Source organism: Leptinotarsa decemlineata, unplaced genomic scaffold (genome assembly GCF_025532065.1).
Source record: "Leptinotarsa decemlineata unplaced genomic scaffold, Ldec_3_MD MMD2_tig00026358_RagTag_RagTag, whole genome shotgun sequence".
NCBI classification, from domain to species: Eukaryota; Metazoa; Arthropoda; class Insecta; order Coleoptera; family Chrysomelidae; genus Leptinotarsa; species Leptinotarsa decemlineata.
The window spans coordinates 2,474,151-2,618,329 of NW_027412703.1; the positions used below are offsets into that span (position 1 = coordinate 2,474,151).

General features: G+C 35.1%; 2 protein-coding genes and 1 long non-coding RNA gene across 3 annotated transcripts; 2 read left to right on the forward strand and 1 right to left on the reverse strand.

Moving 5' to 3' along the window:
• Positions 1–13,087: 13,087 nt before the first annotated feature.
• LOC111514772 (uncharacterized) lies at positions 13,088–85,031 on the reverse strand. The gene is made up of 2 exons (XM_074184775.1): positions 84,746–85,031; positions 13,088–13,969 (listed from the first exon to the last, which is right to left on the reverse strand). The coding sequence occupies exon 2, from the start codon at positions 13,967–13,969 to the stop codon at positions 13,340–13,342; it is 630 nt and encodes a 209-aa protein (XP_074040876.1). The 5' UTR covers positions 84,746–85,031; the 3' UTR covers positions 13,088–13,339.
• LOC141486540 (uncharacterized) lies at positions 16,383–16,791 on the forward strand. The gene is made up of 2 exons (XR_012467906.1): positions 16,383–16,470; positions 16,526–16,791. It is a non-coding gene; the product is annotated as an uncharacterized lncRNA (long non-coding RNA).
• A 41,672-nt stretch (positions 85,032–126,703) lies between the features above and the next one.
• LOC141486527 (uncharacterized) lies at positions 126,704–135,559 on the forward strand. Its single transcript, XM_074184653.1, has 3 exons — positions 126,704–126,848; positions 134,621–134,907; positions 135,038–135,559. Exons 1-3 carry the CDS (start codon positions 126,704–126,706, stop codon positions 135,557–135,559), a joined length of 954 nt encoding a protein of 317 aa, XP_074040754.1.
• Positions 135,560–144,179: the final 8,620 nt, after the last annotated feature.

The window sequence follows — 144,179 nt, forward strand, 5'->3', positions numbered from 1 at the left end:
CGGAGCAGTGATATGCTTAAGAACAAATATCAAAATTCATCTTTGTTGGAATTTTATAAGAGTCTTCCACTGGAACAATTTGATAATTTGCATGAATTTGCTCGTCGGTTGTTTTCTGTGAAGTACACAAACACTGTTTACAGATCTCAATTAACCGATGAGCATCTTAAATCTCTTTTGATAATTGGTACAAGTAAAATTTATCCACAACTACAAAGTATCGTCGGTGGAAAATCACAATTACATAAAACTCATTAGTGTTTTTGCTTTACTGTGATTCATTTCAATTATTTGTTAGCTATTAATATGCTTAAACTTAGATACTTAGGTTAAGTTTTCTTTGTCATCATTTCTGCCGTTAAGTTTTACCTCGCAAGTAAATAAAACCGAGTAGTTATCATTCTGTGTTTTCTTCTTCAACTTATCACAGCAATAGTGATTCTGTCATTTCCGTATCCAGCGGGGCTACGTGGAAGCAGGCATCCGATGGCCGGTTTGCTCAACCCCCACATCCCAAGCCAATGCAGTCGTCAAAAACAGCATGCACAGTGGTTCAGGCAGTGAAAGATAAACAAGAACAGGCAACCCGCCATCGAACAGTGAAACTAGTATGCTGAAGTGAAGAAAATAAAATACATTGATTGATAATGGAACAGCCGTACGTAGTTTATTCATGAAAAGCATGTTTTTAAAGGCATCGGCTTTTTTGTCCGTGTCGCACTTGAAATAACTCAGTCATCCTTCAGGCATTACAAAATTCATCAACTAATGATAACCCTTCTTAATGTAAGCAAGGAAATTATATACACGCGTACGCTCAGACTATCCGCGTAGGTAATTAAAACAATAGTAGGTCATTAGAGACTGAATATTCCTCCTTGTTTTCCTTTCAGTGTTCTCATTCAATACCGACAGTAGGAGAAACCTTGAACACAATTATTTAATTGAAAGTGTTATATTGTCAGAAGAGATTAATTTTTGGGAAAGAGAGATTTTGGCTTTTTACTTCTCCATCTTTCTACAAAAATGTAGAAAAGATTCATAGAAAGGAAAAAGCCATTATCTCAACTAGAATCTCTACAAAGATGTTTAGATCATGCAAAGATACTAAGTTTCAGACACAAACTGGAAGAGAAATCCGTCTCGAAAAAATTACTTTCATATAAACGTTAAATTACTCGAAAGAATAAATACTTAAGAAACAAATATACTATAATTCCAAAAAAATAGACACTAAATTCTCGGAAATTACTGACGTTTTTGCCTTAATCCGAAAAAAGGAGGGAACTCCGCAGACTTTATCCAGACTCTGTCGAGAAGGTTTTCCTGATTACACTAGCCAACAAATAAAAAAAAAATGCGACTAATTATAATGGCTATACATGAGAGTTTGAAGCATCCTGACTGCGACATAAAATAATTTCCATCACGTAAAGATTTTGAGCTATAGTTATTTTTATTTCATACAAACATTTTCACATATTATAGGGAGATATAAGATCAAAACAAGAAAAAAACAATATATTTTGAAGATAACAGACTTTATTTACAATACAAATGGAAAACCATTCAAATGAAGTCTTTTGTGCATAACCTTTTTGCAAATGTTGACTTTCGTTTATATGTTTCATCGTTTTCCCTCATAAGGAACCAACAATAATCTCCCATCATTGCTGCATCCCATCTGCCTTGATAACGTTGCTCCATTGTCAGTATGTCTTGGTGGAACCTTTCCCCTTCTTCGTCACTGACAGCACCCAAATTTTCTGTGAAAACATTCAATAGGAGTGCAATAAATGGATTTTGAGAGACATCCGACATTCCATTCTGCAGTATTTTTCAAGTAGTTTTTCTACAAGTGTTTCGTAATTTTCTACTTTCTTGCAGCGGGGGCTCGTCAGAGGAGGCAAGGGGGCTTAGTCTCCCCATAACATTTAAGGCTATTCATCGCAATAAATTAAAAGATATTGACAAATAATTATGATTATTTTTTTCTAAAAATGCTTGGGTATCATTACTTGACCATTAATTTTCAATATAAATACAAAATATGCCCGAAAAAACACTATCACTCACTACGTAGTACGTACCACACTGTATCCTGCATCAACAAACTTCAAACGCACCGCCCATGAGCGAATAACGAATAAACCATCAACCCGAAATAATAAATGCCATACGTTGCAGGGAGCCAAGCCTCCGACCGCCATAAAAAACAAGCTCCGCGAGACCGACCCAACCAGCGACATACGTTCCGATTTGTAATTTTACTTGCAGAAATTATAGAGTTAGAGGAGGCTAGTCTCCAGTTGTTCTCCGTTAGTTTACGACTGCGTTTGTTTTTTATTTAATTATTCGTACGGGATGCCGTGACGGACCGGGACTGAAAAGTATTTCGGTAAATCGTTTTAGTGTTTCTTGATAATAATATTTATTATTTGTGTACAAAACAGGCAGTATTGTTTTCAGGTTTTCACTTTTCGGTAAGTTTTTTTCCATTTATTATTGATAAGTTGGACGAAATTAAAGAATCTGACGATATAGTCGATTGGTTGCTGACAAATAATTTTAAGTCTTTATCTTATGATAATAAATTTTACATTATTAAAACTCTGGGAAGGCCTCAATAAAATTTGATTTCAATTAAAGCGTCAGATAATCGACAAAATCAAGGATTTGATATTGGTATATGCGATTGGTTAACCGGCTCCATTAAACGAGAAAAACTTTTTTGTTGGCCCTGTGTTTTATTTTCTGTACAATCCGAATACCCAACGTGGTCTAAAATAGGATACTTCGATTTAAAAAATTTACCTCGTTCTACAGAAGAACATTTTAAATCTGAGGAGCATATATTTTCGTCTTGTAAATTAAAATTGTTTAGCAAACAAAATATAGAAACAGCTTTAGATACAGCTCAAAAAGGCCATAATTTCTTTTGATAATTAGGTTAGAGAAAATCGGTCGAATTCAAAAAGACTTATCGATATTACGATTTATTTGGGTTCCCAAGAATTAGCTTTTCGCGGACACGTTGAAACCGAAGATTCGATTAATCGCGGCAATTACAAGGAACTTTTAATGTTATGGAGCAAATATGATTCACAATTTGGTACTTTTTTAACGGTAGCGTTTTCTTGGGCACCTCAAAAGCAATGCAAAATGAGCTTATAGACAGTATAGTATATATTATTAAGGAAAATATAAGTTTCTTGTTCCTAAAAACTCCAAAACAATTCTTTTGAAAGAACTCCACGCAGCTAATTCAACATTACTTAATTTTTGATCACTGTTGATCATTTAGTAGTTTTCCAATTTGTGGTCCAACAAATATACCTTCCTTGAGCTTGGTATCACAAAATTTTTGAAAAGATATTTAAACGCATCACCTTCTTTGTCTAATGCTTATACAACATTTTTCATTAACTCCAGTTTAATGTGTAACGGAGGTAACAAAACGTTTTTGGGATTAACAAGAGGTATATTCTTCCCCTTAGCTCGACCTGGCCATTCCTTTACTTGATGATGGCTCCGTGTTGCCCTACTGTTCCAAAGGCAAAGAAAACAGAAAAACTTCGTGAATCCGCCCTGAAGACCTAGTAATAGTCCTATGACTTTTAGGTCACCACATATTTGCCACTTATACGTATTATAACTTATTGCATTTAGAATAAGTGACATACTTTCATGTGTTTCTTTCATGGCAACTGCATGTGCAAGAGGAATAGAGGGTCTTTTGTTAACATTATGGAGCAGAACGGCTTTTAAACTTGTTTCAGACGAATCTATAAATAAACGTCATTCGTCCGGGTTATGTGCAAATCCTAAATTTTCCATCACACCATTTGGATTTACACAAATACACATTTTATCCTGCGTAGTAAAAAATGAGGATAGCTCATGGTTACGGTTCCTACATATTATAACTTTGGTTTTAGGGGCTAGTAAATTCCATTTTTGTAATCTAGACCCTAATAGTTCAGCATTCTCTTTGGCAAGTGGAGGTCTGGAACTAGGTCATTTAATTCAGGTTGTTCGATTAAATGGGGTGTTCTTCCTTCACTTTCGGGAAAATAAGGACCGTCATTTTCTTGCACATTATGGAAACCTACCTGGTCATCATACATTTCCAAATCTTCCTCCCAATTTGCCGAAGGTGTTGGTAAACTGGTAAACCTTCTCCATGAAGAACCGGCCTTCTTGTAGAAGGAATATCCGGATATTCAATTTTGTGTTTGCCCTTTCTTGAAAAACCAGACACGTTTGTCATGCAAAAGTAACAGTCGTTGTAATGATTTGTTGGTTCTCTCCAAATCATTGGATTGCAAAAGGCATAGAGGAGCGTTTGCCATTTAACTAGTTACTTAGATTTGCTGCACAGGTTAGGCAACATACGTGAGGAACCCAATCCCGATCTTGATCACCAACAACTTCAAAATATATGGTACCTAAGCTACTCTGGTCATTTGATTAATTGGCCGTTTCTGTGATTTAGCAGTAAACTGACAACATATACAGCGAAAACTATCTGCGGGATTAACGCAGTCACGTTTCTATACTTTGGACATTTTTGTACTGTTGCGCATGTCGAGTTCAAATATGTGATATTGCGTTTACAGGAGTTAACTTATTTTATTCACAAAGATAACACTAATGCTAATACTCTGATTATTCGCGTGTTTGCTCACATCGCTTCTCTAATACTAACTCACCACTACTCGCGTTAAATCAATATTGATGATCCGATTGTCAACTTGCTACTTTTATAGCGGTTCCGTATTTCTGGTATTTTCTGAAGCGGCATTACAAGTCTCATATACAGCGGAAGCAGATTCGAATACTGAGCAGAGCCGATGTGTTGCCAGATTTCCAATTTCCTCAATTCAGGGAAAAAGCAAATTTGGAATGTCGTGTTCATTAAATTTTTGTGAAAAAAATTATAACTAAAAAATCTTACGTGTTAGGAAATTTTTACTATCATTTTCGCATTTAGGGATCAAAAATTAACAAAGAACTGCCTTTGGCATTACAGTCGTAAATTGTCTGTAAACTAGTGAGTGTAATTAATTTGGCATTTCTTTAATCTGAATGCTGTTTCAATGGAGAATGTTCCTCTATTTGGGTTATTACAGCAAATGCAAGTTTGAACAAAATAAGGTTGAGTTTAATTTATGAGTTTTTCAAATTCACTTCGAAAAGTATTCAAATTGATGTTTCCAATGTTGGGTTTTGATTTTTAAAGCGATTTGTTTCTAATTCACATATTGGCAACAGCGCCTATATCAACTTGAAATAATGTATACGTACCTAGATATTCTACTTTAAAGAAGGAAAATTATCTTCATAAATCAACAATTAACGCAAAATATAAATTATAGTTCAATACCACCTCCACAAGCCACATAAACAACAGTTGTTTTGTTTTTTATTTATATTGAAGATGATAGGTTAGGTCATATGTCACAGAATGTCTCGGAACTCGGAACATAAGTAAACAGAACAGCACGCCTCTGAAATATGTCATCTTTGTTTGCCTCATACAGGTAACAGATTCATTGTCCTTTATTAGCTATAACCGATGTTGCCAAATGGTGAAATAGAAACGAATCCCCTTTAAAAGTTGAATGCATTATTTCATTCCTTTTTTTTAAGTATTTAAATAATTTTTTAAAGAAAAACATTTTTTGTTTTATATCTTATTTATCTATCATTATAGGCGAACAAAATGATGTAAAGTAAATAGAAACCCGATCGAATATGCTCCTATTACTCACGTCATAATTTAGAAATTTGCGGTAGCCGCAGAGAAACAAAATCAAGAAGTAGAAATGTTTCAGTTGTCCCCGGTTCAAGTAAACGATATAGTGCAACCTGCTTTCCAACAGTTCCCCTTTAATAATATAGTCAGGGAGCTAACTAATTTTGTTATTCAATAATCATTTTTGATTATTTGGAAAATTATTTTTACGCCTGATCCTTTGTTTCATTTCCCTAAATCAACTCGATGAGATTGAAAACACAAAAATAGGGGAGAAGTTTCAGTATGTGTGTCCATACTTTTCAGGAATACTCTCAAGGGCATATACTTATTCAAATGTTTTTGTTTGTTAAACTTCAAGTAGTTGCTTTTTGGTATAGCTCACATCAGCTCACGTTATGGCCGGAAGTATTCAATTTTTCCTTTATGATTTCAGTTGTTGGAACCTCATTGCTTTTGTAACAGTCGTATATTGTTTTTTCAATGATTTTATTAGTTTATTAGATTTACATCTGAAGGTTTTGGTAATCCTGTGTCACATTGCGTCTTGCGCTCATAACGTTTGTTTTTGACTATTTTATGTACAGTTGAGAAAGGAATTTCGGCCAAATCGGATGTTGATTGTTATAGTTTGTTTCCCTCGAAACCAAACTTCAAAAAAATCTGTTTTTACGTTAATCAGCTATCGCCCCCATAAGAACGACAACTCTCAGAAGTTGAGAAACGTGTGCGAGCTAAGGACTAACGAGGTATTACCTTTTAACGTGTGATTCCTAACACGGTTGCAGAGTCATCCCTTGAGATGTAGATTCTTATACATTGAAACATACTCTCTGTGATTCTATATTCAAATGTATCCGAATCTTATTCACTGGTATCTCTTTTTCGCATTGTTCACCATCGCTATTGGAATCACTAACTTTAAACGTTCAAGCCAGTCTCGGATATACCTACACAGTAGGTTGAATGGACTGACGCCTATCAGAAAACAACTACTCTGGTCTGCAAGGGTGCCCGTTCCAAAATTGAGGATCGACTCTTTCAGTTGTATTGCCAATTGCATATGCAGGAAACTTTCTGTGAAGATTCCTGCACTGACGCCTGTTGGATATAATCCAACGTCCTTCGTGGTATTAGCCAGGGGAGTAGTTGTATTCTGTTCAACCTACTGTGTAGGTATGTTCGAGACTGGCTTATACGTTTGAAGTTAATTTCATGAAGACTGCCAGTCTTCAAGCACTAATAAGTAAGTTTTTATTCGAAGTAAATATAGAAATTTTTCTGAACTGTTAATACTTCAGGACAGCTATTCTTTATATCACCCGGTGAAAAGTATTCATGGTAGTTTTAAACCCTCGAACTTATTGAGAATGCTATTCATGCAACATTTATTGGGATAGGCGGTTCCACTCTAAAATAAAAGACAACTTTATATGGACTGAATGATTTTTAATAAATACAAAAATAAATATAACAATATTACTTTTCACTAATACATATATTTACAGGCGATAATTATTTCAGTCGATTATAAAATGTTTAAAGTGAGCAATTGTCTTGATGTCCATATACTGCAACTGGTATTTTGTTATAGTACAGTCATCTGGGAGTTTTACCTCGAAAGTTTTTCAGGAGTTTTGAAAATGAGTGATTTATTAGATTTTGAAGTGTTTTTTTCGAATTTCTACTCTGCCACCTCGTATCTTTGCCACTTGCGACGCCACAATGGAAAAGCAGTTTCTTGACGATATCTCCTTTCCGAGTCATTTTTCGAACAAAATATTCATATAAAAAATAAACTAGAGGAAATTTTCTACAATTTATGTTTTCGTAATTTTTTTCGTTAAGATCTTCTTGATGGGTCAGATGTTGCTGGTACATCGTCTTCAGTAACAATTGAGACGTCACTGGCCGAAATTTCTTGGGTATCATCTGCAATGGCATCATTATATTCTTTTTGAGTTTCTTCACTTCCAATTTCATCATTAGTTTGCTCGAAACCTGGTCCCCGTTTCTTCCTCTTCGTCGCTATCATGTGATGGGACAATTGGTGCATATAATGGGGCATTTTAACCCAGCTTTTCTGCATCCACAAGCTTTTTGACACCCTTTTTTACATTTACAAGAAATAAGTAAGCTTCAGTGTAGCATTCTTGTTTCTGTTCCATCCCCATTGCTCTGCATTTTTCATTCCCACACCATTGTTGAATCTGGTGATAGGTGCGAAACGAATGTTGTCTTGGCGCTGTTCTGTTGCAGTTAGCGACGCAATAATGAATTTACTTTTATATGCTGAACTTATGAAACGTTCATATATATAGCCGTTTAAAGACACGCTTTTCTTCTCCAGCTTAACGATGATCTCTGGATCAGCATTTGGATCTTTGAATGCCTCGATAAAGTTTCTTAAATTTGGATTTTTTCGTAGCACATTAATAAATTTGATTTTTTCTTGATCGAAAAGAGCACATGTTGATCACAACCAATAAAGGCAAGCATGAATAAAATATGATTTGCGGCTGTTCTGTATATGATAATATCAGATGAATATATTTGTTGTGAAATTTTTTCTTTTCCTGGTTTAAGCGTATACAGTCCATTGATTTAATGTCCCCTCTTTTATTTTTTGAACGGGTCAACTCAAAAAATTGAAATTTGGGATAATGACATTAATGCATGAATACTTTATTTTGAACTGAAATTGACAGATCATTTGGAAGCTCCTGAGGAATACTTCACAACCCTACAATATGAAGTAAATATCTTCATCTGCTACAAAATGGCGGAACATTTGATAATTTCCTGAAGACAAACACAATAATATCCATATTTATAGATATATTCCTTTTTATCTGCCATATGGCAATTCCAATAAACCTATAAGGTTTGTTAAGTTATTTTTTGTTTATCAAAACGTCAAAAAATGTCAGTACGGCAATGAATATCATTGGTCAGTTAGAATATTCTCATTTAGTTTTCGGTTTTACTAATAGAAAGGTACCACGTCCACAGTCTCTAAAATGGTCTATCTGTAGAAGATATTTGAGGGAACTTGTATCCAAATTAACAACTACCGGTACTGTACATAACAAAAAGCCCCCAGGTCATCCGTCCATTCCGGAAGAACAGCAAGTGCAAATAATTGGTGAGATGGTAGTAAATCCTGAACAGTCTACTTATTCCGTTGCGAATGTTTGTGAGATGTCTCCTTCTACTGTGTGGAGACTTTTGAAGAGGAATAGGTATCATCCATACAAAATTGAAATGGTACATCAATTAACTGAAGATGACCCTGATCGAAGAACAGAATTCTGCGAAATCATGACGGAAACCATTGCAAGGCATCCCACCACCTATCTCAACAATATTTGTTTTAGTGACAAATGTACATTTTTTTAAACGGCAATATTCACAGACAAAATTGCCGTTATTGGAGTGAGTTTTCCAGAAAAAATTAAAGTTTGGGCAGGAATATTGGGAAACCATATTGTAGGACCTCTATTTATTGGTCAAAATTCAACAGAGGAAGGGTATTTGAATATGCTGGAAACTACTGTTGACCCTCTCATCACTAAAATTGTCGAAGCGAATCCTAATGAATTCGATATGGATATTGTATTCCAACAAGATGGAGCACCACCACATCACCCCAGACAAGAAGAAACTATTTGGATACTACTTTTCCCGGTTGTTGGATTGGCCGTCGAGGCCCTACAGAATGGCCAGCCTTCTTGCCGGATTTGACACCTTTGGACTTTTTTATGGGGCTATTCTAAGCGAAAGGTGTACGAAACTGAACGATATTGGATATACGGCAGAGAATAATAAATATTTGTAGATATATTGACGTTACTGTGTTCGAAAATGTTCGGCGTGAATAATCGGATAGGCTGTTCATATGTCAAGGAGTTCAAGGCAATTATTTCGAGCATCTTCTGAACTGACCTCAAGCTTATTACTTCATATTATGTAGTCAAATATCAATGTATGCAGCCAATTATTAAAAGTTCGGTTGAAGATATTGACATTATATTCTGGGGTTGTGAAGTATTCGTCAGGAGCATCAAAAAGGTGTGTAACAAGACCCCCCTTTCCATTTAATTTTTTTGCCCAAATGGCGTCCATCTTGAACGTTTCATCTGTCAATTTCACTTCAAAATAAAGTATTCATGCATCAATTCCATTATCCCAAATTTCAATTTTATGAGTTGACTCGTTCAAAAAATAAAAGGGGAGGGACATTAAAGAAATGCACTGTATATGTGTTAGCGTAGATGAATAATGGTGTGCTACGTTCACTATACCTCAAAATAGCTTGTGAACCACGTTCAACCACGTATTGAATAATATTTTGCGGCGCTCTTACGCCGAAACCATTGAGTTGGTGAAAAAAATGGTTGGGGCATAGAACATTTTTTCCAGTTCAATTATGTATATGAATATTTTCCTCATAAAATGACTCGGAAATGAGATATCATCAAACAACTGCTTTTCGACGCCATTTGTTCAATATAATAATAATAACAATTTATTTTCCCAAGAAACATACAATGTTAATAGCAGGGAAAAAACAATAATTCAAAAAACTAACTGAAACATAACTAAGTACGAACAGAGCACACAAAAAAAGATAAATCAGAACTGAAACTTGAAAAAATATAAATATACATACATATACACACATATATACATACATATATGTTTGAAACAATGTTCAACATTGTTTATTAATTTTTTTAAAGGCATTCAGTAGCTCATTGTGAAATTTTAGATTTTTATAATTAATCGAATTTTGCCCAATATTTCTTTTCATTTTCATTAATTTCAGATTGCCAGCATATCTTTGAAGGTCAAATTTCAATGTTTGAGCTCATTTTTGGCCAAACGAATGAAGGTAAATAATTTGAATTTCTGTAAGGATGACAAATCTAATTTTTTTTTTGGTTTACACAAGTTGACTGTAGGCTCATTGTAGTTCAACTTGTATATTCGCATTATAATTTTGTTCTGAAGTTTTTCAATTGGTTTCAATAGGGAATTTATCGCTAAAGGTACGCAAATGGCAAAAATACGTGGTAGCAAAGTGGAAATTCAAAAAGAGCACTTCAAAATCTATGAAATCACCTATTTTCAAAAGTCTCGGAAAACTTTCCAGGTAACCTTTATTTTTCAATCTAATGACTGTACTATTAGATATTTGAAAAGACTGATATCTTTTTATCTCCCATTCTATCCTTCAGTCTGACAGTGATTCTTATATTCGTCTACTAAAATAAATAGTTGTCGTAACAACTTTATTCATCGCCATTAGTAATGTACATTAGGTTTCATGAAGTCCAGTGAAATTGAAATATTTTGTGCAGGACCAGAAAACGGTACGTTATTGAATTTTAGAGCTGCTAATATCCATTATGAAATGCGGTGGTGATTCAAATCTAGAATAAGAATTAATCGCATTTAAACGTCCTCTAATCTTTAAACTTAATATTCCTTCATTTTTTAATGTTTTAATTACGATTTAAGATTTTGTATACATAAATTATTGTTTCATTTTTATTTCATTACTCACATCTATTAGACGCTAAACATGGAATGAAACTAATAATATAAAAGATGTATAAGTAAGTTGAATCCGAAATGAAGGAAAATAAGAAGTCATTACAATTAATGAACTAATACTTCACATAGTGATATAATCCTAAGTTAATTCCTATTTTTCCTGAATAATACTCTGGTCAATACGTGCTTTCCAGACCAAATTTTTTCTTCGTCTCGGAAGAATATGAAGAGCTGTCATTCGATTCGGAATAGCTTTTAGATGACTTTTGAAATAATATAAGTGTCTCTTGCGGAAATTGCAAAAGTTATAAACAATTAACTGAAACGAATGGGGTCCGTTTTATGCAAATATTTCAAAAACTATTTTACACTTTTCAAATTTGAAAACAGATTTCGACAGAATATGAAATAGCCGAGGAAATTCTTAAAAATGGTTCCACCTCCCAGAACTAACTATAAGACCATTATTTATAATTTTCAAGTACTCTGGCCTATGCAAGACACGCCAAATTTGGACCTGTATTGGAAACGATTTCAACTTATTGAATATCAAAATTAAAAATTGAAAAAAATTCAGGCACCTACTGGATAAATGAATGAACAATAATCCGTGGTCAAAAAATTTTTATCGTGATTTTCCAGTTAATTATGGATTAGTTAATTTTTTTCTTCTTAAACTTATTTTTAATCATAAATTCACAAAATAATGGATTCAAATTGAAATTGATGAGCTGAAATTATCGATAAATATACGTCAGATGAAAAGTTATATGGGTGATATAGTCATATTTATTATGGTTTATAAGATATTCAAACATAAATATAGAAACAAAATTCATGAATAAATATTTATAAACAAATGCGCTGAATGAAATAAATAATTGGGTAAGAGTTTGAATTTTGTGCTGAATTTGTTCTTTAATCGATAGAGATATATAAGTCCCAAGTTTTTTCATCGTATCTCAATTAGTTTATAAGTTATAATTAGTTTAAAAATTAAAAACAGGTAAAAGGGAACAAGATTTCAATATAATTTTTTTCTCAAACATGGTTGTCTTTGTTAGATTGTTTTGAAAGAGAAAATAATATGTGGAAAAAATGTATTTGTTTACAACAGATTGTTTATCACACAAACAATAGAAATTTAGACAAAAACAATTTTTTTAATAACAAATAGCGAAATAAATTATGATTTCAAAAAAATGATCCCTCAATATTAATTACAAGTGGTAGAAAATAACTGTTTTTTTACTTTATAATTTGCATTGAAGATTATGTTTCCAAAAACTTTTTTGAATTTCCTTAAAAACAACGCATTTGTTTATAACAATTTCCTAAACAATAGCAGATAAAATAAAAAAACATTCATGTAGCTTCTGATCATAAAAAACTGATCGATAATAATATTGAAAAAACAGTATTACCAATGAATTATGAAGCTTTAGAATTTTTAACCTGAGTAAACTGTTGATAAAAAATTGAAAAATAAAAGTTTCTTTATTTTTCAAAAAGGAATCCAAGAATAGGTTCAAGAATAGGACAAAAATCTCAGATTTGTTATTTAACAATTATCGCACTTGCAAATTACAAATATTGGCCCTATACAGTTCCGAGAAATAGACATTTTTTTGGAAATTATCTCGTCTTTTTGAATCTGTTTTCAAATTCGAAAATTGTCAAATAGTTTTTGAAATATTTGCAACAAACCAAACCCAATTTTTTGAGTTAATTGTTTATAACTTTGTAACAATGTTTGTAAACATTGGCTATTCCAAATCGAATGACGCCTCGTTCATATTTTTCGGAGGCGTAGGAAAAAGTTTGACTTAAAAAGGCTCAAATTATCATCGTACATGCTGAAATGTCAAACGTGTTCGAGTAATTCAAACTTTTTAATTTGGAAGATGAATGCATAGAGCCCCGTAATTGGATTATGATAGGTCCACATAGCCTACCTTAATTATTTTCTTTCAATTACTGCATAACGTTTGTTCAATTTTAGTTACCGCAAACCTAACATATTCAAGGGTATACATTCTGGAGAACATCACTGTATAATGAATTATACGAGTCTCTCAAGACGAAAATATCTTGGGGCTTTCCATTGAAAGCGAACGGTTGTGGTAACCTGTGTATGGTGGAGTCTGGAAGTGGTTTCTTCGCAGGTTTCTGTGGTTTCGACACGGCACTTGGAACACCGGTAAATTTGCTTGGAGGTGGTGCCTGCGTAGGAAAACCTTGGAACGCGCCCGACCACTGATATATCGTGCTGGGTTTGCCGTTAGCAACGAAAGACATCGGCAAATTAACGAACTGAGAAACAGGCGAAGGCGCCGGTTGCGATACGTATCCTAATCCTGGGACAAACATGTAGGGTTGTGGTGGCAACCGAATGTAATATATCGGAGAGTTTATCGGTTGCTGCCGTACGAACGGTTTTCTCGGCTGAATAGTGCGGCTAATATCATTTTCTTCTGAAGACAGAGACGCCAAATCGTTGTCAATTTTGAAGTTGTTGTAGTCAACTTCGGGTTGGAAGTAATCGAAGAAGTCCAGGTTTTTTCCCTCTCGCTGATTCTTTGTTTCTACTGGGGCACCTTCGATCAGTTCTAGGACCACGAAAGCGGCGAAGGATTGGAAAATTATCTTCATCTGAAAAATAAAAAAGAAGCTGTTACGAAATTGTCTTCGAGATATGTGATATAGTTGGTGAGAGGCATAAAAGTTAGAAGTGGTTTGCGTTTGTGACGATTTTCTGCTTTCTAAAAAAATAGATCAAAGGTTTTGCATCAAATTTTGTGTAAAAAATGGAGATAAGTCTGTATGCATCTTCATCTTCCTAAAAAAACGTTCCTTGCAAGTGGCCGTCGATGGATATCTCTGGAATAATTTCACCATCATCGCTGGTGTTCCCCAGAGATCCATATTGCCTCCAACCCTGTTCTCATATATATATATTTATACATATTTTTATATTTATGGCTAGAATTGTTCTGAGAAGAATTCTGCATCTTGGATTTTTTTTAGGTTAGAGGATTCATTTCTTTTTATTTTCGTAATTTCAAGTCATCCTCTAAATACAGTGAGATCACTGTATTTAGAGGATGACTAGATCTAGATCACATCAGATTACCGTGGTGATATTTTTTCCTAAAAATTGAATTTGCTCTAAAGAAAACCACAGTTAGTGAAGTATCTGCTTTGCACATCTCCTTCATCTTTGAATTGTTGAAGGAAATCAGTATCTACGCTTTATAAAATTTCAGATACCGGATACTTGGCATTTTATTCCTGGTAAATACAATTCTCGAGCTACCTGTTGCTGCAGTGACGTTATCATTATTACTAGGACATTTGGAAGTAGACAGGAGAGTTGAAGTTGATTGCTTGGTGACATTCAGGCAGTACCTTTCCAGGACAATTTACATGACATACTTCTGGTCAGGGCTCTGTTCTAGGACCTCTACTGTTTCTTCTCTGTGTTAATGATCTTCCTCAACATATAAAGGGAGGCTACGTCTCAATGTTTGCTGATGATACAACGATAACCATAGCAGGCAATAATGCTGAGCAACTCATCAGCAAATCTGAACATATTATTGATCAGTTCAGTACCTGGTGCCAAAGAAATAAGCTCATTCTAAATACTTCTAAATCGATCAGTGTTAACTTTCACTTCAGAAGAAATATTCCAATTGGTCGACACTCTACTTATGACATTAAAACTTCTGAAGACGTTCCTAGACGCCAATCTAAATTGGGAAAGGCAGGTGGACTATATATGTGCTAAGTTAAATAGAGCATATTATGCCATGGCCTACCCTCATATAAGTCTTAGTATTATGGCTTGAGGCAGAGCAAGGGATTTTTCCAGAGTCTTCATAGCACAAAAACGCATCATAAGGCTAATCTTCAATATGGATTTCCGGGATAGCTGCCGGCCAGTCTTTATAGACAAAAAAATATTGACACAAAAAAATATTGACAGCTCCTTCCATCTTCATTTTTGAATGTATTTCATTTGTTAGGCAAAACAATAAATTATATAATAAGACTGCTTCAGATCACAGTCATAATACAAGAAACGGTGATCTTCTAAAAATCCCTCAGCATCTATAAAAAATCCCCTCAGTATAATGCCATTACGTGCTTCAATAAGCTGCCAAATGAAGTTAAAAAAATCACAAGTGACAAGGTATTCCATGATTATGTTAAAACTATGCTTTCAGAAAGAGGCTATTACAGTTACCAAGATTTTTTAATTGACAATCTTACAAACAATCAAATTCACAGTGGACGAAATTTTATTTGATTGAATTATGTGAATGATGTAAATGTTTAGTTAATTTGAGGGCATCTATGCTTACTTGTATATGTGTGTATATATGTATGTGATATATGTGTATATGTGTATATTTAGAGGTGATTCTGTGTTCAATCTCCAACTCTTTTTATCTTTACTAGCCTGTAGTACAACTGACTTACCATATATACCCAAGTGTATCAAAAATGGTGAATAAATATTATTATTATTATATCCTTATCTTCAGATTTATCTTATAAAGAATACTCAAGCAGTCCATTCTATCTGAATTAACTTTATCTTATAAGGTCAACCAGATATCCTCCCTTCCGTATATATGCACTTTGCTTGTTATTTCCCTGGCTTTTTTTGTTAGAAGGATTTGCCACCCTTCATTGATTCAAAATCAATACCTTTTCTCATTACTTCAAAGTATATTGACAAGCTATCAGAGCAGCATATTTCTATTTGCCTTAAATTTATTACCTTATCTTTAATATTTCCTTGGATTAGTTGTCAATTTGTTTGATGATTTTCAGTCTAGTATTAAAATAGATGATTAATGTCAAACTATTATTTCCTTTCTTTTTCTAGTTTTAAGATACATTACCGTTTGATGTAACTGAATTCCATTGGAATTAATTTTTTTTGAATTCAGAATATAGTATTCACATTCTAAGGATATCTGTGTTTCCCATCGTAGTATAATTGAATCTGATTAGTTTCATTGTTTCGCATGATATCGAGAAACTGTATACTGAGCTCCATCGTGAGTTCTAAATCCATCTACAGCCAGATCAGGTGGTTACAAGTCTCTGCAGCCCTCTTCAAGACTCCTCAGCCACCCCAGGTTAGTCAAGTAAACTCATGGTTTATTTGATTAATAGTAAATTAATCTGTTATAGCTATTAATCAGACCTGTGTTGAACTTACTCACACCCTCCCGTATCAAACTGAGCAGCCTATCAGCAAAAGGTATTGGCATCCCAAATATTGAAATATGAAATTTGCATTTTCGAAATTTGGGGGGTTACAGTCAAAAACAAGAGAAGTCAGGTATCTGGATCCTGGAGCTTAAAATAATTACCCTCTTTTATAACTTTCATATAATTTTCAACAACCATATATTATATACCATATAATTGAATAAATAAAATGTTATAATAATTCAGTGAATTTTTTAATTTGAATCTGGCCCGCCTACACATTCTAAATTTAATATATGGATGAACAAATGATGAACAAACAGTGCGTGGAAAACTAAGTTGTGCTGTTTTGAGCTAATTCGTGTCCGAAGTTGTACCTACTGACACTCGTATGTCCAACAATTATTTGAAAGAATGTATTCCATATACCTACATTGTTCTGTAATCCTGAGGGAGATGAAATTCATGAAATATTAACTTGTCCGTGATTACTTAGTTACAAATTTGTAGATACCAACCTGAAAATACAATTTATTACATTTGAATCAGTCGTTTGAGAAACCCCTCTTTTCCACAAACTAAAAGTTGGGAGCAATGCCAAGTTTTACGGTAGAACTTGAACAATATTTTCCCATTCTGATATAATTGCATCCTTGTTACGCTAAACTATAAGCACTGACAAGGCTTTTGATTGAAAACATGCTCGATCAATCTCGCAGAGGTAGCGTGCGTGAAGTTTTTTTTATTATTAATGGGATAGAGTAAAAATTGATGAATAGTACGTAACCGTTATCAAGTACATCACTTCCATATGGCCAGTGGCGGATCCAGAAAATCATTTGGGATTTGGGGGGGGGAGCAGTTTACAACTCAGAGTATGGGGTGTATAACCCCTCCATACAGCACTGAGTCTTTGGAGGTTTTCTACTGATGTTCGGTAGTATGCATTCAGGAAAAAAAATTTAAAACATTGAAATGAAAAACATTGCTCGGTTTCAAATATTGTATTGCAACTAACAATAAGAAAAATAAGTATATTAGAAGTACCTAACCCTTAACATCATCACCATCAAGTGAAAAGCTGTACAGGTACAAGCATAATGACTTAAAAAGGAAATTATAATGACTTTTTATTCATCAAATTTATTGATGGTCGAACATAATATTTTTATAATATGAACATATTTTAATATTAACATTTGTTCTCGAAAAGAATTTGAAGCTTTAATAACTTCTAATTATTATATGCGAGCGCTTTCGATAGCTGGCTGAGCTATCATCTTCATGGCTCTACTCAAACTGAACGTTTTATCTTCTTGTTTGTTCTTTTATACGGTTAGAACGCCTAAGTGTAGGCATTTGGCCTCTCCTTTAATTCATATGTCTTTTTAAATTTGGTTTCGTGTTTTGATTTGTATTTGTTCCTCAATAACTGAATTATGACTTCTGATTTTATGGATGTTTAGGTCTTCCCAGATGTCCATATGGTTTCCTTTATTGACTTCTCTTATGAGTTTGATGTTTTCTGGTGGGGAAAAGTTATGTTTGTTTTGTATGGCGTGTGTTGCGAGGTTTGATTTATATGTTATTGGGTTTATGTATGTTTTTTGTGCTTGTCGTACCTTTGGATCATTTTTTTTTGGTTTGGCCGATATAAAATTTGTTGCAGTCCGAACATTGTATGCTGTACACTCCGTTTAGATTTTTGTCTTCTTCTTTTTCACAGCTGTTTATTTTTTGTGTTATTTTCGTGTTCGGCTTGTAAGTGATGTTGATGTTCAAGGGTTTGAAGATATTTGTTAATTTTTTTGGTTGGTGACCTATGTATGTGAATGCAGTCCATCTGTTGGACACAAAGGATATTACCAAGTACAGGCAATGAGAGTAGTGGATAAATATTTGCACTAAGGTGGTTCAGTTTGAGTGGAGCCTCAGTTTGAGTAGAGCCATGAAGATGATACCACAGGCTGCTATCGAAAGCGCTGGCATATAATAATTAGAAGTTATTTAAGCTTCAAGCTTGTGGAGAGGTGTTAATACTAAAATACTAAAAATAAAGGAAAACTAGTTGTATCAAACAATATGAACATAATATTATTGATATGTAAATTTTGTATAACACCTTCCGAGATAATTTTCTTTTGTGCTTTCTAATGTATACGTTCAAGACTTCTTCAGCCTTCATTGAATTGGCAATATTCTGGTGTACCAACCATTTAGCTCTTCAGTCATTGTATTGTGTAGATATGTTTTTAAAAGCAAAGCTGAAAAAGCTCTCTCTGTTGTACTGGTAGTCATAGGAAGAGTGCACAACAGCTGCAGTAATATCCTGATGCTTGGGGGAGAATCGGCAAACTTGTGAGCTTGCGTCATGTGTTTAGGCAACTCATTTTCGGGATTTGATTTCCACATTTGTTTCCAAATTTGCAACTCACCTCTCAACGCCGAAAAGCATGGCAAATTTTCTTTCTATTTGATCGTCCCTTGAAGAATGTCACTAATGTAGGCATCATTTATATCGGGTGTTAACAGGTGTTGCAGCTTGCCTACATATTCCATCTCCTTTTTAGGGAACTTTGCCGTCAGTTCATTTATAATAAAAGCAAAAAACGGGATGTACACTGACATGCGACAGTAGACCTTAGGTGAGTCTGTCTGTATATTTTTTTGTCGAGCTGTTGTCCTAGGCATTTTAATTATTATGCCCATTTCTTTCGCCAAATCAGCCGCCTGGTTATGAAGCTCCTTAAAAGTGTCAGAGCTGTTGTCTCGTTTTTCCTGTAAGCTCCGCATTGTAGCTTCTAGGAGCTACGTAGTTTGCAGCACATCCATGCTTGAAGTTTGCGAGCTAAGGGTAAAGTTCCTCCGAGTACCTCAGCTAATACTACTACACTGATTGAAAACTCTGACGACAGAATAGAGTGCAGGAAAGCTTTCTCAGTGGGGAATGCAGGAAGGTGTTCCATGAACGTAAATACGGCTTGGTGCCTTTCTATCCATCTTGTTTCACACAGTTTTTCAAACCATGTTTTCCTAGTTTGAGATCATGATCTTCCTGCATTTTTTCTTCCAAAGTTTTCCTTCCTGAACGAAATAGGTTCCAGGTAGAAGGTTGCTTTAATTTAATAACAGGAAGGAACGGCCATGGGAAACCCCTTGTCCCCCTATCTGGCAGACCTGTTCATGAGCAGATTCGAAATGGAAACCAAAGAAAAGTCGAAGTATTTTCCTAGGATTTGGCTAAGGTATGTGGATGATATTTTTGCGATATTCGATACCAAAAAATCGAATATTGACGACTTTGTTTCCATTTTGAATAATAGATGTCCATCAATAAAACTCACGTGTGAGTTAGAAAATAAGGGACAACTACCATTTCTTGACGGTTTGGTAATGAGGAGTCAATATGGAGGGTTAGAATACGATATATTTAGAAAAGAAACAAGCACGTACAGGTATATTCCTGACAGTTCACATCACTGTGGACAGCACAAACGTGCTGGGTTGAATTTTTTAGTACATCGTCTTCTGACTTTCCCTCTAACACATAAGGAAGAAGAAGTTTTGGTTAAGAATGAACGAAATCCCGACTTTCAGAAAGGACAAAAACCAAGATAAATACATCTCAGTTCCATACCATCAATATACGAGGAACTTTGGAAAGATTTTCAAGGAACTAGGTTTGAAGGTGGTTTTTAAAACAAGTCATACACTACAGAGCCTTTTGGGAAGTCCAAAAAACAAAGTCGAGAATTCGGAAAAGTCTGGAATTTACGAAATTGAATGTAAGGACTGCGATGCAAAATATTATGGACAGACAAAAAGATCTATTAAAGTAAGATATAAGGAACACATAAAATATGGAAGACCTGAAAAATCAGCAGTCGCCCATCATATTTTGCAACAAAACCATTCCATAGACTTCAGTTCATTAAGATTAGTTAGACAAGTTAACAACAACAGGCAACTAGATGTCTATGAGAGTGTAGAAATAAGTAAACACAATAATATTATGAATAACGATGACGGACCTATACCAAAGAGCATACTATATATCTTGTTAAAATAAAATAATATTGTTGGGTTTACTGATTACTATACAAGGACACATTGCAAACATAAATTTGGATAGGCAATATTGTGATATTAATTTTTATATAGCTGAAAATTGTTTTACATAAACATATATTGTAAAATAATAGATTAGGCAAAATTGTAAAATTATTTAGGTTGGTATACCTGTATGGGATACCTATATAGCATAAATAGGGTTAGCTTCGCATTAATTTCTAGTTTTAATCTTCCTCTTTGAAGATGATCACTTGGTGATCGAAACACGTGTCGAGGTGTTGAAAATAACGATTTGGTGTTGGGGAAAAAACTCCAGTAATATTCATTACTACACCAAAGGTTCCAAAAAGTGCATCATAAGTTGTATTTCTTGCTGTTAAATATCTTATACAAATTGTAAGTTGTTCTTCAACAAAAAAATCTCTAGTTTCATCTGCCATTATTGTAAAATCTTAGACTTTTTTTTTGTTTACAATCTTGTCAGTGATAACTTCGTCACAGCAATCTCTAATTTCATTCTGCGTGGCTGAAGAAACTGGCATTCCTTCCTCAATTTTTTACACGAGGCTAGGACCTCTGTCCTTCGCCGAAATAGCTCCCAGTTGTCTCAATAATACCATCGTCTCTGTGACCACTCAAGCGTATGTTTTGGGCACCACATGAAATGACCGTTTAAATAATTGGAATAAACTTCCTACGGTTCTCTTTAATTGTCTTTTATTCTGCTGCATTTATGCTAGCTACTACACTGTTTGCTTTACCTTCGTGAGTCATACGAACATTGTGATAAAACAGAGTAAGTCAAATTATGGATTTAATTAATATTCTGTAAGGCATGAACAGTTAAGCTTCATTTATATATTAGGTTTTATCATCTATATCGGCCTGACTTTTGTTTCCCAATCGGGAGTGGCGGATATAATGGGGGCCACTGTGCCCCCCATTAGATCCGCCACTGCATATGGCAATATCAACTTAACCTATAGCAAATTGTGGTTACGATTACAAAGATGAAGGAGATTGATGTACGAGTAATAATGAGAAAAATAAGCACAGAGTCAATTACTATAATATAATGATTAACACAGCGACAAGGAAACTGAGAGTGAATTACCAAAGTAATATGTCATATGAAATTGACTTCAATTTATTTACTGTTACGTGAGATAATGAGACGGTTGTGTGAATTCACTGAATGAGTTTTTCATTTGATTATACCATTGACATTCAATAGAGATATTTAAAAGCACATATCCAGAATTTTTGAGATAACAAATCAAAATAAAAAATGTACTTCATATTGTTGAAGAACACAAACTCTTATTGACAAAGCATATATAAAATAAATCAGTCAATTCACAGTAAATTAATTGAAGAGAATTTCATTAGTTTGGACTTCGTATACCGAAAACCCACTCATACGGGACAGTATCAGAACCACGAATCCAACCATCATCAATCGACTGAAAGAGGAATCATCAAGACTCTATTAGACCGTGCTTTTGGGCTCTGTAATAAAAAGGAAGGTCTCGAGAAGGAAGTAGACATCATCAAAAATGATCTTCAACGGAATGGCTATTCCAAAGCGATTGTTGAAAAGACTTTTGCTAAAAGACAGCAGGAAACTCGCAAGGAAGAGAAGCCGTCACAATCAGTGCTTGCACTTCCCTACAACAGAGGATTATCGGAGAGGATAAGAAGAATTGGTTCCAAGTACAACATCAGAACCTGTTTCAGATCCGGTAACACTATCCGTAGCAGCCTATATTGGTGAAACTAAGAGGCCATTGAATGTTCGCATTGCCGAGCACAAGAAACACACACAACGAGGGGAAACCAGCAAATCAGGAATAGCAGACCATGTTTGGACCCATCAACACAACATCGAGTGGTCCCAAGCTGAGATCTTGCACAGAAAGGAACATTGGTTTAGGAGAAAATTTAAGGAAGCCGCATACATATTGTCCAACAACGTATTCAGCCAGGTCAGCGTAGAAATACGCAACATATGGAAACCCATCATCAAGCGAAAAATGGTCAACTCCCGCCAAAACGTTCATCTCCCACGGAACCAGTGAAGCGGAAAATGGAAAGCAGGGATAAGTCAAACTATTTGAAGGACCTATAAATAGTCATCTCTCGGAGGAATCAGTCCACATCACCCGAAGACGATTGTAGATACTAACAGTCGAAACGTCGTGAACTAACGTGACTTGGAATCTCTACACTTTTTATTTTTATTTTCTTTTTTCATTCCTTTATTTTTATTTTGTTTTTATTTACTCAATTGTTCTATTTTTACTTGTTTATTTCACTATTATTTCATTTCAGGTTTATTTTGCTTAATATAATTGTTATTTTCAGCTATTCATTTTAAATTATTTTTTTTAAATTGTTTCAGGGATTTCAAATCATTTTATATAGTAGACAATAGAAGTCCGAACTAATGAAATTCATCACGAAACATTGTCAATCACCTTCAAACGAACATTAAGGCTCTAAGGCTCACCTGTAGACAGGACATAAAATTCTACAAAAAAGTTAAGAATTGATTTACATATACTTATAAATAAAATGAATCAGTCAATTTAACCTCAAAGGTTCAGATATTCAAAATCCGCTGAGCTCCATAGGTTAGGTTAGGTTAGGTCAAAAGTGAGTGAGTCAATCAGTCAAAATATACTTTATCGTTGAAAAAACTCTTGTTTTGTTGACAAAGTAGAATATACACGTACAGAAATAAAATTTTGAGAAAATATACACAATTATGTAAATGGTTCTTATGGAGATTCTGTGAAACATGTTCTTCCTTACGAATCAGTAGATAGTTGTCCTGAAAATCTAGAGAAGAAAATTGGATTGGATGATTTAGGAAACACTTGCTACATGAATAGCATTTTACAAGTGTTGTTCATGACGAAGAATTTCAAGAACGAAGTTTTAATGATGAACGAGAACGGGAATGTTTCCTACTTATTCATCAAACTCAAACAACTGTTCATGCAGCTGCAGTTTCGTAAGAAGGTATCATCTTTCCCTCCAACCGATTTCCTGGAGTCTTTGAAGTCCACTAGATACTCGTTAGGACAACAAGAGGATTGTTCTGAATTCTTGGGGTTCTTGTTGAATACTCTTCGTGAGCAAAACAATAGCAAAATCAATACTCCTGACCGTTCTGGACTGAATGATTCCGTACAACCTATCTCGTCTTGTGTTTGTAAATCTTTTGCTGGAAAAATCCTCACTGGTTTACTTTGTGGTAAATGTTCAAGAAGTACCGAAAACTTATGTGAATTTCTGGAACTTCATCTAGCTTTTCCTAATACGACTAATAACCAGTCCGTGCAAAGATTATGGTTAAATCATCTGAAAATGGAATTTTCAACAGGTGATGATCGACTGTATTGTCAAACATGCGCCAAACTAACTGACTGTTATAAGGAAACAACTATAGCTGAGGCCCCAGTCAATCTAATAATAACACTGATGATTTTCAAACAAGACGCAACCTCTAACGGAAGCAAGAAACTTTTTGGAAGGTTCGTAATAGATGAACATTTCAACCTAGCAGACCACTATTATAATATTCATGCAGTCATTGTTCACTGTGGTTCTGGCGTTGAATTTGGTCATTATTACGCCTTGGTCAAAGAAGAAACGGACTGGTTTAAGTTTGACGATAGTCATGTCACGAAGTGTTCTGGTTATGCATTGAATTTATTGGAGCCTCTGGAGACACCCTACATTTTGTTTTATAAGAGAGAGGACATTGTTGGATCAAAATCTTCAGATGATGTGGTACTGCAGGTTTTTTCGGATTTTCCTGCAGCTGAAAAAGCAAATGCGCCACTAGATTCAATGAAGTCGCCCCGGAGCGCCAATTAATTTTTATTGTTGTTTTTATTTTATTTTTATCGTTGTTTTAATAAAATTTTAATGTAGACATTTCAAAAATTATGTGAAATATAAATAAAATAAAATAAAAATAATATTGTTATATAAACAAGCAGTATATACACATATACATTTATCAATTATACATTTTATTCAATAGAGTAAGTGTCAATGAATAAATAAAATATCAATCATAAAATGTTATTTGAACATTTTGTCAATTTTACGACTACAGTTCACAATTTCACTGGAAGTTGTCATTGTAAAATTTTTGCAAACTATAATATGGTCTGCTCGCGAGAAGTTTTTTTGTGTATATTCTAAAGCTGTCAATACTATCGTGGCTATTTCTAAAATGAGAAATAAGTGTGATTATAAGTGATTATACCGTTATAGAAAATGGAGTCCTTTACTAGGGATGAAGAAGGCAATGGTAATTTAAAATTATTTTTAGATTTTAGGCGAGTGCTATGACACGAAGAAATATATAGAGTGTTTATACACAGAAAATCATTGATATATACAAGAAAAAGAGTGAGTCCCAAAACCTATCCTTGTGGCACTCCATAATCTATTTTAATATATTTTGTTATATCACTTTTTACGACTTGACTGCGCCCAGTTAGGTGGGATTCGAACTAATCCTAAGTAACTCCCTCACAGCCGTAGCAATGTAGTTTCCGCAAAAGTATTTTGCGGTCTACACAGTCAAAAGCCTTTTTTAGGTCACAAAATACTGCTGCAGCTACATCTCCGGCATTTATATCTCAATATACCTCATACAGGAAGGAAAAAATTGCATTTTGCAACACATCGATTTGATGAGTCATCCACCGTATAGTCCTGACTTGGCATCGAATGATTTTTTTTTATTCCCGCATAGTGAAAAGCATACAATAAACTGTATTAATTGGTTTTAATATAGATTTTCATCAAGTATCGGTCAGTTCTAATCAATTCCATTATTTTGCCATTAATTTCTTGTCTTATTCAGCTTGATTTTTGGTATTATATTTGCAATAATCTCAGCATCAGAAAAACTTTCAAATACTAGCTGTTTCTCTGTCAAAGTTATATACGAAGCAATAAGCCGTGAGATCAGAATGAACACGCGCTTATGTTGAAAGAAGTATTCATTGAAACAAGCAGGTATAAAACGCCGTATTCACATTCAGGTTCACTATCAATTCAACATCCTTTTCTCAAAATGTAAATCCAGTTTTGTGCTACATTATTCATGGAGATATCTACGTTTAACATAAACTAGATGAAGGTAAGCACGACACTACGATAATATCTAGGAGAGTTATTTGTTTAACAAGTTATAACAACATTTATAGATGAATTTGAATGTTTAATGGCACGAAAGCTGCTTATTATGGCTCAAATGCAAAGTAGGGCATGACGAAACAATTTATTGTCATTATGCATCTATTTTGCGTAAACAACATTACTGAGGTGTACATTTTTGTCTTCAATTTCTTAAACATGACATTTTTATTGGGTTTGCGGAATAAACAACATGTTTCTATTTTGTAATGAATTGAAGAACTGTCTTCGTGCTCAGCGGCAGAGTATCAGTACAAACTCTGACGGAAATGTCGAGAAATACAAATTTTCTGCTACAATATGCTTGCCGATCCGATCTCAATCTTGTTTTTGAAGTAATGGAGTAGACTCGACGTGAAGTCTAGAAAAATAATGCATCTCCTTCGGAGTTTGCATACCAAATCGTCTGTTTCATAATTACGATTCCTTCAACAATAACAGAATGGTACTGGATGGAACCTGTGAAGTCATTAGGAGTTCAGATCCCCTTCTTTGCAGGGTTTGTAAACTTGAGAGAGCAGAAATCGAAGATTCGTAGGTAACACGTTTCCTGCACCAGAAAAAAGCACTGGCGTGGAAAAAGTGTTTTCGAAGGATAGGGGCTAAGACATTTCTGGAAGGCTAACAGTGACCTTCGTTTAGTTTTAGAAACCGTACCAGGTAGACACAGCTTCAGCACTGAGTTGGAACCCGGTCCACACACACAGCAAAAGGTAAATGTTTGAAAAAAATTCCAATTTTCATAGCTATCCCACAAGACAAGGAAACTCTATCAGGCTTCCCAAACATCACACAGCTCTATATGAGAACAGTCCATTTTATATGAGCATAAAACATTTTAATTCTCTTCCCACATACGTAAAAGAGGTAAACAGTCAAATTACTTTCAAGTCTACTCTCAAAAAATACCTCTTGGAGAACGCCTTTTATAGTACTACAGAGTTTCTTCAACACGGGCAAAACTGAAATCATTTGTTTTAATAATGTTTGTAATGTGTTTTACTTATATACACTCTAAATGAAATGTTCAATCATCTGTTTTAGTGACTGTTTTAGTGATGTTAGTAATGTGTTTCATATGTATATACATTTTTTATATTTACTCCTTAGAATACTCTATATTTGAATGAGATATTCTTGTGACTGTGACGTTTCCAATATCATGTAAATGATCCAGATGGAATAAAAGAATTTTTTTTTTTTTTTTTTTTTTTTTTCACCGTAGTGTGCGCTGGTCAGGCCCTATCCCCCGAAGCCCCGATACATTCGGGAGGGCGCGCCAGCATAATCAACCAATGACCACTCCCCACACCGTGGGGTAAGTGATCATTGGGTCCGAGAATCATGTGCCCTGAGCAAACGCAGTGAGCCAAGAATGACAGCCTTCTGCATCTGTGCGGCTAAGATTTCTGCCTTAGTGCGGCAAGCCGGTATGATTTTGAGATTCGAGAGTAGAGAAGACATCATTCCACCAAGGACTCCAATAATCAGAACGACCATCTTGACAGAGTGATCTGGATAGAGTCTGCGGAGTTCGAAGAGAAAATCTCGATATTTTATCCGTTTTTCCTCCTCTTTTCTGACGATATTCGTCTCGCCAGGAGCTGAAAACTCCACGACAAATATCGTTTTGGTCTGGTGGTCGAGAAGGACTACATCAGGCTTATTAGCTTGTATGAGCCTGAGGGTGGGGAACGAATAGTTCCAATAAATTCGGCACTTCTCGTTCCCCACAACGGATTCAATATCCCCCGGAGCGTAGGGCAACATCGGTGTCTCGTCAATACCGTAAGAGTGCCGTAGATGGTAATATAGCACTCTTAGGGCCGCGTTATGTCGATGGATATAGGCCGAGACCGCATATGCTGGACATGCTGATAGCAAGTGCATTAGGGTCTCGGGCGCCTCGCGGCAGGCCCTGCATCTTGTGTCAGGAATCTCTATACCCATCACGCGACTGCGGTAGACTAAGGTGTTGAAGACACCATCCTGGCAAGCCATGATGAACCCCTCAGTTTCCGACTTCAGCCCACTCGACCTGAGAAAAGCGAACGTCAGGCGCTTTGATAAGCCAAGGTCTTCAATGTTATTGAAGAAGACCCCATGCATCGGCTTATCCCTGTGTCTCCGCAGAAGTAAGGTGATCTCTGCGGCTTTTATCTGAGCTTTTTGCTGAACGGGTTCCAACTCGGTGACAGAGTTGTAGTCACCTCGTTCAGAGTCGAAAACTATACCGAGTTCATCAGCTGCTCGAGCAGCTGCCCTAAGGAGAAATGCTCCAATTCCTGCTCTCTCATGGTCACGGACCATGCAGAGAAGGGGATCCGAACTCCTGACGACTTTACAGGCTGTATCCAGTACCATTCTGTCATGTAGACACTCCAAACTCAAAAGTCCACGACCTCCCTGTTGTCGGGGGAAGTACAACCGTGGAACGGACGATTTGGGATGCAAACTCCTATAGAGATGCATCATTTTTCGGGTCCTTACGTCGAGTTGATACAGCTCCTCCCGAGTCCACTTCACTACTCCAAAGGAGTAGAGTAAGATTGGAACGGCAAGCATATTTGTTGCAGCTACTTTGTTCTTCCCCGACAGTTCCGATGACCAGATCTGTCGAAGTTTGTGCTGATACTTGCCGCGGAGAGAGTTTTTCACTGCAGTTACCTCTTGTGAGTGGCGTTGTTCCACCCCGAGGTAAGTATACGTCTCTCCGTCATCCAGATGGTGTAGGATGCTTCCATCTACGAGCTGCACATCCTCTCCGTAGTCCCCGCATCGTCCTCTTTTGAGATGAACCATTGCACATTTGTCTATCCCGAATTTCATACCGATAGCATGCGTGTACTCTTCCACCACCCTCAAGGACTGATAGAGATCCTTCTCTCCAGAGGCATAAAGTTTAAGATCATCCATATAAAACAGATGGGTGACCTTGTGCCTCCGGTTTCCGGGGGTGCCACAGTTATACCCTCGAGTCTTTCTGAGCGCAACGGATAATGGCAATAGTGAGATGCAGAATAGAAGGGGGCTGAGGGAATCACCCTGAAATACACCCCTTCTGAAAGTGACCCACCCTGTTTGAACTCTTGCTTGACCAGATGTTATGGTGAAGCGAGTTCGCCAAAGTGGTGTCAGTTGTTCAATGCATCTCACTATGTTGTCGGGTACCGCAAGGCATCTGAGCAAATGCAAGATGAGCTCATGCGAAATTGTATCAAATGCCTTACGGTAATCGATCCAGGCCATAGAGAGGTTACGCTTATATTGTATCGAGTCCTGCGTTACACATCTATCGATGAGCAGGTTCTCTTTACATCCAGCGACTCCTCTCTTCGACCCTCTCTGCTCATATATCCGTTCGAACACTCGGTCAACTGCGGTGAGTATTCGTGTGTATAAGATGCTTGTAAACAACTTATAACACGAATTCAAGCATGTTATCGGTCTGTAATTCTTAGGAATCGACAAATCTCCGCTTTTGGGGATAAGAACGGTCCGCCCCTCGACAAACCAATCCGGAATCGGCTGCTCTCCATCGAGCCATGAGTTGAAAACTCTGGCCAGATGGTGGTGGGTACTTGGTAGTTTTTTCCACCAATAAGTGTTTAGCCCATCTGGGCCTGGAGCAGCAAAGTTCTTGGAACCAACGAGGGCCCTTCGAACGTCATCCGGGGTTATCGGGTTGCGCAGTTCATTGGGCTCAGGCTGTCGAAGCTCTCTGTTGAAAGCTTCGAACTGCGCTAGGGCTGGAGTGTCTAAGTTGAGTGGCTGCGGGTGTTCATAGATATCCTTCCAGAAGGATTCCACCTGATCAGCGGTCGGCGGATTATCCACAACACGTGGAGGCTCTTGGAATAAGCGAGAAGGTTTCTCGCGGAACCTAAGGTTTTCCGCGATACTTCTCGCTCGCCTCACTAGGGACTTCTTAGCAGCCACTAGCATTCGTATCCTATCAAGGCAGTGCTGTTTGGTGGTCAGCAGCACGCCTTGGCTCAAAGTGTGATGGATACGTCGTAGATTGGCGGCTATTCGCCGCACTGCGGGCGTGAAAGGCCTGTTGGCTGCCCTGTAATCCATCACACATTGGATACGAGACGCGTGTTGTCTCGCCGACGTGATTTTAGCCTCCATCTTGTGTACACGCCGTTCAATCTTCCGAACCGCAAGGCCGGGATTTCGTCCTTCCGATTCGGAAAGCGATTGGACGACGTTATACGTCGTCCAATCGTATATTATTATTATTATTATTATTATATACAAGAATGAGCTGCTGTAGGGGTCTTCTTCAACAAAATTGAGGACCTCGGCTTTTCTTTTCTGTCGACCAGACTGAAGTCGAAAATCCATTGATTTATCATGACCTGTTTAACACATTGAGCCCTTCAGTATATTTCCAATGGTGACATTCTTTATAAACTAAGATTTGGAGACGATAGGACCATTGTGCCGCAGAGGCGAAATGAAAATGCCACAATGAACAATTGGAATGAACTACAATGTTTATATTCACGCAGAAGAAAGTTAAAAAAAAATTGAAAACCTACAACAGTTAAAAACAAGTATTCTTAAAGATTTTCATGATTTTTATGATAATATTCCGTTTGAAAATTGAATTAGGTATACAGTGCATTTCTTTAATGTCCCCCCTTTTATTTTTTTAAAAACTGAAATGAACTACAATGTTTACATTCATGAAGAAGAAAAAACAAAAAAAATTACAGACCTACAACAGTTAAAAACGAGTACTCCTAAAGATTTTCATGATTTCTATGATAATATTCCGTTTAAAAATTAAATAAGGTATACAGTGCATTTCTTTAATGTCCCCCCTTTTATTTTTTGAACGAGTCAACTCAAAAAATTGAAATTTGGCTTAATGAAATCAATGCATGAATACTTTATTTTGAAGTGAAATTGGCAGATGAAACTTCCAAAATGGAGACTGGGCGCTATCTGGGAAAAAATCTGAATGAAAAGGGGGGTCTTGTGACACATCATTTTGAAGCTCCAGACGAATACTTCACAATCCCTTGATTATGAAGTCAATCTACTACAAAATGGAGGAACATTTAATAATTTCCTGAAGACAAACACATTAATATCTATATTTCTAGAAATGTTCCTTTTTATCTGCCATATGGCAATTCCAACAACCCGATAAGGTTTGTAAAGGTATTTTTTGTTTATAAAAACGACAAAAATGTCAGTACGATAATGAACATCATTGTTCAGTTAGAATATTCTATTTAGTTTTCGATTTTACTAATAGAAAGATACCACATCAACAATCTCTGAAATGGTCAATTCTCGTCTATTGGAAAAAAAATTGAAGCGATTTTTCTTCACGGTGCGACGCGTAACTTTCACGAGACCGAAAGGATTTTCAATGAAAGTTTTCCGAATCGTCCTATCTGTAGAAAATATTTGAGGGAACTTGTATCCAAATTCACAACTACCGGTAGTGTACATAACAAAAAGACCCCAGGTCATCCGTCCATTCTGGAAGAAGTGCAAATAATTGGTGAGATGGTAGAAAATCCTGAACAGTCTACTTATTCCGTCGCGAATGTTTGTGTTTGGAGACTGTTTGGAGACTTTTGAAGAGGAATAGGTATCATCCATACAAAATTAAAATGGTACACCAATTAACTGAAGATTAACTGAATATCCTAAAAAAATTAACGTTTGGGCAGGAATATTGGGAAACCATATTGTAGGACCTCTATTTATTGATCAAAATTTAACAGGGGAACTGTATTTGAATATGCTGGAAACTACTGTTGGCACCCAGTCGCCATCTTGAAAGTTTCATCTGTCAATTTCACTTCAAAATAAAGTATTCCTGCAATAATCAGTAAAAGATAAATAATGAAAATATCCAACTCCAAAAAATATTTTATTTGTGTATAAACGTCTAACTCCAATTTATAGCTGTAAAACAATAATTGGGTGGTAAATGAAGTAATTTTATTGATGAAACAGTGTTTTATTTTCTTCTGTACAGAAAAAGTACCAACAAAATTCTGAAATCTGAATTTGAACAATTCGGGATATTTTTCTGGAATCAGCAGGTTCACAAATTGAGCCATCTATATTTTTATTTCAGTTCCTATTTGTTCTTGTTATTCAATTCATTCCGGCACTAAACGTAAATCAACCACAATTGGGCCAATAAAAAATGATCAGGGAGTACTCCTAACAAACAACAGAGACATAGCCAATGAATTCAACGATAATTTCGTAGATATTGGAAAGAAATTGGCAAATAAAATAGTCAAGAATAATAACCTCGTTTTTCATCCAAACATTTTACCAAACTCTTTTATCTTAAGCCTAACTGATAAAAAAGAAGTAAACGCTTTAATCTGCGACCTCAAAAACAAAAAGGCGGTAGGAAAAGACGAAATTGAAGCAGAACAGCTAAAATCAATATCATATTATATACTAAATCCTTTAGTTTTTATTATTAATAAATGTATATTACTTGGTGTGTGGCCCGACTCATTCAAAACTGCAGTAGTGACTCCTATCCATAAAAAAGGAGATAAAACTGAAATCACAAATTATAGACCAATCTCGCTTGGAAACTCATTTATAACCAAATACGAATTGATTTCAGAAAGACAATTTGGCTTCAAAGAAAAAACCTCAACCGAAGACGCGATTCTTGAACTGACAGAATTGATACATAAATCCTTGGAGAAAGGAAAACCTTCTTTATGTCAATTTATAGACCTAACGAAGGCTTTCGATACTGTCGATCATCAACTACTCCTACAAACTTTAGGAAATAATGGTATCAGAGGGAACTGCCAAACGCTTTTTGAAAGCTGTCTTCGAAATAGAATGCAAGTTGTGCGAATTGCAGATACAATTAGCAATCAAAAACGAATAGAATGTGGAGTCCCACAAGGTACGGTACTGGGTCCGCTGCTTTTCAATTTATATCTAAATGAATTATTCAATTTGGACAGCGTTGGGAAAATAATTGGATACGCAGACGATATGCGATATTCTATGAGGCAGACACTTGGCTTGATTTGAAAAAGAACGTAGAAACAGACTTCCACTTGCTCCAAAAACGGTTTGACCAAAGGCTCCTGACCGTGAATCTGGAAAAAACTAATTTCCTTCCTTTTAGCTGCAATCTATCCAATGATTGTCCATTTGAAACTCTTGATGTCAGCGAACAAGGAAAAACAATAAAAATAGATTCCCTGAGAGAAATCAAATACTTGGGCGTCTACATAGATAGAAACTTAAGGTGGGACTCTCATATCAAATATACAATGAAAAAACTGCAAACAATGCTTCACAACTTCCGTTCCTTGAAAAATTACTTACCTCACAAAGAACTCAATCAATTATATAGTTTCCTAGTAGAGAGCCATTTGAGATATGGTATAACAGCATGTGGATCAGATCTGCGTGAACACCTCAATCTGTTTGAGGTATTACAAAGGAGATTCATGAAGTTGATCATGTCTAGAAATTCACGTTTTTCGTCAGATATCCTGTATAAAGAGGGTGAAGTTATGGATATGAGACAATTATATTACTATTGTACAAACGGGAAGTATCATTTTGGCAAAAATAAAGCATCATCACGAAACCACGACTATAACACACGACATCGCGACCAACTAACATATCCTACTGTTAAAAAGTCAATTTCACAAAGAGCATATTCTTTCATGGCAACTAAATTATATAACACCGTACCTCACAAAATAAAAAATTCTTATTCCAAACCAATATTCAAAAAACAAATGAGAAAATACATTCTCGAAAAAGATAGACACTTTAAAAAAAATCTGTTAGAGTGAAATAAGTTAGTCTTGAGTTGTATCATACTGTATTGTAAGTAGCATAATTTTATCCATTATGCCTAAGATTTTATCTATTTGTACATTAAAATTTTATTCTAAAAGAACGTGAAATATCTGTCTAACGTTTTATCTATTTTTCTTACTTTTTGTTTGTCTAGTATTCAATCGGCCTATTTTACCTCAAGCCGAAATATAATTTGCTTAACTATAACACAAAATTCACAAAATTTAATAAAATGTTCTGTAGTTTCTACTCCATGAAGGCCATACATATTTTTATACAAATATTTATGTACTTACATATTCTTTATAACTTCTTGCGAAACAAGAGCTCTGCTCTTATTGCCAAACCACTTTGTTCACATATTTTGTTTTAATTGCACTCTAATCTGTATACGTTGTGAATACATTTATTATTATTATTATAACTTATATGAATTAGTTAAAAAAATAATATTAGGTTCGTTTGAAAATTAATTTTTTGAGAATGATCTGTGCCTACATCGTCAACTGTTGAATCTCTTTACTTCATGTACACATCAAGAACTGGGTTCTTTTAGGACTAGGATTGAGCAATAGACATGTAATTACCCAACAAAGCTACAAGTACTTCGTACTCAGATAGTTTAACCGCGACCTATACAATTATAATATGTTACTGATTCAATATTGCATATTTGTGAATAAACTATTTATTATTATCATTATATTATATGTCGAGATCAAGTATTTTCATCAATTCAGAACTTTAATTTCGTCGAAAATTCTTCATTTCTCGACATTATTTCATAAAGTTATTATCAGCTATAATATCCCAAGGACATTGATAATTAACGAAATAATTTTATCACAGTTTTCGAAAGCACGTTATTTGGTAACATCCCGACGCCGAAGGCGGAGGGATGTTACCTAAAATAACGTGCTTGAGGAAGTTGTGATAAAATTATGAGTTATTTATCAATGTTCGAGGGATATTCGGTGAGAAAATTTTTTGCAATTCGAACAAAATTATTTATTGAACACACAGTTATTAAAAGAACAATTCGTATAATGATATTCCGTTGATCTTGCTGTATTTGCCTCGGTTACTGCATAGGTGTTTCCACGCATACTATTGATTATTTGGTTATGATGTTCCTGATCAATATTCAAATAAGGTTTTATGGAATTTCCATTATTGTGCCCAGTAATTTTCAACAATTGCTGTTCTTGAACTCCACTCTTAGCTAGTTGACTGACTGCAGTTGCTCTATTAGAGTGATTGGTTATTTTCCTCTGTTTCGTATCCAAGCCAATTGCTTCAGCAGAAGATTTCGTCCATCCGTTGATTATATTTCTACCCAGAGGCATATTGTCATACCAGTTATCGCTTCCTGTCTTCCAGTGACGATTTGGCCTTAAAAATAGTCTATTTGTCTTGATATTTGTGCCTCGTTTTGATAATAATTTAATGAATAATCTGACAGGACAAGCATTGTTATCACTATTTTAAACTAACCATTTGCTAGAGGCGCAGTTCTTTGAACCCCCTTGGCAGGTTTTACTGAAAATTGGATTATATTCTATCCTATTAGTTGGAGATCCATTGTTGTCCTTTTCGATATGAAAATAATCAACTAAGCAAGCAGCACCTTCACCACCTCTCCAAGCCAATTCCACCGCTGATATGTGATAAAATTTGCGTAGGAGTCCTATAGGGGTATTTTCATCCCAGAAGTTTATAATTTTACTCATTTCATTTGAAGTTAATGGTACTGAGCTTGTTTTGCGTTTAGTGGGATCTGTTTGTAAATTTCTTCGTGCTGCGTCGCGTGCATTCCGCGCTTGTTTGAATGCAACACTTTTAAAGGGGTCTAGCATGATATTATACTCCTTGTAATACTTTTCTTGTAATAATTTGCTTGTTATATTCCATACGGTTTTAACAGTAGCCTCCTTAAACTCTGTGCTATCCTTTTTTCTCATATTAATCGCCCAATCCTTGAGTATTAATGCAAGCTCTTCGAGAGTACGATTTCCATCCAATTCATATTTTCTGGCGTCACAAAACTCCATAAATATTTTCCAAGTGTATTTTTTACTATTGACAGTATTTTTTGGTGTATTTTCTTCAATGATTTTGTCAATTGCCGCATCATTTTGAACACCAAAGCGAGGAAGTGACATTTTCGAAATAAATTGAATTACTGAAATGTCAAACAACTTTATTGTGTTGGTTGCTTAGCAATGTCATGACATAAGTGATAACTACCCGTGAAAACTATCCATGGGTAGTTATCAGTGTAATGATGGTTTCATTGGTTATTTCGACACACATGACTAGAAATAGACAAATTTGATAGGATAATTTTTTTGGCAAAAAATTTTCAATAGATTACCTCTCTACCTCTATAATAAAATAACTCATCGTTCTGATGTTCATAATGTGAACATCAGGCGCAAAATAATTCATGTAGTTAGATACTCCATCGAACTATTCAAAAGGGTTATTTACATATACAATAGCTGAATACTATAACAACCTACCAACTTCCTTTCGGTCGAAATCTGTTTCCAGTTTCAGGTACTGCCTGAAAGAACACCTTCTGAAAAAACAATAATACCCGAATATCTTCTACGATACATTGGCTCTTGTAGGCTATAGGTAAAATAATTTTAGTATTCTTATGTTTGTATCGATATCCGCCTCATCTCCCCTCTTTGTTCGAATAAAATGTTGTACTCGCTATCACAATTACAATTTGGGCCCTTTGTTTTTCATCTTTTCCATCTTTTTTTGTAATGTGCAAGAGGAGGAATGAACTATTTTCAATCTTGTATCCTATTTACAAATTTGTATTTTTTTTCTCCATATTGTATCATGTTATTTCTGCTGTCAATAAATTCATTTATTATTATTATTTTATTATAAAATAAAAACAACAATAAAAATTAATTGGCGCTCCGGGGCGACTTCATTGATTCCAGTGGCGCATTTGCTTTTGTAGCTGCAGGAAAACCCGGAAAAACCAGCAGCACCACATCATCTGAAGATCTTGATCTAACAATGTCCTCTCTCTTATAAAACAAAGTGTAGAGTGTCTCCAGAGGCTCCAATAAATTCAATGCATCGCCAAAACACTTCGTGACACGACTATCGTCAAACGACTATGGTTTCGTCTTTGACCAAGGCGTAATAATGACCAAATTCAACGCCAGAACTGCAGTGAACAATGACTGCATGAATATTATAATAGTGGTCTGCTAGGTTGAAATGTTCATCTATTTCGAACTTTATAAAGAGTTTCTTGCTTCCGTTAGAGGTTGAGTCTTGTTTGAAAATCATCAGTGTTATTATTAGATTGACCGGTGCCTCATCTATACTTGTTTCCTTATAACAGTCAGTTAGTTTGGCGCATGTTTGACAATACAGTCGATCATCACCTGTTAAAAATTCCATTTTCAGATGATTTATTATTATTAATTATAAACAAAAATAACTCTACTCTGGTATGTCAGTCACGTCCATGTATTAAAATCATAAGAATGGGAGATCATAATATTTATTTAGTGGTAATTGATTCTTCAATATGAATGAAATCGATATCGAACATTGATAGGTAGTATAATTATAGAGTTTCCTTAGACATATTATCATAATTCAAGAGTTAACTATAGACAGTCCATGTTCGATATTTTCGCTTGGAGCATAAATAAGCATGCCCGTGAATTGGTGCGATAATTATTTAATGAACCTTATCCATAGCTCGAGTTGAAATACATGACTCTAGTCAATAGCGGTCAACGGTACTATCTGTGACATTGTCTTTACCGAGAACGTGATCATACTGTGGAAAAAAACTAAATAGGTAGTTCAGTCGTTTTGTCTGAATTCAAATGGATGTTGCATTTGATATTGGAGGGAATATTGTAGGTGTTCGAGAGCAGAGTTGATAGTCCAGTCATCTTAGTAAGTTCACCTCGGAATTTGAGTAATCCAGCTATGAACTTATATAAACTTGTATTTAGACGTCCTAAAAGTGGTCTCAAAACATATACAGTGTGTAAAAGCCAACTAGAATAAATTCATTTTTTCGGTTACTGTATATATTTAAGAAATCTCGAAACACGTCAAATATAAATTATAATTTGACATTTTTCAACGTAAAAATGCCACCCCTATCTTCAACCCCTTTCGAATGACAGGTACAACCCTCATTTTTAAAAATCTGAAGTATAGGTTTGTGATATATCGTTTGAAAGGTCTCTTTATTCTCTATTCAAAAATGTTATTGTTTTCAAGTTTATTGCAACAATTAAATTAAAAAAAAAAACAAAATCACGAGGTTACCGAAATTCGATAAAATACACTCAAAAACTAAAATGTAATGCAAAACGTGATGAAATGTAGAATACGAAAAAAAGATGGATGTTGACAAAATTTGTGTCTCAAACTGCGGATTTAGTGCAATACTTTGTGGATACCACTGACTGAAGTTCACACGCTGTGGAAAATCTCTGGGGAGTAATGCCTGCACACTTGAAATATGGTATGGGTATAACAAAAAATCAACCAAAATACGCTAAACAATTTGATGACAAATATTCAGAGTTCTAGCGATCTTCCTCGTACTCGTCTCAGGATGTTCCTCAATTTCTTGCAGCACCGCTTCCTCAATTTCAAGAGTTCTTACTACACGAGGTCTACCTTCCGGAGTCCCTTTCTTGAAACTACTAGTTTTCCCAAGTCGACGATGAATATTTGAAAAGGTTCGGCTATCTGGTAAGGCACGATTAGGTTATCTTTCCTGATGAATGCGCCTGGCTTCTGTTACATTACCATCGGCAAGGCCATGTACGTAATGCATTTGCGTCATTTCCGCATTAGTATAATTCACCATATTTACTGATATTCAGAAAAACAGCGAACTACCAAAATAACTTCAATAACACTTCAAAATCAATCAAAACGCGCTGTGACAGTTTTTAACACCAACACCTTACTTTAAACCAACATCAATATTAGCTACTGACGTTTGTACATACAGAGAATTCGTTTTTTATTACTATGGTGGGTACGCTGTTTTTTCTGCTTTTAATCTTTAAAAGAAATCACATATCGACAAACTCCATATTTCCAAGAGGTGCAGTAAATAAATTCTGCTACAGGTCATTTATTCCAGGATAACTGAATTTATGTTTTCAAAAATTATTAAGCGGTGCTGCGTTATGACGTAATTTTAATTGAGAACAGTGCATCTGACAACAAACAAATACCTTTTAGATCCTCAATTATTTTGCAACAAATCTGATCTCTTAGTTTGATTTCAATCGATGCACGATACCGCATCAGATTTTTAAGGAATTTATCCTTAAGTAAAGCGATTTTTAATTTTTTGATTTTTTCAGCGAAAACCATGCGTCGGACAAAGAAAACCCAGCAAATCAAATGTGCTCAAAAATGTATGGAGATTTTAAAAATAATTTTTAATTCAAGATAAAGCAGTGACGTAGTATTTTTTTCGCCAAAAATATACATTTCAAAACTCGTACGTACGCCACTGGCAGAGAAAATTAAGAAAATTGTACATCAGAAAATGCGTCTTGAGGCATGGAACATATGTACCAATTATGCCAAAGATGTCTACAAAATTATCTTAGTTATTATTAAAAAACTGATTATTTTTGAAAACTTTGCCACCATGTATCTCAAAAGTTAAGGCGTTTAGGACATACGTCCATAAGACGTTTTTTACTTAAAATGAGTCTAAGAATTACCTCCTTAAATATTAGCATGTGTTTAAGGAACACCCTGTATATTTGTGTGTCGTCAGCATAGTGTTGGATTGTATGTATAAGTTTCTATACTTTGGTGAAAATCTGCTTCAAGAAGTGAGAACAGTAGGAGTCCGAGAAATGAACCTTGTGGAACTCCATAAGTTACTGGCCTAGCATCAGATATAGAAGTCCCAATAATAACTGAATGGGTATGTAATCAGTTTATGGGTCACATGTGGCCTAAGTGATGTGAGACTAGACTTACCCTCCCTACTCTACAGATACAGATACAGTTTGGCAGCACTATAATAGTAATAAGTTTTCAACACGTTTATCATGAATATTCATCTAGCTTCGAGGAATTTCATGACAACAAAAAAAATCAGTTGTATCAAATTTTCTTTCCACAAGAAATCATCTCAACACCTAACTATTCATCAAAGGTGCTAAATATTCCACTTTCATACCTCGAATAATGAACTTTTTTGTCCTAACATAATTGCTCAAATAAGTTTGCCGCCTATATCAGGTCCTGAGCAATTCTATATTTGGGCATCTCGAAACCACAGCTCATTAAAACCGAACAGGAGATATTCTTTCGAAAACTATTTTCATTAACACGTTCTCCACTCCAACTTACTGAAATGTGAATCGCTACTTTCTCAACGACCTTGCTGGCGGTTACAGTTGATTCGAAGAAAATTGGAAGGCATTTCAGAATTCACCACGGATGTTTTTTGTGGTGCAATGATCTCTCTACTTATTGCAGACGGGCCCTAATATGGCTAGGCCGTGGATAATCCGACGTGATGTTTCGGAAATTAGTGTTATTGATATTCGATTACTTCAGAACTAAACGAACGATAACAGTTTAAATTCTTCCTCGTATCGTGTAATTACTGTACACTTTTTGTACTCCATGAAATTAATCTGCGACAAAATAACTGGTGTGTCGTTAGGAAATAGGGGTTATAGTATTGCTAGGTACAATAATCAAAATTCCCTTTTTAGATAATGAATCTGAAGATTAAAGTACCTATTGACAGTATAGCTAAAACCAGTAGTGTCACTATTGTGGGAACCTTTGTTTGTGTTTCACAGTTTTTTCAGGATTACTGTGCATCCATAATTGCCCATCACGAGTGGATTTGTCAGCGTTTGCAATTTCATTGCTCAGCAAGTGAATAATATTTGTTTGAAGGTGATTGACAATGTTTCATGAAGAATTTCATTAGTTCGGCCTTCCATTGTCTGATATTATATAGAATGATTTGAAATCCCTGAAAGAACTGAAAAAAAATAATTAAAAATGAAAAGCTTAAAATAACAATTATATTAAACAAAAAAACCTGAAATGAAATAATAGTAGAATAAAATACAAGTAAAAATAGAACAATTGAGCAAAAAATAAAGAGATTCCAAGCCAAGTTACTTCACAGCGTTTCGATTGTTAGTATCCACAATCGTCTTCGAATGATGACTGGACTAATTTCTTCGAGAGATGACTATTTATGGGTCATCTCCGCTTCAATTTTTTCGCATTTCCGGTTTTGTGGGAGATGACCGTTTGGCGGGAGTTGGCAATTTTTCGCTTGATCATGAGTTTCCATATGTTGCGTATCTCTACGCTAGCTTGGCTGAATAAATTGTTGAACAACATGTATGTGGGTTCTTTGAATTCCCTCTTAAACCAATGTTCCTATCTGTGTATGATCTTAGCTTGGGACCACTCGATGTTGTGTTGATGGGTCCAAAGATGGTCTGCTATTCCTGATTTGCTGGTTTCCCCTCGCTGTGTGTGTTTCTTGTGCTCGGCAATGCAAACAATCAATGGCCTCTTAGTTTCACCAATATAGGATTTTGGAATCGCAATCCTCGTTTGGTGGCCTGGTTTTCGTGAGGCTGCTACGGATAGTGTTACCGGATCTGAAGCAGGTTCTGATGTTGTACTTGGATCCAATTCTTCTTATCCTTTCCGATAATCCTCTGTTGTAGGGAAGTGCAAGCACTGTTTGTAAAGGCTTCTCTTCCTTGCGAGACTCCTGCTGTCTTTTAGCCAAAGTCTGTTCTACCATCGCTCTTTGATGATTTCTAGTTCGTTCTTGATACCTTCCTTCATATGACAGAGCCCGAAAGCATTGTCTAATAGTTTTGATGATTCCTCTTTCAGTCGATTGATGGTGGTTGGATTACTGGTTCAGATACTGTCCCGTGTGAGTGGCTTTTCGGGATACAGATGTTTCTCACTTAGTGTCGGCCGTCTTCACCAATACATCTAAGAATGGCAATTCGTTGTGGACTTCCTTCTTCACTGTGAAAGTGATGAAAGAACTCACGTTGTTGATCTGCTTCAGGAAGGTGTCTAGTTCTGCATTCCCATGGTTCCATATATTATGAAGGTATCGTACATGTATCTCAACCAAACTCTTGGGGCTTCTTGTGTTTCAAACCACTCCATATACAGTGTCACCATTAAAGTGCGCACCATATGGGAAACTTTTTTTTCGAAAAGTTTCAATGAAGTTTAACTTCGGCACTTGTTTGTGCTTTGAATTTAACTTAAAATGATGTGAAAGTTATATATGTGAAGTTATATATATGAAGCTCAATAAGAAATCATGTGCATTAGCGCAACATTCTATAGAAACAGGGCATAAACCAAATTACTCTAATATCAAAGTTTTACATACAGAAAAAAATATTTCCAAACGCTTTTTTATTGAAATGGTTGAAGTTAATGATTCTTCTAATTGTATGAATAAGAGAACTGACATTGATAATCTCAGCAGTATATATAGTAACTTACTGGAACTACACCAAAAATCATATTGATGATAATGAAAATTGTATCAATCAACTTTCCCTTTAGAATCAAAGATTATCAAATCATCATGCCCATTGAAAAATGATATTTATATGAAGGTATGACATTGTCTAACCAAAATACTCCATTAATGTTTGTTATTTTTTACTCATTTTTACTGTAAGTATGATTTGTAATTTTATTCAAATATTATATATATATATATATATATATATATATATATATATATATATATATATATATATAATACATATATATTATATATATATATATATATATAATACATATATATTATATATATATATATATATATATATATATATATATATATATATATATATATATATATATATATATATATATATATATATATATATATATATATATATATATATATATATATATGCTCAGGGTTGCCCCTTTCCTCTCATGCAGACCTACGACTTTGTAGGTACGTGTGGCAGATACCCAACGGAAAAACAAACAACCCATCCAGTTAATGCCGCGCAGAGAGTTGATGTAATAATATAATATTGATATTATATATATGATATATGATAATAATTTACATAATAATATCAATATAAATATTACCAACAATAACAATTCCCGCAAATGGGATTCCATTTCTCGTTACCTCATCTAGGTAGCCTTTCATATAATCTCAAGAAAATTTTTAGTCAATTTGAACATGTGAAATTAGCTTTCAAATATCTGAAGACTATTAAGACATTTTTTTCTAACTTCAAAGACAAAGAGGATATCATCAAGTTATCCAATGTGGTTTATTCCATCCCATGTTCCAGTTGTTAAAAGATTTACATTGGACAAACGAGTAGAAAATTAAAAGACAGAATCACTTCACACAAAAGTGACATAAGATGTAAGAAACTGTCATGTACCCTTTCTAACCACACCATAAATTTGGATCATGCTTTTTCTTTTGAAAATGTTGAAATTTTAGACTCACAAAACAATACTCAAAAAAGAACTTTCTTAGAAATGTGTCATATATTCAAAAATTCAAATACTATTAATTCCAGGACAGACATTGAAAGTCTCAGCCTGATTTATACCTATCTTCTTTGTTTAAATAAAGAGAATAAATTTCAGAACAGAAACTCCTTACCTTCACTCTCTGTGATTCATTTTACAGTTCTGTGAAATCTCATTGGCAGCAATGCATTGGTCAGAACAAGAAATTCTGTCAAACTTAATGTTTGTGTCAATCATGTTGACTATCTGTTGAGTTCAATTTTCAAACCCATTGTTTCATATTATTCGTACAATCATCTCATATTATTGCAAAATTCTGACTAAATAGTACATGTTTTTAACCAATTTTAATCTTGACATACAAATATGAGGATCCTCTTTGTTACTTATGTGTTAACTTCATTTTAACCTCACTTTCTAAGTATGAACACGTTGTCCATACCCGTTTGTTTATTCAATTAATTATTGTAGAGTTCCCGATGAATAGACAATAAACGCCTCGAAAGCTTGAACAGAAAAAAGAGTTTTACAATCTTTCTGCCTCTGACTGCTATACCCGATTCATTCCCTACGTTATTCCTATATATATATATATATATATATATATATATATATATATATATATATATATATATATATATATAGGATATAACCGGTGAAAGTGGTTTAATTTTTTACATATTTTTCTTCAGGTATTTCAAATCAATTTATACCATATTAAACAAAGTCCACACTAATGAAATCAACCCAAATATTACTAACTCAGTTAGAAAAAAGCAGCACCAATCTTCACAATAATGCAGTAGTTTCAATTTATATGACTTTTTTGCAGTATTAAAATAAATTATTCGAAATTTATTCCTGTGTTTTTTATCAAGAAGTTCTCTAAAATTGTGCTTGGTTTTCTAGGGGTCCGTGGACTGAAAAATGAGAAGAAACGATGGGGATGCATTGAATTAAAAGGAAATGTCAATAATCTTAAAAAATAATGTGAAGGCCCCACAACCTGAGCTTAAAGTTTATCAACTGATAACTCTGAAGTGAAAAAAACGTCGTGTCAAATCTGATAATAGCTGTAGGCGGATATAATTAAGTGATATAAAAGTTGATCGATACCATTATTGATTAACGGTTTAATATTGAATTTTCAAATCATAATCAGTTCAGCAATTTTAATTATATACTGTGCCAAAACAGGAAATTAGCATTTGTTCTATACTCGTAGACCAAACTAATCAAGTGGAATGTGTTCAGTTGGTTTCGCATACGAAACCACTAATAACCTGAAGAAATTTTGAATAATTTTACTGACCAATTAAATTGTTTTTTTCACGGGAAATCATTTGAGCATAAAAATAGGACAAAGATCTAATCTCCAATGAGAGTTCAATCGAAATCTACTGGAAAATACCGAAATTTCAGCTCTGATACACATAAAGTTCAATGTGAAGACTCACTAGGTGCATAATGGGATAATAACACGTTTATCAGAAACGGAGAAAACTATAGAAAGTGAAGATATTTCATTTCTGTTGTGTGAAATTGTACCTGATCCCAATGGTTCGGTGGATTATTGAGATTGGTCCACTTAACATATTCTGTATCTTTTGATATCATTTGAATGGTATTAATTTACTCTACTTTTTTAATCCACCACCGACAAATATTTCACTATTTACTGGTCCTGTTCAAATTACTTATGATAATGAATAACAAACAAAATGTTAGTGATGTCTTAGATAATTGAAGTCGAGTTGATATAATTTATATTGATTTTGTTAAAGCATTTGATCGACTTGATAACATGATGATCCTTCTACAAAAACTCCTCCAATTTGGTTTCTATAATTCAGCAGTACTTTTCATTAAATCCTAATTAGTTCAACGCGAACAGTTTGTATCTTATAACGGCCATGATTCTCTTTATTACAATCCTTCATCTGGAGTACCTCAGGGGTCGAATCTCGGACCACTTCTATTTTTATTATTTGTCAATGACCTCAGTAATTATTTTGATTCTAATAAGTTATTTTTCACAGATGATTTGAAAATATATTTATCTGTCGAAACTATCGACTGTAATACATTGCAACGACAGTTAGAAAATATACATTCACTTGGTGTGAAGTTAACAAACTATATCTCAATGCATCCAAATGTGGAGTAGAAGAAAAATGTCAGGCATCGAGTACAATTGTCGAGTAGATATAGTTGAAGTAACCGATATAGTAATTCTTAAAGCTTCGGCGAACTCAAAGGCCAAAAAAACCAATACAAAGAAATAATGCCGCTACGAATTAGTCCACGTGGACTGAAGAATTGGCGGCTCGTATTGGATAATTTTTACTAACCGAGTTTTATGATTGCCTAAAGAGTCATAAAATCCAATTTGAAGTCATGTTACGGTGACCAATAAAATATGAGGATGGTTAGAAGAGTCGTGTTGTCAATGTTCAGTTCAGGAACTGATTGCGATTTCAGTGTTGAAATTCGATATTGGTGAAGTTATAATAACTTGAAATATTTGTTATTTGTTTAAAATGTGCCGTCCTTAGACAAGTACTAATAGTAATAACGAGTGTGATAACAACGCAGACTTTTTCCTGTGTAGTGATTCCAATAGCGCTGGTGAACAATGCGAAAAAGAGGTACCAGTGAATAAGATAATAATAATAATAATAATATTCTTTATTGTCATAAAATCAAAACTCAACTGAGGACATAGCACGTAAGGGGTTATAAAACAATGCATTAAAATGTATGTACAGTGACAAAGGTTACAATACAATTTATTGGCTAAATAAAGTAAATACAAGTACGCATAAATACATCTACTAAAAATTATTGTAGTCTGAAAGTTTATGAGACAACTATATTAAGACACATCATCAGCTGTTGAAGTCAACAGCTGAGACAACTATGAGACAACTACATTAAGACATATCACCAGCTGTTGAAGTCTAAATTTTCTCAGGTACTGAGTAATTGTTACTTCAGTTGGGAGTGATTGATATGCCTTAATGGCTTTATAGCGGGGTCCCTTCTCATAAAATGATGTTGTGTGTTTTGGTATACTGAGGTCGGTTGTTCCTCTAGTATTTATTGCCATTCGATTGATCTTCTAAAGATGCGGTTGTGTTTTTTTTGCAAAAGTTACTAATTGAAGAAAGTACAAGGAAGGAGCGGTTAATATAGAAAGTTCTTTGAAGTATGGTCTACATGTTGACCCATAAGGTAATTTTAACATAGAGCGAATTATATACTTTTGAGTTCTGAATATTTTGTTCGCCATAGTAGATGTGCCCTAAAATATAATACCGTATTGAATAATAGATTGAACATGTGCATAATAATATACCTTTATGCTGTTCAACGAGACTTGGTCCCTTGTTGCTCGAATTACTCTTGCTACAGAACAGAGCATTGAGTTCAGTTTATTCACGTATGTGTCCCATCTGATACTGCTATCAACTGTGACCCCCAAATAATCCAAATCGTTTATTTCTGGAATAGATTTATGGTCCAATTTGACACAGATCAATTCCTGTCTATTTTGGAAAGTTCTGGAGTGGATTAGTCCTGTTTTGTTTGTATTCAATTTTAATCCGTTCTCCGAACACCACCTGCACATTTTTTCCGCTACCTCAGATAACCCTCTGGAGACAGCTCGTGAATCAGAACCAGAAACTGTTACCGACGTATCATCTGCGAATTGACAGACTAGACCTGTACCAAGTGATTGTGGAAGGTCATTCACGTATATCAAGAACAATATTGGTCCTAGGATAGACCCCTGTGGAACTCCTTGAGTAATTAGATTTCTATCAGAATAAGTTTGTTGGTCATTTTCAATGTCTACGACTTGGTGTCTCCCAGAAAAGTATGATTTTATAAGGTCGTGTGCATTGCCTCTAATTCCATAATCTTCTAGTTTATCTAGTAAAATAGTATGACTGACCATGTCAAAGGCCTCTGATAGATCAAAGTACAAGCTTCCTACCCTATTATCTTCTTCTGTTATCGCATTATGAATTGCAAGTTCAGTTGACATCCCTTGTCTAAATCCGTATTGTTGTGGATCAAGTATCTCATTTAGATTCAAGAATGTTTGCAGTCGCTTGTAGATTACTCTCTCAAAGATCATTGAAGGCGAAGGTAGAATGGATATCGGACTACAGTTATTTAAATTCGCTTTCGATACTTTTTTGTGGATCGGTATTACTCTTGCTATTTTCAACTTATCTGGGAAGATACCAGATACCAGACTTTTATTTATTGCATACCAAAGGATCACAAATGTATCTCCAAGCTTTTTTTAGAATTAAAGGGGGAATGGAGTCAAGTCCACTAGCAAATTTCGGTTGTAGGCCATTCATAATATTGTATATTTCTGTATGATTAGTCGGTTCTAAAAATATTGTGTCTGTGTTCTTCGCTAACCCTGTACTACCTGAGTTCTTACTGCATGTTTGGGTTGTAAAGTGGTTGTTAAACATCGTAGCAACTTCCTTTGGGTTTAATATCATCGTGTTGTTTTCTGTTTTGATTGTGATGCAGCTATTATTTTTTACTTTAGCATAATTTGTATTTTTCAGAATGTTCCACATTGTTTTCGATTTATTCTTGGAATTTGTTATACGATTATCATTTATTGATGTTTTGTAATATGAAAGAAAGATTCGGATGCATTTGAATATTGAACCACAGAGAGTATGTTTCAATGTATATAAGAATCCGTATGTTTGGTTTCGAGGAAAAAAAACTATTACAAGTAACATCAGATTTGACCGAAATTCTTTTCTCAACTGTACGTAAAATAGTCAAAAACAAACCTTATAAACGCAAGACGCGATTTGATGCGGGATTACCAAAACCTTTAGATGTTCATCTGATAAAATCATTAAAAAAAATATACCACTGTTACAAAAGCACTGAGATTCCTACAACTGAAATCATAAGGAAGAAATTGAATATTTCCGGCCATAACGTGAGCTGCTGTGACAAAACTCTTCAGAATTGGATAAAGAAACTAGGATTTATATTCAAAATAATAAACCAACGTCAAGCAGTTATGGAAAGCATAAGAATAATGGAATTGCGTAACAAATACTCAGACAAATAACTAGATATAGACAAGAACAACGGAAAATTTTCTATTTGAAGGAAACTTGGTATGACACTCACGACACAGTTACGAAAGGGTGGACTGATGGTTCGAGAATGTATACGCCTAACATGCCTGCAAATAAAGGATCGCGACTAATCATTGTGCTTTGCGGAGGAAGTAAAGGATGGGTTCCGAATTCTTTGAAACTACGTGGAAAAAACTTAAGGACTGCAATGTTGACTATCATAAGAACATGGAAGCTAATATTTTTGAGGAATGGTTTGAAAACACATTGATCCCAAATTTGGATGCGAATAGTGTAATAGTTTTTGACAACGCTTCCTATCATTCGCGACAGCTCATCAAAGTACCGAATGAAAATTCGAGGAAAGATGAAATACAAAGTTTTTTAATGCATAATAATTTGTATTTTGAAGATTACTATACCAAAAACCAACTACTTGAAGTTTTTCAGTCGAAAATATTTGAAAAAGTGTTTGTCCTTGAGAGTATTGCTGAAAAGTATGGACACACCATACTGAGACTTCCCCTCAATTTTCGTGTTTTCTATTCTATAGAGTTAATTTGGGAAAAATTGAAACAAAGCATCAGGCTTGAAAATAATTTTTTCAAAAATTGATAAGAGGGTAATAGAGCTAATTGAAGAAGAAGTATCTAATATTACCGAAGAAGACTCGCAGAAAAGGATTGAAAATGTAATTTTTGTTGAAAAAGACTATAATGAGATTGGACACTTCCATAATAATGGTGGAAATAAATTCATTATTGATTTAAATGACGACAGTGATAGTGAAACAGAGAATAGGAAGAGCAATTATCAGAAGCTTTCGATGAAAATCAGTGTTTTTGAAACATGGAAACACCCCGTATCTTCCATAATATTCGAGGTAGAACGATGAAATTCTCTGAACTGATGGAAATGCTCAAAATTCACCTACCACCTGAATGGGGTTGGCCAAAGTGATATACACTGTCCGCCACTCGCGATGGAACACCCCATTTTTATGGTAAAACATAATAGGGGGCAGAATAGGCTCAAAATTCCTTCAGATTCGTGATCAGGACTACCAACTTACTACGAATACACTTTATTCCTGAAAAAATTTCAGTCCTGAAAAATCCGAATTTGTCTCACTTCTTATGGAAACACCTCCATATCTTCCGTAATATTCGAGGTGGAAGGATCACGTTCCTGGTATGGATGGTAGTCCTGATCACGAATCTGAAGGAATTTTCTACCTCGAATATTACGGAAGATACGGGGGTGTTTCCATGAGAAGTGAGACACACTGTATATATACAAAACTTAATGAAATGATTCAGCTCCCTAACTATATAATTAAAGGGGAGCTGTTGGAAAGTAGGCTGCACTATGGCGTTACACTTGAACTATACAAATAAAAAAGGAACAAAAACCGCAAAACCAACGTACAATTTAGTCTCGATGCATGGGTGTTTGATTCAGTTCATTATTTGCATATATTCGATTATAATTTCGGTTTCCTTGTTCAGTTGGCGAAACAATTTCAGTATCATTGTTCCGATCTTTCACATTAGTTCAATTTTATATCATTCATTAGCCAGTTTAATACTTCAACATTTTTTGCTCATGGTTTTAGTATTTTGGTGAAGGTTCTCGGTGTTTGAAACAATTTGGAAATACTAGAGGCGAGCAATAATGTCAGTTCCTTATCACAAAATTAAACATGATGCAACAAAACATAATTAAATATCAGAAGAATATGCAAAAGTTATGCATTGACCGTATGAGTGAATTAACAGTAATACTATTTCTCTTCAATATTTTGAACTGAATTCGATGAAGAGATTTCACGGAATGCATGTTCAGAAATATTTTCACTGTTTTCATCGATTTTATAAAAAGTTCAGAAAATACTTGGAATCTCTGGGATGTCTTCATTTTGTTGGCCACATAAATGTGCAATTTTATCCCAATTTTACTTTTTTTGTCTTCTATACTTTCCGAGATTCAAGAGGTGATAATTGAATTTGAAATATACACTTTCTGAACTTACAGAACCGGTGATGCACAATCAGTAAACTAAATTTTGATTTCAGTAAAATGACATTGTTGAAAAAATTCCAAAATTTTCTCAGCTTGACTTTAATTTGTAATCATTCCATGTGAATGATGAAAATTCTCTTCATCATATTTATTGATGGTATGAAGTTGAAGAGCTTTCATCAAAGTAACTCGTTGGAGTGGATGCATTCTTTTAGAAAGTTGAAATATAGTTTTTGGTATGGTGTTCATTGCAGTTTTTAGAATCATTCTTACGGAAGTTGGCTGTATCAAAAGTTTTGTCTGTTTTGTTGTCATGTGTTTTTTTGCACACATCGGAAAAGTCTAGGGATATTTTTAAAAATGGCAATAATTGTTTTTTAGATCGCTTAAGGGAAAAAAGTTGACGGGTGATTATTAAACGAATGTAACTTACAACAAAATTTATTAAATGTTCAAAAATACTGAGTGCACATATAAGCGAAACTAAAAAAAAAAATATGGCTCTTCTTTGGCACCCCGAAAAAAATCATAATACAAAAAAAATTGGAATCAGTACAAAGTATGGCCACCACGCCGGTTTATTACGGCCCTACATCTATCGTGCATCGACAAAATGAGATTGTCAATGTCTTGTTGAGGTACATTTGCCCATTCAGCGATTAAAAGCTCTCTCAATTGAAACGTTGTGTGAATGTTCCCTATATGCGGAGTAATTCTTCGTTGAAGCATGTCCCATACATGCTCGATGGGATTCAGGTCCGGTGATTGTGCTGGCCATGGCAATACATCAACTCCTTCGTTGGTGAGACAGTCAGTCACTAGACGCGCGACATGTGGACGAGCATTATCGTGCATTAGGTGAAAGTTTTCACCAACAGCACCAGCAAACGGACGGACGATAGGTAGAAGAATGGTGTCGTGGTACTGTCAAGCTGTGAGGGAGCGATTTGGAAAAACGAGATCGGTTCTGCCGCCGATCATGATTCCGCCCCATAGCATTACTGTTCTACCTCTGTATGTGTGGACTTCCTGGACGTGTCTCAAACGTTCATTATTTCCAGGTCGTCTCCACAGTCTTACTCGACGAGAATCTGGATGAAATCCAAATCTGGATCCGTCTGTAAACAAAACTGTGGCCCAATCATTTGCATCCCAGTTTTGATGTTCTTGACACCACTCTAATCTTCTACCGCGATTGCCTCTCGACAAAGGTGGACATCTAAGTGGCCTTCTGTTGTGGAGATCTGCTTCATGCAGTCGATTTCTGACAGTATAACGACCAATGGTTACCTGGTGCGTCTGCTGCAACACGTTAACCAACTCAGGTGCTGTGATTGTCGGTTGTCTTCTTGCGGTTAAGAACAAAAATCGGTATTGAACTGCAGTTGTAGCGCGTCCTCGCCCTGGATGTTGTTCGGCTGGACTGCCAGTTTCACGGAAACGCCGCCACAATCGACTGATAACACTTTGGGAGACCCCCAAACGAAGAGCTACATCATTTTGTCGCCTGCCACCTTGAAGAAGCCCTACAACTCTATTCATCTCAGCCAATGGTAAGTGATGGCGTTCCATGTTAAAGCACAATAGTTCCAGTTTAATTGCTGAGCAAGAACTGCATAGAATGTACAAACTCGACACTTTCAGATTATTCATTTTAGCCGAAAACCTACAGTTTGTAGAAAACTTGATAAAAGATTAGTTACCGTTTTTGCAGGCTTTGTTCAACCCATAGAAATCTACAGGGTGGTCGAGTGTACCAGTTCAATCGAATTTAAACGACCTCATGCATTTATTTTTATGATATTTAGTATGTTATAAAAATATCCCTGGACTTTTCCGATGTGTGTATTTATCCTACTGTGTCGTGATATACCAGCCGTTTCTTTTATCATGTGGTAACATTTCTGTATTCTAAACCGTAACAGATACGAAGACAATTGAGTGGGAAAAAAGGTGTAACTGTCATCGAGAACAATTTACGTGGACTCTCGCCCTTCTCGAGTTATACAGGGAAAACCTAAAATATTATTTTTCGTTTTTTTTCCATTGGAATTGTTATTTCAGAGAATATCGAAAAATGGAAAAAGAAAATGTTATTGAATTTGAAATGTACTATGACAATGGAATAATATATATTCGATAAAACGTTTTGTGTCAACACGGCCACTATCAACTTTTTTGTTAAATACGGACCTGTTTTTTTATTACAGATATCGATAAAGCAATAAATTCACAATCCAAGGGTACCTATATCACATTTGATATTTTTATAGCGTTTCATTTGAAATAACTACCAACATCAGTGACGTTACTTCTTTTGTAAATTGTTTCGATTTCTTCAAATTATAATTAATACAACCTAATAAATTTGACAGGTAGGTACCTCAACACATTGAAAATTTTTACTTTTTCGTTTTGTAAATTTTTGTATTGCCGTAATACTTTTTTCAAAGCTTATTTCTCCCTAATCAATTATAATTCGCAATATTTTTATAATTCTCAATCCTAGAAGTAACGAAAATATCAGTTTTTGGTCAAAATTCGATTGTTGTATAATTTGTTATGATCAAATAGCATATCAATTCATTCACCATTTTGAACGTATAAGCTTTGCTTGGTTTCTATGGCAGTGAAAATGAATGCGTTGTTGATATCTGTTGAGAACTGTCAACGTTTATGAACATACCAAAGATGTTTTCAAATTATGAAAGGACTGATATGCTATTTAGTTACGCAAAATCAAATAGAAATCCTTTTTTGGCAAGGAATATGTACGTTGAGCTATACCCAAATCGTCGTATTCCGTACATCCAAATATTTAGACGATTAGAAAGAAATTTGAGGGAGTATGGCACATTTGATAGAAAGAAAACAAGAAAATGTGTGGTTACTGGAAGTGTGAGAAATCAAATAAATGTTATGGGTGAGCAAATATTACCACATAAAAATGTACACAGTGAAAACATCTGTTTTTTCAATTTAGGATTGGCCAGTTACAAAAATTTTGCTAATCAAAATTGTTCTTCAGGAGAAATTGTCCAGGAAATGGAATTTTCTTCAAAATCCACCAGAACTATTTTGAAAACGAACAAATATAAATATTACAGAATACGTAAAGTTCATCACCTCAATGAAAGGAATTACGGAAGGAGAGTACGATTTACGAAGTGGTTAAGATGTAGAAATAAGAAAGTTGGAAATATTTATAGAAAAATAATATGGATGGAGGAATCGAAATTCACCAGCAATAGTTAGTTTAACAGAAATATCCATTATAGGTGGAATAATACAAATGAACATTTACATAGGGAAACCAATTTCCAAGAAAGGTTCGGAATTAATGTTTGGTTGGGAATTGTGGGAACAAACATCCTCGGTCCTTTCTTTTACGATGATCATTTGAATATTGAAATGCATCTCCATTTTTTATTCAATGAATTCGAAGGCTACTTAGATGAATTACCATGAAATACAATATTTTCAACAGGACGGCGCTCCTCCCCATAATGCAGCAATAGTAAGGGAACATTTAGATGCAATATTCTCAAGAAAATGGATTGGAAACAATGAATTAATTAACTGGCTAGCTCGATCCCCAGATTTTACTCCTTTAGATTTTTTTGTCTGGGGATAGAATATAGCAATGTTACCACATGATAAAAGAAACGCCCTGTATACTGATCGATATAGAATTTTGTAGTTTGTATAGTATGCTGTTATAGTCAAGGATATCACAAATCAACATATATTTTCATCTCGTTGGAATTGGGTGTTTGACCGGTGGGACGGTTGCCGGTTGGGTTGGCGTGAGACGTTTGTTCCACTCAATCAATCGACCTTCAGGTGAAACGGTGGTTTGAGCCACGAGGCTGGACGATCGATTATCACTGCCTATCGTCCAAACCGTGCTGGGAATCGCACATTAAACGGTAAGTCCTCGTTCATCCTCAGCTCGCACAAGTTTCGACTGGTTAACGGAAGAACAGATTTTGTAGTTTCGATTACCGCAGAACTCGACATTAACTTTATCAAGCTTTATGAATTGAATATAAGAAATCAACTGCTTTCATTTTCAACTATGAATAAGTTGCTATCGTCAAGTCAGCTGCTTTATATAATTTTTAAGAAAATGTAATAATAGCCTTGGATGGAAAAGTCCAGATTTGTGGGCTATTCATTAACTTTTCTCGGGCCTTTGATTGTGTTAATCATGACCTCTTATTAATTAAGCTTGAGCGATATGGTATAAGGGGTGTAGCATTGAATTTAATGAAATCATTCTCAACTGATCGATCCCAGAGTGTAATCATCAACACAACTCATAGTTAATCTCTAATTGTTAAACAGGGAGTTCCCCAAGGCTCAATACTTGGACCTTTGTTATTTTTAATTTATGCTAATGATCTCATTAATTTCCTTCTTGACATCTCTGAAGTTCAAGTAATATCATATGCTGGTGATACAAATCTACTCAACTGGCGAAGATACTACTGAACTGATAACATCAGAAATTGTATACAATAAAGTAATGGAGTGGTCCGAAATTAATCTTATAACGGTAAATGTATCTAAAACCTCTTTGATGAAATTTACTTTGAGGGGAACTATGGAAGAGTTTTTAAGGACAATGACATGAATGTATACAGGGTGTTCCTTAAACACATGCTAATATTTAAGGAGGTATCTCTTAGACCCATTTTAAGAAAAAAAAACTTCTTATGGACGTATGTCCTAAACGCCTTAACTTTTGAGATACAGGGCGGCAAAATTTTCAAAAATAATCAGTTTTTTAATAATAACTGAGATAATTTTGTAGACATCTTTGGCATATTTGGTACATATGTTCCATGCCTCAAGGCGCATTTTCTGATGTACACAAATTTGTATTTTTTCAAACAGTGGCATCCCTACGGGTTTCGCATTGAATATTTTTGGGGAAAAAGTACTACGCCAATGCTTTCTTTTCAAAATAAAATCATTTTTAAAATCCCCATTTAATTTTGAGAAAATTTGATCTCCTGGTATTTGTCCGACGCATGATTTTCACTCAAAAAAATAAAAATCGACAGAAAGCAAATTAAGAAATTAGATCAGTTCTAAAATGAATGAGAATCTGAAAATTGCTTCATAACGCATTACCAATTCCCTAATAATATTTGAAAACATAATCTGCAAAAAAATTAATTTTTCACAAAAACGAGTTTTATTTTATTTTGTGACAGTAAGTCTAAAACGAATAGCACAAATTTGTTAATTAGTAATAATTTTAAAACTGATTATAAAAATTGTTGGAAGTGGCCACCTGCACTTAGTATGCATGCTTCCGCCCTTCTGCGCATGGAATTACGCACCCGTTCAAATATTCCCGGCGTATTTCGTAGTTTCACACGAGGCAACTATTCGCTCTCTTAAATCTTCTAAAGTATTAACGGGAGTTTTATACACAAGAGTTTTAAGGTGACCCCATAAAAAATCTAAACTGTTGAGATCGGGGGATCTTGCTGGCCATTGCTGAGGTCCTCCGCGACCTATCCAACGATTAGGATAAACTGTATTTAAATGGTTTCGGACAATTACACTGAAATGAGCAGGGGCGCCATCGTGCATGTACCATATTCGATTCCTTAACGCAAGTGGCACATCTTCCAATACCCCAGGTAAGTCTTCTTCGAGAAAGTGTAAATATGAACGACCATACAGGCGTCCTGGTAGAAAAAATGGGCCTATAAGATGATCACCTATAATTCCTGCCCATACATTAACCGAAAATTGGTGTTGGAAATGGGTTTCGGTTATTGCATGGGGATTTTCTTCAGCCCACACATGATTGTTATGGAAATTTTGAATGGCATTCCGAGAAAAATTTGCTTCGTCTGTGAACAAAATTTGTGTCTCAAACTGTGGATTTAGTGCAATACTTTGTAGATACCACTGACTGAAGTTCACACGCTGTGGAAAATCTCTGGGGAGTAATGCCTGCACTCTTGAAATATGGTATGGGTATAACAAAAAATCAACCAAAATTCGCCAAACAATTTGATGACAAATATCCAGAGTTCTAGCGATCTTCCTCGTACTCATCTCAGGATGTTCCTCAATTTCTTGCAGCACCGCTTCCTCAATTTCAGGAGTTCTTACTACACGAGGTCTACCTTCCGGAGTCCCTTTCTTGAAACTACCAGTTTCCCCAAGTCGACGATGAATATTTGAAAAGGTTCGGCTATTTGGTAAGGCACGATTAGGATATCTTTCCTGATAAATGCGCCTGGCTTCTGTTGCATTACCATCGGCAAGGCATCATACGTAATGCATTTGCGCCATTTCCGCATTCGTATAATTTACCATATCTACTGATATTCAGAAAAACAGCGGACTACCAAAATAACTTCAATAACACTTCAAAATCAATCAAAACGCGCTGTGACAGTTTTTAACACCAACACCTTACTTTAAACCAACATCAATATTAGCTACTGACGTTTGTACATAGAGAGAATTAGTTTTTTATTGCTATGGTGGGTACGCTGTTTTTTCTGCTTTTAATCTTTGAAAGAAATCACATATCGACAAACTCCATATTTCCAAGAGGTGCAGTAAATAAATTCTGCTACACGCCATTTATTCCAGGATAACTAAATTTATGGTTTCAAAAATTATCAAGCGGTGCTGCGTTATGACGTAATTTTAATTGAGAAAAGTGCATCTGACAACAAACAAATACCTTTTAGATCCTCAATTATTTTGCAACAAATCTGATATCTCAGTTTGCTTTCAGTCGATGCTTGATACCGCATCAGATTTTTAAGGAATCTATCCTTAAGTAAAGCGATTTTTAATTTTTTGAGCGAAAACCATGCGTCGGACAAAGAAAACTCAGCAAATCAAATGTGCTCAAAAATGTATGGAGATTTTAAAAATGATTTTTAATTCAAGATAAAGCAGTGGCGTAGTATTTTTTTCGACAAAAATATACATTTCAAAACTCGTACGTACGCCACTGGCAGAGAAAATTAAGAAAATTGTACATCAGAAAATGCGCCTTGAGGCATGGAACATATGTACCAAATATGCCAAAGATGTCTGCAAAATTATCTCAGTTATTATTAAAAAACTGATTATTTTTAAAAACTTTGCCACCCTGCGTTTAGGACATACGTCCATAGGACGTTTTTTCCTTAAAATGGGTCTAAGAATTACCTCCTTAAATATAAGCATGTGTTTAAGAAACACCCTGTATACTAGTGAAACGACTAAGTTGCTTGGACTAACAATCAACTATAAAATGTGCTGGGAACCGCACGTTGATATACTTTGTAAAAAGTTAGGAAACAATTCTTATCAAATCATTGTCACGAAAACATACTATTAATCGTTTATTATGCAAACATCAACTGTCATATGCGATATGGTATTCTTGACTGCAAAAATTTGTTGTGAGAATTGTTGCAGGGCCAAATTGGAGGCAGTCATGTAGAGAGGCTTTTGAGCGACTAAAGATCTTAACTTTGACAGGCTTGTATCTGTATGAACTGTGTATATATGTATACAAACATAAAGATAAATTCTTCAATAGAACAGATCATCAACATGACACTAGTTCCAGAAATATTCTTGTGCCTGCTGTGCACAAAACTAACCTATACCAAAAAAGTCACTTATATTGGGATACAAAGTGTTTAATCACCTCCATGTCTCTATCTAAACATCTCCAAATATTAATATTTTCAAATCCAGGCTTGAAGTATTTATTATTGAGAAAAACTGTTACAATATTAGTGAATTTATGACATAATACTATATTTTATGAAGGACAATTCAAATGTTATGACAGTCATAGTACGAATGACAGTTGTCATTCGTACTATGACAGTTGTCGTTCGTACTATGACACTTTTAACCTTTTTTTAATATGTTCTTGTTGTGTCGGTAGGTTCTATGAATTTTTTAATATTTTTATATAATTATGTATATATTAATAACTTATGACTGTGTTCATATCATTTAAATTCTTTTCTATATTAATTATGACGTTTTTGTCAGTTACTGCTGAAATGTATTCATACATTTATGCTTTTTAACTGAAAATAAAGATTTATTATGTTATTACCAAATGTGTAGAAAGATGCCATCTTATATTGGATTCGAACAAAATTGTCTTCCGCTATAATAATGAAAATGAACATCAACAAAGTCCTGGTGGATAAATATTGTTAGATCAGTTATGAGTATTAGGAAATACTTGGTGTAATAAAACTGTAATATTACTGTTAAACGTGAGTACTCGTAAAAGACATCTGCTCACAGACAATTAACGAAGAATCTTCACAGCAACTGAATAACTAATAATTAAATCCATTGTAAACTCTTTCGCATAGTTTTCTGTCAAACAAGATGAGAAAGTAAGAATAAGAATATATGCATTCAATGAGAGTACTTACATTCAACGTTAGTTCGAGAATTACGCAAATAATGAAATTAGTATTCCCGTTACACTCACTCTCGAACAGTTCGTCTATCATTTTCGAAAAGTTGGTTATAGGAATCTAGTTTGAAGTGTGTTCGTTCTGTAAACTGATTATAAGTGAATGAAAGTAATTTGGAAATCATAAATTAGATTACCACACAATTTTGTGTGATATAGTTTATTCAATAATTACTTTCGATATCTTGGCAGACCACCGTTAGTTTTGTAGATTCTGAACTAATTATCAAAGTTGATATATCAGTTTTAAGGGAAAAAAAATTTAAAAATTATTCGCATAGGAAAGGCCGTTTCTGCCCGTTCCTGATTAGCGAAGGTTCTACCGATGAAAAAGTTGTTGAAGTGCTTGAAAAAATGGTAAATAGTCGATTGGCAAGAGGTCTGGGGAGTATGGTGGGTGAGGCAGAACTTCCACCTTCAATTCGTTTGATTTTCGGACGGTGATTTATGAAACGTGCGGATGGGCATTGTCTTGGAGCAAGATCGGACCTCTTCTGTTGACCAGTGTCAGCTGCTGCTGAAATTTTGTTGATTCTCTCACAAAGAAACTCTGCTGTGATGATTTGGCCCGGTTGCAGAAAGTTATAGTGAATCAAACCAGTCGCTGACTACCGAACATTAACCATGGTTAATGTTGTTGGACGAATGTGGGTGGTCCATCATTATCCAACCACTGCCCTAAACGCCTTCTGTTGTCATAGATCAAGGGTCTTCAAACTTTGAAGCCGTCGGGTCATAATGATTTTTTCAGTTTGTTCCAAGGGCCAATTTCTGCCCTTAACTATATTTCTAGACTAGGATAGTCGCAAAGTGCGTGACCTAAGCAAACTTACGCTTTTTTTGCATTTCAATTATTATTGTGTATTTTGACACTTAACGACATCTAGTGGCGAGTAGTGGTACTATGTACTATATTTTTCAGCTACCCGCTAGGTGGCATTATGCTTAATTAAATATTTGGAATTACCGCGTTGGTTCGAGAAAGTTCTGGTTCTAGCTAGTGTATTCCGATCACCTCGAGATGGCAGTAATAATTGCATATAAAAAGGCTAGCGGTGCAACTGCGAGTTAGTCTGCGTAGGAAAGGCGAAGTAAGCGAAACTGTCTATTGTGAAATAAACTAACACCCGTCAATAAAAGTATTTTGATTTGACTTATTATTTTAATGTGTGATTTGTTAGTATGGAAAAGAAGCGAAAAATCGACAGTGAATGCAGAACGTTCCAAGAAAAATGGAACTTTTAGTATTTTGTGATTGAGTCCAGTAATAAAGCGTTTTGTTGAATTTGTAATGAAACCATAGCTGTTCTCAAAGACTATAACATTAAACGACACTATGAATCGAAACATCTTCAAAGTTACTCCAAGTATACAGGAAGTTTACGGAAGGAAAAATTTGAAGCTTTGAAACGCGGACTCAAATCGCAGCAATCTTTGTTTACCAAAGCGAATACTGAACAAGAGTCTGCAACTCGCGCCAGCTTTCGTGTGACTCTTGAAATCGGAAAACGTGGCAAACCATTCACCGATGGAGAAATGGTAAAAGAATGCTTGATTGCAGTAGCCGATGAAATATGCCCCGAAAAGGTAAATTTATTTAAAAGTGTCAGTTTGTCAGCAAACACCGTGGCTCGGAGGGTGCAAGACATCGCAGAAAATATATCATCTCAACTGTCTGACAAAAATGGACGTCATGAGTGGTTTTCTCTAGTATTGGATGAGTCAACGGATGTGTCAGATACTGCTCAGGTGTTGATTTCTATTCGAGGAGTAGATAAAAGCAATGAAGTGTATGAAGAACTTCTTGATATTGATAGCATAGTATTCACGGCACGACAACTGGGGCAGATATTTTTAAGGGAGTTGAAAATGCCATTAATAAAAAGAACCTTCGATGGAGAAATTTGAAATCTATAACAACTGATGGAGGCAAAAATATGTCTGGTAAAAATAAAGGAGTGGTTGCACTTCAAAGTGGTCAAAGTGGTCAAAGACTGTAGAAAATGATGGTGGTTCAAAACCATTAGTCTTACATTGTATCATTCATCAACAGTCCTTGTGCGGAAAATGTTTGGATATGTCTGAAGTTCTAAAACCAGTCATATCAGTTGTTAACTTCATCAGATCCACTGGGCTGAATCACCGACAATTCCGCGAGTTTATTCAACAGATTGGAGACAATTATTTACCATATCATACTGCCGTAAGCTGGCTTAGTTGCGGAAAAGTCATTAAGCGCTTTTTTGAACTTCGAGAAGAGATCGAAATTTTTTTAAATGAGAAGCAGCGCCTTTTTGCCGATTTAGAAAATAGTGAATGAATGTGGAAGTTAGCCTTCTATGTCGATTTGACAAATCATATGAATGAACTGAATTTGAGATTGCAAGGAGAAAATCAGCTTCTCCCTGATTTATACACCAATATTAAATCCTTCAGGCAGAAAATAATACTATTTCAATCGCAATTATGTAAAAAATGTTTCACACATTTTGAAACATGTGAAATATTCAGCCACACTATAGAGACTGAATTTCCCGTCAATTTTGCAATCGAAACTTTGAGTGCTTTGGATATAAATTTTGATACTCGTTTTTCAGATTTTGATGTCATTGCGAATGAAATTAAGCTTTTTCAAAATCCTTTTGATTCTGACATTGAAACTATTATTGAAATTATTAATTTACGGTGCAGTGATATGCTTAAGAACAAATATCAAAATTCATCTTAGTTGGAATTTTATAAGAGTCTTCCACTGGAACAATTTGATAATTTGCATAAATTTGCTCGTGGGTTGTTTTCTGTTTTTGGTACTACTTACTTGTGTGAGAAAACGTTTTCCAAGATGAATGTTTACAGATCTCAATTAACCGATGAGCATCTGAAATCTCTTTTGATAATTGGTACAAGTAAAATTGATCCACAACTACAAAGTATTGTCGGTGGAAAATCACAATAACATAAATCTCATTAGTGTTTTTGTTTTACTGTGATTCATTTCAATTATTTGTTAGTTATTAATATGCTTAAACTTAAATACTCAAGTTAAGTTTTCTTTGTCATCATTTCTGTCATTAAGTTTTACCTTGCAAGTAATAAAAACCGAGTAATTATCATTCTATGTTTTCTTCTTCAACTTATCACAGCAATAGTAACAACAATTAGATAATAATTGGCTGTCGCGGGCCAGATTGATGACAGTAAATCATTGGCTGTCGCGGGCCGGATTGATGACACTGGCGGGCCGGATTTTGCCCGCGGGCCGTAGTTTGGAAACCCCTGTCGTAGATCATCCAATCCAAATAGCGAAACACGTGTCGCAGTTTTTGTGAAACCCGTATAGTGAAAATCATACGATAAACTGTATTGATTAGTTTTTTTTTCATTTTATATATTAGACAATGGAAGTCCGAAGTAGTGAAATATGCAATTGAGCATTTGATAGCAAAATATGAACTCGACTTCAATAAATTTAGCAGGGAATTATGTGGGATTTCACTGTTGAATTCATCAGGAATCATTGACATCCAAATGTTTATAAATGGACAAAAAGTTTTCTGATGTCCTTTATTGAAATTCGTCAGTTTTGAAGTTGGAAACCTGAAGTTTTGGGTTGATGAAAAAATATTGTAACATTTGTTATTGTAACCCACTCACACAGGACAGTATCTGAACCACGAATCCAACCACCATCAATCGACAAAAAGAGGAATCATCAAGATTCTATTCTATTAGACCGTGCTTTCGGGCTCTGTAATACGAAAGAAGGCCTCGAGAAGGAACTAGACATCATCAAAAATGATCTTCAACAGAATGGCTACAGCTGAAGTAATATAAAAACATTTTAAAAAATATTGAAGGTGAGATATAAGTCTTTGAAGTTACCTAATATTAATTGTAACTGAGAGCCAATTCAAACGAAAAAGGTCTATTTGTCATTTTCTACTAAATGTGTCTTTGAAATTGAATTTGATTGAGATGATTTTGAGTTACCTCAGTATTAGTCATCGTATTATATTTAGGATGCTGATTTAATTAGTTTTTAATATTGTAAACGATTATTGGAGCTGCTTGTTCTGTAGATTATTTAATGAATGAAATGAATAGGTAAATAACAATAACGATGACTGGTTTCTTTAGGGTTATTTAAACTAAATCATTCGTTTGAGATACAATGAGAAACTTGATGCTATAACTTGAATGATAATTGGATGCACCGTTTTGGTTTTCCCCCAATTATTGTTGATGCACGCCTTCTTGTGTGATTTCATGGAAACATATATACAGTTCAGTTTTATAACATATCGAAAATTGGAAGATTATCAGATGTTGGAATGAATGTTTGAGTGCAGTTTCTCATTTAAAATGAGACCAAACATTTTTAATTAAACAATTAGAATAACCAAGATGCAGATAATGTCCGAATATATTTCGAGATATAATCTGCGCCTTCCAAAACACGCCTACAACCAGGTTGAAAACAATCTCCTCAACATATTGGTTCTGTCAAGACAGAAGTCTTAAATTTGCTTGCTGATATTTCATCTAATAACCTGGTTTGAAATGACTTCTATATTTTAATTGCTGCAGAAGTTGTATTTTTATTTTGAAATGAAAAGTAAAATCTGGTTCTATTCAAGACAGACAGAATCCAATGTAGCGCTCATAAGAAAGAATAAAGTTGATGCTGGTGGCCGGAAGACGAAACGTCGGATAGCAAATATGAAAACACCATTATATAGCAGGTAAAAAGTGGTAATGTGGAAGTGCAATTCATTTTCGAATCCTTTGAAAAATAAAGCCAGAAAAAATGAAAACCCTTTTCAGTTTTTTCCGGATATCTCCAGATCTATTCGGAATTTCAGAACTTTCTCAACGGCATATTGTTGGTCAGATAAATGCGAAACTTTGTCCCAATTCAACCATCTTCGTATTTATATCATAGTTTCCGAGATCCCAATGAAGGCCAAGCGTACATGTTGAAAAATAATGATTTTTCAGAAAAATTCCTTACAGGGTAAACTCAACGGGAATGGGTTGGGAAGGTAGTCAGTAATATTGGGGCAAAAATTCAACAGCTGAATGTTTGCAGGGGCGGAGGTCAAAAGGGGTGTAAAACGTTTTTTCGCGGTTTGCGGACAAAATAATTATTTTAGAGAAAAAAGTTGAATGAGAAAGTTGTAGATAATGAAAAAATATATAACTATTGAATTGATACTTTTTCCACATAACCTCAAAATTTTCGAGTAAAACGCAAAAAAACACTTTTTTCGTTTTTTATTTTTCATTTGACGAAAAAAAGGCGTATCAATATGAAAATGCAAGCAGTTGTACTATTTTTTATCACAAATAGGTAGCAATTTTTTTTTTTGCGATAAGTTAATTAATTTCTGAGAAATTCGCGTTTTTCGAAAAAAACCCATTTTTTTCAAGTTAGTCAAAAATGTTTTTTTTTTGGCCTAGACAACTTTCACACCGCTCATTTTTTTCATAATTACATCAGCTTTCGGATGGAAAAATGAAAATATACACGATTAAACTGTCGTTGGTATTAATTCGCTCTTCTTTACCTACAAATGTTAATTTGTATATATATATATATATATATATATATATATATATATATATATATATATATATATATATATAAAATCTAGAAAGGTTGATGCAGTCAAGCTGCTGGAAAATAATTCCATGAAAATTAAAAAATAAATAGATAAGTACTTTTTGATCATTCCCATATTGATTTCAATTTAAGTGCCACCGGTAGACAGCTGTTTCAGCCTATTGGGCATCGTCAGTACCGGGCAGGCGGTCCTCGATTGAAGACAAAATTAGAAAAACCAAGAAAGTACTTGATAAAAGTAGCTGCTTAAACGCAAGCGAAACATAAGTGGAACCACCTATTGGTGTGACACCCAAAAAAAAACTTGGCAAGTTGGCCGCAAAGTAAAAGAACGAAAATTAATTAAATTAAGACAATTTTTTATCTCATTATCCTATGTATAATGTATGGTTACCTGCATCTTTGTTAAATAACCATTTCATTTGAAGCTTTATTTGTTCAATTTGCCACTATGAAACCTTGATAATCAATTCAAAGCATCCTAAATATTGTATAATAAAAATTTTTCAACTGTATTTTAGTTTAAAAACCGATTAATTACATAATATGGAACAAATCACGAAAAAAAGCACAATTTTTAAGTTTTTTGCATTTTAAACGATTTTTTTTGCTTGAAGTAGTATATTTTTATTTCATCTGAAAGCTGATGTAATTACGAAAAAAATGAGCGGTTTAAAAGTTGCCTAGGCCAAAAAAAACCTTTCTGACTAACTTGAAAAAAATGCTTTTTTTTTCGAAAAACGAAAATTTCTCAGAAACTAATTAACTTATCGCAAAAAAAAAGGTACTCATTTGTGATTAAAAATAGTACAATTGCTCAAATTTTCATAGTGATACGCTTTTTTTTCGTGAAATGAAAAATAAAAAACGAAAGAAGTGGTTTTTCGCGTTTTACTCGAAACTTTTGAGGTTATATGAAAAAAGTATGGATACAAAAGTTATAGATTTTTTATTATTCACAACTTTCTTATTTAACTTTTTTCTCTTAAACAATTATTTTGGCCGCAAACCACGAAAAACCGTTTTTCACCCCTTTTCACCCCCACCCCTCCGCCCCTGCAAACATTCAGCTGTTGAATTTTTGCCCCAATATTACTGACTACCTTTCCAATCCATTCCCGTTGAGTTTGTCCTGTAAGGAATTTTTTCCTCAAAAAATTATAGTACGTCTGGCCTAATGGTGAGGATCGAATTTGAAACACCATCTAGATGAATTGTGTATAATGACGTCCGTGATGATGTGGAAAATTGTATAATCATGTTCATTATCGACTCTAGTGATGATGTAGGCTAGAAAATTTTAGAGTTATTCACTTCCATCTCAGTCGTGAATTAAATAGAAGAGTGGATGGAATTATCAAATTCAGTTGCTGGCATATACCAGTGCTACTTGGGTTACTACTGCTATACATCTCAGATAGCTGAGCTAAAGAAAGTAGTTATCCGAGTCATATCATTGGCTTCTTTCTTCCTTTCTCCTATTAATTTCTTATAACAGTTACTAATAACAAACTAGAAGGTTTCAATTTGAAACAGAAATTGTATGATGAGAATGAAATTACTTTCCATGTACAAGTTTTTCGTTGAGGTCGTTCATATCCATGATATATTAATTCAACTCTCATAGCATTGAATATTTAATCAAAATGATCAGTGAGATTGCAAAAGTCGAAACTTGTGCGAGTTAAGGACGAACTAGGTCTTACGTCTCAACGTGTGATTCCTGACACGGAGCAAGATATTTCTACCGACAATTATTGAAAATAATTGAGATTTTTTTTTGGAATATCATTATTTGGGGAAATATAAAATGTTTTATACTTTTTTTGGGTTTATAACCTTTCACTATCTGAAAAATGAAAGATAAATCAATAGAGAATCTGCTGAACTATAGTGAAGGGCAAATTGAAAAATTCACCCAAAAGTTACTGGAAAGTCCAATTAGTCAGTAACTTTCGTATTCATAAATTTTGCCTACAAATTGAAAAAAATCAATTTAAAAAATTGAATATTATACTTAGCTTTCTTCAGTGGTTAACGTTTCGGTAAACAATCCTTTCTTGTTTTCAAAACCTATAGTTACAGGCCGTTTCTTTCATCATGTGGTAACATTGCTATTTTCTAAACCGTAACAGAAACGAAGACGATTAAATGGGAAAAAAGGTCGAAGAAAATTCACGGGGACTTCTCGAGTTATACGGAGAAAACCAACAATTCGTTTTTTTTCGAATGGAATTGTTATTTTGGAAAATATCAAAAATGGAAAAGAAAAATGTTATTATATTCGAAGTGTACTATGACGATGTAATAATAAATATTCGATAAAACGTTTCGTGTCAACATGGCCACCATCAACTTTTTTTACGGACCTGTCTTTTTTATTACAGATATTGATGAAACAATAATACATTTGATATTTTTATAGCGTTTCATTTTAAATAACTAATTTTTTTTGTCTGATTGATTCGACCGTTATTTGATGAAGATCCATAGTAGTTTCAAAAACTACACCTCACGATTTGATGTCCACAAACAATTTTGAGTTACGGTCCTGTCGTTACTTCTTTTGTGAATTGTTTCGATTTATTCAAAATATAATTCAAACAACCCAATAAATTCGACAGGTAGGTACGATAACACAATGAAAATTCCTACTTTTTCGTTCTGGCAATTTTTGTATTGCCGTAATCCTTCTTTCAAGGTTTATTTCTCCCTAATCAATCATAATTCGTAATATTTTTATAATTCTCAATCCTGAAAGTAACGAAAATATCAGTTTTTGGTCAAAATTCGATTGTTGTATCATTTGGTATGATCAAATAGCATCTCAATTCATTTACCATCTATTATTTTTTCAGATTGTGAAAGGTTATAAACCCAAAAAACAGTATTAAATCATGAGTCTCCACAAAAAATGTCGTTTAAAGAATAATTATATAAAATGATTTTCAAAGTTAATGAATGCTACCAACCCAGAAAATTAAATACATGTATTTCAGAATCCAGATAAACACAGTGGTATGTGATCATTTGTATTTGCCAAATAATTCGAAATAACTTTTTCTGAGTAACCTAAAAATGAGAGTGAGAATCCGAAAATTCATCCGGAACAACAAGCGTGCCTAATTTTTCCTATCTGGTCAGTCCATTAGGATTCAATGAGCGGAACAGCACACTCTTAATTTTAAAATATTTAGCGTAACTAGGGCAAGTGAAATTCTTTTATTCGCTGATTAGAAGAATAACAATTACATTAATAATAAAATTTACCATATAAGTGGAACAGCAAAATCTCTCTCGACTTTGTTACATTCACACGTACCTTTTGTTCACATACATGTATTTCATTTGATTGGTGGTAATTATATGTGCTTTTCGTAAAATGTAGCAACCATTTCTCTCGAGAATAAGACATATTTCTCTTTTGTCCCATTTTTACCCAACATGGCACTAATTTTAATATAGGAGTGTAATAATGTTATTTTTTGAATGTTACAAAATAAGAAATACTCAGTTTTTTATATGAGTAATAATAATAATAATAATAATAATGTTTATTTCAAAATGTACAAAAAGATAAAGGACAAACATCCAACAAGTAGAGAAATAAACATAACAAATCACTGAAGCTGGCAGAGCTTGTGCATGATATTTATTAAATTTCCATATATACACATATACATACATATATATGCATACACATATACATGCATCCACCCATTGATAAAAGATAGTGAACAAATCAAAAACCACATAAGGAAAAGCCTTTACAAAGATCTACAGAGCGTTGATTATGGGAGAGGATGATATTCAAATGTATTGGTCGTCCATTCTTGGGTAGTAATGTATCCAAATTTTAAGTTTTCTTTTATAAAGCAGATTTGAGTTAATACATTTCAATTCTATTGGTAATAAATTGTAGATTTTTTTATACATTATTTTTAGGAAATATTTTTGAAGTACTTGCAGATTTTTGAGAAGGATATCTGCAGTTCCCCCCAAAGCTACTATTCCATAGGTCAGATGACTTGCTACAAGAGCAGAGTAAAGGATTTTGAGATGTTCTATATCTAGTATGTATGACAGAATTTTGAATCTTGGTAAAATAGATCTCACTTTTTTACAGACATACATAATTTACTTATCCCACTTCAGATGGCTGTCAATGTATACTCCTAGATATTTACAATATTCGGTGGACCGTATGATGACATCGGAGTCATCTGTAGGGATTGATAATGTTCGGAAATCTGGTTGCTTATTTTTATTGCAAGAAAATGGGATAAAGTAAGTTTTTCCGAAATTAACTGTTAATAGTCTATTGTTGAACCATGCAAATATATCTTGAAGATCTGTTTCAACTTTGCATTTTAAATCTATCCAATTTGTTCCTCTATACAAAATTGCGGTATCGGCCGCAAAACTGATTATTTGCCCTTTGGTTTCCAACGAAAGTAAATCATTTACATATAGATTAAACAGTATAGGTCCCAACACTGTGCCTTGAGGTACTCCGTATTCAACATTTTCGAATTCACTAATCGTTTCTCTTATTTTCACACATTGTTGTCTTTTACTCAAGTGATCAGAAAATAATTTTAGTGGAGTTCCTCGAATGCCAGTCCTCTCTAGTACTTGTAATAATTTAATGTGATTCACAGTGTCGAAGGCTTTTGTTAAGTCAATGAAGATACTGTGCTGGTTGGGTGTCATTTAGTGATCGATATATTTCTGATGTGATTTTAAACAATGCATCTTCAGTCGATCTACCTTCTCTGAATCTTTTCTTCAGAATTTTCTCCATGATTTTCGATAAATTCGTTAATAAAGCTATGGGACGATAGTTTTCCATGTTCAATTTATCACCTTTTTTGTATAGTGGTTTGATAACCGCTATTTTGAATTTCTCCGGGAAACTTCCTACTGCAAATGGCCGATTTGTTATATATTTTAGTGGGCAAGATATTTCGTTAGCAATATATTTGAGTGTTTCGGATTGAATGTTATCGATACCGGGAGCTTTCTTCGGTTTCAGGCTATTTATGGTTTCAATTATTTCTGTTTCTGTCGTTTCACTGAGGAAGAATTAATTCGTGCTGCTTTTTTCTTTGAATTTCTTTGAACGGTTTAGAGTTATATTATTTGCCAAATTTTTTCCCACGTTCGAAAAATAATCAACAAATGAGTTTGATATATTGAGATCACTATGGATCAAGTATCCGTCTTTTGATCTTATTTGACTCATTTTTTCACCTTTACAATTTTTCCTGCATATTTCGTTGACACAAGCCCACAGTTTTTTTGGAGATTTTTCATTCTTTTCTAATTTCTCTATGTAATGTTTCTTTTTCGTTACTTTTATAATTTCAGTTAACTCATTTCGATATTTTTTATATATTGTTGTGTTTTCTACTGTTAGAACTGAGTAGAGTAACTTAAAAATAACCTTATGATTTACAGTAAACATATTCTTACATTTCTTCTACATTTGGAGTCCTTTTTGTGAAACTTGTAACAATATACAAATACAAATCGTACGATCTTCGTGTATTGTCCCTTCTGAAGAACCTCTTCGATCTTCTGATCACAGAAAACAGTATCTATCGCCACAGTAGCGTTTCCCTTATCTGCAGATAAGATCTTGATGGTGTTGTCTCTACGTAGCCCGTTCAGGGCTCTTCGTTCTTCATCGCTGATGTTAGATCGAGAACCAGTTGTAACATCTCAATGAAGAACAAAGAGCCCTGAACGGGCTACGTAGAGACAACATCATCAAGATCTTATCTGCAGATAAGGAAAACGCTACTGTTGTAATGGATACTGATTTCTACGAACAGAAGATCGAGGAGGTGCTTCAGAACAATATACAAATACAAATTGAAAGAAGGGGTATATTTTTAGAAGATGTTAATTTTTGAGAAAGAAAGTTTTTAGCGCTCTACTTCCATCCTATCTAAACTCTAAAGAATGATGACATAACTTACTGGGTGTTTCATTAAAAAAAAAACAAGTTTCTGCAATTCGAACTTTGTCAAGTTAATGGCTCTGTATAAAATCTCCCGTTTGAGAAATGCAACTTTCAGTTTATACCAATATTTCAACTCACTCTTGGTGTTGCAAGTCGCAAGTAATATTGCATAAATTTTTCATGATGGCATTTACGGTGATCTGTTTTTCCTAAGATTTTCTTTCTTTCAGCAATAACTTGATGCGCCGCAAAATCTTCACCACCATATGAACTTCAATTTATACAATTTTTTCAAGGACAAAACTCAAGCACCACAGGAAAATCCTTGAGGCGCTCTTAGAGCGGTGACTGTGCGAAAGTAGTGAATCACATTGGATTTGAATCGCTGGAGATAAACTCTATTTCAAGAAACATTCTCCGGAAGTTTATGTCACATAAATGCAGTTCTCCAGATGAAAGAGTTCTTAAACAGTGAAAAAGTTCGAGGTGTACTAAGTTGCCTCAAAACGATGAGCAGCCACAATCCGTCGCGTATTTCTGATATGTACCGCAATTGAACACTTCCCGTGAAAGTATGCATAGGAGAGATACAAATCTCCAAACTTTCTTCGATGTTTCAGACTATCAAGGCTGCAAGTGATGTTCTCCAGTCAGGCGGATAGCTCTTCTCTGGAAGGAATCTAGCAGCTTTAGGGTTTGTTTGGGGGCAGAGCTCCATACATGAGAACAATACTCCGAAAAGCTTTACAGAGCATCAAAAGTTGCTGAGGTGTGTATAGTTTTCTAGCTCGGAAACCCCCAATAAACTTATCGAAGCAGAAAATAGAGTTGACATTACCCTGACATTAATTTATTCCGGTTAGGAGACATTTATCTTCTTGGAGAATGTGGAAATCTTCTAAAGAAAGGGAGGAAGCAATCAATTTTAAAAGAAGTAATTCTACATGTACTTGTACATACATGTATTTGTAGATCATGCAAAGAAGTAACTTTTAGACATAAATTGGAATAGAAAGCCCTCCTGAAACAGCTTATTTCATATAAACATTGAATTACACGACAGAAAAATTCTTTCGTAGCAAATACTTTTGTATGAACACTGAATTATACAAAAAACACTTTTCTCTACTCAGTTTGAATTCCAAACATTCGTTATGGAATTAAATCAGATTCCACTCACAGGATTTCTACACAATACAGGGTGTAACTGAATGAGTGTGAAACATTTAAGGAGGTGATTCCCCATCAGAAAAAAGATAGGATCTTTCATATAAAGAAACTTCATTGGAGCATCCCTTGTTAAGATACAGTCCCTTGAAGGGGATACATAAAATTTGTATAACAATTTTTTTCACAAGCACTGAAAAAGTTACACTATTGAAATTAACCTAACGTTTTGTACTACCAAAAAGACACTTAGCCAGTAATTTATTTGGTTTACCTCATGGTTGTAAGGGGTGGAAAACGCAATCCCTAAAATTTATTTCCAATGTAACTTTTTGTCTTATTATTTGTTTACCATTTAAAATTTATTTCCGATAGCCTGTTTCATTCTAAACAAAAAATTTATTTTGGGTTTTTTGCCCAAAATAAACCAATTCGCAGCAAAAAATTATTTTAGGAACAACTACAGAGATACATCGTCATAAATGCGAACTGGATTTATTGTTATTTTGTAGTTAGTACCTACATTAAACGATTGAATGGTAATGAACAAAACTAATTTATTAATGAGAAAACACATAACATGTAGAAATCATAGTAAATGTTCAATATGTCTACCTTCAGACATTACACATGCGTTTAGACGTCGGCACATTGAGCCACGTATTCGCTTAAATATTCCTGGAGTCTCTCTGATTACCCTGCACGCATCGATGATGGGGTTTCTTAAGTCCTCTACATCGCAAACAGGAGTACGATAAAACAAATGCTGTAAATGGCCTCAAATAGAGAAATCGAGAGGATTGAGATACGGGGATCGAGCGGGCCAGTTCTGTGGTCCTCCTCGACCTATCCACTGATTTGCATATGTTTCAGTTAAATGCTGACGTGCTACTTGACTAAAATGGGCGGGAGCCCCATCATGCATAAAAAACATATCCCTTCTGACGCCCAAAGGAACTTCCTCCAGCAGTACTGGATGCACTTCTCTTAAAAATTGAATGTTTGCCTCACCATTTAATCGAGGAGGTGGAAAATGAGACCCAATTAAATCATCCCCAATAACTCCGAGCCACACGTTAAGAGAAAACTTCTTGATGGTTAGTTTCGACAATAGCGTGAGGGTTTTCATCAGCCCATTATGAAAATTAATGATCTTATGCCGAGAAAAACTACATTCGTCTCTGAATTCTATCGTCTTCAGAAAGTCACAATTTCTTCTAATCATTTTCAGCATCCAATTGCAAAATTCAAGACGGTTCGGAAAGTCTCGCGGTAACAGTGCCTGTACTCGTTGCATATGGTAAGGGTAAGAGTTGTTCCTTTAAAATTCGAAATACCGTCATATGATCAACATTCAGCTGGAAAGCAATATTTTTAGTACTGGTAGTAGGTTGTTCTCCAATCAAATTAAGTACTGCTTCCTCAAGCTGTGATGTTCGTACTTCTCGAAGGCGACCACAATCCTGCGTTCTTTTGTCGAATGAACCATATTCTCGTAATTGTTGATGAATTCGAGCAAATATTCTATGTGAAGGATGCTGCCGTTGAGGATACATTTCAGCATATCTTCTAGAAACTTCTAACTCATTCCCCTGCGACAGACCGTAAACGTGAATCATATCAGCCATCGCCTCATTTGTGTATGCCATTTTAATAACAAGTGAATTATTAAAGTAACAAATTAAGAACAGAACAACAACACACAATTAGTAGGTATTAGTTCAATTTCTAAAATTCACAAAATGACAGCGACATACCAATTTAATTGTCACTATCGCTAATAGCGACATACTAGATAGATTAGTTTCGTATTTTCGTATTTATGACGATGTATCTCTGTAGTTGTTCGTAAAATAATTTTTTGCTGCGAACTGGTTTATTTTGGGCAAAAAACCCAAGAGTTATTTTTTTTATAGAATGAAACAGGCTATCGGAAATAAATTTTTAAATGGTAAACAAATAATAAGACAACAAGTTACATTGGAAATACAGTTTAGGGGTTTTGTTTTCCACCCCTTACAACCATGGGGTAAACCAAATAAATTTCTGGCTACGTGTCTTTTTGGTAGTACAAAACGTCAGGTTAATTTCACTATTGTAACTTTTTTAGTGCTTGTGAAAATAATTGTTATACACATTTTATGTACCCCCTTTAAGGGGCTGTATCTTAACAAGGGATGCTCCAACGAACTTTCTTTATATGAAAGATCATATCTTTTTTTCGATGAGGAATCACCTCCCTAAATGTTTTACACTTATTTAGTTACACCCTGTATATTGAATGAAAGGTAAATATTTCAATTCCATGGAACACTGTCATCCTCAACGATGTTTCGCAGTAAGACACTTGCCTTAGGGTTCTTCAGTACCATTCTGAATAAAATTATAAGAAAAAACACACAATTTATTCATAAATTACGGATTTGTATCACGGAATGAATTTGATCTATTCGTGTCATCGATGACATCGCTTATTTAATTAAATCCCAGCCAAAGGAATCTTTCTTAAATTAAAAGGGTAATATTTTCAGGAGTGACTAATTTTTGGGAAAGAACGTTTTTGGCTTTCTACTACTTCATAGTTTTTTAAACTCTCATTTATAGTTTTATTTTTCCTTTTATGTAGTAAAACGAGTGGAATAATTTTATTGAATTATTGTATTTTAAAAGAAACAACGGCTTTCAAATTTATTCTTTTCATATAAGAGACTCTGACTCAAGCAACAGTTATTGCAGTATTCTTTCAAAACGTGCCAGACGAGTTAAATGTTATTATCGCCTTGAAAATTTACTAACTTTTGTTTGTCAATTAGCGTTTATTGAGTTGTGATTTATTTGATCAGTCTCCGTCAGTAACACAATGAACATTTCTTGAGAATTGACACTACGTCGTTTTGATTCCACTGAAACTTCGAATTTATTTTTTAGGTTGTTTAAAAAGTTTTGTCCGTTTTAATGTGATGTGTTTTTGTAGCTTCATATCTCAATAAATATTTATTTTATTGTGTCTTGTATTGATAGAGAATTTTGTACTCTATACATTGGTGCTGTTCATTTATTTCAAATTTTGATTTTTTGCCTCTTTTCAGCTTATCACTATATCATGCCGTTAAGAATTCATATTCATATACTAAAGCGCTTCCGAAACATCCTGAAAAATTACCAGGCATTTTTCAATGATGGTGTTAATGAACGCATTGTTCGACGTTTGTTTGCGAAATTTCGTTCCGGAGATTTTAACATCGTAGATGAGCTCCAAAGTGGTCGACCTACAGTAATCTACAACGAGGATTCGAGGAGCCTGGTGGAGACTGACCCATCACAAATGGTGCGTGGGATGACCTGGGAAATTGTCACGTTTCCAGGTCTATTCTTCTTTGCTTATGCGCTACCAAAACGATCCTGTTTTGGATCGGATCGTTACGTGTGATGAAAAGTGGATCCTCTACGACAACAGGAGAAATTCAGGGCAGTGGTTGGACACCGATAAGCCATCCAGGCATTTCCCAGAGGCGAAAACTCACCAAAAATGATCATGCTTACTCTATGGTGGTTGCTGTATTTCTCTGTATTGAAGGAGCATTTGACAATGCACTACTTAAATCTCTGGCTAGGAAAGGTATAGAATCGACCATAACTGGCTGGATCTATGCCATCATGGTAAACAGAACTGCAAATACGACTCTTCAAGGCGAGACCATTAGGTTCAGGGTCACCAGGGGCTGGCTTCGAGGTGGGATACTATCTCCTCTTCTGTGGTCGCTCCTGATGGATAGTCTGCTTGATGCCCTCGACAGAAGAAGACAGAAGTAGATCTGCAAACTTATGCAGATGACCTTGTCATCTTGTCATGGTCCACGTCGAGAAGTGTAGCGTGTAATATCCTCAAAAGTACGATGAACGTGGTCCACAGTTGGTGCCAAAGGGAGCAGATGTCTGTCAACCTCAGCAAAACTGTGAAAATCCCTTTCACCAGAAGGAGAAAATTGGACGATCTAACGTCATTTTTTCTCAATAGTGAGGTCATTCCATTTGGAACGGAGGTGAAATATCTTGACATTTTCCTTGATAAAAAACTCACCTGGAACGCTCACTCGAAAAAAGTTTTACACAAAGCCAGACTGTCTCTAGTGACATGTCGAAGGATTTTTGTCAAAACTCGGGGTTTAGGTCCTGAACAAATTCATTGTATTTATGTGATGATTATCAGACCAATTATTACTTATGGTGCAATTGCCTAGTGGCCGAAGGCTTTACAGAAAACGGCCCAGGCGAAGCTCTCTAGCTTGGTCAGTGGCCATGGAGATCCTTCTAGATCTACCTCTTCTCCACATTTTTCTGAAAAGAGAGGCTGGATTGACTGCATATAGACTTGTGCACAATGCCAGTTGCACAAATCAAATAAATGCAGAGTGCAACAGACTGCTGGTTGATATTGGAAGTCACAGCATTCTGGAAATAACCTCTGACTTTATATATCCAACTGTCAACTACGAACTGCCTTATAAAGTAGTGTTCCCGAGTAAAGAGGACTGGATCCTCCTGGAGACGAAAATATTAAGAGCAGATAGTTGTTGGTTCACAGATGGATCAAAAACACTTCTGTTTTTGATCCATCCTGGTGCAGGTGTTTTCAGTCGCAGACCCAGGATAGAGATATCAACGTGCCTAGGAACCTATGCGATTGTATTTCAAGCGGAAATTTACGCTATTGAATTTTATGCGGAGAGATTGGAAGAATCCAACCTCATACACAAGTCAATGAAAATATTCTCGGACAGTCAAGCGGCATTGGAAGCTCTTGGCTCCTACCGAGCAACGTCTAAATTGATAGCAAATTGACAAAAACGACTTTCCTCAATAGAAAAACTCAACAGAGTGTCTCTGGTCTGGATTCCTGGCCATACTGGCCTGACTTCCTTGCAAAGGGGGTTGCTGCAAGTAGCTTCATCGGACCAGAACCTGTCATTGGCATCACTTTAGGCTTTGCCAAACAAACATTGAACACCTGGATGGCAGGAAGATTTATGGACTTATGGACTAGGATGTCTAACAGGCCTTCTCACAGGTCACTGTCAGTTGAATCATCACATGCAGAGGCTCGGAATGTCGGAGGACGGTGTGTGTCGCCCCTGTTTGGAAAATGATAAAACAGCAGAGCCCATACTTTGTGCCTGCCCCGCTAGAGACCGAATCAGGTTTTAAGAGTTTGGCAGAGCCGTACTCTTACCATCTGACCTGAAAGACCACTCACCATACAAACTAATCGGCTCCGTTAAGAAGCTAGGTTTAGTTGGTCGAGTGTGAATAGGTGTGAGCCACAATAAACCCATGCGGGTTGCGGCGGAGGGTCGAATAGACCCACTCACTTTGGACCTAACCTAACCTAACTTATGGTGGTCAGCGGCTGGTGTGGTTCACTATAACTTAAGCAAAGTTCTTTTGTGAAGAAATCGACGAAATTTACCGATAACTGCGTCGAAAGCAGCCAGCACTGGCCAACAGAAGAGTTTAGATCCTGATCCTTGACAACGCCCGTTCGCACCTTTCACAAATCACCGTCCGAAAATTCACAAAATGAGCATCAACGATCTGCCTCACTCACCATACTCCCCAGATCTCAAGCCAACCAACTACCATCTTTTCAAGCAGTTCGATAACTTTATCACCGATAGAACCTTCACTAATGAGGATCAGGCAAAAACGGCCGTCGTCGACTTCACCGAATTCCGAGTACCCAATTTTGATGCTGACGAAATAAATCGACCCGTGTTACGTTGGCAAAAATACAATGATTCAAATGGCGGTGATTGCGATTAAATTGAATGAGTATTCACTGAGATATTACAGTTTGAAGTAGACTCAGAAACGGACGAAACCTAATATTTCTGTTCAGATTGTAATCTTTTCCACAGTAGCAACTAGCGCTTCAAATAGCCATTAGAAAAGTGTGCCATGTGAGGGTAGACACTGTAAAGTGCACCCGCAATTAATGTCAACCTATTCTTTACAATTTTGGCCTCATTTACAACGCCATATAATTCTCACGTAACAATACTCAAGAAACGGTAAACACTTCTGGTGAACATGAAACATCTAATGTATAACGTTTTCATTAACATATTTTTCAAATTCGCTTAATACGATATACACAATTAGTTTGAACAATACTTAATTAAAAAGAATCAGATATGATTATATCTTATTTTGTGATAATATCCATCGCAAACCTTTCCCAACGTATTTCATGTTACCGTGGATAAAATGTAGATATACCGATATGAATATTTTAATATTAATACAGAAAATTATAGACGTGGTAAGCGCGAGCAAATATATATTTCTCTGAATTCGAAACTATGGTCTGTAAAAAACTTGTACACCATCACCATGTGGCTCTACAGGGTGTTCTTCGACTTAATTGCACTCGGTGTCTTACGCAAACTACAATAGTGATCTGCAAATGCAGTTGACTATACAGGCATTGTCTATAAATCTATAGACAATGATACAGGGTACAGCGCGATGAACTTCGGTTTTCTTTCCTTATACGATGAATTTCGGATATGTGGTTGGTTACCTCCTTCACAGACAGATGGGGCGATGACAAACTTGTTGTCCGTTGTCCGCTTCAGCGTAATTCGAGGAATGATACTCTAAACGAATTCGATTTTCAATGGGAATGTTCCTCCTGACAAAAATCAAGTAGTTTTCATAAAAGAGCTTTAAAACAACGCATTTTAAACTCATAATTTCAACCTTTTTCTATAAAAAAATATTCAAATACTTAAAAAACATTTAAAGAGATTCGTTTCTATTTCACCATTTGGCAACATCGTTAAAGCTAATAAAGGACAATGAATCTGTTACCTGCATGAGACAAACGAAGATGACATATTTCAGAGGCGTGCTGTTCTGTTTACTCATGTTCCGAGTTCCGAGACATTCTGTGACATATGACATTTCGTGCACCTAACCTATCTTCCTCTATATAAATAAATAACAAAGCAATTGTTGTTTATGTGGCTTGTGGAGGTGGTATTGAGCTATAATTTATATTTTGCCTTAATTGTTGCTTTATACAGATAATTTTCCTTTTTTAAAGTAGAATATCTAGGTACGTATAAATTATTTCAATTTGATATAGGCGATGTTGCCAATGTGAATTAGAAACAAACCCCTTTAAAAATTAAAATCCAACATTTGAAACATCAATTTCGAAGTGAATTTGAAAAACTCATGAATTAAAGTCAACTTTATTTTGTTGAAACTTGCATTTGCTGTAATAACCCAAATTGAGGAACATTCCCCATTATAGGAAATGATCGACTTTATGTTGATGATAGACAATAGACACTAACGAGTGGCCAACAGCCCGAAACTGTTCTGTAAGTGTGTTACAATAGTTGAAAATATATCGCAGAATTTGTATCACCAACAGCATATGCAGGAATAATTTCAGTAAAGACTCCTACACTGACACCTGTCGGATATAATCCAACGTCCTTCGTGGTATTAGCCAGGGAAGTAGTTGTTTTCTGATAGATGTCACTCTCGCTTGTCTAGTCAGGCGCTACCTTTACTTATAAATGTAATGTGCGCATTTCAAAACTTCCGTAGAGGAATCGAGTGAAGTCTGAAAGCTCTGAAAACATGATGATTCTTTCTGTGGCACATTGCGTTTTCGGGCCTTAGTGATACGGCCCGGGGCCGAGTGCGGCCGTATCTTTGACACGACTGTTATATAATAAATACTACTGGATTTTTCCCAACACCAAACCATTATTTTAACACCTCGACACGTGTTTCGATAACCAAGTGATCATCTTCAAGAGGAATATCAAACCAATCTAAATTACTTTTGTATACTTATCTCTCATCGTTTTTAAAATATTGATTATTTGGCGAAAACATGGTATTTTTAATATTTAATATCGCATGAATTAACTGATACAAAGAACTCAACTTCTGGCAACATTGAGATAAGATATGGTGGTTGTTATTTCAGAATGGAACCCAAATCTTATTTTATACAGAGTGTCTGAAAAATACGTCTCAATTTGTATCTTCGATAAACGACCATAACTATTTTTTTAGAACACCCTGTATATTATTCAATTTTCGAATTCAGTCAACTAATGTGAACAACTTTATTCAACTATGTTCTATACCTATCTCTGACCATTTATGAGAAATGAATTCTTCTATACAAATATAACATTTCAAATACAAAATTCGGGGAACATATCGAATAATGAATATTGACTTTACATTATCTCAGAAAGGTTTAGTAGAATACATGAATGAAATTTCATAGTGGGTGTATGACAAATATTACTATTTTGACACAAGAACTAACACTTTTCAAAATTAAATTGATAACAAAAATAATTCTACACTAGAAAACAAGAGATAATATTGTGAAACTAGCTTGGCAATTATTTGACATTTGATACTGATGTGACAAAAATTCAGTAGCTCATGTGCTTGAAATGCTGACCATTTATTTGTAAACATTGATGGATTGATGTTATTACGTGATCAGTCGTGGCTCTGCGGATTTCCGACGGCTTGATTTCCTCGAAGAGACATTTAACCCGATTTTCAGTTCCTGTTTCGTATCGATAGGTGTTCTATATACCTTTTCTTTGATTTTTCCCCAGAGGTGAAAATCTAGGGGAGTCAGAACCGGTAATCGAAGCGGTCAAATCCAAGGACCCAAACGATGTATCCACCGAACTTCGAACATATCGGTTCGTTCCCTACTCACTTCACGTGTGCAATGTCCAGGAGCTCCACTCAACTAATACCAACTATTCTGAGACAAGTTCAGGGCCAAATTATCCAGAAAATCACTCACAGTCGATCTCAGAATATCTAAATATTTTTCAGAATTCAACTTTTCTTCATAAATGCAAATAGAAACTTTGTCGTCCATGAGCATACAAAAAACATTAAAACTGAATTTTTGTTGGAATCCCTTTTGCTCAGAAGTGATTATTTCGACAATTGAATATTCTCTCACGTAAAAATTGTGATTTATCAGTCCATATATTTTTTTTTAAAGTTTGAATCTTCGTATGTCTATGTTACTGCCATTTCGCGAAATTCTATCCGTTTTGGTGGATCATCTCTATGCAAAGCTTGCAGCCTAATTAATTTATAATCCTGCATATTATGTTTTTGTAAAATTCTCTATATAGAAATTCGCGGTATTCCCAAATCAACTGTAGCACTAGATACTGATGCATGAGGATAAGCATAAAAATATCCTAAAATGTTTATTTCATTTTCCATACCACCAGTGACCGGACTCACAACCTCAATATGACAGTCTGACAGTTCACGCTTGAAGAAGCTATTTCATAGCGAAACTCGTGTCGTGGTTTTTGTAAAACCCTTTATAGTGAAAATCATACAATAAACTGTATTAACCTTCATAAACCCTAGCGGGGTACAGCTGAACCCCAGACATGAATTTTTGGGTATATTTTCTAATATATTTTTTTTTACCTAATATCCTTCGAGCCATGCTTCTTAAATATATATCTAAATTGGTATACAAAATTTTGAATAAATTGCTTTTTATTGTAACTAATTATAAAGAATTTTGTTGCTTGGGGTCCAGATGTACCCCGCTGGGTATGTAACGACAGGTATAAATTTTGCCTACGTTAAAAACCTACCGGGGTACAAATTAATCCCAAATTGTTCAAACGACGGGGATTCCCCGTTTCTTGGCGTCAACACTCTCGGGGATTCCCAATTTATTTGTACACCTATTGTCTCAATATAATTTAAGGGTGTTTAGTCACGTTTACAGTTGATTGTCGAGTACGCGTTTATAAAAGTGAGTGAACCACGAAAGTTTAGAAATGAAAATAAGGTAACTGACGAAGAACTATTGGCGATATTAGAAACGGACGCTTACGACCATTATTTTAATGATTTACAACTAGAGGATGGTTCAAGTGATATTGAGGAGACTGATGAGGTAGATGACGTTTTACAAGTTAGTGATAGTGAAAATGAGTCGACAGATTCTGCAGATGAAGTAGGCCCGTCAATAAACTTTTATACAGATCATCCAACTTATTCGTCTAAAGATGGTAGTCTGTGGGCAAAGGTTCCTTTTACTACGAACATCAAGAGACGAAAATGTAATATTCAGAAGGTTTCACCAGGTTTCACTAGATATAGTTCCCAATTTTCCACCAAAAAAGAAGCTTTTGAACTATTTCTTTCACAAGATATTATGGATGTGATTTTATCGGAGACAAATAGAAAAGCCGAATCACATTATGCGAGAAATGAGAAGGCCTTTTGTGCAAGAAGAACTGGAAGCATTTATTGGTTTGCTTATTATTTTTGGAGCCTGGCATGCTGCTAAAGAGCCAATTTGTGTACTTTGGAGCCAAGATCCAACTTTATGTCGGTCTCTAGTACCATCTGCCTTGTCTCGCAACAGATTCCAGAAGATTATGTGCTTTCTAAGATTCGACAATTTTGAAACAAGAGAAGAAAGAAAACGCACTGATGAATTTGCCCCAATCAGAGATGTTTTTGATGGTTTTGTAGCAAATTGCAAGAAATCTTTTAATCCATCTGAACATTTGTGCGTGGATAGCAGTTAGTCCCATTCCGAGGCAAGGCCCCTTTTCGGGTTTACATGAAGAGTAAGCCGGACAAGTACGGTTTAAAAATTTGGGCATTGGCTGATTGTAGTTCAGCATATACAGTGAATATGCAACCTTATTTAGGTAAGTTTTTTGATGAAAAAAATGTAGATTTTTATTACAGAATAATTATTTTAGGCAAAGTAGGAAACAAACCGGAGAAAGGCCAAGGACAAAGGGTAGTGTTGGACCTGGTAAACCATTTATCTTCAGGATATGAAATAACTACTGATAACTTTTTTACCAGTATTGAGTTAGCTAATATGCTTTCAGATAAAAACCTTACCTTGTGTGGTACACTGCTTAAAAATAAAACTTGTATTCCAAAAGAACTACTTCCAGCAAGATATAAGAAGGACTTTTCAAGCATGTTTGCTTTTATGGAAAATAAAACCTTAGTTTCCTACGTACCAAAAAAAATGCGGCAGTTATTCTTTTATCGACTGAACGTAACGATGACAAAATAAGTGGAGAAGAAACTAATTACAAACCAGGCATTATCTTACAATACAATAAAAAAAAGGGTGCAGTGGACACAACAGATAAATTAGCGAAGGAATTCACGACACAAAGAAAAAGTAATCGGTGGCCAATGGCAATATTTTTTCATCTGCTGGACATTGGTGGCATCTAGGCCAATGTTGAAAAATCCAGATTGGAAAAAAAATCGCTTGGATAGGAGAAGAATGTTTTTGTTGGAGTTGGGGCAAGAATTAATTAGGAAAAACATAATTCGTAGATACCAAAATGACAAGTCGTTACATTCCAATATAAAACAATCCATCATAACCATTTTGCCAGAATTAAACGTAAGGAATGAACAACCTGTTCCCGTTATTGGCAGAAAGCAGCGATGTTTCTTATGCGAGAGAAGTAAAGACAGGAAATCTCGAAATTTTTGTAGAACATTCAAAAAATATAACAGTTTGTAACAGGTGTGATGATTAAATCATTATTTAAATTGTCACTAAAGTGCTTGTTCTTTTTTCATAATTATTTTTGTTTTCATTATTCCTAATCATTTCATATTATTTTTTCAAAATGTGTTTACTCATTTATCAATGCTGACAATTTTTTTATGTAAAAATATATTTTTTTTATAAGCAGAATGTGTTTTTTTTAATATTCCCTAATTATAACATTAAAAAAATAATAATAATCCAAAAAAATGCTGGGGTGCATTAGGACCCCACTCCGTATTTAATGTAAGTTTTTGATCACGGGTTTATGAAGGTTAGTTTTGAACAAGTTATTGTCAAATCCATTATTGTGTTTTTTAAATCAGACTTAGATCATGACACACCATTATCCTTGCCGAAATTCGGTTGTGAAATTCAAAATTATTGTTTAAAACTCTTTTGATATTCGAGTAGATGATTGGAAATAGAAAAAGTTTTACCATATTTATTTGAGGAGTGAATTTTAGAAGGCCCGAGACCTACGCTCAAATTTCAAGAATGTGTGTATTATGCACTTGATTTTTGATTTTATTGGAAATTTTATGCTTGCATAGGAGAAATTTTTTTATAATAGTTGATGAAAGTTGTTCCCATTGGTTGGCTGAATTCAAAAATTGAATAATATACAGGGTGTTCCATTCGAAAAAAAGGTTAGGGTTGTTTATAAAATAATATTTGAGTTCCAGTCTGAAATAATAACTGCCATATCTGATCTCAATGTTGTCAGAAGTTTAGTTCGATTGTTTCAGTTAATTTATGCCATATTGAATATTAAGAATACCATGTTTTCGCGAAAAAAAAATTAAAAAATAATTAATATTTTAAAAACAATGAGAGATAAGTATAGAACATGTTCAGCAAAAGTATTTTGGATTTTGATGCAGAATTCAAAAATGATATAATATATAGGGTATTCCATTGGAAATTTTCAAGTTGATGTCTGTTACATGTAGATGTAGCAACATTGCGGTGATGAAAATATTTTCAAACGATAGATCACAATTATTTACATCGATAAACGAAATTTAAAACTCTCATCTTTTTTTGTTCTCTAGAAACGTCTAATAGATCATCGAATATAGAATACCCTGTATAAAACATGATTTGTTATATAAAAAAAATTCTGAAACTACTACCAAGACTATTATAATCGCTTCCAAATTTAGACATTTTCTCGATGCTATCAAATTCATTTCAAATAGCAAATCATACAAAACTGTATGAAAGTATGTTCCATATTGAAAAAATCTGAAAATCACAAATTTTCTTCCAGCAAAAATAAAAAAAATTGTTTACTCATCAGTGGAAAAATTGTTCCTACTAATTAATTAAACTAAAAAAAATTTATCGTAAAATGTTTTAAAATGTTTCCACAGGCTTTAAATTTTATTATTTTTTGCAAAAAAAAAAACATAATTATCCAAATTATTTTCATATTACTGTAGTAAAAAGTTGTAAAATACCAACCTTGACTTCGAACGCTGATAGCAAGTTCACACTTCTTCTAAAGCACTTCGCACGCACTTGAGAATTATTTCAGCGCCTACTTCAGTGTACTGAAACAACTGAAGAGACGGCCTTGCTCGACCTTGCACTCTTTCTAACACAACACTCGGAGGTGTGCGGCGCCAATGTTAACTTCAACTTGACGCAATTCGTTCACGAACTTGAAGGAAGAAAGGTCCCGTTCAGTGGATCGAGCTTTGGGGAAGATGTAGACCGTGTGGGCAAGAAGACGGCTTCCATATCGTCTTATATCGATGCCAGGTGATATCTCCGTTGGTTTTGAATTTGCCGGGGTAGGGAGCGAATTACAATGGGTGATATCTATCCTACTTTGATACCAAGTTCGCGGACAAATTACTCGATGTGACATTTTGTTGTATTTCCATTTTAACGCGAGAAAAAGAAGTTTTGCAAATATCTATCCATAACGAAACTTACTGTTAGGTTGTTTCAAAAGTTTTGCCCGTTTTACTGTCATGTGTTTCTGCAGCTCCATATCTTAATAAATATGTATTGTACTGTGTCATGATATATAATGATCGATAGGGAATTTTATATAGAATTGGCCAAATTTGACACTTTTAAAGGAAAACTCCTGTTTTTAAAATAGATAAATGAAAACTGATGACTGATAGATAAAAACGGACAAAACTCATGAAACAACAACAATGTATGATTTCCACCATGAAAGATTTTACGAAAACCACAACACGTGTTTGGTTTCACTATAATTTCCTTAAGCAGGCATGCTAATTTACCCATAAGTTATAGTTCAAGTAAACGATACCTAGTAAACCTACCTTCTAACACACATTCATTCAAATCAATAATGAATTTATTTCCACCATTAATATGGAAGTGTCCAATCTCCATATGGTCTTTTTCAACTAAAATTACTTTTCAAAACTTTTCTGCTAGTCTTCTTCGGTAATATTAGATACTTCTTCAACTAGCTCTATTACCTTCTTATCAAATTTTGGAAGATTATTTTTCCGCCTGATGCTTTGTTTCAATTTTCCTCAAATCAATTCGGTGGTATTGAAAACACGAAAGTAGGGAGGAAGTCTCAGTTTGGTGTGTCCATACTTTTCAGCAATTCTCTCAAGGGCATATACTTTTTCATATGTTTTCGTCTGTAAAACTTCAAGTAGTTGGTTTTTGATATATTTATCTTTAAAATACAAATTGTTATCCATTAAAAAACTTTGTATTTCATCTTTCCTCGAATTTTTATTCGGTACTTTGATGGGCTGTCGCGAACTATAGGAAGCGTTGTCAAGAACTATTACACCATTCGCATCCAACTTTTTAATCAATGTGTTTTCAAACCATTTCTCGAAAATAGTAGCTTCCATGTTCTTATGATAGTCAACATTGCAGTCCTCAAGTAGTTTTTTTCCACATAATTTCAAAGAATTGGGAACCCATCCTTTACTTCTTCCGAAATGCACAATGATTAGTCGCGATCCTTTGTTTGCAGGCATGTTAGGCGTACACATTCTCGAATCATCAGTCCATCCTTTCGCAACTATGTCGTGAGTGTTATACCAAGTTTCGTCCAAATAGAAAATTTGTCGTTGTTCTTGTCTATATTTAGTTATTTATTCTGAGTATCTGTTATGAAATTCCACTATTATTTTGCTTTCCATAACTGCTTGACGTTTGTTTACTATTTTAAATCTAAATCCTAGTTTCTTTATCCAATTCTGAAGAGTTTTTTCACAGCAGCTAACGTTATGGCTTAAAGTATTCAATTTCTTCCTTATAATTTCAGCTGTAGGAATCTCATTGGTTTTGAAACAGTCCTGTTTCGTCTTTGTACAGGATTACTTCTTAACATCATTTTTGATACTGAACCAGTTTCATTGAATATTTTATTTATTTTATTTACGGTACCGCAGCTAATACGAGGACGATCTGGATGTCTCTCATTAAATACTCTACAAACCTCTCTAGCACTTCTAACGTCATCTCCCGAAAGACGTACAATTTCAATTTTCTCTCTTACGCTCAATCTTGCAGCCATGGCACAAAATAATTCGAAGAACTGTAAGGTGAATATTGTTGACAATAGTACACTTACATGATTTGAAAGGGTTATATTTTTTTTTTATGTATCTATTTATCTATCTATCCATGTATAGAGTTACTTATTTTCAAATTGATTGATCCTTCCTTTCTTTGGAAGATTCTCTCATCCATTTTTTTGTATCAGATGGAGTAGTAGAAAGCCAAAAACTTTCTTTCCCAAAAAATACACTTACATCTTTCACAAGTGTCAAACTGTAATATCATTTACATGGCAACTAAGGTTTGAATTAAACTAAGAGAGGACATTGTTAGATCAAGATCTTCAAATGATGTGGTGCTGCAGGTTTTTCCGGGTTTTCCTGCAGCTGAAAAAGCAAATGCGCCAGAGGAATCAATAAAAAAATATTTTTTATACCGACGAAGCCGCTTTCACTACAAATGGAGTAGTGTCATCACAGAATTGTCGCTATTGGGCAGCGGATAATCCTAACTGGGTAATAAACTGTAAAAGCCAGTATTCCCAAAAAATCAACGTCTGGTGTGGGATATTGAACGAACGAATTATTGGTCCTTTCTTTTTTGAGGAAAACATTACTGCGCAGAGGTTTCTAGAATTTTTAAACACAGAGTTTTGGGATGCTATTCACGAGCTGACAATCAATGAACGATCAAATTTAATTGTCCAGTTAGATGGGTGTTCAGTTCATTATGCCAGAGCTGTGAGGCAATGGCTTAACGAACATTTTCCAAACCGATGGATAGGCCGTGGTAGTCCGTTTATAGAGTGGCCACCCAGATCTCCAGACCTCACAGTTTTGGACTTTTTTCTCTGGGAACTTCTCACTCAAAAGGTTTACAAAAACCGCTCAAGAGATAGAAATGAACTTTGTGCAAGAATTCGACAGGTATGTGCAGATATTAGCCCTCAAGATCTAAGGAACGTAATCAGAAACATTCGTGAGCGCTACGACACATGTATCGAAATACGTGGTGGATTAGTAGAGGCTACTAGAAAATGAGTTAAAATTAACTGTTGCACTGAATCGAAACATTTCAATAATTAGTTATTAGTTACGTTTATTAAGATTTTTTGCTTCATTGTTAGTTGAATTGTGTGAATGTAATTCCGTTATTTTCATTAAAAATATTTACGCTATTTGTTTTTTTTCATAAGGCGGCACTTTATTGTTGAAATCATAAAAAAATGATTATATTGTGCCTGTTAGTTGTGTGAGTTTTCGAATTTTTGAGTTGTCATAACTTTGTTAATAATGAATATTTTTTCATGAAATTTTGGTCACACCTATTTAGAGGCACTCTGATTCCAGTTGCGTAGTGATTTTTTTCAATAAAAAAATCGCAAATAAAAAATCCCGATTTTCGACTAAGAAAAAATATCGTAGTATGCCCTGAAACTTTAATAAACATTTCAAATTTTGTCCCAAGGTAGACCTTTTAGTACTTGACATTCAAAAAAAAATTATTAAAATCGATTTACAACTTCAAATTTTAGGGGGGTGTTTCCATTGAAAATGGGTCACACTGTATAAGTTTGAAAATTATTAAAATCGATTTACAACTTCAAATTTTAGGGGGGTGTTTCCATTGAAAATGGGTCACACTGTATAAGTTTGAAAATGTCCGTATTGGACGAAACTGCAGTAACGTTAGTTACAAATGAAAGTGGTAAAAAACAGAAAGTTTCAATTCTGTTTTTTTCATCAACTTATTATCATTAGCATTATTAGTATAAAGCTTCGTGCAAATATAGTAAAACCAGTAATGATTGAGAGTAAAGCGCGTTGTCATATCTAAATTTTACGTTACCAGTTTATAGCAGAATCAAAATATAGTAAGCAGTAGAGTTGTAGGTTGTGGCAAATTATAGATAATACACAATACTAGTACGATTAAAAGGTATTATTCATGACAAAAATCAGTAATGAGCTTGTAATGAGTAATACTTATACATTTCCTGATTACTGATCAGTTAAAATTCATTATTTTCTGTATAGTGTTAGATATTTATTACAACTAGTGGCAACGCTGTACGCAACGATATTTCTGTCTTTGTCACTTTACCGTAACTTCCATCTCATCGTTGCAGTCCTCACTAATGTACTTGCAGCCATGAGCGTATCATTGGTTTGTGAATTATACAGCGTGAATTGTACGTTTTACAGTTAAGTTAGTCAGCAATCGACGTGTTGTGATGACAATTGGTGAAAATAATAGTGCTAATAAGTGTTTAAGCGTTACATAATTATCTTTCTACACCGTTCTCAAACTACTCAAAAAATGGGAGACATGGTCGGGCCTTCCACGTCGAAAAAGGTAAAACGGTCGGAGTCTCGGTCAGTAAGAGAAAAACAAATTGTACTGCGAGTATTTCACTGTCTTGAAAGAGATCATCAGCCACCAAAAGATGACTTTGTGCATATGTGCTGTAATTCTACGTGTGTACCTCCGAATAATTATTTCATAATTATATTTCTACACCGTTCTCAAACTACTCAAAAAATGGGAGACATGGTCGGGCCTTCCACATCGAAAAAGGTAAAACGGTCGGAGTCTCGGTCAGTGAGAGAAAAACAAATAGTACTGCTAGTATTTCACTGTCTTGAAAGAGATCATCAGTCACCAAAAGATGACTTTGTGCATATGTACTGTAATTCTACGTGTGTACCTCCGAATAATTATTTCATAATTATATTTCTACACCGTTCTCAAACTACTCAAAAAATGGGAGACATGGTCGGGCCTTCCACGTCGAAAAAGGTAAAACGGTCGGAGTCTCGGTCAGTGAGAGAAAAACAAATTGTACTGCGAGTATTTCACTGTCTTGAAAGAGATCATCAGCCACCAATAGATGACTTTGTGCATATGTGCTGTAATTCTACGTGTGTACCTCCGAATAACCAACCGGGCATTTCTACATCATTAAGTTCCACAATTACAAAAGATAAATTAGTTGATATGTGCTCTGATTATACTGGTGTACCAAAATCATCGATTTACAAAATACTAATACAATATAACAAAGGCAGAACTACTTCAGCTAACAAAATTACACACAGACAAATATAAAAAAATTCGCAGTGGATGAAATGGCGTAAGTCGTGGAATTACAGTTTTAAGGTTACCACCATACCACTACGAATTAAACCCAATAGAATTAATCTGGGCGTAAGTAAAAGGATATGTGGCACGAGAAAATAGAACATTTAAATTAGTGGACGTGCAACATCACCTACAAGAAGCTATTCGAACTGTTTCTGCAGAAGACTGGAAGAAATGCATGCAGCATGTTTTGAAAGAGGAGCAAAAAATGTGGGACGTAGGCAACCGTATTGAACACAATATTGAACCAATCATAATTCACTTTGATGATAGCGGTAGCAACAGTGACGAATCTGAGGTTGAAGATTAGACGAAAATTTGGTACATTTACATTTATATTCTATTATCAAAAATTTGTAATTTGTATTTTCTAGTACCCCTGACGATGATTTTAAGTTACTCGAAAGCTTGAGAATAGTTATAAAGAGTTCACTTAGCAATTGCTGCAACATATTCATATGTCATTATAAAAATACAATTTTTACAATCATGTTAAATATTATCTGAAATATTTAAATTTATTGTTTGGGATTCCACTTAGCAGTTATGATCTTGAGTAGAATTGAACGAACGTCATTACTTCTGAAAAATCGTACAGAATTAGGCACATTTCTAATTAAAATTGTCTGAATGAATTCAAGAAAAGTGTGAAGTACAGCTCTTCGATTAGATTCCTGAACTAATGCAAAGTATTCTATCTTTTATTCTCCACAATTTTGTTAATCATCTTCTAATGATGCTAAATTGGTCAAGATACTGTTTTTTGGTCTGGTGTGGGTGTAAGTGTATTCAATCAACTGAGGAAAATATCGAAATATTGAAAATTTTGAGTTTATCAAATATTATTACTCAGTCAAACTAAAAAAGTACTTCAGGATGTCACAGACTGTTCTAATGAGGCGAACGAACTGTTATCTTTGATGATTTCTTTATCGTTCCTGTAAATCATATTATCACGGTTTCAAATGCTCATAAGTTACTGAGAAATGATCAAAAAATGTGAAATCAGCACAAGAATGAAAATCTCTTACTGCATTCAACCATAACAAAATCGAATTCCTTAACCATATTCTTACTAACCTTCTAAGTGAAACTATAATAATTTTGATAAAGTTTTTTATAATTCTTTGTCTTTATTTCTGCAGTTATTCTCGACATTGACTGGTTTCCAGTTTTAGATTCAAATAGAATATGTGCACTCTTCCACTGATTTCTTGCGAATTGAATCTTTTATTTGGAATTACACAAATATCATGAAAAAAAATACATCCGATAAGCTTACAGCGTGACTCACGGTCGATGGTAGGTTAGACGTTTCTGGAAAACGCAAAGCATGATTTTTCTGAAAATTTCACCTCTCACATTTCCTTACCTGTTCTATCGATCTATAATATTTTCAGCATTGCGGCGTTGCCACTTCCATCAAAAAGTCCTAGCAATTATATTTTTTTAAATAGAACACCCCGTATATTAATAAATTTTTGGAATCGCTCTAGTATTTTAATACTTTTTTGTTGATAATGTCCTATACCTATCTCTATCTGTTTTCAAGATAAAAAATTAATTGTGCTAAATATGGTCCAAAACATGGCCTTAATTGAAATTAAGTACATCAGTACTCTGAATTCATGAAAAGTTGATATTTTGATGATAGTTTGGACAAACTCGAAATATTCAAATAACACCAAGAAATCGACTCCATATCATACAGGGCGTGCTGAAATTACTATTATTTCCATTGTGCATAAAAGTAGTCGAAAGTTCATTTCTTTCAAATGAAATCCCCTGTATATTACTCAGTAAATTGTAAGATGGTGAAAAATGCTTCAAGATGATGTATCATGTCCCTATACCTAAATCGTCAAGTTTTCTCAATAAAGTCGCTTCTTCTAGAAACATATCATTTTTTTAGAATTTGGATTTAGGTAGCAGTGGAATTATCAAGCTTATAGCAGTTCGGTTACTTTTATAAGTAATTTACAAAGAGTTATCGACGGTGTTTCGAATCATCTTCCAAAATGAATGCAAATATAGATTATTCAAACGAAGTTCTTATGAAATTATTTATTATACACATGAACAAATTGATCAGAACGTGTGAAAAATTCACCCAATGTAACCTGAATCAACACCAATGAACGAGAGGAAGTTTGTAAGGTTACAAAATCATTTTTTTAACTATGGCTCAAAGTTTCCAGGAAACAACTGTACCAAAATTCAGTCATTTCTAGGTAAAAAGTAAGATTTTGTGGGCTAAAACATGTGAAAGTACAGACAATAACAGAATAGGATGATTCAAAATAACAAAAGTGTAAACAAAATATCACATTTTCACAATAAATGCTGAAAATGTCCATTACATTCTAAACACTTCAAAATGTTTTTTTGTACGCGACTTGTGGTTGCTTTTTCAATTTCCTGGGGATCCAGATCTTCAATACTCCGCACTATTCGCCGTCGCAATTCTTCTTTGGTAGGCACTGGAGTACTGTATACCCTTTCTTTCAAAACACCCCATAAAAAAAGTCAAGTGGCGTGAGATCGGGTGATCTCAAGTGGCCAATCCCACGGCCCTAAACGCCTAAACCAACGATCGTCGAAGAGTTCGTCAAGTTTCCTGGAAACTTCCTGGGTGGAATGAGCTGCCGCTCCGTCCAGTTGAAACAACGAATTCCTATATTCCTCTAAAGGCAAATTTTCGAGAAAATCGGTTACAGTCTTCCTTAATATTTGGAGATATCTCTCTGCATTCAGTGTGTCTTCATAAATAAAAAAGCTAATTTTATTATTCTTCAGAATACAGAAAACATTCAGGTCAAATTTTTCTTGAAAACCCATTTCTTTTGTAATATGAGGATTATGATCAGCCCAAAAATGTTTATTCCTTCTATTGAAAATACCATCCCTCGTAAATTTTGATTCGTCGCTCCAAATTATTTTTGACAAAAATTCCCGATCTTCCTGTGTATGAATCAAAAGGGATTCACAAAAATGCATTCTACGTTCGAAATCTTCTGCTTCTAGAGCTTGAAATTTGGTAAATTTATACGGATGCATTCCGTGATTTTTCAAAATTCGTTGTACTGAAGCATGTGATACACCTACATCTTTTTCTAGACTGCGAATGGAAGCTTCTGGATATGCATAAAAATATGCCAAAACGTTAACAGTATTGTTCTCATTTGAAGTAACAGGTTTTGGTAATGTTGAAGGCGCTTTTAACATGGAGCCATAGTTAAGGAAATTGTTTTGTAATCTTACAAACATCCTCTCGTTCATTGGTATTATTTTAGGATACATTTGATTGAATTTTCTACAAGTTCTGGCAATGATTTTATCACACTCTCCGCGTATAATAAATAATTTCATAAGAACTTCGTTTGAATAATCAATATTTGCATTCATTCTAGGTGATTTTTTGAAACACCGTCAATAACCATTCATCAATTACTTATAAAAGTCGCCAAACTGCTATAAGCTTGATAATTCCACTGCTACCTAAATCCAAATTCTAAAAAAAATAATGTTTCTAGAAGAAGCGACTTTATTGAGAAAACTTGACGATTTAGGTATAGGGACATGATACATCATCTTGAAGCATTTTTCACCATCTTTCAATTTAACGAGTAATATACAGGGGGTTTCATTTGAAAAAATGAACTTTCGACTACTTTTATGCACAATGGAAATAATAGTAATTTTAGCACGCCCTGTATGATATGGAGTCGATTTCTTGGTGTTATTTGAATATTACGAGTGTGTCCAAACTATCATCAAAATATCAACTTTTCATGAATTGAGAGTACTGATATACTTAATTTCAATTAAGGCACAATTTATTTAGCACAATTTATTTTTTATCTCGAAAACAGATAGAGATAGGTATAAGACATTATCAACAAAAAAGTATTAAAATACTAGAGCAATTCCAAAAATGTATTAATATACGAGGTGTTCCATTTAAAAAAATAAAGTTGCTAGGACTTTTTGATGGAAGTGGCAACGCCGCAATGCTGAAAATATTTTAGGTCAATAGAACAGGTGAGGAAATGTGAGAGGTGGAATTTTCAGAAAAATCATGCTTTGCGTTTTCCAGAAACGTCTAACCTACCATCGACCGTGAGTCACGCTGTATAAATATGCATGACGACAGTAAGTAAAAATCATCAGAATGATGCATTTATTCGATGAAATCCTATTAATGGATTACAAAACTAATAACTCTTTTCTGGATGGAATCCAGCAGCTTCAGGGTATGCTTAGGGGCGGAGTTCCATACATGAGAACAAAACACCGAAGAAAGTCCGATCTGAGCTTTATAAAGCATCAAAAGTTGCTGAGGTGTGTACAGTTTTCTGGTTTGGAACAGTGTTCCGAGCTTTTCAGGAGCAGCCTTTGCAATTTCAGCGATATGATTGTGCCAAGACATATTTGTGTCCATTCGTAGAATTGTGGAATTGGCCGCGGTGGTAGTGCGCCCGACTCACGATCGGAAGACCGTGGGTTCGATTCCTGCCTCGACCAGATATTTTTCTCGAGAGAATTTATCTGGTTGAAGCTGGGATGATTCTGCAACCGTGTTAGGAATCACACGTTAAAAGGTAAGACCTCGTTAGTCTTTAGCTCGCACAAGTTTCTCAACTTCTGAGAGTTGTCGTTCGTATAGGGGCGACAGCTGATCAACGGAAAAACATATTTCAACCTCCAACAAACTTATCGAAGCGGAAAGCGGAATTGTCTTCCTTATATTATTATACCTGGTTCAGAGAAATTTATCTTCCATCCGAATTCGAAATCACCTCTTGATCTTCATTGAGGTGGAAATGTGCATCTGCAGCCGATGTCTTGGAATTCAAATGGAATGGCGAGACTAGTGTGTTGTCGTTAGCAAAACAATATATTAGATTCTTCGTTTTGTCTAATAAGTCGTTGATATACGATAAAAAGAGGCCTGGAGCCAATATGGATCCCTGGGGAACACCAGCGTTGATGGTAAAAGCATTCAAGAGATATCCATCGATGGCCACTTGCAGGGAATATTAAATAGCATCGAAGTTTGTCCAGCAAACCCTCATGTCACTCACGGTCAAAAGCCTTAGAAATATCAGTAGCAGTAGTAGTAGACTTTATTTTAGGAATCCTAATATACAATATATAGTTATGCATATATGAATAATTTATATACGTATATAATTTTACAGTGGGTCATGTATTAGAATTTGATATATTCTAATAATTTTTTGAATACTTTTAAGGAATCTACATGTTTTATTTTATCAGGTAACTTATTGAAACTATCTAGACCTTTGAAGAACAATGGATTCATTCTACTCTTATAGTTTGTTCAGTTTGTATAGATACATCAGTGTGGCACAGTAGTCAAAGTGTGGCCTTATTATGCAGTTGTAACATGTTAGTCTAGCAAAGATTGATAAAGATTTTGAAATTCTAGAGAAAAAATACATTTTCTTAAATCTCTTTCTAATGGTATATTCGGCATGCTTATTCAAATTTAATTGATTGTCTATAGTGAATCCTAGGTACTTAATTAAATTTACAATTGTGAGTTGATTATTGAATATGTTGATATTAACTTCGTTAGTATCAATCTTTCTTTGATTCGAATTTGTTGTAACAATCATTGCCTTAGATCTAATTCAGTCATTTAAGCTTAAATTAGGTAAGAATCTCGGAATTCGAGATACCCAGCTGTAAGTCTGTGAATACTTGTATATTGACACCCTAAAAGTTGTCTCAAAACCTACATATGGTAGGTTGTAAACAACTATTAAATTTCAAGGTCAAAGGTCACAAAAATCGGTTTTTTGCGCTTTTTTTGGAAATATCTCATTTCCTATGGGTTTTTTGCTATTTGTATCTATTATCAATATTGTAGAATACAAAATTCTCTACAAATTTTGTTTAAAAAAAATTTTTATACGGTGAATCGTTTTCGAGATAGAGGGCGGAGAGCGCGCGGTCATAGCATCACTTCAGGTCAACCGGTGCCTCCGGTCGAAAACGCGCCATATACCTATAGATGCGGATGTTCTTATTGTTGAAACTGCAATTGAAGAATCGAAGTCTAAAAAAACTGCAGTTATAATAGACAAGATATTGATTTACTTGTCATTTTAATTGGGCGTACACTGTCTTACGAACAAGAAATTTTCTTTAAAAAAGTTGGGAAAGGTAATGTAAAAACGGAGATATACTCGACTAAAAGTTTTGATAATTATCCTCATTCTAAAAAACATATTTTATTTCTGCACGCATTAAGTGGCTGTGACACAACTTCTGCGCTTTTTAAAAAGGGGGAAAAATCCATTTCTAAAAGTTTTTGAGAAACTGACAAATTTGGATGAACTAGCTGCAGCATTTGAGGAAGAAAATTGTTTGGCCCAGAGATTATTAGAGAGTGGAACTCAAACCTTATTGACAGTCTATAATGCTCCGAAATCTGTGAAAAGTCTCGATCATCTTCTTTATATGCATTACGTCAAGTCTACAAAACTTAATAAACCTGTGCAGCTTTCAAATATTCCACCAACAAGTGCAGCTGCTCATCAACATTTCGACCGTGTATATTATCAAGTTCAAACTTGGTTAGGACATGTTTTGGAACCCCAGGTATGGGGTTGGGCAATGCGAAACGATTTTCTGGAGCCTATCATGACAATTTTACCACCTGCTCCAGAAGATTTGCTAAATACAATTTTCTGCAACTGCAAGAGTGGTTGTGGTTCGCGATGCGGATGCAGGAAAGCGGGCTTGCAATGCTCCTTAGCTTGTGGCAAATAATAGGCAAGCTTGTCTCAATGCTCTACCGAAATCATGGAAGAACTTGAGACAAATGTTGTTGAAGACGATAATGAAGACCAGTTCGAAATTTACCAGCAGCTAGAAGACGACGATGAAGAGGAAGAAGATGATTAAAATTATAAATTGTAGTTTTTGTACCCTTCATTCCATTTCTTTACTTTCAATAAAAATAAATGTATTCAATGATATTTTATGATAAAAAGAATAATTCATAATTTATTTGTTTTTTTTTTTCATCATGTAAGAAGTTATAAATATTAATTAGGTTAAAATTCAAACATAATTTCTATATTTTCATTAACAATTCTGCAATTACATGGGCAGGTAAGTGTTGTTAAATAAATCAATACTGAATAAAAAGTGGATGAGTTAGGAAAAAAATGATAAAATATAATATAATAGTTAATAAAAATTGACAAATATTTATAATCATTGATTTATCGATAGTTCATCAACTATATATGGCGCGTTTTCGACCGGAGGCACCGGTTGATCTGAAGTGATGCTGTGACCGCGTGCTCTCCGCCCTCTATCTCGAAAACGGTTCACCGTATAAAAATTTTTTTCAAACAAAATTTTTAGAGAATTTTGTATTCTACAATATTGATAATAAATACAAATAGCAAAAAACCCATAGGAAATGAGATATTTCCAAAAAAAGCGCAAAAAACCGATTTTTGTGACCTTTGACCTTGAAATTTAATAGTTGCTTACACCCTACCATATGTAGGTTTTGAGACAACTTTTAGGGTGTCAATATACAAGTATTTACAGACTTACAGCTGGGTATCTCGAATTCCGAGATGAACTTACTATAATGACTGGACTAATCAGGGGCCTCCAAACAACGGCCCGCGGGCCAAATCCGGCCCGCCAATGTCATCAATCCGGCCCGCGACAGCCAATGATTTACTGTCATCAATCTGGTTCGCGACAGCCAATGATTACCTAATTGTTGTTACTATTGCTGTGATAAGTTGAAGAAGAAAACACAGAATGATAATTACTCGGTTTTATTTACTTGCAAGGTAAAACTTAACGACAGAAATGATGACAAAGAAAACTCAACTTAAGTATCTAAGTTTAAGCATATTAATAACAAACAAATAATTGAAATGAATCACAGTAAAACAAAAACACTAATGAGATATATGTAATTGTGATTTTCCACCGACAATACTTTGTAGTTGTGGATCAACACTACTTGCACCAATTATCAAAAGAGATTTAAGATGGGAGGTTTTGTAACTCTTCCTGATCGAGAAGAATTGGGAGTACTAGTACTAATAGCTTCTGTAGATTTTTCTTCTTCATACTCTGATTTTGTGGTGGTTTGAAAGTTTCTACAGAAAAAGGTTCTTGCAAGACTTCCCGTTGACAGAGTGTATTTGAATTTTGACTGTGTCCTGCTATATTGTAAGCGCTAATAGGAGAATGTGCGAAACTAGTTTCATAGAAATTCCCATTTTGGGCAGTTTCATGGGTTGTTCGAATATCATTTACATGAGTGAGTTCAATACTATCATCTATTTGCACTAGGTAAGTCGACGGGCTCATGACCCTTATAATTGTTCCTTTTTGCCACAGTTCAGTTTGCTTATTTCCAACAAATATAAGATCATTGGTATTATAAATTTTGAGATTTTGGATATCATACTTAAACTCAGTTGGTTTGTTTAAACAAGGTTTTAGTAAATCAAATCTTGTTCGAGGGCAGGTTTTGAATGAACATTATGCAGGTGATATCCCAGTAACACGTGAAGGAGTAATTCTTTGTATAAATAGAAAGTCTTCAAGACAGTTTTTCATTGAAAAAAGCTTTTTCCAGTACTTTTTTTTTACTGTTTGCACCGATCTCTCAGCGATGTCATTATCTGATTTGTGAATGGTAAGGTGGATCTTTGACTAATTTAATACTGTTTCATTGGCAGGATGCATTAAATTCTGATGAATGAAATGATGGACCATTATCATATACTATCTCTACTGGTGAACCAAACACTGGAAAAATCTGTTTTAGCTTCAAAATTGTTTCTTTGGCATTCGTGCCCTCAGTCATCAGTTTGATTTTCAACTATTATGGCCTGTTGTAAACCAATATTGAAAATGTATGATTATATTTGTGGAAAAAGTCAATATTCACTTTGTAAAAGTTATTAGGTGCACTTGGCTAGGTTAGCAACACACTATTATCTGAAAAGATTTGGGTTGCTTGACATATATCGCAACAACTGATATATTTGTCAATAGCGTCATTTATTTTGGGCCACCAGCAATACGATCTCATCAGGACCTGACGATATCCCCTCTAGTTTCCTCAAACACCTACTGGAAGGAGCTCTGGATTTTATTCTCATCTTCTTCAATAAAATCTGGACACAACACAAATTTCCTGAACTCTGGAAATTGGAAAACATAGTTCCCATATTGAAAGTATAAGAATTTCCTGATAAAGTGGATTCTTATCGACCCATAGCTCTTACCTCTCACCTATATAAATTGCTTGAGAAAATCATTAATAAGCGACTTATCTGGATTCTTGAGGAAAACAAACAGCTCATAAGTGAACAAACTGGCTTCCGTCCACTAAAATCCACAACAGACAACCTAGTTGATCTGGAAAGTAATATCAATGAAGCATTCAAAAATAATCAGAAATGTATCGCTGTATAGTTTGACTTATGTAAGGCATTCAACATAGCATGGCATCATAAAATTATCAAAACTTTAGTATCCTGGGGATATCAGGGCAATATTTTAGCTTTTATTAGAAATTTTCTTTCTCAGAGATATTTTCGAGTCAAAGTGGATGGTGTATTATCATCACCAGGATACGTAGAGAATGGGATACCGCAAGGCTCTGTAATCAGCCCACTTTATTCCTTGCTGTGGCCATTAATGATGTGCTACAAAATCTGCAGAAACCAGTTCAGGCAAGACTTTTTGCTGATGATGTAATAATATTTGTGAAGGGAAAAATATTCAAAATATGGTCAATATTCTGCAAGGGGAATTAAATAAGTTAGAAGACTGGTCAAGGAAAAGCGGTTTTCAATTTTCTTCCAATAAAACTAAATGTATTATCTTCACGAAAAGACCGAATAAAATCCAAAATCCACCAACTTTAACTTTCAAGAATGAAACACTAGGATACACAAATGAAATAAAATATTTGGGATTGATATTTGACCAGTCACTGTCATGGAAAACCTATATTAAATATTTTGTCACAGTGTGTCAAAAAAGGCTAAACCTGTTGAAATGCTTGACAAATAAACAGTGGGGCGCAGATGGTAGGACATTATTGACTTTATACCGGGTGTCCCACATTTTATGTGACAGGCAATATCTGGTTTGTTGAAGGAGATACACAAAAATGTTTCATACAAAAGTTTTAGGAGTTCATGAGAGCTATATTTTGATATAATTTTTAAATATACAGGGTGTTTGGTGTAGGTGCTACAGACCAAAATTCCATTTTTTAAAATAGAACGCCCTGTATATAATTACATATTCAGATGCTACGTTAAATTCTGATATCATTTCATGTTTGGTTTTTGAAATTCGGTTACGGCGTTGTTGAGTTATTGCTTAAAATGTAAAGTCTTGAGAACGACTGTTATTTTAAAAAATATCTCATACAATTATTCTCTCTGCATCAGATCACATGAAAATTAGTCAAAATTTTGGGTGTTCAAAGTATGGTTTCAATTTTGAGTTGTGGAATTCAGTCAGGAATCATTTTGAATATGAAACAATTGCGAAATTGAAAGAGGTGTATTCGAAAACAAACCTTTAATTAATAACAATGTAAATAATATAACTTGATAAATCATTTCATAAGAATGGTGGGTACCTAGAAATAAGTCATAAAAATTGTTCAAAGTGATGCCCATTAGATATTATACAGGCTTCGAAACGTCGAATCACTTCTCTCGTACAAGTCGCTCTTATAATATCAGGCGTAATATCACTGAACGCTAGTCGAATTTTCATTTTCAGATCATCCACATTCAAAGGGGGAATAGTGAAAACAATATCTTTTAAATAACCCCATAGGAAAAAATCAAGCGGTGATAAATCTGGGGAACGAGCCGGCCACCGAATTGGACCCTTATTACCAATCCATCTATTTGGGTACGTTCTATCCAGATATTCAGTAACAACCTGTGAATTGTGAGGAGGAGCACCATCTTGTTGTCACCAAATTCTTTGTCGTTCTGCTATGGGAATATCTTCCATCAACTGGATCAAATCATTTTCTAGAAAATGTAAATATCGCAATCCATTGAGATTTTCATTGAAAAAGTAAGGTCCTGTGATGCGGCCATTGAACAATCCACACCATACATTAATACCCCAAGTAGTTTGAAAATTACTTTCGCGGACCCAGTGGGGATTTTCTTGAGACCAATAGTGACTGTTATGTCGATTCACAACTCCATTATTGTGGAATCGCGATTCATCGCTCCACAAAATTTGACTGAATATGTTAGGACTTTCATGTAATATTACCTGAATACAAGCAATGAATTCAAGTCGTCGTTCAAAGTCCGTGGGTTTCAAACCTTGTACCAACTGAATTTTGAATGGGTGGTATTTATTTTCTTTCAGAATTCTCTGTACATTAGATTTACTCACACCGACTTCTTCTGCAAGAGTACGGATAGAAACATGTGGGTGAATAATAATATAAGCCAACACATTGATCTCTAAATCTTCAGTTCTAACAGATCTTGTATGATGACGATGCTTTATAGTAGAAGGAAATGACCCAGTTCGCAATTTTTCTACAACTCTCGAAAAAGTCATTCGTGACGGAATGGGTCTGTCTGGAAAACGTTCTTGGTATAGACGCTGTGCTTGACGGCAGTTTTTCTGACATTCCCCAAAAATTAATAACATATCAATGCAATCACTTGGACTAAACGCGAAAAGCATACTGGAGTTTTCGCACAAAGAACACAGTTACTGTTTTGCAAAGAATCACTGAATCGAACTGACAAGTAGATACAATTCAACAACATTTGTTACTATGGCATCAACAAGCATAAGCTACTTGATGAAATTGTGCAATATAAAGCAATTCACCCTCAAGTTAGTCACATTCTCAAGAATTTCAATATTATATTCAACTGATATCGATATCGTATCCTAGAGGTGAGAATAATGGTATGTATTCAGTAGTGATCTAGTTCAATTTAATAAAAGATATAGACTGGATTCGTGTACGAGTAAATAAGTTTTTTTGAAACTTTATATTTAAGGAAAAGTGCAATAACTCAACAACGCCGTAACCGAATTTCAAAAACCAAACATGAAATGATATCAGAATTTAACGTAGCATCTGAATATGTAATGATATACAGGGCGTTCTATTTTAAAAAATGGAATTTTGGTCTGTAGCACCTACACCAAACACCCTGTATATTTAAAAATTATATCAAAATATAACTCTCATGAACCCCTGAAACTTTTGTATGAAACATTTTTGTGTATCTCCTTCAACAAACCAGATATTGCCTGTCACATAAAATGTGGGACACCCGGTATAGAACTTTAATAAGGTCAAAATTAGACTACGGCTGCATATGCTACTCGTCTGCGAGCACCCTCAAAGCTCTGGATACAATACATAACAACGCACTCAGAATCATCTCTGGAGCATTTATTACAAGCCCGGTTGACAGCCTACTGTCCCAGTCACTCCCACTACAAAAGCAAATATTCCATTTCATTAACGAAAAATGCTTTCCCTCAACCTCATACAGATGCAAGAATTTCCACAAATCCGATCCAAACTTTCAAAAAGAACTCCTCCATGGCGTATTCCCTTACCGAATATAAATACTCAGCTTCTATCTATGAGCAAAGCAACCACAAATCCCCAGCTGATTCAAGCTGATTACCAAACTGTAATATCTGAATACCCACTTCACCAGAAAATCTTCACTGATGCCTCCAAAACAACTCGTGGTGTAGGATGTGCATTCGTAACGAACGAGACCGCCTGTTAATTTTCTTCAAATGAATCTGCCACTATTCTCACTGGAGAACTTTATGCCATTCTCATCTATGCAGGGAAGCGAGTAGTCGATTGTGAATTGAGCTCCTGAAAATCAAGCAAATGAACAAGTTATTACGTCTGAAATAAAATTGAAAAGTGCATATTATAATCATAGTGACATCTTGGTATCAACCATCAAAAATTAAAGAAGAAAATATGGTACTAACAAGAGAAATTCGTGAGGAAATAGAATTCGCAGTCAATCAAGCAGTGAGCCAAACCATAAAAAGTGATTCTCTTATCAATCAAATAGTAAACAAAATATGGTTTTGTGCAGAACTCAAATACTGAGAATGCTGTAGTGGATTTCCCGGAGGAGACAGTCGGGGCCTTGGACAAATCGATGAAATGCGTTGCAGTATTCCTCGACCTTGCCAAGGCCTTCGACACAGTCTCTCACGAAATTTTACTCAATAAGCTGCACCATTACGGTATACGTGGTCTGTCGGCTGACCTTATGACTGATTACCTAACAAGTAGAGTACAACAGGTAAAAGTTGGACAAGAAATAAGTAACGTTTCAAAAGTAAAAATCGGTGTACCACAGGGGACAGTATTAGGACCGATACTGTTCCTTGTGTACATGAATGATATTACAAGAATTAATGGATTTAAAGGACACTATTTTTGTTATGCAGATGATACAGTTCTGATCTTCACAGGAGAAACTTGGGAGGAAGTAAAAGAAACTACTGAGACTGACTTGCAAAAAATACACGACTGGCTAAACTTAAACAAACTCACCCTGAATATTGAAAAAACAAAATTTCTCACATTTACGCCAACAGTCACTACCCAACCAAAAAATATTCTGATACAATTACACATCACAAACTATCATAAGATCGATTGCACATGTTCCATAGTAAAAAAAGTGGAAAAAATCAAATATTTAGGAGTAGTCTTAGATCAATGCACGCGCTGGTCAGATCCCATCACAAATGTTAATAACCGTTTAAGAGTCTTGATGCACAGTTTTTATATCCTGAGAGACGTACTTACCAGAAGAAATCTCCTTTTATTTTACAATTCCCTAGCTGAATCTGTAATGACCTACTGTATTACAGCATGGGGTGGGGCCTTCAATACTACACTTGATTCTCTACAAAAAACAAAAAATATTCTTCTAAGAATTATTCTGAAAAAAAAAAACGCTATTCCACTGACATGCTATACCAAGAATCACAGGTCTTGAATATAAAACTGTTATTTACTCACCAGTGTTTAAAAAGAATGTACATCAGACACGAAACATCTACCAGAGAAAAACTGGAATAACCAGATCCACTAGTAATTTGAATCTCAGTATACAACTTTTCAGAAAATCTTTAACGCAAAGATCTTTCTTTTTCTTCGGCCCTAAATTCTTCAACTGTATTCCGATTGAATTGAAATGTATTCGAAAACTGGAATAATTCAAAAAAGAAACAAAGAAACATATTCTACAATTTTCAAATAAATTTTATAATATAATGAATAATAATTTAAGATGAACCTTACCTTTAAAAACTATCTGTTCTCCTCTGTAACTGACCCTGCTTGAAACGGTTTGGAATCCTCACCATTTGCAACTTATATTATATAATTATTTGTTATTTTTTTAAAAAAAGAAAATTCATTGAATCTATCATGTTAATTTTTCTACTAATTTTTTTCTCTACTCACTGCTTAGTTATAATCATAAAATGTACACTTTTTTAGAAAGTCTATAGATCTAGTACATGGCAGAACAGATAAACATATCTAGGCCAAGTTACTGGATCTGAGACTTTTGAAAAACACGATATGTTACATGTAAATATATAAACTGTACTTCAATATATCAATATCAATCAATCAATATTAAAATGGAATAGGTGGAATAGGGTAACATCACGTAAAATTTACTCTCTTATAAGTGCATCAAATGACGAATTGGAACAAGGAATAAATTGCGAAACAGTGCCTAAAGTGTGATTAAGAGGGAAGTGCATCGATATACCATCGTGGACAGTGATTAAAGTGCATCTCATTTAGGAATTAACAAAGGTAAACAAAGAACAAAGGTGAATAATAAATGTCAACTGATAAAATACGTGCCAGTGTAGAACTATCCCACCAATAGTCTCGTCATTTTAACTAATACAACTTGAAAACTTCTGCTCAAATAATGCAAAAAGAAATAGTTACATTAGAATCTTTACACCAATATATTGTCAACAATAGAAATCATATAAAAAATTATATAGAAGCGACAGAAGCAAACCTCTTACTGAACATAGAAAAAGTAAAACTGAATTTCAGAAAATTGGAGAAAGAAAACCAATTATTAAAAATTGAAATTGAATATCTGAAACGTAATCAGAATAAAAATAACATTATAGTTTTCTGACTCAAAAAAAGAAAAGAACATCTAACTCCTGAAAATATATGTAAAGACCTGAAAGAATTGATTGATGTGGATCTGAATGAAACGCATATCAACGACATCTACTCACTTGGAAAGGCGGAAAGCTGTCCTATCAAAATTGAGTTCATCTCCCACTATACGAAAAAAATTGTACTCCGAAATTGCAATAAACTTCGAGGTAAACAAATATCCATCGCCCAGGACCTCACCCAACAACAGTGAGAAGAGAAAAAAATTCTGAAAAAGCATCTCCTTCTTGCAAAGCAGGAAACATCCAATGAATGCTACATTCGGGGAAACAAATTATTTGTAAATGGAGTAGCTTATAACGCAAAAGAACTGCAAGAAACGAGCGATATCCATACCACCCCAAAAAGTGCTCCAGCAACGCCAACTATTCAATACCCAAAACTTACGTTGGAAACATCTGAGACTCCCACCAACAAAAATATTTTAACAAAGGAAAAGTTGCAGAGAATACCACAAAATCTACTCCTGCTCCATAATAGTGAACAGAACAAAGAAGAAACGACATCAAAAACTGGAAAACATACAAAGCACCAAAATAAACCAGAAACCAATATTGAAAGTAAGCCAAGAACCAGATCAATAACCAAACCAAACTAATTGTTTTTAGCATAATAACTAGTCTTAAATTTCTATGTTTTAATGAACTTTATATACTTAACTTATGCAAAATTTTGAATTGATGAACCCAAATAAAAACCCAAAAAATAAATAAAAAAATAAATAAAAGGTAACGTAGTAATAATAATAACATCGTTTTATGTAGTTGGAACCCATGACACAGTGCCGCCAGACGAAGAGCTGCCGTTAGCTTGTGCAGTTGTATAAAAAATATTATACGCTACAAAACTAAGTGAAATTTTCCAAAATATCAATACCAACAATATTGTTGAATTTCTCAAAGAATGTAACCTTTTATTTAAACTGTAATGTAAACAACTGCATGTTTTAGATATATTTTATATGTTTGCCGCTAATAGCTACGGCTGATGCGGTTTTTTCTAAATAAAAAAAAAACGATCTCATGAGCTTCTTAGTCTTTACTGTTGCAATATGTTGCACATGAAAAAGATTTAGTACATCATTATGGAGTTGTTTGGGTATAACGACATTGTTCCCTACTAACAAACATCCCTTTTTTACAGGTAATTCTAATTTTCTCTTGAAAAATTGCGCGTTAAGACAACAGGTGTATTACAAATATACTGAATATCTAACAGGTTGGAAGATACACCAAATAAGCTGTAGTATATTTTGTTAAGGACAAAACACAAGCACTACAGGAAAATTCTGAAGGCGCTCTAAGAGCGGTTCCTGTGCGAAAGTAGCGAATATTAGGAATTTATACATTCAAATTTTCTCAATATACAAAAATTATCATCAACTTTTGTCTTCTGCTCCAGTTTAAAACATAACCGTTTTATGTACTCACCCACAATTCGTGAATCAATTCTAGCGAGAATTTGATGTCAACAGCGTGGAAATATTTCGAAACTTCACGGTCGAATGCATGTTTGCATCGTTGATCTTAATTAATATATTCCTTCCTGTAAAAAAAACTCTCACAATAAAAGTATTTCCACTTGTTTATTTCAGGTTTTAAGCGCATAACAGCATTACCTATAATGAGCTACTGCTTCTCGTGTTCATAATGTTCCGGATTCATTAAACTATATAGATACGATTTATTAATGACGCTGTTCTTCCTTAATGTTAACTGGACATTTTGGTATAAATGAATAGATAGATCGTTTTTTATTGAGATTTCGTAACTTTTCCACTTTACATTATTACGATAACTCCTGATAGATCCTCATAGGGATAAGTTTAGGTGTCAATTTGAAAAATTCGCACCCTCAATATCTTCTTTACAGTAAATAATATGAGGAATCGAAAAAACAGGCCAATATTTTCGTCAAGGGGGCACTTTCAAAAAATATTTGTAGACCTTGTAGTTCGACCCCCAAGAATTTAGTCTAGCAGCTAATGCCTATAGAAGAGAAAAACATCATTTCACTAGTTCTAGCACTGTACGGCTGAGTTCTAGAGTTAATGCATACCAATACACCCAAAAATGCACCCAAAACGGATATCGAAGGATTGTGGACAATGAACAACAATGCAATGAGCAACGGAGGATTCGAACTATATTAAAACCAATAATGATTGAGAGAGAAGCGCGTTGTCATGTCTAAATTTTACGTTATCAGTTTATAGCAGAATCAAAATATAGTAAGCAGTAGAATTGTAGGTTGTGGCAAATTATAGATAATACACAATACTAGTACGATTAAAAGGTATTATTTATGACAAAAATCAGTAATGAGCTTGTAATGAGTAATACTTATACATTTCCTGATTACTGATCAGTTAAAATTATTATTTTCTGTATAGTGTTGGATATTTATTATAACTAGTGGCAACGCTGTACGCAACGATATTTCTGTCTTTGTCACTTCACCGTAACTTCTCTCATCGTTGCAGTCCTCACTAATGTACTTGCAGCCATGAGCGTATCATTGGTTTGTGAATTATACAGGGTGAATTGTACGTTTTACAGTTAAGTTAGTCAGCAATCGACGTGTTGTGATAACAATTGGTGAAAATAATATTGGTAATAAGTGTTTAAGCATTACATAATTATATTTCTACACCGTTCTCAAACTACTCAAAAACTGGGAGACATGGTCGGGCCTTCCACGTCGAAAAAGGTAAAACGGTCGGAGTCTCGGTCAGCAAGAGAAAAACAAATTGTACTGCGAGTATTTCACTGTCTTGAAAGAGATCATCAGCCACCAAAAGATGACTTTGTGCATATGTGCTGTAATTGTACGTGTGTACCTCCGAATAACCAACCGGGCATTTCTACATCATTAAGTTCCACAATTACAAAAGATAAATTAGTTGATATGTGCTCTGATAATACCGGTGTACCAAAATCATCGATTTACAAAATACTAAGAGAGACAGAAATTTATGGGGACGTACAAACGCCAAAAACTAGTAGCGGACGAAAAAAAATCACAGTTGATGAAGAAGCCAAAACCAGTATACGCAGAACTATTCACAGTTTCTTTTTCAGAAATGAGCTGCCCACTCTACAAACAGTTCTGGAGGCACTTAGCGATCATGAATTGGTCCCAAAAATGGGTAAAGAAACTTTTAGGAAACTTGTACACGAAATGAAATTTACGTACGGAGAAGTTGACATGAAAAGCATTCTCATTGAACGTCAAGAAATAATAGCATGGAGAAGAAACTATCTAAGAAAAATTGACGAATTTCGGAAGCTCAAAAAAAATTGTACTTCATGGACGAGACATGGGTTAACCAAGGACATACGGTCAAAAAAGTATGGCAGGATGGTAATATAACAAGTGAACGACAAGCCTTTAATGAAGGTTTGTCAGTTGGGTTAAAACAGCCATCTGGAAAAGGTAGTCGTCTAATAGTTACGCATATAGGAAGCGACAGTGGATTTTTACCAAATGGTGAATTAATATTTAAATCTAAGAAAACAGGCGACTATCATGAAGAGATGAATGCGGAGGTGTTTGAAAAATGGTTTGAAGGCATCATTCAACTTGTGGAACCTGAGTCTGTCATCGTCATGGACAATGCCCCATACCATAGTCGACATTTAGAACCATTACCGAAACAATAATGAAAAAAAGCAGCAACATCCAATATAACAAAGATAGTTTGAAGGCAGAACTACTTCAGCAAAATTACACACAGACAAATATAAAAAATTCGCAGTGGATGAAATGGCGTTAAGTCGAGGAATTACAGTTTTAAGGTTACCACCATACCACTGCGAATTAAACCCAATAGAATTAATCTGGGCGCAAGTAAAAGGATATGTGGCACGAGAAAACAGAACATTTAAATTAGTGGACGTGCAACATCACCTACAAGAAGCTATTCGAACTGTTTCTGCAGAAGACTGGAAGAAATGCATGCAGCATGTTTTAAAAGAAGAGCAAAAAATGTGGGACGTAGACAACCGTATTGAACACAATATTGAACCAATCATAATTCACTTTGATGATAGCGGTAGCAACAGTGACGAATCTGAGGTTGAAGATTGGACGAAAATTTGTACATTTACATTTATATTATATTCCATTATCAAAAATTTGTAATTTGTATTATCTAGTACCCCTGACGATGAGTTTAAGTTACTCGAAAGCTTGAGAATAGTTATAAAGAGTTCACTTATCAATTGCTGTAACCCAATAGTGAAAAAAAGTTATATATATATATATATATATATATATATATATATATATATATTGTGTTTTTTATTAATATTGTTAATTTATTTGGTACCTACTATAATTAACACGATTATTACTCCGTTTTCATAAGGCCCACCTAATGACTACAAGGATTAGGTAAATTACGATATTGCAAAGTTTTAATGAAATAAATAAAAAATGTGTATGAATATTTTAACTAATTGTACTAAGAATTTTTCTTTCATTCTCAACCCTCTCAAAAATTAATGAGCACGCCCCCGATTTGCTGTCAACTGGGCTTACTTCTACTCTCAATCATTATTGGTTTTAGTATAGATATAACTTGGCCTGGTCTATCTCCAAGCCCCATAATATTGATTGAATTACAGGTCTTTATCAATGTTTTAAAGGACAACAAGTCTGGGTAGAACTCTAGATTTTGAAGTTGCTGAATATGCAAAAGAATGAAAGTGTAGTTGGGAAGGGTAACACTTGTCTGAATAACTAACGCTGGAGAAGAAAATCGGGAAGCTTCCACGAACTATCTGTCATTATCATCATCGTTTATTTACACAAAAAGAAAAACAGCAAGCAAAACAAGGCTATACATTTTGCAAATAAACATTGGGAAACCCACAGAAGCAACAGGTGTTGCTTGTGCGTGGTGTAAATAAATTTTTATAACTTAAGATACTGAAATTAATAATGAGTATAAGGTTAACAAAAGGGTGAAATAAATATATACAGAACATTCAAAAACTTTGTAGACGTGTAAGTAGATATAAAATTAATCATATGTAGTATAAATAAAATAGATTAAAATAACCATTATAACAATCATAAGAACATCCGATACTTTTATATGTAAAATGAATCACATGTATAAGAAAAATCACTCGGATCACAAAACAATTGGAGACGTTTAAGGATGAAATAGATCACATGGGAGGTGTAAATAAAATTTCTTACAAGTTGGAAATTGTCTTACGAGAGCGTAACGGTGAGTACATTTTTTTTTATTTAAATAGAACATTTCAAATGGCATCATCAAATATTTGACCAATTTTCTCACGAGGTTGGCTTCTAATTAATTTATCAACCGCTTTTTTAGATGTGAAAATGATTCTAAGGAATGTATGCTATCTGGTAGGGAGTTGAATACATTTGGTCCCAGAAAATTATAGGACCTCTGACCTACATTCTTGGATGCATACGGTATGATTTATTTATTTTTGCGGCGTGTGATATACTCATGGCTCGGCCGACTTAGTTTTCCCTTTTCCTTGAATTGATTTAGCACAAGTGTCTTATAAAATAATTGTCTTAAGTCGAATATCCCAATATCCCAATATCCCAAAAATGATCTTCAGCGGAATGGATACCCCAAAGCGATGGTAGAAAAGACTTTGGCTAAAAGACAGCAGGAGCCTCGCAAGGAAGAGAAGCCGTCACAACCAGTGCTTGCACTTCCCTACATCAGAGGATTATCGGAGAGGATAAGAAGAATTGGTTCCAAGTACAACATTAGAACCTGCTTCAGATCCGGTAACACTATCCGTAGCAGCCTCACGAAAACCAGGCCAACAAACGCGGACTGCGATTCCAAGAATTGCATTTACCGGATACCCTGTGAGTGCGGAAAATCCTATATTGGTGAAACTAAAAGGCCATTGAATGTTCGCATTGCCGAGTACAAGAAGCACACACAGCGAGGAGAAACCAGCAAATCAGGAATAGCAGACCATGTTTGGACCCATCAACACAACATCGAGTGGTCCCAAGCTGAGATCTTACACAGAGAGGAATATTGGTTCAGGAGAAAATTCAAGGAAGCCGCATACATGTTGTCCAACAACGTATTCAGCCAGGCCAGCGTAGATATACGAAACATATGGAAACCCATCATCAAACGAAAAATGACCAACTCCCGCCAAAACGGTCATCTCTCACGGAATCAGTGAAGCGGAAAATGGGAAGTAGAGAAAGTGAAAGTATTTCAACGACCTATAAAATAGTCATCTCTCGGAGGAATCAGTCCAGTCATCACCCGAAGACGATTGTAGATACCAACAATCGAAACGTCGTGAACTAACGTGACTTGGAATCTCTACACTTTTTTTTTATTATTTTCTTTTTTCATTTCTTTAATTTTTATTTATTCAATTATTATATTTTTACTTGTAGGTTATTTCACTATCATTTCTTTTCAGGTTTATTGTTGCTTAATATAATTGTTATTTTCAGCTATTCTTTTTTAATTATTCTTTTTTACTTGTTTCAGGGATTTCAAATCATTTTATATAGTAGACAATGGAAGTCCGAACTCGTGAAATTCATCACGAAACATTGTCAATCAACTTCAAACAAACGTCGAATATCCCAGATTCCTCATACAACTGGTCACTACTATAGCGGTGAGACTTGTTCAACATTAGTTTTAAAAATTTTCTCTGGATTACGTTTAATGGATACAGGTAAGTTTTGGATACTCCTCCCCATTCTATTAGGCAGTATGTCAAATGACTTTGTACAAGACTATAATAAACTTTTTTTTTTGTTTCAGGCCCAATCTGTTGTTAAGTTGGCGGAACTTATAAAGAATAGTTCTTAATTTTTTCCCTGAATAATTTTAATGGAAGTTCCATCTCAAATGAGAATCTATTAAAACTCCTAAGTATTTTATATTTGTCGTTGAAGATATTCTGAATGTATTTTGAATAGTTATGAATTGATATTGTGGCAAGGAAGATTTATAATTACAGAAAGGTGAGAAAAATGTCTTGTTGAAATTTAAGAAAAGTGGTTTGTAATCAAACCAATCTTTAATCAGTTCCAGGTCCTTTTCTGCTTGTTCTTTGACCTCAAGCCAGGTTTCCCCAGAGTATAAAACCGCAGTGTCATCTGCAAAACTAGTTATTTCACCTGGCGATGCTATAGAAAATAATTGATTCACATATATACAGAATAGTACTGGACCTAAAACCGTTCCTTGTGGTACTCCATATTCCATTTTCCTTTCAATAATCTTTATATTTTGAATTCTCGCGATTTGTTTCCGATCTGTCAAATATGATTTTGATAATTTGATTGCGTTACCTCTTATTCCAATGGTCTCCAGAGTGGTTAATAGTATGGAGTGTTTAACTGTATCAAATGCTTTTGATAAATCGATGAAAACTCCTATTGACGGTTTGCTTCTATCTAGTGCTTTGTATATGCTATCAGTTAGCTGCAATAGTGCATTTTGGGTGCATTTCCCTTCCTGAAAACCAAATTGTGATTTTGATAAGATTTTGTGTTTTTGGATAAATGAATTTAGTCTAGATTCAATTAACTTTTCTATAATTTTGCTGAAGTCTGTTATTGAAGAAACTGGCCTATAGTTAACCACTTCATCTCTGCTTCCACTTTTATATATTGGAGTTACTATCGATGTTTTTGAGCATGATGGAAAGTGTCCAGTTTCTACAGCCTGGTTGAAAATATGCGTTATCGGTTCAGCAATGAACTCAGTAACTAATTTTAATGTTTCACCCTTTAAATTGTCAATTCTAGGTGCTTTTTGATTTTTAAGTCCTTTTATAACGCTTGAAACTTCTTTATATATATTTATATTTTTTATTTATATATATTATTTATATATATTCAGTGAATTTATGGTTTGATGCTCTCTTGATTTTTTTTGCAAGTTCTTTTCCTGTGTTGATAAAGGTGCTGTTAAAAATGTCTACAATTTCATTCATATCATTAACCATGTTTCCATTTTTATTTTTTATGGAATTTATTTCTACTTTTTTTTTATCTCCACCAAACATTTCATTTATGTTTCGCCACAGGTTGGCAGCATTATTCTTGTTTTCATTAATTTTTTTTATAGTATTCATTTTTGGTTTTTTCTATTATCTTTTCAAGCGTGTTTTTGTAATTCTTATACTCAGCTTTGAGACGTGAATTGTTTGGGTTGTTTTTGAGTTGTAGGTACATACTATTTTTTTTATTTTCCGATTTTACCAAAGATGTAGATATCCAATCTCTCCTTGTTTTGGTTTACTTTTGTGAATTGATATATCAAGTTTTTTTGAAAGTATGTTTTGATGTCAAGTGTTTTTTAGCTCCATATCTCAATAAATATTCATTCTATTGTTTCTTGGTGCTTACTGATCGATAGAAAATTGTATACTGTATACATTGGTGCTTTTTTTTTTTCCCGAATGTTGTTAAGCGATTTTCGACCAATTTTTCTTCACGAATTCAAATTGAACCAAAGCGCTGCCGAAACAGTCCGAAAAATTAACCAGACATTTGGCAATGATAGTGTTGATGAACGCACTGTTCGATGTTGGTTTGCGAAATTTCGTTCCGGAGATTTTAGCATCGAAGATGAGTCCCGAAGTGGTCGACCTACAGTAATCCAAGACGAGGATTTGAGGACGTTGGTTGCGGTTTTTGATGCTTTGAAAGGTATTGGAAAGGTCGAAAAGTTGGTGCTCCACAATTTGAAAGATCAACTGAAATCGGCGCCTATTTCAATTAAATTCAATAACTATTCACTGAAATATTACAGTTTGAAGTCATTAAAATTGACAAAACTTTCGAAACAACCTATTTCTGGCTTATTGAACTTCGAAAGTAAACTATAGCCAAGTACAAATAGCATATCAGATCGTAAAGGACCAAAAGTTAATAGAGAAAAGACTAATACAATGCATGTATGGAATGTGAAGAAAATGAATGAATTAATTACCAACATTTCAATGCTTTTTTATGGAGCATATGCATAATAATGCCAATTTATATGTCAGTTATTTTATGACTGCTTGGGATTACAATTATTCGCGATCAAATGAAGTGGGTTTATGATATCATTGCTCTGAATTTTTCACGAAGAGAGTTTCTGAGAAGCACTTTCCACTTCGGTAATCGTCTGTAATTTGTAGGTTATTGCACATTAACAATTTTTTATTCGCATTGTATTCGTTTTATTTTATTGTTTACTTGATTTGAATTTCTCATTATACCTACAGTCGTTCATAAGAACATCAAATATACAATTGTTTTATAGAAGTAACTGTTTACTAACATGATGACAAAATTGCTATGGTCCGAAATACTGGGTAGCTCGTTTTCAACCCAAATAATTTGTAGCTCCCAAACCATAAGCTTCAGACCATATGTTTTATAGTTTTATACTATGTTGAAATCTGCTCATCATGGAGCATCTGATAATGCGAAACAATATAGGGTGATCCATTTGAAAAAAAATGGTGACATTCTCTGAAGGTGCGATAGGGGAAGTAACAGCGGCGGCTCGTCAGAGGAGGCTTAGCCTCCGACCGCTTTGAAAAACACAGTCTCCACGAGACCGATCCAACCAGTGACATACGTCCCGATTTGTAGCATCAGTTGCAGAAATTATAGCTTTAGAGGAGGCTAGCCTCCAGTTGGTCTCCGTTAGTGTAAGACTGCGTTTGTTTTTTATTTAATTATTCGGACTGGATGCCGTGAGGGACCGAGACTGAAAAATATTTCGATAAATCGTTTCACTGTTTCTTGATAATATTTGTGTATAAAACAGGCAGTATTACATTATAGCAGTGCTTTTTGGTAATATTTTTAATGTGTTTTTAAAGTGGTTTCTTTCAATTTCAAGGTGTTTTCAGGTTTTCACTTTTCGGTAAGTTTTTTTTTTCATTTATTATGGATAAGTTGGACGAAATAAAAAAATCTGACAAATAATTTTGAGTCTTTATCTTATGATAATAAATTTTACATTATTAAAACTCTGGGAAGGCCCCAACCAAATTTGATTTCAATTAAAGCGTCAGATAATCGACAAAATCGAGGATTTAAAATTAGTTGGTACGATAAATGCGATTGGTTAACCGGCTCCATTTAACGAGAAAAACTTTTTTGTTGGCCCTGTGTTTTATTTTCCGTACAAACCGAATACCAAACGTGGTCTAAATAGGATACTCCGATTTAAAAAATTCACCTCGTTCTGCAGAAAGACATTTTAAATGTAAGGAGCATATATTTTCGTCTTGTAAATTAAAATTGTTTAAAAAACAAAATATAGCAACAGCTTTAGATACAGCTAAAAAAGAGGCCATAATTCCTTTTAATAATCAGTTTACGGAAAATCGGTTGAATTAAAAAAGACTTATCGATATTACGATTTATTTGGGTTTCCAAGAATTAGCTTTTCGCGGACACGATGAAACCGAAGATTCGATTAATCGCGGCAATTACAAGGAACTTTTAATGTTATGGGGCAAATATGATTCACAACATGGCACTTTTTTAAACGGTAGCGTTTTTTAGGGCACTTCAAAAACCATCCAAAATGAGCTTATAGATAGTGTGGCATATATTATTAAGGAAAATATAAGCAAGGAGAGTGAAAGTGTTTCTTTTTTTGCATGGGAAATTGATACCGATATTACCTATACATCACAACTTTCAATGGTTTTTAGATTGCAAAGATGGTAATGTGGTAGAACGTTTTATGGGTTTTCATGATGTTTCATCTGGGCGCACAGCTGACGATTTGTTTAATTTTTTAATTCGTACGTGTGACACCTATAATTTTAAGCAAAAGGTAATTGCGCAAACCTATGATGGGGCTGCGATAATGGCCAGCCATTTAAATGGTTCACAAACTAAAATAAAGTCCAGAGCTCCTCATGCACTTTTTACGCATTGTCATGCCCATGCCCTAACTTTAGTATTAAGCAAAGCGTGCAAGAACATAACAATTTTCGCGCCTCCGGCGAGCTTTTCTGTGTGTATATAATGCACGAGCCGTCACTGGGAAGTAACATCAAATGTGAATATGTCAAAATGTGTTCCCCTGTATACTATTGTTGACGTGTTTTTATTCTTCTTGAAAATCATTGTACTTGAAGTTATTCAGGGTGCCTCGTTTTAAATGGAATGCACTATATATATATATATATATATATATATATATATATATATATATATATATATATATATATATATATAAATAGATAGTACTTTTTGATCATTCGCATATTAATTTCAATTTAAGAGCCACCGGTAGACAGCTGTTTCAGCTTCATTGTCAATACCGTCAGATAAAAATAGCTGCGTAAACGCAAGCGAAACATAAGTGGAACCACCTATCTATTTATTTTTTTATTTTCATGGAATTATTATTATATTATTGTTATGAAATGACTATAACAACAGTGGGTGAAGATATTCACAACATCTCAGGAAAATTCGTAGAAAGAAGTGCAGCTAGATCACCCTGTATATGTTTAGAAGTTTACATACTTGACATGAAAGTACGAAAGAGCGGGAAATTCAAAATTCAACATTTGTAACAAAATGTATTATTTTCATAAAATAGACAACCGGCAGAAGATGTAAATTAATGTCAAATGAAAAGAAAATGATATCTGTCGAATAAAATTGGAAGAGACATCATAAAATTGTTGTAAATAAATATAGAAATGATGGAAAGTTTGAAAATGATTGTTGTAAACCGTTTCCCTAGTTACGGGTATGAAATGATGTTAACGAAAAATTTATATGTTCAGAGATAAGTGACGTTAAATATGTATTGAGCAAAGATGTATCTTAAGTCAGAAATAAGTAGCAAATTTGAAGAGAATAGTTTTAAGATATCAAAGTTGGAAATTAAAATTCCAGAAATTGATAGTTGGTAACTAAGGAAATTTGAGGATTTTCAACTTTTTTATCAACGAAATATTTTTCTCAAGGCAAAGAAAGGAGACGCCACGCTAAATCTTTTCTTCCAGAATTCAAATTAATAGGAAAGTTAGTAAATATTGAATAATTATATTAAGAAATGATGTTTGGAAGAAGTTACTATTATACTAACCTGTATAAGCCAGTTTCAATCAAGAAACTCATCAAAATGTTCATTACTTGGGGAATTTTCAGCAGAGGAGAGAAGAATCCACTGGAGACAAGATTTTCACTACATGAAACCCACAGGAGGAAAACCAACTATTTACCTCTTTCCATAAAGAATGTAAAGAAATATATGCATATATAAATAATTTGTTCAAGAAGAACCACTGGACAATTGAACAAAAATCAAATTCATCAATTTTTATCGAGCATAAAACTGCAAAGTGTCCAGGAGAGATTGACTGACATTTCATAAACTGAGTGCGTTTCAAATTTCACATTACATAGTTCGGTGAAGCATAAACATTTTCTAGAGTAAGTTGCTGTTCTCACTAGTTAATTTATATTAAATTTATAATTCAGATTTTAAATTTTATTAAACTGTTTCAATTTCTTACTGTCAGTTGTTTCTTTCCAAAATTTCTTTACAGGTACACCTGCTATTCAGATTGTTTCTAGGTGAGTAACATTTGTGTTCGAGCCTGAATCCACCCGAGGTGTTGAGAAAAATCTCTATATATTGAGTTATAGGGATTTCAACTCAAAGAGTCTAGCCGAATCAAAATTTTATTGGTTGCCCCTTTCCTCTCATGCAGACCTACGACTTTGTAGGTACGTGTGGCAGATACCCAACGGAAAAGCAACAACTAACCCAGCTAATGCCGCGCATAGAGTTGAAGTAAAACCATCAGGCACCTGTGCAACGTCTTCAACTTGAAATATTCGTCGCGAGTTATTTCTCACTATGAAGAGCAGAAATTAATTTCGTTTGGTCGATCCGACCAAGCATGGTACCAAGCATGGTCTCTTCAGAATGGTGTGAACCGTCTGAGTACCACGATCAAACTGACCAGTCGTCTTGGTTTTAATCAGGTTGGAGCCTAGCTCCCTTACCCTTTTGGCTGATTTTTGTCGAAGAAGGACAAATGGGTTCATGACTGAGGGGATGCCCTTCACTGCCCTTCACGGGGTACCCCTACCTGGCTGGGGTGGGATGGATGGAAAAATTGTTCATCCGTTAACGGGGGACACGAGGGCCTCATTTGACAGAGTGTCGGGGCCTTCTATAGCGGGAGGGGTTGTCTACAGAATACACGTCCACATATTGCGTGTCAAGGTCTAAGTCTCTGTATATAAATCTATTGGGGATGTAGTACGGTGCGTTTGCGGCGGCCCTTACGCTCACGTTCATGAACGACTGTATCCTCTTCCTGTATGTCTGTGCGCACTGGTCCCAGGCAGTGCATGCGTACTGTATTATGGGCATGAGAACGGTTTTGATCATCAGCAACTTCACTTTCAACCCCATGTTGCTTCTGCGTCCTATGATTGGTGCCAGTCGTGTCTGGCCATTCCGATTCTCTGTCGTACATGAGACTAAAATGTTAATCTCCTGTCTAAGGTGACCCCCAGGTATGTCGCTTTGTTGGTCCACGGAATCTCTTGTCCGTTGAAGGTGACGTTGCGTTCCGGTTGTACAAACCTGCGAGTGAACAGTATCGCCTGATACTTGTTAGGGTTTATACTGATCTTCCACAGGTTAGCCCAGTCCTCAAATCTGTTCGCCTGTTATTGCAAGTACCTTGTGACATGTACTTGGTTCATGGATCTCGCAAGCATGGCCGTGTCGTCCGCGTAGAGCGTCAACTTGTTAAAGTTGTTCTCTGGCTTGGGCACGTCCGCTGTGTATACGGAGAAGAGGTGTAGCGAAAGGACTGCTCCTTGCGGGACTCCTGCTTCCAGTAGTCGAACTGTTGATAATTCGTCTCCTACTCTGTAACGGCATCGCCTGTCAGCTAGAAAAAACTGAATTAATCTTACCATTGGTTTTGAATATTCAAAATCGCTCATTTTGGCCAGTAGTCCGTCATGCCAAACTCTGTCGAACGCCTTGGAGTCGTCTAAGAAGATAGCTCCGGTGTTGTGTCCTTTTCTGCCGAGGTTGAAGCCCTCGGTCGCGAAGTCTAGTACCCTCAGGACTTGTAGCTCTGTCGAGTGTTCCGATTTAAAACGGAATTGCTCATCCGTGAGGAATGCTAGTTTTCTGGTTTGGTCTTCGAGTCTCTTCAAGGTGACACGCTCCGCCACTTTGCTTATGGAAGGAAGTAAGCTAATTGGCCTGTGATTATCTGGGAACAGGTGGTTCTTCTTGGGCTTCGGGATGTGGATAACCGTTGCCTCTTTGAACGGTTTCGGGAAATGCTGCAGTCTGAGTATAGCGTTTATGATGTTAGTTATGGCTGCTATACCCTTGCGCGGTAGTACTTTCAGTGCCCGGTTTATTATGTTGTCCGGGTCTGGTCCTTTCCGAGTGGATAGACGTCTTAGGATGTCTTTCACTTCCTCGGGAGATGTCGAGGCCAGGGGTTGCGCGTTGTCCGTTCGGTGTCTCAGTCTTCGTACCGTTCTTTCCACCTGTCTTTCTATTTCGTCTACCTCGTCCGTGAACGGGACGTCGTTCTCTCTGCACTGCCTTTCGAAGTTGTCCGCGAATGCTTCCGCCTTCTCCTGGTCAGTGTAGACGATTCCTTGCTCGCCGTGTATTGGCGGGCATCGCTGTCGCGGTCCGTTCCTGAGTACTTTCTGCATTCTCCATGCAGAATGGTCTTCTTCAGTTTTCAGTTCTCCTAGACGGGTAGTCCATTGTCTCTCTCAGATAGCTATCAGTTCTTCTTTCAGTATCCTGTTGGCTCTTTGCATGCACCTTTTGTCCATAGGCGCTTTGTTGGGTTGTCTGTTTTCACTTCACCTCTTCCTATTGTGAATAGGATGGGGTTGTGGTCTGACGAACCTTCGTCCAGTACCTCCATCTCCGTAGTTTCGATGTTCTGCACTAGTGCGATGTCGAGAATGTCCGGGACTTGGTCTACTCGCGCGTAGTATGTTGGGGTGTTCGGTGCTACTACCGCGATGTTCTCGAATTCTTCTATGATTCTGCCTATTTCTCTGCCTCGCGTGTTTCCATTCCTGCAGTTCCAGTCTCGCGACTTTGCGTTGAAGTCACCGATGGCAACTGTTGGATGGTGGTCTGGGATGGTGGTCTGCGATGTCGGTTCTTTCTAGTCTTCTACCGCTACTGCTTCTCAGAGTTGGATGTCCGGTTTTCTGTCTTCGTTCTGCGCTAGGTCTGTTTTTACAAGTAGCGCCGCTCCCCGTGCGGGGCGGCGACCCCCTGGCATGTCTGTCCTATATACATTGTATACTGGGATTCGGTAGTTCTTTTCGCTCCTTAATCTTGCCTTTTGTAGTGCCATGACGTCTATGTCTAGACGCGATAGCAGCTCCAGTAGCTCATTTCGCCTTTCTATGGAACCGTTTATGTTCCATGATCCTATACTTAATTGCTCCGGGATTCGTGCAGGCATTACTGTTTTCCGGGTGCTTGGATTAGTGCGACTAGGACCGCTTGCGCGATCTTTTGCTGCTTCGTCGTGAGGTAGCTCAGAACTTTGATCAGTTCGTTGCCGGTGTTTGTTTCCCTTTTTTGTGGGGTCGTTTTTTTGGCCGATGGCTATTGTTGCTGTTTAGGCCTCTGTCTGTCGGCTTCTCTGGGCCTTACAAGCTGTTGTCCTCGGCTTCGGGAACATTTTACATCCCCTGTAGCTGGCTGGATGCGCTTCTAAGCAGTTAGCGCATTTTCCTGGTACCTCTTTTGGCTTTTAACATTCTCTGCTCTCGTGGTTTTCACCACATTTTACACAGCGTGCCGTTGAGTGGCAGCATCTCTGTGCATTTCCAAATAATTGGCATTTGTGACATTGTGATATCAGCCCTGTGTTTATCCTTCGGGGTTCTGCCCTCACTATGAGGTTCACGCACGTTCTTAGTGCGTAGATCCGTTCTTCGCTTTTCGGTACTTTTACCAGGAAAAGCGGTAGCGTCGCCCTGGTGCGCCTAGATGTCATCCTGTAACATTCGAGCACAGTGTATCCCTGTGCTTTTAGGTCGCTTGTGACGTCCTCCGCCGCCACGTTCTCGGGGATCCCGCGCATCACTGCGTGTAGCGGGATCTCTTTTTTTATGGAATATGTATGGAAGTCTATCTTTCTTTCTTTCATGTATCGAGTGGCTTTACGCCACTTCTCCTCGTTGTTCGCGTGGATGTAAATTCCATCTCTGGTCAACCTCGCTTTGTTATATCCGATTTTTCTAACTTCAAGATCTTTAAAGATCTCGTTCCACCTTTTACTGTCCTGAACGAATATCGGTGGCGGCTTTGTCAGATCTTTTTCCGGGTTTGTCGCATGGGTTGGTGCGACTTCTTTCTCTTTTGGGGATGATGCCACTTCTTCAGTGTTTTGCCCCTCTGAGTTGTTTATCTGTGTTGTGTTTTCCGTTTCCATGTTTTCGCTGGCCTGTTTTTCTGCCTCTTGTTTGGCGATTTTTGCGGCTTTTTCTTGGGCCTGTCGTTTCCTTGTTTTTTTGTTGGCTCTGGCCTTTTCAATGATTACGAACCCGTCTTCTTCTGAATCAAAGTTCGATACGCTGTCCGGGCCGCGTGGCATCTTGGATTGGCGCGTTTTCTCTTTGTCTTCAATGTCCGTTTCCCTTTCCTTGGGTTGATCTTGTTGTTTGTTATTGGTTTCCTCGGTCTTTTATCCTCCTTTTTGCGTCTTGGACGGTCCCGTGTCCGTCCTCTTTCTTTGGGCGAGTATTCCTTCTACTTGATTAAGCCTTTCATTAAGTTGCTTAATCATGTTTGTCAGCTCTTCCCTTTGCTGTCTGAGCCTGTAGTTGTCCCTTTCCAAATATTCCAGTGTTTCTTCCATCTCCATAGTGGGGGCCTAAAAACCTAAAAGAAATAACTAAAAGAAAAAACGAATTCTTTTATATGTGTGCTTTCGCACACTCAGTTCTGAAAAGAACTAATGTCTCAGTGCTTTATATATGCGTAGCACTAAACGTTATCTGTAGATCGCTCTGGATAATATTCTTATCGCTTTTACTTAGGTAAACCTCCAAACTTTCACTTTGATGTATCCACGACCAAATGAAAATAATTCAAATAATTCCAGCTAGTCAAAGAATCTTTCTACACTTGATTCAGTGGGATGTCCACTGCGCCATCTGCCAGGAAACAGAGCCAGGAAACAACTCCACAAACATACTTCGGGGTGGGAGTCGGAATAATGAACAATATTCCGGAGAGGTGCATTATAACACATAACATATGTAATGGCTCTAACGAGCCAATAAAATAGTGACTTGCGACAAAGAACTTCAAAGAGGCGACCGACGCTGTTTATCATATTGCGTTAAAAATAGTATTAATAGACGTCGCACTGGGGGTATTAATATTAATTTTCCAATGATATACTCTGTATGATGCGAAAATAATTGAAATATCGTGAAAACTAATTTTGTTTTAACATTGTGCCAAGACATGTTGATGTCCATTTTAACCCCCTAGCAAACTCATCGAAGCAGAAAGCGGAATTGTCTGACCTGACATTACTATATCCGGTTCGGAGACAATTATCTTCTTGGAGAAAACCGATGCCTGTGGCAGTGAATTGAACCTGCATACTCTCACCCCAATTCGAAGATATGCAACCTCCTACTGCCGGTGAAGATGTGCCTCCATAATGGAATCCAAATGGAATGACGAGACAAGTATGCTGTTGTCAGCAAAGCAATATATTGGGTTCTTGATTTTTTCCAATAAGTCGTTGATATACAAAAAAGAGAGGGTTGGAGACAATATGGAACTCTGGGGAACACCAGCGTTGATAGTTTAAGTATTTGAGAGATATCCATCGACGGCCACTTGCAGGGAACGTTCTTTCAGGAAGCTGAAGAGCCAAACACAAAAATGATTCGACAAGCCATGATTTCTTCTCCATTCTATAATCTCTTGATTCTTCTATTGACATGCTCTTTCTATCTTGATTTCCAAAAGTGAAGTTCAGCTCTTATAATATCTTTTATAATCCAGTTTTTCTTAGATGAAAAAAAATATCTTCACGAATAACTGACAAAACTTTATTTAATGTGGGTATTTCGTTTTTTATGTAAAATTTTCCTAATAGAATTCTTGACTTCTTCGTTGATAACCAAACACTTCCAGTCAGTGGATACTTTTGGCTCCAAAAAGCTGTTGTTTACTTGACTTCCTTAAGAATTCTAAAAATTGTTTTTTCATTTATATTCAATGCCGACAGTTTTCAACGCTTCACGATTCTCGAAGACCTAGATTCCATTGTGTATAGCTTTTTATTCAACGCGCTCACGAAGTAAACTGAAGAATACCACTAAGACTGAGACTAAGACTACGACTGAAACTAAGACTAATACTAAAACTGAGACTAACCCCTCTACCATGACCTTCAAACTCCCAACAGAATATTTTTTTCTTATGGAAAAATCTGAGTTGGTCCTATTGATGAGTGCAGTGTGTCTGTTGACGGTATAATTCAAAAGGATATCTATTTATACCGCCTTCAAAAAACAATGTTTTTTCAATCCCCATCAGCTAAATATTTGTTGGAGAATGTCTTGGTTAGTACTGGACATATTTTAATATTTTCACATTTGTCGTAGTCGATTTGTTATTTTGTTTGTCATGAATGATATTTTTCAAGAATAAATTTTGTGTATTCATTTATTCAATTCGTTGAGAGTGAATGATTTGAATACAGTACGCCTATGGCACCAATATTTATAAATATACTGCTGTAGTTTCTCTCATTTCTGGACAGGCTATATGTAAAAATATGGCGTTCCTAGCAAATCAGTTTTAAATTTTCAAAAATAAAAAAAATGATATCACTCGCAACCCGCAAAGAAGTGTGGGTACCACTCTATTATTATAAAGGTATCAAGCAATATGTATGCAATCTTCTTTCAATTTTATCGTAGCTGGTGGTGCCCAAGTTTTCATTGCCCGGAGCTATCAGTAACGTCCTAATTTCAAAAACGTGATTTGAAACTATACGTAAATAACTTTTGAATTCCGCTGAAAGATTAAAATATTCAACGAAGTATAAATGATTAACATAATTGCTTAATTATAATCCGTACTCGAAATAAAATAATTATTATTGTTATTTTATATTATAGCTCAAGGTCCCCAGTCCTCAGATCTACGTCATTTGTAGTATTTGTAATCGCTTTGCAGGATGCAATTTTTGAGATATGTGTATTTTGTAACATTTCAAACCGCTTTTTTTGAGATGTCTCCAAGCACTTGTATGACAAATATTCATTTCAGAGGAAATTTGACGTGTAGACTTCCCCGGTTCATGTTTATCTGCAAATCATTAATTTTAATTGAAAAGGACACAATGTCTAACTTACCCCATACATACCTCATTTATCAAATTCTCTTTAGTTTTCTGGTCCATTCTGTCTCCGTATTTTTTCATCGGCTTTTCAAATGAACCAAACTCGAAGAGATTTTGACCCAATAACTTGAACATAGTTCCATGTGGTTGTCGTCTTTCGGGATACAAGTTTAATTAAATATATTCCCGATGCCCTAACACTGTTTCTATCATATTTGTAATAAATTTGTATCATTTCTCTTTTTTCTTCATTCGTGAAAGCCATTTTTCGTCAAAAATTCAATGACTTGTAAAATAACAAAATGTCATTGAGTGTAACAAATTGAATGTCAAATTTAGAAACATCAAAGTCAAAGCCTATTATGATAACACTTAATTTTTTTCAATATCTTCAATTTTTCGAATAAGAATGATAACTTATGATACATCGTTGAAAAGGTAAAATCTGGTTCTATCCAAAACAGGAAGAATCCAATGTAGCGCCTATTAGAAATGTAACAGGAAAAAAGTGGCAATGTGGAAGTGTAATTTATTTCCGAATCCTTCGAAAAATACAGCTAGAAAAAAATAAAAACCATTTTCCGTAATTTCTGTTTTTTTTGGATATCTCCCGATATACTCGGAATTTCAGAACTTTTTCAACGGCATATTGTTAGTCAGGTAAATGCGCAACTTTGCCGCAATTTAACCATCTTCGTATCTCTCATATTTTCCGAGATCCCAATGGTGAGGATCGAATTTGAATCACCCTGTATAGTAAAACCCTCACCCAAATCGATTGAGCCGTTTTTTAAGTCAGCAAACACAAACGCACAGAAAAACTGACAAACAAACTGATAAGAAGGCAAATAGAATGACATGAGAACAGACGAATCAATCAACAGACAAAGACAGATAAAATTCCATCGAAACATTTCAGGGCTAAAAAATATTCGCCGTCCTCTTGATTCTTTGTACGAATTCAAACATTTCATTGAATTTTTATCGAATCATCTACTTAATTGATACCTATGTAGTTTTTCTACTGTTCTACCGTTCTTTCGGTCATGAAAACAGTAAAGCAAATAAATATTATAAAGGAGACTGCGGTCAATGTTGGTCATGGTACATTAAGTGAGTAACATTGCCGCTATTAAGAATTCATCATCTATTCAGTGAACAAATCCTGCCAAGAATTATTGGGCACATTCGTTCCATTAGAAAATATATTTTGCAATTTGGGTCATTACTCCTTATAAATATTTGTAGAAATTACATTTTGAAGATTTTTGGTCTAATGTGATTTTAATATTTACATCAAGTACTTAAAATGTATGTTTCAACAGGAGTAGGTACAGTTTGGAACGTGAATATCTATTGAAAATTAGAAATGTTCACCGCATTGAAGAAAAGGGTGTGTGTACTTACGTACGCACGTAAAAAGTTATATTTTGTTTTTTATTTTTTCAAATTATTCCTTGCTGTGATTCATTTGATTATTCGTGTAAGTTCATTCATGTATTCCGAATATTCATTAATTTTTTTTTGATACTATCGTCATGTTATACTGTGTATGGGACAACCTGACTATAAATTTCATTATTCAAAATTGTAAGATTACTTTAAGGAAGAGACATTTAATTTATTCAGGTACCAGTCGAGATGATAATAATAATAATAATAATATTCATTGATTTCTCTAGGACATCCTAATATACATACATCATTTTAAAAATATATGAATAAATGACATAAATAACAAAAATGATGATATGATAGAAGAGGAAAAAACATTTTTCAATGATTCCAGAATGGTTTCAACATGAGGATATACATGATAAATATATTACCAAAGCTTTCGATACCGTCGACCACAACATCCTCTTGAATACTCTTCATGAAATTGGCATCAGAGGTACAACATTCAATCTTTTCAGAAGCTATCTGACGAATAGAAAACAAAAAGTAAAACTCAATGATATATCTAGTACCGAAGAAATAATAACATGTGGAGTACCTCAGGGGACAGTTCTGGGACCCGTGCTATTTACAATTTATATGAATAACCTCTTCATGCAAGAAAAAGATGGTCAAATAATAAGCTTTGCAGACGACACCGTGATAATTTACAAAGCTGAAAACTGGTTTGACCTAAAAGTAAAAGCAGAAAACGACTTGAACAACTTGAAAGATTGGTTCGATAGTAGGCTTTTATCAATTAACTTCAATAAAACCCATTACCTGCCTTTTAGTAGCCAAGAAACTTCTCTTCCCAACTATAACTTGATGATCCAAGATAATCTGATGTTAAAACCTGCGAACAAAATAAAATACTTAGGTATATTTTTAGATCCCCACCTGAAATGGAATGAACATATTATATATCTAACAAAAAAACTAAGATTTATATTATACAGATTCAAACAACTCATCACCTACCTTAATTACAAACAAAAACAAATTGTTTACAAAAGTCTCCTTGAAACTCACCTTAACTATGGCATTATAGCATGGGGAGGGGTATCACGAACGTCCATGCATATGCTCGAAGTCTCCCAGAAGAGATTTCTGAGAATGATCTTGATCCTGAGAAGGATAGGAGATATCCTAGCGAAAATCTCTTCCTCGAGACACAAATAATGGATGTCAGGCAACTTTTTTATATACAGGTTTGTATAAAACAACATTTAAATAAAAAAAAAATCTGATATTACCTGCCCATTCATATAATACTAGTCAGAGAAATAGATATGTCATTCCCAAAATGAATAAAACAGTTGGACAGAAATGTTTTCATCATATAGCACCTAAAATATATAATGACCTACCTGAGAACTTAAAATCTGAAACTTCTTTGAAAAAATTCAAAATACTGTTGAAAAAACATATATCAAGTAAAGAAAGAAGAAAAATACGAGAATATATTGATTGAATTCCGTATAGTACCTCTACCTTACTTCGCTTATTAGCTTTTAATAAAAAAAAGGGTACTTTTATATTCCCAACTTTCATATTATATGTAACTTAAGGATTTATTTTTATCTATTTTAATTTATTACATTTTATATTTTATGTCATATCATTTTATTATTGTATTTACTTAATATTATTATTCGTTCCGATATATGTATTTCGTATTTTATTATATATTTCTTAATATTTTTAAATTTTTTAACCACACACAGGTTTGTAACCTCAGTGGGATTTTGAATTTATTCTCAAATCACTTAAAATTTTATTAATTGTTATTCTTACATTCTAAGTCTTAAAATAAATAGTATGTATGGTTTCCATTTCATATTTGAGAATAAAATGATTTGTTTGATTTGAAGTATGATATTTTATATAGTTCATGAGTTTTTTTTGATTGGAAATCATTTACTGAATCTTTCAACGAAAGTGGGAGTTTGTTATACTCATTCAAACCTTTATCATACCATCTGAAAAGAACATTGCTACGGTTTTTGCTTACTTTCTCATTATCAATACCTCAACATGAAATAAGTTTTGAGTGTATTTTATCGAATGTCGGTAACCCCTAGTTTTAATTTATTTAATCTTAATTGTTGCAATAAAAAGAGAATGAAGAGACCATTCAAACGATATATCACAAGCCTATACTTCAAATTGAAAAAATTGGGGGTTGTACCTGTCATTTGACAAGGGTTGAAGGTAGGTGTAGCATTTTTTCTTTGAACTATGTCAAGTTATAATTTTTCGGGATTTTATTAAAATATGTACCGTAATCGAAATAATGAATTTATTCTATTTGGCTTTTACACACTGTATATTGGATTACTGGTTTATTCCAATAGGTCGTTGATATACAAAAAAGGAGGGTTGTAAACAACTTTCGCTATGTGGAAGCGGTCGGCGACATTATTATTTTATTTAAAGTGTTAATCTGTGGTGGATAAAAATTCCAATTGTCGACACTAGGCAAGATAGTTTTGTTGATATATTGTATTGTTTATTTCAAACGAGAATACATTTCAATTTTCCTTTGTAGGACATGAGCGAAAAAAAAAAACAATGGACAGTTGACGAATGCAGTAATTTAATTGCTGTTCGTGTTAGGTTAGGTTAGGTCCAAAGTGAGTGGGTCTATTCGACCGCAACCCGTGAGTGTTTATTGTGGCTTAAACCTATTCACACTTGATCAAACTAATTGGCTTCCCAATGAAGCCGATTAGTTTGTTAGAAGGTGATTGACAATGTTTCATGATGAATTTCACTAGTTCGGCCTTCCATTGTCTACTATATAAAATGATTTGAAATTTCTGAAACAACTGAAAAAGAAGAATTAAAAATGAATAGCTGGAAATAAACAATTATATTAAGCAAAAAAACCTGAAATGAAATAATAGTGAAATAAAATACAAGTAAAAATAAAAAAATTGAATAAATAAATGAAAAAAGAAAATAAAAATAAAACGCGGACTGCGATTCTGAGAATTGCATTTACCGGATACCCTGTAAGTGCGGAAAATCCTATATTGGTGAAACTAAGAGGCCATTGAATGTTCGTATTGCCGAGCACAAGAAAAACACACAGCGAGGGGAAACAAGCAAATCAGGAATAGCAGACCATGTTTGGACCCATCAACACAACATCGAGTGGTCCCAAGCTGAGATCTTGCACAGAGAGGAACTCCGGCTTCGGAGAAAATTCAAGGAAGCCGCATACATGTTGCCCAACAACGTATTCAGCCAAGCCAGCGTAGAAATACGCAACATATGGAAACCCATCATCAAGCGAAAAATGGCCAACTCCTGCCAAAACGGTCATCTCCCACGGAACCAGTGAAGCGGAAAATGGAATCGGGGATAAGTGAAAGTACTCGAACGACCTATAAATAGTCATCCCTCGGAGGAATCAGTCCAGTCATCACCCGAAGACGATTGTAGATACTAACAATCGAAACGTCGTGAACTAACGTGACTTGGAATCTCTCCACTTTTTTTTTATTCCTATCAATTGTTCTATTTTTACATGTATTTTATTTCACTATTATTTCATTTCAGGTTTATTTTGCTTGATATAATTGTTATTTTCAGCCACTCATATTTAATTCTTCTTTTTTTTTTAGTTGTTTCAGGGATTTCAAATCATATGGTGAGTGGTCTTTCAGGTCAAATGGTAAGAGTACGGCTCTGCCGAATTCTAAAAACCTAATTCGGTTCCCAGCGGGGCAGGCACAAAGTATATTCTCTGCTGTTTCATCGTCAATGAGGTAGTCGGATAGTCAAGGTGCAAGACTCCCACCTTGATATCCGCGACAGCCTTCCCATATGAGAGTTTTTGCACGTCGCTTTACCTAACGATGCCTTAGATTCACCTGTTTTTGCCTCTAGTTTTGGTGAATCATCACTGGAGCGCAAACGTTCGCTAACCTGCTCATGGGGGGTTTGTTTCTCCACCTAAGACAGATTCTGCGTACGCCGCTCAAGAATTTGGTGCAAGGCGGTGGTTTCATAAGGTACCCCGCTCTTGAGGAGACGACTCTGTCGTTTCCTGGCTGCCCCAGGAGTTGGAGAGTTGAGAAGCTCTCGCTCCTGATCTAAATTCACAGAGAGGTCAGTTGGAGTGGTAAGCTCGATATCCATTTCCTTTGTAGACTCAGCGTCAGAAAGAATTTTTAAGTTTACTCTGTCCATAAAAGTCCCACGTGTAGCTAGGGAAAGGAGATCAATCACGGCAGAGCTCCGCATTACCGTGACAAGGCGATGCTACGACGAGAGGGCGCCCGGTATATCGAAGGTTCCGTAGAGACAGCTAATAGGCTCAGTGTCATTCATTCTCCCGGCACGGATACACATACCTTAAGAGTAAGCCGTCGTTAGGATGCCATTCAGTTAGGGAATAACAGAACCACGAGTGATTCTGTCATTCCCGTATCCAGCGGGGCTACGTGGAAGCAGGCATCCGATGGCCGGTTTGCTCAACCCCCAATCCCAAGACAATGCACTCACCAAAAACAGCATGCACAGTGGTTCAGGCAGTGAAAGATGAACAAGGACAGCCAAACGTCTACTGTTCACAACACACAACAAAACACGCAAATCAGGCTAGTTTTTGTCTGTTTGGGGGAATTCGATTTCGAAATTGTTTTCGAAACTGAAACAAGTTTCAGTTTTGAAAACGAAACTAGTCGCGAGCGAGTCCGTTTGGTGGAAATCCACCTTTAGAATATCATTCTCAAGAAAATGAATTCAACGAATTTCTCGACTCCATTATTCAAATTCACTAATCTACAATTAGTAAATAAAAGTGTTTCTCGTTAAATACCGGTTACATACCTTATGTTCAAGGGGGAAAGCCATTCTTCTGTTGAATGACGATATAGGTTAATTATAGGTAACATGCTTGTAGTTTTAATTACGATTAACATAGTTTCTTCCAGTTCAGAACGAATGCATAAAATTGTTAATGATCACCTGCACAGAAGTCATATACATTTTTATTTCAATGGCAATAACACACATTCAGCTCGATGAGTAGTCTTTCGCTGCATAAAAAGTATTTATTTTTTTCCAACAACAAACGCATATAGCTGTTGAGGGCAACGAGTATCAATTTTATGAAATGTCGTTATGAGACTCATTCTCATTACGAATAGTCAATATTATTTCAGTATCTAATTAGATTATATTAGAAGATTCAACCTTTAGGTAGTAAAAGTACAGTGAAGGCAATGCGCTGTCGTGTATTTTATTATTCACCATAATAAAACTGAAATTCACGACAAATTATTTCAGTTCAGTTTTGAATATTAGGTAACTGTTTGCACCATTTTTCACTTTCATTTTAATATCAATTTTTTGATTGCAGAAATGTAATGTTTGACCCACATATTTTTTTATTTCCTATTGTTTGTTTCTTGAAAATTACGACTTTTGAACTCAAAATTCCGAAATCTCGAAATTTCCACTTCAGTCTAAAAAATTTCGACTTTATTCCTGAAATTCCGACTTATTTCTCAGAATAACTTCAATAAAACACGTAATTCCAACTTTAATTCTGAAGTTACAATTTTAATCTCGAAATTGCGACTCAAGTCTCAGAATTTTTACTTCAGTCTCGAAAATTTCGACTTGAAATTTCGAAACTTCGACTCTAATCACGAAATTAACACTTCAAATTCGAAAATTTTGACTTGAAACTCGAAATTACGACTTTAAAACTCAAATTTCTGACTTCAATCTTGAAATTTTCACTTCATTCTGAAAAATTTCGTCTTTATTCCCGAATTTCTGATTTTAAGCTCAGAATAACGAGTTTAAAACATGTAATTTTGACTTTAATCCTGAAGTTACGACTTCAATTCCGCAATTACGACTTGAGTCTTGAAATTTTCACTTCAGTCTCGAAAATTTCCACTTTCAACTCAAAATTTCGACTTTGATTATGAAATTACAATTTTTAATTCGAAATTTAAACTTCAATCACGAAATTTCCATTTCAATTTCGAATTCAAACTCGAAATTATAACTTTAAAACTCGAATTTTCAACTTCAATCTCGAAATTTCCACTTCAATCTAGAAAATTTCGACTTCATTCCCAAAGTTCTACTTCAATCTTAGAATAACGACTTTGAAACACGCAATTCCGACTTTAATCCCCAAGTTACGACTTTAATCTCGAAATTACGACTTAAGTCTCGAAATTTTCGACTGTAAAATCAAAATTCCGACTTTGATCTCGAAATTACAATTTCAAATTCGAAATTTCGACTTTAATCAAAAAATGCATACTTCAATTTCGAAAATATCGAATTCAAACTCGAAATTATAACTTTAAAACTCAAATTTTCAACTCCAATCTCGTAATTTCCACTTCAATCTAGAAAATTTCGACTTCATTCCCAGAATTCTACTTTAATCTTGGAATAAGGACTTTAAAACACGCAATTCCGACTTTAATCCCCTAGTTACGACTTTAATCTCGAAATTACGACTTAAGTCTCGAAATTTTCGACTTTAAAATCAAAATTCCGACTTAGATCTCGAAATTACAATTTCAAATTCGAAATTTCGACTTCAATAAAAAATTCTCACATCAATTTCGAAAATATCGAATTCAAACTCGAAATTATAACTTTAAAACTCGAATTTCCAACTTCAATATCGAAATTTCCACTTCAATCTAGAAAATTTCGACTTCATTCCCGAAATTCTACTTTAATCTTAGAATAAGGACTTTAAAACACGCAATTCCGACTTTAATCCCCAAGTTACGACTTCAATCTCGAAATTACGACTTAAGTCTCGAAATTTTCGACTTCAAAATCAAAATTGCGACTTTGATCTCGAAATTACAATTTTGAATTCAAAATTTCGACTTTAATCAAGAAATTTCCATTTCAATTTCGAAAATATCGATGTGGAATTCGAAATTACGACTTTAAAACTCGAAATGTCGACTTCGATCTGGAAATTTTCACTTCAATCTAAAAAATTTCGACTTTATTATCGAAATTCTGACTTTATTCTCAGAATAACAACTTTAAAATACGTAAATTAGACTTCAATCCCGAAATTAGTTCGTATGGAAGGTGTTTTAATCAAAGCGTTCGCAGAAGTTATCAAGGAGTTGTGGTCAGAAGATTCATCTGACAAAGTAACTAGCACAGTCTACTTTAAATGTCAGATTCAAAGATTTGCCCCTCGATTCATGGGTTCTGACCATCAAGACGCCCAGAAATTCCTTCGATATCTTTTAGAAGGACCTCAACAGAATTACTGAGAAACCTGAATCGATCTCAACGGAGATTGATTTAAAATTGAGCGACAGCGGAAAAGCACAAGAGTCCTGGCTGAGATATTTGAATGTAAACAATTTCGTTGGTCAATTAAAATCCACTATGAAGTGCACACACTGTGGACACTCATCAGTAATCTTCGTTTCTTTCTGGGATTTGTGTCTTTTCATACCATAAAGAACTGGCCAATTTAGTGTGTCACATTGCTTATGGATTCCTTCACAAGAGAGGAAACTGGATGGAAATGAAAAACCAACGTGTTCGAGGTGCAAGGAAAGAAGAAAATGTACAAAGTCCTTATCAATCTATGACCCCATATTTTAGTAAATCATTTAAAAAGATTTTCTCCGGAAAGATTCAGAGGCAAATTGAATTTTTCCATTGACTTTTGTTCAGATGGATTAGATATGAGCAATTATGCAGCAGACAATGTGGCTCCTTATCGTTATAACCTATATGCACTTTCAGATCATATTAGAACTACTTACAACGGACATTACACAGCATATTGCATTACACAGCATATTGCAGATACCCATATAGTGGCACGTGGCATGAATACAACGATTCACACGTGTTCCCAATTTTACCAAAATCGCTTGTGAGTGATAAGGTATATGTCCTCTTTTATGTACAGGAGGAAACGAAGCAGCACCTTTGAGGTGTTTGGTCCATCGACCACGGATATTCTTTTGTGATTTGAAGAAGTTCTCAAGGAATTTTGAAATATATTATAGATAAATACATAGTTTCGTTTTATTATGATGGTTATTTCGTACTGAAATGTAACAACTCTCGCGACTCACATTTTCTTTAAAATAATACGTATTATGGTTATTGCTTCTCGTACTTCAATCTCATATTTCATAGTTGTTGCCTCTTATTTATAATTCTCATATACCTAAAGTTACTTAGTTATATTAAAGACCACTGTATCCTACCATTACTTCCTTAAAATGTTAATCAGCTACTTCGAAGAGAGATGGCTAATGATAGGAGTGGAAACAAAAATGAAAGTAACCTGTGGAGTTCCTCAGGGATCCGTATTAGGACCTACTCTATGGAACCTCTACTATAACAGCATCTTCAGTATCCAAACCCCGGATGGAGTCAGGCTAGTAGGCTTTGCCGATGATGTGGGAATTGTAGTTACAACCAAAACGAAGGAAAACCTGCAAATGATAGCAAATTAGACTCTACAAAATATTGCAGAATGGCTCCATCATAAGCGATTGAGACTAGCCCCACAGAAAACGGAAGCAGTTCTCTTGGTAGCAGGAAGAAAAATCAAGACCATCAGCCTAGAAATTGAGGAAACCGTGGTGGAGAGCCAGGAAAAGGTGAGATATCTAGGTATGCTGTTGGATAAAAACATGACAATGGGGGCTCATATAAGGAGAACAGCGGAAAAAGCTAACAAAGCCCTAGCGGCGATAGACAGGCTGATGCCCAAAGCTAGAGGTCCGAGAGAGGCCACAAGAAAAATCCTCTGCTCAGTGGTACATTCAATTATGTTCTATGCAGCACCAATCTGGCTCTACAGAGAGAGGCCAACCGAAAAGTCTTGCTAAGCACTCAACGCCGGACGGTTATCTATATAACTGGATCATACAGAACCGAATCCACTAGGGCACTTTTAGTAGTAGCACGGATTCCCCCATCCACATATGGGCTAGACAAAGAATGGAAGAGAGGTCAACTGAGAAGACCAACGCTAACACGACTATGTTCGAAAGATGGCAGGAATGGTGGCAAGGAGAAGCAGACACAGGACTGTGGACGCGCAGACTTATCCCGGATATAGCTCCATGGTTTTCGAGGAAGCATGGGGATACCACGTACCACCTGACACAGCTACTAACAGGGAACGGGCGCTTCCAGACTTACCGCAAACGCTTCCATGTAAGTAATAGCGACTCATGCATATACTGCGAGGAAGGTGACACCGTCGAACATACATTCTTCACCTGTATGAGATGGCATCAAAAAAGACAAGAAGTGGAAACGGTCACAGGTCAACTAACTCCAGACAACATAATAAATAAGATGCTGGAGGATGCAAAAATTTGGACTAAGATAAGCTCCCTGGCCAAATACATAATTGACACGAAGGAGAGAGACATCAGGGTGAGAGAAAATAGACAGCGATAAGGAAAAAAAAACTAGGAACAATAAGCATCCTCTTTCTGAAGTAATGCCCCAAAGCAGTTCCAGAAAGAGCCACCTGAATGCTGAAGATGGGTTTTAGTGGGTAGGCTGTGACAGAGTCATGGAGTCCACACTTCAAGCAGGAGCGTTCCCCTCAGGAAAAAAAAAACTGTGTCCTACCAGCTCCGATCCCAACGATCTTTTAGCTCTTACTACAAGCTTGGAGCCGTTAAATTGTCCTCCTGACGATGACCTTTCGCAATTAGCTCTGAACCGTTTGTCTCGTTGGCAATTCATTCAGAGGCTCCATCAAAACTTTTGGTCTCGATGGAGTAGAGAGTATCTTCATACTCTATTTCAGCGAGAAAAGTGGACAGAACCATCTGCAAATATTGAGCTAGGGTCAACGGTTCTAAATGAAAATGATGTTATGCCACCTTTGCGTTGGCAATTAGAACGTGTCATTGATACCCATCCGGGCCCTCATGGTTTAGTGCGGGTTGTCACCCTTTGTTACTACCCAAGGTACATTTAAAAGTCCAGTGGTAAAGAGTTGCCTTTTGCCTCTGGATAACTCAGATTCTAGTGGGCGGTTATGGTCCGTCTTCACCAATTTTCTTTTCTTTTATTATATTCGTTATTTTCATTTTTCTCTTTGTGTATTTGTCTATTGATGATTTTCACTCAATTTGCAAAATTTGTTTTCAACGCGAAATTTGGCTGTGTTTCCTATTCTGATTGAATATATAGAGCGCTCCTTACATCAATATATTTGGTAGGTCGTTGAAACAGCAGCAGAACAACAGGGATTCGATATACAGTGTGTAACAACGAAAATTTAACAGAGCCGTTTTTAAATATAAAAAGAAAGATTTTCAAAAAAAGCTCGGACACGTCGATTTCTAATTGAATGGGGAAACCTTTCAGACTAATCAGATTTTTTATAGTACCCCTTCGGAGGGGTGCGTCCGACAACCCTTATTTAGATAGAGGAAGTAGGTCGAGTGGCACCTTGTTTTAAAGGTCTTTTGAATACCTTTACAACTCTGTTAAAAAAAATGTTTGTAAGGATTAGTTTTCGAGATAATTTGATACATCAATAATAACACATTAATAATATATTAGACAGACCATTCGGTAACTTGTATGCCTGAATAAAAAATTTTTCGAGTAGTTCTTATCAGTTTTTTGTTGAATAAAATCCTTTTTTTGAAATCAATACCCACTCCTCTTTCTCCAGTTTTCATTAGTACATCGTTCGATTGTTTTGTTTGAACGGGTCATGTATTGTTATTTGTTTAAAAATGCCTCACACTACTGCTGAAAGGGTTTCAGTTATTGCTTTATTTTTTGACAACGACCAAAATGCTAATAGAATATCAATTTTATTTAACGAGCAAAACCCTGGTAAACACCTAAGCAGAAATCACGTTCTGGATTTGGTCACAAAATTCAGGGAGACAGGTTCGTTTTTAAATAAGAAATGAAATGTTCAGAGAAGGGTAGTGAATGACGATAATGCGATTGGAGTGATTGGTCAAGTCATCGCTAATCCCAGGTTAAGTACCAGAGGTTTTTCAGCAATGGCCAGAATAAGCCATATGAGCGCATGGAGAATCCTTAAAAACCACAAATTCCATCCTTACAAAATAAAACTTGATCATGAACTCAATGAGGATTATTTTGACCGAAGACAGGAGTTTTGTGAGAAATTAATGCAAAATCCCGAGCTGCTTTATAACATCTGTTTTTCGGACGAAAGTTCATTTTATTTAAATGGTTGCGTGAACCGTCACAATTGCCGTTATTGGTCGGATGAAAACCCAAGACAATACGCAGAAATACATACCCAACATCTCCAAAAGTTGAATGTCTGGGCCGGAATATTAGGCAATCATATCATATGTCCATTTTTCATTGATGGAAATTTAACCGGTGACTCTTATTTACAACTTCTTGAAGAGGCAATACAACCTCGTATAGTTAGTATAATTGAACAGGATCCAAGATGTCAAGATGAATTTATTAATTTTCAACAAGACGGTGCACCACCCCATTATGCCCAGCAGTTTCGAAATTATTTGAATATTCATTTTGAAGGACAATGGATTGGCACTTTTTGGACTGGGCTACTTTTTGTGGGGATATTTAAAGTCTATAGTTTATGCTACACAGCCAGCCAATTTGGATGAATTACGTCGTAGAATTATTGATGAATGCCAAGCTATAACTCCAGAGATGTTGAATAATGTAAGAGCAAAATTCGAACAAAATCTTTATTGTTGCATGGAGCAAAATGGCGCACATTTTGAACATTCACTCTAAATTTCCTATGTGAGTTACCCTTATTAGGTGTTACTTTTTTTGTGTGTGCTTTAAAAACAATTATTGGGATTTATTAACCCTTAAACAGTTTTTTAAACTTTTCTGTGCCATCAGCATTCAAGGAAATCAGCAGGTTGTATTCGTTGTGTAGGTAAGTTTTTAGTATGATTTACTTTTTTATCAGAAGCATAAAATATCAACGTCAAAAGGCAACCTTCATAAGGAGGTGCCATTTACCTAAAATGTAAGGGTGGTAACCAACACCATCCCCCGAAAAAATCTCCTCGTAATAAACAAATAATTCTTACTTTTTTACGAAATCAAATGGACACGTATTAACAGGTTGTCATAAAAAGCAAAAATTTATTTTTTTTATGAAAGTTCTGAACGTAAATTGTACCTTAAAAACAATTTGATTTATTTTAAAAAGAGTTGAACTCAATAAAAATACCTTTAAATCTTCAAATTATCTCGAAAACTAATCGTTACAAAAATTTTCTTTTAACAGAGATGTAAAGGTATTCGAAAGACTTTTAAAACAAGGTGCCACTCGACCTACTTTCCCTATCTAAATAAGGGTCATCGGACGCACCCCTCCAAGGGGGTGCGTACTATAAAAAATCTGATTAGTCTGAAAGGTGTCCCCCTTCAATTAGAAATTGACGTGTCCGAGCTTTTTTCAAAAATCTTACTTTTTATATTCAAAAACGGCTCTGTTAAGTTTTCGTTGTTACACACTGTATAGACTCGCTACAGAAAGCATCGCAAGTGATTCACCACCTATTCAATGAATTAAGAAAGTTGCTGGCCAGCTAGTGTTGTGTGATTCAACTGGTTCTTACGATCATCCTCCTGGAACCAGAAGTCTCTCTACAAGCCGGATGTGATCATCCAAAATTATTTTGCGGAATTTTTTGCTGTTTTCGTCGGTAACAACCTCTTTGGGGCGTCCACTGCGTGCATCGTCCTTGGTGCTCATTTCACCTCGTTTGAACTTAGCAAACCTCTTCTCAACGGTTGATTTTCCTGGTGCAAAGTCCAGAAAATATTTATCAAGCCATACCTTGGCTTCAACAGTATTTTTTTCGTCAAGAAACAAGGCTTTATCATTCATTTTCTTCAAACTAATAAAAGTTGCTTCACTCAAAATGTTCTATCCCACACACTAATAGTCCGATAGCTGAAATTTGTACACGTGTCTTTTGAAGGTTAGGGTAAATTCAAAATCATATGCAAGTAATACTAGTAGCGATATTTGTGTATAAGCCTACGAACTTTTCAGCCCGTCTATCCAATTTCATTTAGTTTCCCTCCTAAGATTTTATTTTAATTCTGTTAAAAAATATCTGTTTTTCCAGTACCCAGCTGCTGCCCCCCTAGAAAAAATATAATCCTCAAAAGTCAAAACCTGTGCGAGCTAAGGATTAACGAGGTCTCATCCTTTATTCGGGAAAGTGCTCGAGTTATTCTCAAGTTTTCAATGAATCAATATGATTCTTAAATGGTTTTAAAATAAATCAAATATTTTTATTAAATATGTAGGCAAAACCTATAATGAAAATTGTTATTTTTTGAATTTTGCATTGAAATATTATTAGTTAATCATGGAATCATAAAACAACAATAAAAATTAATTGGCGCTCCGGGGCGACTTCATTGATTCCAGTGGCGCATTTGCTTTTTCAGTTGTAGGAAAACCCGGAAAAACCTGCAGCCACACATCATCTGAAAACCTTGATCTGTCAATATCTTCTCTCTCATAAAACAAAATGTAGGGTGTTTCCAGAGGCTCCAATAAATTCAATACATCGCCAGAACACTTCGTAACACGACTATCGTCAAACTTGAACCAGTCCGTTTCGTCTTTGACCAAGGCGTAATAATGACCAAATTCAACGCCAGAACCACAGTGAACAATGACTGCATGAATATTATAATAGTGGTCTCCTAGATTGAAGTGTTCATCAATTTCAAACCTTCGTAAGAGTTTAGTGCTTCCGTCAGATGTTGAGTCATGTTTGAAAATCATCAGTTTTATTATTAGATTGACTGGTGCCCTTTTCTATACTTGTTTCCTTATAACAGTCAGTTAGTTTGGCGCATGTTTGGCAATACAGTCGATCATCACCTGTTAAAAGTTCCATTTTCAGATGATTTATAAGCTTTGCACGGACTGGTTATTAGTCATATTAGACTGTGCGGAATCATTCAATCCAGAGCGGTTAGGAGTATTGATTCTGCTATTGTTTTGCTCACGAAGAGTAAAATGGAGGAAAAAATGATACATTCTTACGAAACTGCAGCTGCATGAACAGATGTTTGAGTTTGGTGAATGAGTAGGAAACATTCTCGTTCTCGTTCATCATCGTACTTGAAATTCTTCGTCATGAACAACTCTTGTAAAATGCCATTCATGTAGCAAGTGTTTCCTAAATTATCTAATCCGATTTTCTTCTCTAGATTTTCAGGACAACTCTCTACTGATTCGTAAGGAAGAACATGTTTCACATAATCTGCATTAGAACCATTTCTCAAGCTGCAATCGATCCTTCCAAGTAATGAGGGGTTTCGTAGAGGGATCGATTTGGGTCATGCTTCATAAAGCTCTTCCAGTGAAAGGTAACCAGAACCACGAAGACTGCAGCTCATATTTGGGGGGCAAGAATGACCTAAGTCCATTGATCGCACTGGAAAAGAAGAAGGTGGATCAGTCACTTGCGAATTAACCTTGATAGGAGACTGATGAACATACACATATCTCGGCTCGTTTCGAAGAGATTTTAGTTCCGTACTGAAATTATGGCAACGCATCAAAATTATGTGAAGGAGGAATAGTTCCAAGGACCGAAGCAGCATTACCACGTTGAATAACAATACTAATTATTTCTATCAAAAAAGAGGTAGAACGGTGATCTTTCGTTGCTTGGCCTATTCTCCTTCCGAGTTCATGAACGAATAACAGAGACTCCGGGCCATAAACACCAAAAAGTTTCAACTGCTACTGGATGGAACAGATAGTTGTAACCAAGATTTTGGTGTTTGAAGTTGATTGACAATGTTTCATGATGAATTTCACTAGTTCGGACTTCCATTGTCTACTATATAAAATGATTTGAAATCCCTGAAACAACTAAAAAAGAAGAATTGAAAATGAATAGCTGAAAATAACAATTATAATAAACAAAATAAACCTGAAATGACGAAACTGTTATTTCCAACTGAAGGACGAATTCTTTACACAAGATGAGGGACTGCCAATAGGATCACCATTTTCACCAGTCATAGCCAACATATATATGGAGTGGTTTGAAACTCTGGCCATTGAAGAAGCCCACAAGAAATCTCGAGTCTGGTTGAGATATGTTGACGACACCTTCATAATATGGAACCATGGGAATACTGAACTAGACGCCTTCCTGAAACACATCAACAGCGTGAGACCTTCCATCAATTTCACAATGGAGAAGGAAATCCACAACGAATTGCCATTCTTAGACGTTTTGGTGAAGAGGACCGACACTAAGTGGGAAACATCTATATACCGAAAACCCACTCATACGGGACAGTATCTGAACCACGAATCCAATCACCATCAATCGACTAAAAGAGGAATCATCATGACTCTATTAGACCGTGCTTTTGGGCTCTGTAATACGGAGGAAGGTCTCGAGAAGGAACTAGACATCATCAAAAATGATCTTCAACGGAATGGCTACTCCAAAACGATGGTAGAAAAGACTTTGGCTAGAAGACAGCAGGAGCCTCGCAAGGAAGAGAAGCCGTCACAACCAGTGCTTGCACTTTCCTACATCAGAGGATTATCGGAGAGAATAAGAAGAATTGGTTCCAAGTACAACATCAGAACCTGCTTCTGATCCAGTAACACTATTGTAGCAGCCTCACGAAAACCAGGCCACCAAACGCGGACTGCGATTCCAAGAATTGCATTTACCGGATACCCTGTGAGTGCGGAAAATCCTATATTGGCGAAACTAAGAGGCCATTGAAACACACAAAGCGAGAGGACCCATCAACACAACATCGAGTAGTCTCAACCTGAGATCTTGCACAGAGAGGAACATTGGTTTAGGAGAAAATTCAAGGAAGCTGCATACATATTGTCCAACAACGTATTCAGCCAAGCCAGCGTAGAAATACGCAACATATGGAAACCCATCATCAAGCGAAAAAAAATGGCCAACTCCCGCCGAAACGGTCATCTCCCACGGAACCAGTGAAGCGGAAAATAGAAAGCGGGGATAAGTGAAAGTACTCAAACGAACTATAAATAGTCATCTCTCGGAGGAATCAGTCCAGTTATCACCCAAAGACGATTGTAGATACTAACAATCGAAACGTCGTGAACTAACGTGACTTGGAATCTCTCCACTGTTTATTTTCATTTTCTTTTTTCATTTCTTTATTTCTATTTATTCAATTGTTCTATTTTTACTTGTATTTCTTTTCACTATTATTTTATTTCAGGTTTATTTTGGTTAATATAATTGTTATTTTCAGCTATTCATTTTCAATTCTTTTTTAGTTGTTTCAGGGATTTCAAATCATTTTATATAGTAGAAAATGGAAGTCCGAACTTGTGAAATTCATCAAGATTTTGGTATTTTTTTCGTTTCAATTTTCTGCCAGACAATGCTGCAGTTCCAGCAGACTTGGAACTTTCGGCTAGATGGGAAGCCGCGACCGTGTCAACGCAAGTGAAGTCCCATAACACAGGTTTACCGTATTTCCATGGTATAAGAGACATACCATCTGATCGTTTACTGGATTTAATTCAATCGCAATAACGTACTTTTCCATATTTCATTCATTTCAAAAACTGTTTTTGATTTTAGTGGATAAATGTCACGAATATTATAAATATTAGAATAATACCGATCTATAACAGCCTTCGTTAGCGATCAACAATTGATATGATCCTGTAGAAGTATCAGTTTATTTTCACGTCATGACATGGAAATTATTTGAAGCAATTAAAACAATACTTAAATGCTTTTTAACAAGACTAGAACTAATGATCATTGTATTTACTACCAGTTCAATCATGTGGCGGCAATAGAATTACGGCTAGCAGAGTTCTCGTTGGTAATTCAACATTTTATAAGATTTTTCTTTGATGCACAGTTCATTCAACAACGTGAAGAAAGTGCTTGTAGTATGCAAAAAATCAATTATAACTTTTAATGGCTCAAGAGTTTTTTGACACAAAGAAATATCTATTAGTGCGGTCAGTACTTCTGTATTATGGGTGAAAACTAATGAATAACACTCGAAATTCATTTTTGTAGAGAAATTCGTGTAACTAACCGCTGAAGACGAATCATTCTGCATATAACAATGCAAGCTCTCGCACATCCCGTCAAACAGGGGTAATTTTGAGCAGTGAGAACATCGAATTGATGACTCCGTACAGTTCTGAATTGGCACCAAATTACTTCTTTTTGATCCCGAAAATTAAAGGTGAACTGCATGGCCAACGATTCACGAGCGGCAAAGAAGCAGTTGAAGTGTTCAAAAACCATGTGTTGGAGGTGTCTCAAGAGGAATGGGAAACCATTTTGACAAATGGTTTGAACGAATGCAAAAGTGAATTGAAGGGGTTATATTTTTTAGGAGTGAATAATTTTTGGGAAAGAAAGTTTTTGGCTTTCTACTACTCCATCTTGATACAAAAAAAGGATAAGGGAATCTTCCAAAGAAAGGAAGGAAGTAACTCTAGACATGGATGTGTAGATCATGCAAAGAAGTAACTTTCAGACACAAACTGAAAGAAAGTCCTCCTGAAACAGCTACTTTCATATAAACATTGAATTATACGGAAGAAAAAAAATCTTTCGAAACAAATACTTCTATGTGAACAGTGAATTATACAGAAGATACTTTTTTCTACTCAGTTTGTATTTCAAACATTCGTTGTGAAATAAAAATCAGATATCATTCACATGAGTTCTACTTTAAATGAATAGTAACAAATTGCACTTACATAGAACACTGTCATCCTGACTGGTATACACCGATGTTTCGCCTTAAGACACTTGCCCTAAGGCTCTTCAGTACCAAATTGGATAACGTTATAGAAAATACACACACTTCATTCATGAATTACGATTTTCTAATGTCATGGAATAAGCTTGATCTGCTTATGTCATCGATGACATCGTAATGACATTCATTCACCTATTTGATTTAATCCCAGCCAAGAGGAATCTTATTTGAATTGAAGGGGTTATATTTTTTAGGAGTGATTAATTTTTGGGAAAGAAAGTTTTTGGCTTTCTAC

What these genes read in the sequence shown, in the direction of transcription:
- LOC111514772 (XM_074184775.1), bottom strand. Translation starts at nt 13,969, where the DNA reads ATGAAGATAATTTTCCAATCCTTCGCCGCTTTCGTGGTCCTAGAACTG.
- LOC141486527 (XM_074184653.1), top strand. Translation starts at nt 126,704, where the DNA reads ATGAATAACCTCTTCATGCAAGAAAAAGATGGTCAAATAATAAGCTTT. An exon ending in CTTGAAAGATTGGTTCGATA is followed by an intron (nt 126,849 to 134,620) that starts GTAGGCTTTTAT and finishes AAAATATTGCAG; the next exon opens with AATGGCTCCATCATAAGCGA. An exon ending in GAAAAATCCTCTGCTCAGTG is followed by an intron (nt 134,908 to 135,037) that starts GTACATTCAATT and finishes CGAATCCACTAG; the next exon opens with GGCACTTTTAGTAGTAGCAC.